Source organism: Salvia splendens, chromosome 12 (genome assembly GCF_004379255.2).
Source record: "Salvia splendens isolate huo1 chromosome 12, SspV2, whole genome shotgun sequence".
Classification (NCBI taxonomy): Eukaryota; Viridiplantae; Streptophyta; class Magnoliopsida; order Lamiales; family Lamiaceae; genus Salvia; species Salvia splendens.
Window position 1 is genome coordinate 1,161,433 of NC_056043.1, and position 143,084 is coordinate 1,304,516.

At 38.5% G+C, this 143,084-nt stretch overlaps 14 protein-coding genes, 1 long non-coding RNA gene and 3 pseudogenes across 15 annotated transcripts; 11 read left to right on the forward strand and 7 right to left on the reverse strand.

Annotated features, from left to right (window-relative positions):
• The first annotated feature begins 8,514 nt into the window (after nt 1-8,514).
• On the forward strand, nt 8,515-14,001 carry LOC121759328 (T-complex protein 1 subunit zeta 1-like). The gene is made up of 15 exons (XM_042154870.1): nt 8,515-8,739; nt 8,809-8,872; nt 9,256-9,391; nt 11,177-11,328; nt 11,418-11,465; nt 11,613-11,705; nt 11,808-11,914; nt 12,012-12,126; nt 12,215-12,301; nt 12,431-12,635; nt 12,826-12,920; nt 13,084-13,152; nt 13,299-13,406; nt 13,486-13,604; nt 13,772-14,001. The coding sequence occupies exons 1-15, from the start codon at nt 8,606-8,608 to the stop codon at nt 13,845-13,847; spliced, it is 1,608 nt and encodes a 535-aa protein (XP_042010804.1). The 5' UTR covers nt 8,515-8,605; the 3' UTR covers nt 13,848-14,001.
• Nucleotides 14,002-14,141: 140 nt separating this feature from the next.
• LOC121758389 (universal stress protein PHOS34-like) lies at nt 14,142-15,289 on the reverse strand. The gene is made up of 2 exons (XM_042153796.1): nt 14,550-15,289; nt 14,142-14,326 (listed from the first exon to the last, which is right to left on the reverse strand). Exon 1 carries the CDS (start codon nt 15,287-15,289, stop codon nt 14,558-14,560), a length of 732 nt encoding a protein of 243 aa, XP_042009730.1. The 3' UTR covers nt 14,142-14,326; nt 14,550-14,557.
• A 3,399-nt stretch (nt 15,290-18,688) lies between these two features.
• On the reverse strand, nt 18,689-20,491 carry LOC121759105 (annotated as a pseudogene).
• A 309-nt stretch (nt 20,492-20,800) lies between these two features.
• LOC121759107 (transcription factor MYB10-like) lies at nt 20,801-22,287 on the forward strand. Its single transcript, XM_042154607.1, has 3 exons — nt 20,801-20,933; nt 21,364-21,493; nt 21,834-22,287. The coding sequence occupies exons 1-3, from the start codon at nt 20,801-20,803 to the stop codon at nt 22,285-22,287; spliced, it is 717 nt and encodes a 238-aa protein (XP_042010541.1).
• Nucleotides 22,288-25,325: 3,038 nt separating this feature from the next.
• On the forward strand, nt 25,326-26,511 carry LOC121758160 (transcription factor MYB14-like). The gene is made up of 3 exons (XM_042153594.1): nt 25,326-25,505; nt 25,898-26,027; nt 26,112-26,511. The coding sequence occupies exons 1-3, from the start codon at nt 25,373-25,375 to the stop codon at nt 26,443-26,445; spliced, it is 597 nt and encodes a 198-aa protein (XP_042009528.1). The 5' UTR covers nt 25,326-25,372; the 3' UTR covers nt 26,446-26,511.
• A 4,307-nt stretch (nt 26,512-30,818) lies between these two features.
• LOC121758141 (putative cyclin-D6-1) lies at nt 30,819-32,210 on the reverse strand. Its single transcript, XM_042153574.1, has 5 exons — nt 31,901-32,210; nt 31,737-31,832; nt 31,457-31,664; nt 31,258-31,388; nt 30,819-31,181 (listed from the first exon to the last, which is right to left on the reverse strand). The coding sequence occupies exons 1-5, from the start codon at nt 32,129-32,131 to the stop codon at nt 31,020-31,022; spliced, it is 828 nt and encodes a 275-aa protein (XP_042009508.1). The 5' UTR covers nt 32,132-32,210; the 3' UTR covers nt 30,819-31,019.
• A 6,176-nt stretch (nt 32,211-38,386) lies between these two features.
• On the forward strand, nt 38,387-40,637 carry LOC121759644 (cytochrome b6-f complex iron-sulfur subunit 1, chloroplastic-like). Its single transcript, XM_042155303.1, has 5 exons — nt 38,387-38,546; nt 38,649-38,869; nt 39,642-39,759; nt 39,849-40,031; nt 40,373-40,637. The coding sequence occupies exons 1-5, from the start codon at nt 38,502-38,504 to the stop codon at nt 40,472-40,474; spliced, it is 669 nt and encodes a 222-aa protein (XP_042011237.1). The 5' UTR covers nt 38,387-38,501; the 3' UTR covers nt 40,475-40,637.
• Nucleotides 40,638-44,321: 3,684 nt separating this feature from the next.
• Nucleotides 44,322-45,851, reverse strand: LOC121758008 (annotated as a pseudogene).
• A 4,526-nt stretch (nt 45,852-50,377) lies between these two features.
• Nucleotides 50,378-52,091, forward strand: LOC121759295 (malonyl-coenzyme:anthocyanin 5-O-glucoside-6'''-O-malonyltransferase). Its single transcript, XM_042154829.1, has one exon. It carries the CDS (start codon nt 50,487-50,489, stop codon nt 51,873-51,875), a length of 1,389 nt encoding a protein of 462 aa, XP_042010763.1. The 5' UTR covers nt 50,378-50,486; the 3' UTR covers nt 51,876-52,091.
• Nucleotides 52,092-56,729: 4,638 nt separating this feature from the next.
• LOC121759108 lies at nt 56,730-60,883 on the forward strand (annotated as a pseudogene).
• Nucleotides 60,884-63,388: 2,505 nt separating this feature from the next.
• LOC121759029 (malonyl-coenzyme:anthocyanin 5-O-glucoside-6'''-O-malonyltransferase-like) lies at nt 63,389-65,076 on the forward strand. The gene has a single exon (XM_042154519.1). The coding sequence runs from the start codon at nt 63,593-63,595 to the stop codon at nt 64,970-64,972; it is 1,380 nt and encodes a 459-aa protein (XP_042010453.1). The 5' UTR covers nt 63,389-63,592; the 3' UTR covers nt 64,973-65,076.
• A 10,002-nt stretch (nt 65,077-75,078) lies between these two features.
• LOC121759111 (malonyl-coenzyme:anthocyanin 5-O-glucoside-6'''-O-malonyltransferase-like) lies at nt 75,079-76,467 on the forward strand. The gene has a single exon (XM_042154610.1). The coding sequence runs from the start codon at nt 75,079-75,081 to the stop codon at nt 76,465-76,467; it is 1,389 nt and encodes a 462-aa protein (XP_042010544.1).
• A 1,232-nt stretch (nt 76,468-77,699) lies between these two features.
• Nucleotides 77,700-80,393, forward strand: LOC121758157 (diacylglycerol kinase 5-like). Its single transcript, XM_042153592.1, has 12 exons — nt 77,700-77,937; nt 78,066-78,188; nt 78,267-78,395; nt 78,488-78,573; nt 78,675-78,792; nt 78,879-78,927; nt 79,039-79,121; nt 79,222-79,289; nt 79,391-79,468; nt 79,573-79,660; nt 79,747-79,863; nt 79,946-80,393. Exons 1-12 carry the CDS (start codon nt 77,737-77,739, stop codon nt 80,267-80,269), a joined length of 1,464 nt encoding a protein of 487 aa, XP_042009526.1. The 5' UTR covers nt 77,700-77,736; the 3' UTR covers nt 80,270-80,393.
• Nucleotides 80,394-80,868: 475 nt separating this feature from the next.
• On the reverse strand, nt 80,869-83,918 carry LOC121758379 (protein SENSITIVITY TO RED LIGHT REDUCED 1-like). Its single transcript, XM_042153789.1, has 2 exons — nt 83,808-83,918; nt 80,869-82,810 (listed from the first exon to the last, which is right to left on the reverse strand). The coding sequence occupies exon 2, from the start codon at nt 82,808-82,810 to the stop codon at nt 81,959-81,961; it is 852 nt and encodes a 283-aa protein (XP_042009723.1). The 5' UTR covers nt 83,808-83,918; the 3' UTR covers nt 80,869-81,958.
• Nucleotides 83,919-102,287: 18,369 nt separating this feature from the next.
• Nucleotides 102,288-103,782, forward strand: LOC121758531. Its single transcript, XR_006041500.1, has 2 exons — nt 102,288-102,397; nt 103,305-103,782. It is a non-coding gene; the product is annotated as an uncharacterized LOC121758531 (long non-coding RNA).
• A 4,696-nt stretch (nt 103,783-108,478) lies between these two features.
• On the reverse strand, nt 108,479-111,179 carry LOC121759681. The gene is made up of 2 exons (XM_042155350.1): nt 110,753-111,179; nt 108,479-109,264 (listed from the first exon to the last, which is right to left on the reverse strand). Exons 1-2 carry the CDS (start codon nt 111,078-111,080, stop codon nt 108,570-108,572), a joined length of 1,023 nt encoding a protein of 340 aa, XP_042011284.1. The 5' UTR covers nt 111,081-111,179; the 3' UTR covers nt 108,479-108,569.
• Nucleotides 111,180-118,138: 6,959 nt separating this feature from the next.
• LOC121757113 (beta-glucuronosyltransferase GlcAT14A-like) lies at nt 118,139-121,769 on the forward strand. Its single transcript, XM_042152603.1, has 4 exons — nt 118,139-119,469; nt 120,426-120,501; nt 120,590-120,705; nt 121,102-121,769. Exons 1-4 carry the CDS (start codon nt 118,866-118,868, stop codon nt 121,623-121,625), a joined length of 1,320 nt encoding a protein of 439 aa, XP_042008537.1. The 5' UTR covers nt 118,139-118,865; the 3' UTR covers nt 121,626-121,769.
• A 2,391-nt stretch (nt 121,770-124,160) lies between these two features.
• Nucleotides 124,161-125,052, reverse strand: LOC121759112 (probable galacturonosyltransferase 10). Its single transcript, XM_042154611.1, has one exon. The coding sequence runs from the start codon at nt 125,050-125,052 to the stop codon at nt 124,453-124,455; it is 600 nt and encodes a 199-aa protein (XP_042010545.1). The 3' UTR covers nt 124,161-124,452.
• Between the last annotated feature and the right edge of the window lie 18,032 nt (nt 125,053-143,084).

Below are 143,084 nucleotides of genomic sequence, written 5' to 3' on the forward strand. Positions count from 1 at the left end.
ATTTTAGTGACATGGAATGAAATCATCGGTACGATAACTGTCACATATACATATATAATTGGTTGTTTCATTTTTGTGCCGACTATCAATAAATAATTTTTACATAAAAGTTATGCCTTCTATTTTTAGAATAGCATTCTGTATTTGTCCAATTTAAAAAGCACAGATTAATTAGTAAAAGACGTTTTCTTAAAATAAATAAATGGGTTTTTGGCTTTAAAAACCAAACTTTCACCAAATTCCGGTTTTTCCACGAACTATGAGATTGGTTTTTAAAACCACGAACTTTCACATCGTTTGCCATTTTGGTTTAGGGTTTAGGAGATTTTGATTAATTTTGATCGATTTTGATCATTTAAGTGTTTTAATTCTTGATTGAGGGTAAAACGACGTCGTTTTCCGGCATCCATGTCATTTCTGCGGTTGTCCACGTTGGACAACTTCTGCACCGGAAATGTGTTATTCGGGTCGGGTTGGAAAATGGCATACGATGTGAAAGTTCGTGGTTTTAAAAACCAATCTCATAGTTCGTGGGAAAAACCGAAATTTGGTGAATGTTTTTGGTTTTTAAAGCCAAAAACCCTAAATAAATTAGGGATTTGAATCAGAATAACTATATAAATGAGAAATTATTATTAATCTTCTTAAAATAATATTTTTACCAAATCTCTATTTTACAAAGACTATTGATTTAATTTTTTTTTACTTAATACTAATAGTACTATGTACTCCAATTAATAATTATAGATTATTAGTGGTTGGACTGAATCACAGCACGTCATTACCTTATTTAGATTTGCATAATTTAAGAAAGAGATCAATGGTTTAATTTAATAATAATGATGCAAGAAAAAGCAGCTACATAAATCGTCATGAAAGGACATATAGATAAGTTGGAAATTCCTCTTTCGGCTAAACATTATCACCTTATATATATGTACAAGTTTTTTAGACTTAACTTAGTTATTTAATTAAGCCATCCCTTTATATAATTGTAGTATAATTGGTGTGTTTAACACAAATCACAACCAAGTTATTCATATTCGTTATATGATAAAGTTGTTTTAGAAACAAGCTTTTTAATATTATATTATATGAAAAAAAATTCTTCTTACTATGGTTAAAATTGATTTTTAATGAAATGATGTGTTTTGTACACGCAATAATACTTTACCTTTGAAACATCTTTTTACTCATAAAATAATATTTAAAAATAAATAATTTCTTGTATCTAATTGTCGCCATAAGGCAACCCTTTATATATGCGTGTGTACACAATAATATGTGAAACCATGTGGTATATACATAAACAATAAATGGTTTATTAATTTGGTCGACACTCTAAATTTAAACTATTCGTCCTTATCCAAAACTAAAAGGTATATATATATATACTATGGCTTACTTTTCTATATCTTCAAAAACATTCACCTAATTTCATGACAAATAGAGTGTGGGTGTTACCAATAATTCTGTATTTTACTTTGAAATAGGTTATATCCGAATTAGGCATTAAATAGTAATCTGATCCTTTTGAACATTTAGGGGCATGTGCCTTAAAAAGTCATAAATCTGAAGTGATTTATAATTATAGAATAATAATATTTGATATCAACAATTAATAGAAGTCCAACTAATTTAAGATTTTATATGGTGATGATTATCACGTTTTGGGATTAGGTATTGTGCATACAATAATTACAAATATAATACATTACTACGTGTTTATTTGCACCTGATCATTAGAACTTTGCTCAATTAGTTCAAGAGATAATACAATTCATCGTAAAGCAATAATATTAATGGCCATACATTATATAGTATATTATAATAATACTAAAATTAGAGTAATTGTGTGAGCTCGTGAGCATCATTAATATTTTTTCTTTTATTTTTTTCATTTATATATGATTTACAATATAATTTTAAAGTGTCAATTACGCTAATCTTTATTCGATTGAAAATAGATCGATATTACAAACCACACAAATAGTAAATACCACATTGTAATTCCAAAATTAAAAACGGACTAATAAGATTCGCATATTAAATCATAAAATAAATAAAAATAATATTATTTTATATTATTATCCATATCTTGAAATACATGTATATACAATTTGGTGGTGGACTTTATAAAGTGTCGATGTGAATATTAAATTCCCCCACCAACCAAAATACATGAATCTTAACCCCATGCACACGTGAAATATCTCATTTCGATCATATATATCCTTTGTAAATATATTATTCCATACACTCCAAAAATTTAAAAGATTTATTTGATGGCTAGAAATAGCCTAGAAAATTAGATGCGACGGCTATTGCCATCTATATCTTACTCACCGTCAAATAATTAATTGTTTTGTGGCATAAATTATTGCTTCTATTTAATTCTGCAACGTTCAATATATGTCACAAAGTTTGATGACTTCGTGCCCCAAAATTAGTGAACCATATCTCTTGCTTTTCTTGCTTGGTCCAAAACTAATCCCAAATTGGGATATTATGTTAGTATATTTGAATTTGAATTCGAATTCGAATTCTTGAGCCCACCTAGGGGTATTTTTGTAATCTAATATGCAAAAATATCTAGGAATATATTAGGTTGTTTTTTTTGCTTGCTAGTCAATTTCGATATGCTTAACTAGAAATTATAAGTTTGTGGTGGTTAATCATATATATAATTAATGACAAAACTTTTATTAGACGTTTGAGTTTAATGTTTGCAAGAAAAGATTGTTGTCAATTTCACGGCTTGATTGAAAAAGAGGGATACTAATTAGTGGTAAGTGACAAACTCATAGTTTAGGATGGTTTTGTGGGTAATTAGATGGTGATTTTGATGATTAAGGCGTCTAATATATATTTTTCACCACACATACACTAATTAATGAGTTAATGAGTTTTGTCGTAGTTTCGTGATGAAAACAGGTTGAAACGGACTGAAAAACAGATTGAACGAGCTGAGACAGATTTTGAGAAGTCCAGTAGGTTCACCCGGTCGGGTGTTTTTCATCGGCCAGAATACCTGGTCGGGTGTTTTGAAGAAGCAGTCGAGGTCCAGAGAGAAAACCCGACCGGGTGTTTTCCAATTTCCAAATCACCCGGTCGGGTGTTTTGTACGACTTGCGGGATCCAGAGAGAACACCCGGTCGGGTGTTTTCCACTTGTAAATCACCCGGCCGGGCAATGCGTGCGGCGATGTTTTAAATGCTTCTATTTCCGCCCCGGGTATAAAAGGGACCGAGGGTTTTCGACTCCCACACATCATACACCCGTCCAAGAACAACTTTTGACGTCTAGAGAGCGGATTTGAGAGCCAAGGAGTCCCAATCCTCGACAAGATTGAAGACGAAGACTAATTGCCGTTCAATCCACCCTTGAGAGTATCTTTATTAGTTTTCCTATGTTCAGTTCACTTTCTATGGATTTATCTTGTGAATTTGTGTTGAATATGAGTAGCTAAATCTCTTGTAGAGTTTTGGTGAAGACTACAATGAACACTTGTGATTAATTCAATAGCTTTTGATTACCTATGCTCTTGAGATTATTTTGTTTCATTCTTATGCCCTTTTCAATTCAATTGCTTAGTTACCAATTGGATATGTTGACCTAGATTTGTGTAATCGAGAGATACCGGTTTAGGATTGATAAAAGAATGAATAACGTCTAGATAATTTGCATTCGAGAGAAGGAATTCTAGAGCGAGGGCTTGGATCTTTTATTTAAAGGAGTTAATTGTGAAGTATTAGAAGGAGACTTCAATATTAATAGTTAATCAACGGGTTGAGTGCACTCGAGAGGGGGCTTAGCCTAGACTAGCGATTTTCCTAATTATCCTAGAGACGTCAACGGGTAATCAAAGTTGTTGATTGTGGGGTCGGTTTATAGACAATATTGTTAAAAATATGATAAAATATAAAATTTTGAATAAATGAAAAACATATGCTTTTAAGTAATTATAAGTAAGGTGACCAAGGAGGAGACCAAGGCCAATTCTTGGCATCCAAACACATATTGTACTTATTATGTTATTCAAAAGTGTGGTATTTCCATTTCTTGACATAACTCTTTATATTTTGTCATCATTCATACCCACCCAATATTTTTACAAAAATTCACCACTTATTTGTTGGAAATATTGTAGCCTTTACACGGGAAAACTCTTGCTATTACAAAAGAACAAAACTGGAAGGTAAAATAATATAAATTATAACGAAAGTAAAGAGATGCAAACTATAGTATTCTTCAAGTCGAGTCGAGGTATCCCTCTCTCCGCAAGACGAAATACGCCCCGGCTAGTGCTCACGGATTGGCGTAATGTCCCCAAAGATGAAACGACTTTCCTCCTATCGAGTTGAAGCACCTCAAACTCGTAGGCTCCGGCGAACTTGAATTGGAGGCGAGAACCGAGCAATGCAATGCTCCTAATGCGAACTAGAATGCTTGAGCTATGAGAGAAGAGAGAATGATTGTAGAATGTGTTGTGGTGTATTCTACTCTCCCAAGCTCCACCTATTTATAGGATAGGGGAGGCCACCTCAAAGGTCTTGGCATTAAGGGACACCATAAACCAAAATGAGGTTACACCAAATGAAAGGCCAAAGGACTTAGGAATTTGAAAAAATCCCTCATATTTTACACGTTTTTCCTACAATCCCCCACATTGGTTAGAGCGCTGCAAGCTCAAACCAACACCAGACACAAATGCATGCATGCAGACTCTATGCTCAGTTCTCGAGAAACAATACTGTATTTGGAGAGGTAACTTGTGGTTTTGAACCTTCCATAGTCAACACTATCGGACATACCGGCGGACTAGTGGACGCGATGCCTTGAACTATTCCTCCTTAGTGTATGCCTAGTCAATAGCATCAACACAATATAGTCTCAACTCCATCAGTTCTCACGTTTGTGTCCGTTTCGGCCGTGGAACACCTCTTTGGAATTCATAAGTGACTCACACACACGAAGCGGCCTCACTTCTCACTTACATAGGTGATTCTTTCATGAGTATCCTGCCATACTGTATCTCCTTGAGATTTCAAGAATCATTAAAAGTCAAAAGACTTAACCTCTTACCACGTGCAGGTTACAAACACTCAGTGCTTTCTAAAGAATGGGCGAAGATTAAAATCTTCTGAGTGTTACAGCTAGATTTGTATAGCTTCGTTTTCCCATTGAACCAATCTCATGGGATCTCCAATCGTATGGTTGGGTTACCACTATACTCATCTTTTAATATGTGGTTTTCAGTCCCATTCCTTTTAGCAATTTATGCATTTGATCACGGTTTAAACTTTTTGTTAACGGATCCGCTAAGTTATCCACTGACTATACATAGTCAACTGAGATAATACCACTTGTGATCAATTGCCTGACGGTATTATGTCGCCGACGAATATGTCGAGACTTACCATTGTATAAGCCACTGTGTGCTCTACCTATAGCTGCTTGGCTATCACAGTGTATCACTACTGTCGGCACTGGCTTCTTCCAACATGGAATATCTTCTAGGAAGTTTCTAAGCCACTCGGCTTCTTCCCCTGCTTTATCCAAAGCGATAAACTCAAATTCCATGGTGGAACGAGCAATACACGTCTGTTTCGTTGATTTCCACGAGACAGCACCACCCCCCACAGTGAACACATACCCACTTGTAGAAAATGAGTCTTTTGAATCAGAGATCCAATTTGCATCACAGTACCCTTCAAGTACTTGGGGATATCTTGTGTAATCATCTATAAATGTGATGAAGTACTTTTTACCACCTCTAGTTTGCACAAATTTTAAATCACATACGTCTGTATGGATTAACTCTAGAGGTTTTGTGCTCCGTTCTACCGAGCGAAACGGTAGCTTGGTCATTTTTGCTTCAACACATACTTCACATTTTTCTTGTGAGTTAAACTTATCTACTTTTAGTAAATTAAGATTTACTAATCTTTTTATAGCATTTAGATTTACATGTCCCAATCTATTATGCCATAAATCAGAGCTTTCAAGCAAATAAGAGGATGTGTCATATTCCTTATTGCTTAATCCTTTTCCACGGTGAATGACCGTAACATTCAGCTCAAAAAGTCCATTTACTAGGTGGCCTTCACCTATGAACTTTCCATACTTGGTCAATAAAACCTTTTCACACTCAAATTCTAGTGAAAATCTATGATTTACTAGAAGTGAGCCTGACACCAAATTATTTCGGATGTCTGGGACATGCAGTACATCCTTAAGGGTAAGAACTTTTCCAGATCCTAATTTTAGGAACACATTACCCACACCAACCACCTCGGAAGAGGCTTGGTTTCCCATACGTACTTTTCTACCTCCAACAGATTTGTAAGTAGAAAAAACGCTTCTCTCGGAGCACACATGACATGTGGCACCCGTATCAACAAATCATTCATTTGGATTATTACCATGGTCCACGTCGGAGACCACTGCGATCACCTCGTGATCTTAGTTGTTTATAACAACACGTTCAAATAATTTATACAGTATTGTTTCCAACAATAAGTACACAATTATATTGAACCAAATGTGCATTGGTATATTCATCAACCCATGCATCCCAATTACTACTACCAAATCTAAATTGGTCTTGCTTGTCAAATGACAAACGATAAACATCATTCTCAAGAGAATAGATCTCAAGGAATTAACCACTCCATAGCGCATCGACATTGCGACCGTCCGTTGCTTTATTCCAGCTTTGAATTTCATGCTTCCTCCAGCTTCGGTCGACATGATTTCAATAAGAGTACAATATTTCGTCTTGCGATTGTTGGAAATATTGTAGCCTTTACACGGGAAAACTCTTGCTATTACAAAAGAACAAAACTGGAAGGTAAAATAATATAAATTATAACGAAAGTAAAGAGATGCAAACTATAGTATTCTTCAAGTCGAGTCGAGGTATCCCTCTCTCCGCAAGACGAAATACGCCCCGGCTAGTGCTCACGGATTGGCGTAATGTCCCCAAAGATGAAACGACTTTCCTCCTATCGAGTTGAAGCACCTCAAACTCGTAGGCTCCGGCGAACTTGAATTGGAGGCGAGAACCGAGCAATGCAATGCTCCTAATGCGAACTAGAATGCTTGAGCTATGAGAGAAGAGAGAATGATTGTAGAATGTGTTGTGGTGTATTCTACTCTCCCAAGACAAGCCTATTTATAGGATATGGGAGGCCACCTCAAAGGTCTTGGCATTAAGGGACACCATAAACTAAAATGAGGTTACACCAAATGAAAGGCCAAAGGACTTAGGAATTTGAAAAAATCCCTCATATTTTACACGTTTTTCCTACATTATTCATATTTGAATCATGGTAATCAAGCTCAAACTCATGACTCCTACCATGTTAAAGTGAGTCTCAAAACTTCTAAACCAATATTTATCTAATTCAATACTCCTGTCTCCTTACGCGATTCTTCACCACTTAAAATATACTATTTCTTAATATTTTTTTTAAAGCTTGTGCACTCTTCTTCGAACCACACTGTACGTATCGTGGATGGACTGAGTCCTAAATCGGAATGAAAATAAAATAATAAAAATACAAGAACATTCCATAGAATAAAAAATGGTGGAGTTTAGGGCATGGGTTGTTTGTGGTGGAGAATTGTTGGATGTAACTTGCTAAAAGAAGTGTGGAAGAAATTGATGGTTGGATTTTGAGGTGGCACTTATTGAAAGTCCACAACAATCCCTTCAAACAAGATATTATGTAGATGATGATTGGTCATTTTCAATACATATTCCTTAATTTTGGACCTCATTTTTTTGTGCTTTTTTTGTCAAGGAGGATAACTTTTAAGATATTTGTATATCAGAATATAAATGGGTATTTCACGTTGATTTATGTGTCATTAATGTATGCGGTGCAGAATTTAAATTGCAGCATTATGTTTTTACTTTTTTTACATATGTTGTTGCTAATAATTATAAAAGTGTTTATCTGTACATTTTTTTATATATTTTAATAATATAAAATTAATATATATATATTTAATATTAATTTATTGTTATTAATAATATATATGATTTATTCTTACTTTAAAAAAATCTAATTAAACAAAATTTCCCTTTATAGTATCTGTCAAAATTCTCGATCATATTGTTAGACTCCCTCCATCATATTTTCCTATTTTGAGTTGTCTACAAATCCTAAATACTTTTTCATTTATGTAAGTTTCTCTATCAATGAAGCCATTCTTCACTAATAGCAATTCTCAAACAAAATTATATCTCGCATTTTACTAATTTTATATTAAAATTCATATTTATCCCATTTCAAAACTACTCCATAATTTATTATAATTATTTATCCTAAATATTGTGTACTTTGTCAAGGTGATCTCATTATATGGTGCATCTTCTTTCCCACCCAAATTTAAAACTCAACTTCATCAAATTGGGCTAAGCCCATTGGGCCAATCCAATTCAACCTGCGCCGTAGAATTAAATATATCCACTTACACCGGCCCGGACTAGATTTGAAACCCCTCTCTTCACTCTCACTCCTCTCGAAACTCCTACTCTGAACCTCCGATCTAGCTCCGTCGCAATCGATTTTCCGGCGAGAGGTAGACCGATACGATGTCGCTGAAGGTGTTGAATCCGAACGCGGAGGTGGTGAACAAGTCTCATGCTCTTCACATGAACATCAATGCCGCGAAAGGCCTCCAGGATGTGCTCAAAACCAATCTCGGCCCTAAAGGAACTATTAAAATGTAATTGTCATCTCTCCGAGTGTGTTTGTTGGTGATTTGCATTCAGTAATTTGGATTTGGTATTTGCAGGCTTGTTGGTGGAGCGGGAGATATTAAGCTCACTAAGGATGGAAACACTCTCCTGAAGGAGATGGTTAGTTTTGCATCCTTGATTTTTTCTCGTTTGGCGTATCGACTGTGTGATTTGGAGGTTTTGATTGAATGAAAATACGCATTTCTGATTAAATTTATTGTATGGTAATTATGTTTTATAATATATTTTGGCAGTGGTGTTGTTATATTTGTTCCATGGATCACTTTTAGTTTGTGTTCAGTAAGGGGGGAACATAATGCTCTCTATATGATTGAGATTATTTGTCCAAGGAACCAATAGTTAGAAATTTCTCAGGTTTGTTACTTGTATTGAAGCTGGAAATTTCAGCTTGAAAGTGAATAGGAGCAATACCAATGTATTATGTGTATATACATCGTCATTTTTAGAGTATGGATTCTTTATTATAAATTTTTTAATGACAGCAAATACAAAGCCCTACGGCCATAATGATTGCTCGGACTGCTGTTGCTCAAGATGAAACCAGTGGAGATGGTACCACTTCTACTGTTATCTTTATTGGCGAGCTCATGAAACAATCAGAGCGGTACATAGACGAAGGTAAGCTGAATTAACGGTATTAAGAATTTTACTTGTACAGACTGATCTCTTACCAGTGCTAATGCTGTTTAATATAAGTACATGTTTGATTACGGAAGCTCGGATTTCAGACTATGGAAATAATGGAAGTGAAAATTTCAAGATAACTCCTTTTTGTTATAAGTACTGTATTAATTTAGTTGCTTTTGGGCATGGCACTGATAAAATTGTTAGAATTGTTGGCCAATCTAATGCAAAATTACATTTTAGCATAGAATATTGAAGTAAGTAGCTCCTCCCAAAAAGAAAACTAGTGTAACTGGAAGCTCATGTGGTGTTTGTGAATAGGGATGTCAATCGGGCCAACCCGTTCGGGTTCGGGCCAACCCGTTCGGGTTGTCGGGCCATTCGGGTATGGGCTATTCGGGTTATGATTTTTTCGGGTTATAAAAGTTCGACCCTAACCCTAACCCTTCGGGTTTCGGGCTAACCCACCGGGTTATTCGGGTCAATGCGTATTTTTAATTCTTTTAATATTTTCAAAAAATAATACGTATTTTAAATTTTCTTTAATTATATACATATTTTTAATTAATCATTCAACAATAAAATACATATTTTTAATTTTCTTTAATATTTTTAAAAAAGGTTAAGTTATTTAAATTTAAATAACTTATTCATTACATAATTATTTACAAAATATCTATCAATAGTATGTTTATGTTTATGTATTTAAAACATAAATCAACACTTTGTTTCAAAATTCAAACATAAATCAATTCGTAGAAAATTAAATAAAACTTTCATAACGTGAGAGGTGCATCGTAGATGTAACAAAAATATTTTGAATTGTTAAAGAGTGAATTATCAAGATGCTAGCTAATTAGAGTAACTCTAAGTTTTCTTGAATTATGATTGGTCAAATTTAATTTATTCCAGCTGTAAATAAGTCAAATAATAATTTATCTTTGTTTTAAGAATCATCAAAGTACGCATAATTCAATGACGAAGCGGCGTCAAAACACTTTGCACTATTATATTGGAAATATACTAAAAGAAAGCTTTTATATACGAGTATTTATGAATCTATGAACCACATGGTGATTTTTTTCGTGATCTTATATAGTCGGTTGACGTATTTGGATTTTGCATGGTTTTAGAGGGGTTGTCTTGGATGATTTTGATTATATTTCTATATTTTGGTATGTTTACATGTTTGTTGAGAAATGATAGAAAATTGATTAGAAAATGTACACAAAATATGTGGATGTGCAGCAGCCTTGTTTGAGTCAATGTTTCTCGCGATTTTGAAGTCTGATAAACCTCTAATACATATCATTCTCTTCGTCTTCGAAAGAGCTCCGCGTGGATATATTGCATGCCTCAATCGGAGCTTTGTAGAGAAAGTTATGACCGTTACAAAAACTACTCGCTGTGCAGAAGCCTTCAACCCGACGGGCCGACCCGTAACCCGAACGGGTCAGCCCGCCTAACCCGACAACCCGAACGGGTCAGCCCGAATGGCCCGATTTTAAATTCGGGCTGTGAAATTACAACCCTAACCCTGTATTTTTTTTTTGTTATTCGGGCCGGCCCACGGGTTCGGGTTACATTGACATCCCTATTTGTGAAAGCCTTCTGTGACCTCTTTACGGCATATGAGTTTCTATATTAATGATGGTTAATTTTTGGTCATTTGATTCTGTTAAGGCTTTTATAGAAACTGACACTAATCAAAATGTTTGAAATAGTTACAATTTTGATGTAGTGAACATGAATGGTGAAACTTTAAACATCTTGTTGTAGGAATGCATCCACGTGTTCTAGTTGATGGATTTGAAATAGCTAAAAGAACAACACTCCAGTTTCTTGAAAAGTTTAAGACTCCTGTAGTCATGGGTGCCGAACCTGATAAAGAGATACTGAAGATGGTGGCAAGAACAGCATTGAGGACAAAGGTTTTCCTCAACCTCTCTATTTTTGAGTAATGTATATAACTCTTAAACAGTATACTCACACATCGAATACCTATATGTTTCTTGTGCAGTTGTATGAGTCATTGGCTGACCAACTAACTGACATTGTTGTAAATGCTGTAAGTTCTTAAATTCAATGCTAATTTCTTTTCATATCCTCCTATCATTGGGATGATTGATATATTATATAGTAGCTAAGTTGCATTAATGCATCTGAAGTAAATTGCTACTTGCCTTCATTTCAAGATGTTCTCATGTTGTTGCAGGTTCTCTGCATCCGCAAGCCTGAAGAGCCTATTGATCTCTTTATGGTTGAGATAATGCATATGCGCCACAAGTTTGATGTAGATACTCGCTTGGTATGTTACTTATTATTTATTCTTCTACTGAAGTTGGCAACTGGACTTGCATATTTGCCTGCTTGTACTTGTACATAGTCATTATCTTGCTGCTGCATCTAGGTTGAGGGTCTTGTTCTTGACCATGGCTCAAGGCATCCAGATATGAAACGCCGGGCAGAGAATTGTTACATTTTGACTTGTAATGTGTCACTGGAGTATGAGAAAAGGTAACTGCGGCATGTTGTGCTCGTTTGCTTTATGCCATTTATGCTAGTTCTGTTCTATTGATTCCGTGATCAGTAAGACTGACTATATTTTGTTCAGTGAAGTAAATGCAGGATTCTTTTACTCAAGTGCGGAACAGAGAGAAGCAATGGTTGCTGCAGAAAGGCGATCTGTTGATGAAAGGGTCCAAAAGATTATTGATTTAAAAAACAAGGTGTTCTTGTGCCCCCCATACCATTGGGATGACTAATCATTCACAACATTTCCATTTCGAAGATGATAACTCCTAGTGTTTCTTTCAGGTGTGTGCTGACAATGACAGCAATTTCGCTGTCATTAATCAGAAAGGAATTGATCCTCCATCATTGGATCTTCTTGCTCGAGCTGGAGTAAGTCGATGATTTCATTGTATTTTATTGTTGATTTTAATAATTCTTTTTGATGAATTTATTCTGAAAAATTATTTCATAACTTTGTATCCTAATTCTATTTGTTCTGGTTTATTGTATAACTTTTAGATAATTGCTCTGCGAAGGGCGAAAAGGAGAAATATGGAGAGATTGGTTTTGGCTTGTGGAGGAGAGGCTGTCAATTCAGTCGATGACTTAACCCCTGAGTGCCTTGGTTGGGCTGGCTTGGTCAATGAACATGTACTAGGAGAAGAGAAGTACACGTTCGTGGAAAATGTCAAAAACCCCCACTCCTGTACAATTCTCATTAAAGGTACTCATAGTTTCTCACACTCGTAAGTTCTGTGTCTCGACGCCTGTAGGCCACGGTTTCCTTTATACTGTTCATTGTTTCTACTTCTATTGCCATGGTCCTACCGGTATGTGGTATCCAGTCGTGTTTGAAACGTTTTGCTACATATATTGGGTGTCAACTACTAATGCACCCCGCAAACATCATGCAGGGCCAAATGATCATACAATTGCTCAGATTAAGGACGCTGTTCGTGACGGTCTGAGGGCAGTAAAAAATACTATTGAAGACGAAGCTGTTGTACTTGTAAGTTAATAAATATGTCCAATGTTTGTGATTTTAAGTGAGCTATTATTCCTGCGTCCCATGGTGATGCTAACGTTTCTTAGTTGACCCCATTTGTTGTATATGCTATGAACCTACGAGGTCTTCGATGTGTTAAAATGAGTTTTTCTTTTGCGTATCACAGGGCGCAGGGGCTTTTGAGGTGGCCGCCAGACAATATCTGGTCAATGAAGTCAAGAAAACCGTTAAAGGAGTATGTTGTTTTCGTTTTTTGCAACTCCCATTTATCTAAAAAAACTGTGATCTCATAAATTTTTTTGCCTCTTTTCTGTGCTTAAACCTAACTTACATCTAAACAAAATCTGGGATTTGCTCTGATGCTGCTGAAACTTTGATTAGCGTGCTCAACTTGGTGTCGAAGCTTTTGCCGATGCGCTTCTTGTGGTTCCGAAGATACTTGCTGAAAACTCAGGTCTTGACACCCAGGATGTGATAATTGAACTCACGGTAAATATTTTGTCTGATATTTTCAAACTGTGATTCATTCAATGTTATTCATCACTCAACACTGCCTCATTCTTTTCAGGGAGAACACGATAAGGGTAATGTGGCCGGACTTAATCTTCACACGGGAGAACCGATCGACCCTCAAATGGAGGGCATCTTTGACAATTACTCTGTCAAGCGCCAGCTTATAAACTCCGGGTATGTCAACAAACTTACTGTTTGAGACGAGTCTCTCAGTTGGTCAAACGCTTCCCCTCCAACCAATTGGTCGGGGGTTCGAGTCACCATGCCAGAGTGACTGTTTGACTGTGTGCTGATGTCCTCATTTTTCGCTCCGTTTCTTACACTTATTGGTGAAAATGCAGGCCTGTGATTGCGTCGCAGCTGCTACTCGTGGACGAGGTGATTCGTGCTGGTCGTAACATGCGTAAACCAAGCTAGTTGTAGTGACTCAAGTTTTTTCAATCACACAGATCTTTTTATAGTTAGCTTTTTATGTAAGTGTTAACCCTTGAATTTTTCCTATGAAATTTGCTTGAAATTATTCAACTGTGTGAAAGTGGTAATGTTATTTACTTTAATTTGATTTTTTCAAGGCATTTTTACCGATAATGATCAATCTGAACTAAATAAAAAAAACCACAACAAACAACTACTAACTCAATAGATTTGATAATATTCATCGAGTACAAATCATCTCCAAATTAAAGATGTAAATGATTGTCGAAAGTTAAAACATATAAATACAGTATACAAGAATGAAATTATAAGATAGCATGGAAATGGCTTTTATCTTCCGGATTGTATATGGTATAAAAACAAGAAAAAAATTATTTCTTCAAGCTCCAAAATTCTTCAAGAAAATATTATGCCAAATTAGCATTTGAAGCAAATAAATCCAAGCTCGAACATCGAGATAACTGCAAAAAATAAAAAAAAAGTGCAACTCAGTTGATAATACATAATGCGAGTTTGTAACATAAGATCTTTCACGTATATAATTACAAGGATGCAAGATCTATAGTTACAAATTGTATGATATCGATTTGTCTATTTCAAATCCTACTTATGATTATTCAAGGACCAAACGCAACTCAGTTCGTCAGACGTGAAAAATTAATTATCTAAGAGAAGAAAATGAACCTCTTAATTCACTTGGTGAGTTGATCATTCGCATCATGGAACTCATATGCCTCATCTTCTCTCTCCTCGTCCTCGTCCCCGTCCCGTGCCTTATACCTCACAACCACGACGGGGCACGCGCAATGCTGCACACAATAATCACTCACACTCCCAAGCCTCCTGTCCCCCTGCCCCCTCGCCTTCGCCCCAATCCCGCGGCTCCCCATGATCACCGCGCTCAGCCCGAGCCGCTCCACCTCGAGGCACAGCCGCTCCTTCATGTCGTGATCCTTCACAATGTGGATCTTCACCGGCACGTGCGCCTCCACGAGCGGCTGAGCGAGCTTCCCTGCCTTCCTCGCCGTGAGCCTGTCAACCTCCTCCGCCGGAGGCGGCGGCGACGCGGCGCCGCCGCCGCCTGCCGGCGACTTCGTGAAGGGGTTTCCGGCGCCGCCGCCGGCGCTGGTGGGGGTGGAGGATCCCCAGTCGGCGCCGTAGAGGACGGAGGTGGAGCGGACGTGGAGGAGGATCACGGTGTCGCCGGGGCGGATGTAGTTGTCTGCGGCCCACCGGACGGCGAAGGCGCTCTCGTCGCTGAGGTCGACGGCAATGGCGATGCGGCGGAGGGAGGGGGAGGAGGAGGAGGCGTAGATGGAGTTGGGGGTGGCCGGGGGAGGGGGGAAGCGAGGGGAGGAGGTGTTCACTTGGACGGGCTGGATGTGGAGTTTTGGGGGATCGGCGGCGGCCGGCGGTGAAGACATGATCGGCGATTGTGGGGGTGTGGTTGTGGAATTTTGGGGGAAAGTTGTTGTTAGGAGATTGGGAGAGAAGTAAGGAGGGGTAGTGGTAACCGAATGCGGCCGAAGATGAAGGCGGGAGAGTGAATTTGAGTAAAAATTTAGTGGTTCAGACACCAATTACACGTAGTCAGTCACAATAAAGTTATGAAGTGAGAGAAATATTTATGTAATTGTGATTAGTTAAACATATTATGTGATAATATGTCAATATAAAATACTACCTTCGTTCGCTAATAGGAGTATCATTTCTTGGCGGTACGGGTTTTTAAGAAACGTTAAGAAAAGTGGCTGGAAAAAAGTTAGTGGAATATGAGTACCACTTGTTATAGTAGTATTAGTTTTAAATGAAATATGTATGGAATAAGTTAGTAGAATGCGACCTTATATTAGTTTTAAATGAAACGTGGGACCTTATTATCATTTATGGTATAAGTTAATCGAGACTCCTATTCGTGGACAGACTAAATTAGAAAAACGAGACTCCTATTCATGGTCAGAGGGAGTATCGTGTCAATTTCTATGTATTAAAGACTCTCATGGCCTCGTCCATTAACCCATTCAGCAAATATACAGATATTATCATGACCAATTGGACAATATTTTTTTATTGTACTCCCTCTGTCCTAAAAAATTATAAACTTTGAGTTTGGTATGAGTTTTAACGTAACATTAGTAAAGTAAGCGAGGAATAGATAGAAAAATAATTAAAGTATTGTCAGTGAAGATTGAGTCTCAATTTACTATAAAGAAAAGAGTTTCAAAATTTAGAAAGTACATATTTGAGCTCTATTGTGGTCCACTAGACAACAATTTTAATTTTTTTTGGAATCAATTCATTCTAATTGTATTCATTGGAAAAAAAAACATGATTAGAATATTAACAGAAATAACAAAAAAAACTCATAATAAAGTAATTTTGAACACTCGTTTAATAGTGCCAACGACAGAATGAATACTAATGGGTCCAACAAATAGTTACTCCTACATTAATGCTTATTGAATTTCGTTATAATTTCATAGATTTTGGGGATAATTTAATCAACTTCTAAATTAGCAATTTGTATTAGGGGTGGGTCGATACGAGATATCGTATCGAAAACGTTGTATCGTATATCGTATTGAAAATATCGATATGAAAGAATTTTATATCGTTATCGTATCGAAAGTTTCGATATATCGAATTTCGATATATCGAATTTCGATATATCGAATTTCGATATGGATAATATCAATATCGATATCGTATCGAATACCTGTATATCGAAAATTATAATTTCAAATATGTTTCGATATATACGATATATTCGAATATTCGATATAAAACGATATATCGAAAATATCGATATATATCGTATATTCGATATAAAACGATATATCGCGATATAAGGAAATTCATATCGTTATCGTATCGAAAACTTACGATACGGTATCGTTTCGTATCGAAAATTACGATATATCGAAAATCCGATAATTTTTCGATATTTTTCAATACGATACGAGCGATATATCATTTTTTCGATATTTTTCCCCAGCCCTAATTTGTATGTTGGGAAATAATTTCAATTATAGATATTGTAACTATATACTAGTATATTTGTATAATTTGAGGAAAGAAGGTTAACTAATTTTAGTTTACTGTCGCAAAAAGGCAAAATAACCATTAAATAGCTCGTAATATTTATATATTTTTTAAAATAACTATTAAGATGTAAATGTATACAGATGGTATTCCACCATTATTCATCGTCAAATTAATTTTTTAGTTAACTAGCATTTTTTCACGAACGCGTAAGTAAATAAAACAAATTTAATTTGAATATCAGTCCACCTTGAGTATTTTCGTGGAGCTTAGTAATTTATATACCAATTACCAATTACCAATTACCAATTACTAATCACTAATTATTTGTTTTGTAAAGTGTTTCCTTTCTTGAATAAGATGACGTGAAATTAGTGACGTAAGAAGTTTGATTGTTAATAAAGATCGAGTAATCATTGATCAAAATATCATGCCCACTATTTCATGAGCAACGAATCTAGTCTTCATATTCTGAAAAACTTGAACAATAGTGGAAAAGGTACGTGTTTATTCCAAGTTTCCCAACACGTAAAATTTTACAAATAGCAGATCTTTAAATCACTTTTATGTAATTTAAATTATGATAAGTTAGGAATTGAAACATAGTTCAAAGAGTGAACTACAAAAATGGTCTTTGGACTATGAATTTATCTCGTTCATAGCCCCTGGATTTTAAAAATATCGGCGGACATCCCTGGACTAAGGGTTTATCTCGAAAATGATCATTTTCACCGTTTTCGGTCGAAAATACCCTTTTGGGGGGTTTGGGCAATTTGGTCTTTTTACATTTTTAACATTTTAAATATGATATTATTTCAGTTATGTACTAAATCTGAAGAATGATAATTTTGAAATAATATCAGATTTAGTACATAACTGAAATAATATCAGATTTAAAATGTTAAAAGTGTAAAATGACCAAATTGCCCAAACCCCCCCAAAACCCTCCAAAAAGGTATTTTCGATTGAAAACAGTGAAAAATGACCATTTTCGAAATAAACCCTTAGTCCATGGATGTCTGACGATATTTTTAAAGTCCATGGACTATAGGCGAGATAAACCCATAGTTCATGGACCATTTTTGTAGTTCACTCTATATCAAAAACCCGACATAGATATCATTTGTTTTGATTTTACATACTAATATCCAAATAACAAATTAATGGGATATAATTAGGAAATTTCATTCCAATTTCAACAGGAAGTCCACAAAAAGTCTAAATTCATAAATATAATTAGTAAATTTCATACCAATTTCTTGGAGTTAGCCTGATAAAAAGATCATTTTTTACCTTAAAATATTGTAATATATGTTACTATTTACATATAAGTTCGAATTTGTAGGCCTTAACATTTTACCATATATGCTGCGCTTTCAGAAAATGAGAAGAAACTATTGAACCAAATTCATGACAATTGATAGATTTCTGACATGTTTGAATAAGACTTAGATAATTCATGACAAATGAATGATAAAACCGCATCATAATATTAAAAAGAATAAAGTCCCAAAATGATCCTTAACATATTGTGTTTTTTTTTTATTTTGGTCCAAAACATTATCTTTTGAATTATTCGGTCCCTCACATTTGAAATCGGATCACATTTGGTCTATTTTGGACGGTCCGGTCAAATTTTTGATGGTTTTAATTACCGGGTCACAAATCCGTCACTAATCCGTCACTAACTGGGAGAAACTGATCCGTCACAAATCCGTCACTAATCCGTCACAAATCCATCACTAATCCGTCACAAATCCGTATCATATATATAATATCCTCTACCCCAATGACTGTTTCATGAAAGGTTCGACGGAGGAATCCTCTGTTTCAAATCGCATTCCATCTATCTTCTCCTCCGGAGACGAGGATCCCGTTAATCTTCTCCGCTGGAGAGGTGTTTTCATCATTGTTGCGTTGAACTTCTTCTGCTCAGCCTCGAGCACCCTCACCACACTCTCCAAGCACTCCTCTGCATCTCCGGCCAAGCTCCCCGGCATCAAATTCTCCGCCACATCCGCCGGCGTCATCTCCACCTCCCCTAACAACCTCTCGATCCTCGGAAACAGCTCATGCCACTCCACCCCAACGTAGTTCTTCGCCAAAACCTTAAACCCTTCGAAGCTGCAATACGACAGCTCAATGTGCTTATCCATCCTCCCTCTCCTTATCAACGCCGGATCCAACTTCTCCACATAGTTGGTCGTGAAAACAATGATTCTCTCTCCTCCATAAGCAGACCACAACCCATCTATGAAATTCAGCAGCCCAGAAAGAGTAATTTTGCTGCTCTTCGTCTCATTCTCCTCCATTCCCATCGTATGCAGCACCTGGTTGTTCTCATTCTCTTTCTCCTTCTCTCTCCTCTTCACTCTCTGCCCCGTGAGGTCGACAGAGCAGTTGATGTCCTCGATCACGATCACCGCCCTGCTGGAGGTCGCGATCAGGAGCTTCTTCAGCTCCGTGTTGTCCTTCACCGCCGTGAGCTCGAGGTCTTAGACGTAATAGCCCAGGAGGTTTGCCATGGCAGCGATCATGGTGGACTTCCCCGTCCCGGGCTGGCCGTGGAGGTGGTAGCCTCGCTTCCACGCCCGCCCGATCTTATTATAAATGCCTCCCCCTTGTTGAACGCCAAGAGGGCCTCCACCACCTCCCGCTTATTCGGTCCCTCACATTTGAAATCGGATCACATTTGTGATGGATTAGTAACGAATTTGTGACGAATCAGTTTATCCCAGTTAGTGACGGATTAGTGACGGATTAGTGACGGATTTGTGACCCGGTAATTAAAACCGTAAAAAATTTGACGGAACCATCCAAAATGAACCAAATGTGATCCGGTTTCAAATGTGAGGGACCGAATAATTCAAAAGATAATGTTTTGGACCAAAATAAAAAAAAACACAATATGTTAAGGACCATTTTGAGACTTTAGTCTATTAAAAATCCATGCAAATTAAAATCTAATAAAATGAAACAATTAATTTTCTGGTTTACTATACCATATATATTCAAGTTAGGTGAAAGTTTCTAGATAACATAACAAAAATACTAGGTAGTGTGAATTAATATAATATTTAAATTAATTAAATAAATAGATTATGTGAGTAATTATTGTTTGGCTAATCACTTGATTCAAACTATAGTTCAATGAATCCGTAGAACTAAGTACTAATTCAAGACTAATGAAAGAGAAAACATAAACAATATAATAGAGAAATGTTTTAGAGACATAATGGCAATTCCATAATGAGGTTAAAATAGTAATTTGATATTACATTATCTTTATTATTAAATCTATGTTTTACATAAATACTATTTTACCCTTATAGTTATAAAACGTGTATTTCTTTTTAATTAAGGAATGTGGGTGTTTTAATGAGATTTGTTAAATTAAGTGCCTTGCATTTAATTACATTTCAAACATTTTTATTTCATTAGTTGTCAAGTTCTCTCTCCTCTTTTCTAATTATATGCCTATCAATATATTATCACTTTTTTTCCTTCTTCTTCTTCAATTATAATTCTTTTATTAATAAATTATGAGTCTAGATTAAATTCATCTCTCTTACTTTCCAATACATTAATTCATTATACTATGATTAAAAGAAATTCCTAGAATCGATGAATCAAGTAATCAAATTTTCCTTTCTCCTACATTTTGAACATATGGTTATGTGTGGATATTATCATCAACTTTTCTTGTCAACTTTTCATATATTATAATACAATAATAATCCGATGATTACGGTTTCGATGTTACTTCTCCTGTTGAGATAATTGCCAATACTTTTTCTTAAACACGCTTTAATTACTGACCACCAATTATAAGCTCCCAACCCTCCCACATCTTAGCACTTTTAAATATCACTCTAAGTATAGAGAGAGAGAAAATGGTGAAGCCAACTTCCTTTGACATAAATGGAATGAAAAGTGGAGCTTGGAGTGAAGAAGAGGCCAACAAATTGAGGGCTTATATCCACCGATTCGGCCACACCAACTGGTGGCAGCTGCCGGTGTTTGCCGGTAAGCCGGAGCTCTCCGATTAGGGTTTATTTTGGAAACATAGGTTAATTGTTGAAAACCCTAATTATCTATATACTATGTTTTTCTTGATCAGGGCTTAGTGAAATCAATTCATTAGTTCATCTTATCTTTGATCTACTATGTATGTATGAAAATTTGAAAACCCTAATTACTCATCAAATTGACTTCAAATATTTAAAGAAAATTAACCTTTTATACAACTCAGACACACCCACATTAGGTGTGTCGAGTGAAAATAACCTATTGATTGGAGGAGAAGCAGTTTAATTGATTGTGGTAATTAGATTAGATCTTAATGAGTGGTGATTTTACATATATATGATCCATTGTAGTTATATATGTGTGTGTTTATATGTTTTTTTGTGACTTACAATAATTAACATATGTGATTTAATTTTAATCAATTTAGGACTGAAGAGGCGTGGGAAGAGTTGCAGGCTGCGTTGGGTGAACTATTTGAGGCCTGGTATCAGACGTGGCAACTTCACCAAAGATGAAAAACATCTCATCATCGAATTGCACGATCTACTCGGAAAAAAGTATGAATTAATTTCATTTAGTAGGCATTTTATTTTTGAGGATTTGCTAGATTGATAAAAAAAATAGTGTAGGTTAATCCCTAGCCTTGTTAGTAGTATATTGGAATTTTGGGATATCAATTGAGCTTATTTTGCTTAATTTACATCTCATAAAAATTGGAATATATACAAATTAAAATTCAATCATCTACCTTATCAATTTTGCCTGTGGAATTGAAAAAAATGCTAATAATAAGGTTACACATTCTATCAATCTATCTATCTGATCAATTATGAAAAGTAAACGTTGATTTTGTTCAATTTATTTATATTTTTACTAATTTAATTCAATTAAAAACAGATGGTCAGCCATTGCTGAGCACTTTCCCGGGCGAACCGACAATGACATCAAGAACTACTGGCACGCCCACATACACAAAAGCAAGGGCCGCCGCAACGGCACCTGCGCCCGTGTGACTAGAGAGATCAAGACCCACAATCTGGCCCAGGAAGAGCTATCTTCCGACAGCAACTCTAGTACTATAACAAACTGTCTGAATCAAAACACAACTGCATTTTCCGAGGTTGTCTTCAGCCAACCTGCGGAAAACATAGGTGTTTTCGAGTCGAATGCAGATTCCTATTTCAATCATGGGGGGAGCTTTATTGAGCAAGATTATTTTGATGGGATGGAGGAGGATAATATCATGTTTTTACTAAGTGATTACTCAGATGTGGGGGTTGCTTCTTGGGATTTCAGTGCTACATTTGAACAAGACTTCAACAAAATATTTGGTGATTACTATGGAAAGTAGAAGTATGATTGAGGTATCTACATATATAAGAGCAACAAGTCCTTTATCATATATAAGGCAATTGTGTGTAGTTGGTTGTGTTTGAAGTATCCCTTAATAAGTTGCTCATGGGAATCTTGAGGAGTATTTGTGTTTTTGTTGTAATATACGATTTGGGTGTCTTGCATCATGTGGTTTATGTGTTCTCTTAAAACTATCAATGTTCTCTATGTTTGTAATGATATGGTATTGTTGTGTAAATTAGTGATTTTATGCGTTGTGTGTGTTGAATTAGAGAATATGGTTGAAACATTTATATTTCATTGTTTGACGTTGTTATACTACAAAGTTCTGTTCATAGGTGGCATTCGATACGATAGATGAGATAATACTAAGATTCAAAATGAGAATAGACTTTATTTTGGATTAAATTAGTCATAGGGGTGGACCATGTGAAAGATGAGAGATGGTTTAACGCCGGATAAAGTGTAATCTAAGCACTTTGAAGATTTCTTTTCCTCTGTAACGCTCTCATCTAATTAAGTGTCGGGATCATCGAAACTTAACTTGTTGAGAAATTACGGAAAATTGTTTGGGTAAAATCAAACATTTTGTAAGGTTGTGGGGGGTTAATAGAATGATATTTTATTTACATATAATTATGGTAGTGTCCTTGGTTTCCAAAGGGTTGCATTTTTAGTCTCTTAATACCTAATTGACATATACTATTAATTATTGGAACAAGGTAAAAGATACCATATGTGATCCACGTTTGCAGACAGTAACAAGTTAAAATGATGAAATAAGCTATGTTTAGAGCAGTTAGAAATTTGGTGTGTTTGTTTTTTAGGGAAGGGGTGTTAAAAACGTGTGTGTGATTATAAAATTTTATGTAAGGATATTTATTTAATGAATTATCTGCTTTTGAGGATAAGTGACGTAGTTTTGTTGACGTCATTATCAGTTGTTAGTAAAAAAAATAGCACACGAATTTTAATAAATTGGTACTTAGTGACATTATTGTCCATTTATTTAATTGTTTAAATGAACTATACAAGTTTAATTTGCCTATTACAATCTTAAATGGTGGATTTTTTTAAATTTTTTTTATCAACTAACTTGTTAAAAGTTTAAAAAAATTACAAAAATAAGATGAGATTCCAGTTTATAAAAAAAAAGAAAATTTTAGTAAGCGGAGAAAGCAATTAAATTATTTGGTCAACGTGGTCAAATAGTCAATTCGATCAATTTTGTCAGTCGAAATGCAGTTAAGTGTGAAATCCTTTTTTTCCAACGCGTTTAATTTAAATAATTAGCCGACTCGTGTTTACTCAGTGTATTTCCTAAATTTATTGCAAATAAATTATTTTAATATAAACATATATTATTTCAAATCTACTTTGTATTATATATACATAGAATTTCAATATTTTGGTTTGTAGATTACGAATAATTTTAAAAATGAGTCGAGTATTTAAATTATATATATCACCCTTTTGGTGAATTTTTTTGAGATTTACATGATTCAAATATATGTAAATTTGTAAGGAGTTGAATCATACTAACTGGATTTATTCTACTAAAAATACACCATCTGTATTAAATTGTTTCTTTTCCGAGTCAAAAAGATTTCTCCACGTGAAATATTCTAGAAAGCAAACGTTTTGTAGTAAAAAGCATGATTTTGTAAATTGTCGTGTAATGACACACATTACTCGTAAGTGTGGACAATGCAAAACACTGGAAATTCCTACTGATATGATGTAAAATTATTAATTAAAAATCATTAATTAATGCTAATTAAGCTTTCCTAAAGACAGTCTTGAATAGCATCAGTCAAAGATAGGGAAAAACTTTTTGAATTGAATGAAATTTTAGTGAAATAGTATACATTTTTGAAGTGACTTGATATAGTGGAGGTCGTGACTCGTGTGCCTCGTGGCTCCACCCTATATATAATTTGTTACACATAGTTGAAGGTACAATATAATTCAATTCAATTCAATTCAATTTTGAATATAATTTCATCTAAATTATCTGAAATTAAAGTATCATCTAGTTGGACCAAACCACGGGAATAAAGAATTTTCAATTAAAAATCTACTTTTATTATATGAGAATTATTTAATAAGTTATCGATCTAAAAAAATTTCAATTTATAATTATACATAACCTAATATGCATGCGTAGAAATTTTTGGTCATATTAAGTGAGATGGAGGAAGTACATTTTTTTCGCATTACCACAATTTATAGAAGCCAATTTTTCTATAGAAAGTGTTCAAATAGTCAAAATGATAAAACAAATATGCAGTCAATAGTGACTATAGTCTATATATGAACACAATTTTAATTTTTTTTTCTTGTTCACACGTGTCGTAATGTCATTTTCAATAAATTATTTTTTTTGCTTTGAACAAATGTATCATTTAATAAATTATAGGCCAAGAGTTATGTGTGTCGCTTGTTTTATTTGGATGACTAGGTCTTTGTCTCTGTCGTGGGTGGAGAACATTTATCACGGTAGAAAAACTATTGGGTTAGATTTAATTTATCCAAGATATACTATTGTTGTCAAATTTCATCCGCCAAAAATGTCTAGACCTTACTCTAAATTCGGCAAAAATAATTAAAAAATAATCTTAAATTCGAGACATTACTAAATCACTAAAAAATAGATCCAATTTGCAACACTACCCATCTTCAAAATTTAAATTTGAAATAAAAATAATCTCAACAAAACCTAACCATACATTATTAATGTGGATATTTTTGTGAACTCATTACTCCAAGAACAAAACTACCAAAATTCCTTAAAATTAAGGAAACAAAGTAAATTATGTCGAAAGCGACGTACGTAACTTTAGAAGTCTCCTTGTTCCTACTAAATAATTATTTATATAAAATGTTCATCATGTTTTTACAATAACCATTTTACTATCCCAAAGTTCCATCTTCCTACGTTCTTTCCCGTTGTCCCCTTTCTCTCTCTCTATATATATATACATAAACACTGAGCTTCCTTTCTCACACATCACTCATAATTTATAACAACTGAAACAAAACACACACACACACACAAAGGGAAAAACAAAGAACAAAAAGAGATGGTGAGGCCACCTTCTATTGACAGCAATGGAATGAAGAAGGGTGCTTGGAGTCAAGACGAGGACGAAAAGTTGAAGACTTACATCGAGAAATATGGTCACTGGAATTGGAGATTGCTCCCGAGATATGCCGGTGAGTAAATTATTAATCGGGCTTGTTGATATACCTTGTATAGCAGATGTTGACGTCAAGTCAGCATCTGCCAAATTAGGGCAAGTTAAGTGACTGATCACTTCACTTCCCTTCTAATAATATAGTAAGAGTCAGTTTAGTCGCGACCTTCTCTTGAATTCTTGGAAGCTTCCGCCTAATTTGAAGATTCAAACCCTAGATTAGTTAATTAGAAGAGGGAAGAATCCATTTTCTTATAACATATGAATACAAAATTCAACTCAATTAAGTCAATTTATAGTAGTTTTGGCTTTTAATTTTTTATGTAAATAATTATTTAGCCATTATTTAAGTATACCTACAGAAAATTCCAATTTTTTCATGGTGGAAATTTATGCATTTTTCTTGATTAGGCCTGAAGAGATGTGGGAAGAGCTGCAGATTGCGATGGGTGAATTACTTGAAACCAGGACTCAAGAGGGGGAATTTCAGCGAGGAAGAGCAACAGCTCGTCGTTGAATTGCACGCGGAGCTCGGAAACAAGTAACGACTCGTGTTTCACTTCATCGATACGCGTGTTTTAAAAAAAGTCAAACTAATAATCTGACCATTGTAATAATTAATTAGGTGGTCCGCCATCGCAGTAAAGCTGCCTGGCAGAACAGACAACGAGATCAAGAACTTCTGGCACACACATATCGAGAAACGGCGCAATCCAAATCGCGCATCTACAAACCCTAATAATGCAAACACAATTTCTATCATAGAAAAAACTGATTCCTCGGAAATTACTTCTCTCTCTACGAATTCATCGCAACACGATCTTGAATCGTTGCTGTCCAGTATACTCGAGGCAGATGCTGCTCTTACCGACCGTTTCGGATCATCCTATGGAAGCTTCTGGAATGAGCCATCCAATGCTTCGAATTCGGAGATTTGTATGTCCAATGTTAATTACTAAGAGTTATAAATAATCAAGTGGTTATGATGTTTAATTGTAATTGAAAAAAAAATAAAATTAAATGATAATTTGGGAGTTTGTGTGATTTAATTACTCAATTGGCGAAAAAAATTACCTTGGTTCGAATTCGAAAGAAAAGTAAACATACCAACAGATATAAGAGCCCAAGCTTTAATTTAAGATAGATAAAAAATAACAAAAACAAATCATTCAGAATTTATTGTCTCAAACTTGGCTGATGAAATTTAAACTTATAGGCCCAAATGAATAAAATATATGTAGTGGCAAATATACAACCTTTTGGTATCTGAAATAGTCCGAAAGTAATGCAGTTTAATTCTAATTTCAACTAATAGGCCCAAAATGATATATCATGGGGACTAAATTTATATTTTTAACGAATGAAAACATTTTGTGAAAATAATTTTGAGGCAATATTATCCAACACATGCATGTTTTTTAAGAAACAAACCTACATTTGAGTTTTTAGTAAAAAAAAACTTTATTTTTCGACATGTATGTATAAATGTGTTCGTGATTTGTATTATCAATTTCTAGGATTTTTCGAAAAATGTCCTCAACTTACGTTTTCTACAGAATTTGGCGACGAAACCTCTGAAAGTTGAGGGTTTTTTATAATGAAAATTTAGGTTGGTGACATTTTTTTGAAAAATACTCGATTGGGAAGTGGTATTAGGATGAGGTATAATGTGATGTTATAGTATATGGCAATTTGATCGTAGAGTGAAAATAATAAAAGTCGGGGATACAAAACTATATGTTTCCATTTTTTTTATTTCTGAGAAGAAAAACAGATCAAACCTTTATTTTCAAGAATTGTACATGTGACCTCTTTATAAGAACAATTACAAGACAAAATAGTTTTGAACCGAAATTTCAATCCTATCCACTTTCATCATTGAATCTTTATATGGCTGTCTAAATTTATGTTTGTTATTGTAAAGTTACTTTCAGCTACTGCCTATAGAGATATCAAATGTTGGTACATAATTTATGTGACAACGAAATTTCATTTCTTATATTCGGGACCATCTCAAAATTGTTGGGATTACTTAGCAAGAAACAAAATAATGAGATAATAATGTGACTCATTCGAATGAAAAACTGCATATTATGACCACTAGGGGAGCTACATATGCATGCACAATCCGAACCGCACCGCCAGTTCGGAACCGACGGTTCATGAACCGGAACCGGAACCGGCGCCGACGGCTCGAATCCGATTGCGGTTCGGCAGTTCAAGCGGGTCAGTTCAGGTTCAGAAATATCGCGAACCGAAACCGTCGGTTCGCCGGTTCATAACATTAAAAAAAATTATTATTTATAAAAACCAACTTTTATATATAAAAATCAATTTTCACAAATAAATAAATACAATAATTTCATAATAGCCCACATTTATTTGTTGGGCCTATGATTCTATGAACCATTCTTGGTTGTTTCTGTTTTATAGAGACTTCCTTGAATATTTTGTGTTTCACTTTCAATGTGGGACAAAATATGTTGAAATATTTTCTTGTATAACTACATGTTTAGATCATTCATTCATCTTTTTCCAATGTACGATACAAAACTTTCTTTTGTTTTCTACTTTTCTTTATTTTTTACTACATTTTATTATTCACTAACTTTATCTTTATTTTGTTATGATTCATTTTCTAAGACAAATTTATAGATAATAATAGAATCAAATAGAATAGTTCAATTAAATTTGAATATTGCATGTTGCTCATTATTTGTATATTTATAGAATGTGGGTGTGTTCAAATAATAATAATAATTGGATTTAAATGTGCTCACTTTTAAGAATTCTAAGAAACTATTCTTGGTTGTTTCTCTTTTATAGAGACATCTTTGAATATTTTTTGTTTCACTTTCAATGTGGGACAAAATATGTTGAAGTATTTTCTTTTATAACTACATGTTAAGATCATTCATTCACCTTTTTCCAATGTGAGATACAAATCTTTCTTTTGTTTTATACTTTTCTTTATTTTTTACTACATTTTATTATTCACTAACTTTATATTTATTTTTGTTATGATTCTTTTTCTAAGACAAATTTATAGATAATAATAGCATCAACTAGAATAGTTTAAGTAAATTTGAATGTTGCATGTTGCTAATAATTTGTATATTTATAGAATGTGAATGTGTTCAAATAATTGGATTTAAATGTAAGTATGTTGCTAATTTTGCTCAATATATTGATTAAAATGTGAAAAAATAACAATTAATATAATTGGTATAATAATGATAAAAATAGATAACTAAAGAATGATTTGTTTAGTGGTATAATATAGTTTATATATTTATATATTAGTAGTAGACTAATAGTATGATTTTGTATAATAGTTGTTATTCTAATAGATGTAGTATAATTTATATAAATAAAATTATTATTTGTGAATATATTCTTGATAGATAAGAATAAACAATTATTGAGTAATATGATTTCTATATAGATAAATAATTATTCATATTATAGTTATCACTAGATTAATACAATTTGTATAATAATTATTCTCTTAATGTGTATAATGGCATTTATTTGTTAACATACACATAAACTTATACACAAACAAATCGATAATGATAAAGAATTAAAGAATAATACTTTATGTAATTATATTTGTTGTTAAGTTGTAATAATAGAAGATAGTTAAGATATAAATTAATATAAATAAAGATGATGGAGATGTATCATGTAGTTATAAATAAGGAGTTTTATACCACATTGAAAGAAAGAGCAACTCATCCAAGAACATATAGCTATAAAAGAGAATCATCCAATACACTCTCTTTCAACCCAAAGGCTCAAGTCCAACATTAAGTGTAAATTGTAACTTATAAGTTGTGACTTGTGACTTGTAGTTTCGTCGAAATAAACACTAAAAAGAGGAAAATAAATTGAACTGCCAAACCGGCTCGGAACTGGTGATTTTGGCCAAAAACCGGCTGTTTTTTGAACCGAAACCGAAACCGGAACTAGAACTGCCAGGACCCTTGGCGGGCCGGTTCATGGATATGGTGAACCTGAACCGGCGATTTTTGAACCGTGCTCACACCTAATGCATGGTGGGGTGGGGGCTCCCATAAATTTGGAAACTTTCTAGAATTATTTTCATAATTTTATAGCATCAATTTCAATAAATATTATTTAATTAATTAAGTTTGTGAATTAGGGAATCTGTTTCATGCCAGAACTTTAGTCATATCCACTTTATTTTAAGATTAATTAAAAATATATAGTAGTAATAAAAATAAATCTTGCTATCTTACATAATTTATTTCAATTCCCAACGGCATAACGCTACAATTTTTGTATTTTTTTTATGTCTAACGCGTCGACTTTGAATCATATAAAACACAGTATTTCACATGCTAATGTTGGTCGATTTTTAGTACCATGCAATGTTAATTTTATAGATTTACGTTCTCATTTCCATTTTTTAAAAAAATCAAAATTCTAGAAATATAATTCCTACCAAAATAAATTACTGATTAGCTCCCTCTCCAACACCGGAGTCGTACGTACAAAAACCGAAATACATGATAAATACTAACTCACATAACACCAACCTAGAGTTCGTACGTACAAAATCGAAATACACGATAAATACTAACGCTAATAAGTAAGCCAGATCACGAAAAAAGGCTCAACTAGAAAAAAGACATCGTTACAACCAAAACCAAAACCAAACCAAACCGGGATGTGAAAAGACGAAAATACCCTTGCCCTTTCCAACTGTAGGCCACCCGCAACGCGTTACGCGGGTGGTTCGAGTCCCGTCCCTCCGTGACGAGACGGGCGCGGGACGCGTTGCAGCGTCCCGTCCCGTCACCATCCCGCCGAGACCCCCGTCACGCCGAGACAACGCGCGAGCTGTCTCGCCAAGCGCTTGCGCGACGTGGCACTCTCCGGGGCGATGCGTAACGCCCACTCGCCGGCCCGCGAGTGGGTTTCGTCACGCTGACGCAATAAATCATTTTTTTAAAAAAATTTTGAATTTAATAAAAAAATAAAATTCAAAAACGGTAATATTACCGTTCGACCGTTTTCCCTTTTTATTTTATTTTTTTACTCTATAAATACTCCTATTTCATCCTCATTTCACACACAAATACACATCTAATCCTCTCAAATCATCTCTCTTTCCACTCCAATTTTTATGGTCAATAATTTGCATTTTAATTTCTAATATTTTAAATTATGTCTTTTTTATTTATTTTGCCACGAATTTAATTATGTATTTTTTTTAGGATTTTAAGTTGTATTTTTATTTTATTTAATGAAGTGTGTTTTTTATTAATTGAATTTGTTGTAAATAAAAAAAAATGAAATTGAATGAATAGTAATTTAAGAGACGGTTAAGGGACGAATAAGAGATGAAGGGTTGCAGGTTCCGTCCCTTAATTAAGAGATGAAGTAAAAAAGTATGGTGGAGCCATGAATAGTAATTTAAGAGACGGTTAAAGAAAGACAACGTTTGAAGATGGTTTTATGTTGGCCAAAATAAATGTCCCTCTCATCATATATATACACTCACCTGTCACTGATTGTTCTGAGAAAGCTGAGGCGATTCATTAATGGCGGAATTCTCAATTTGACTGCTCTCTATCTCTGAGAACGAGCAGCTGAAATCCTGCACATTCGCCGGCGTCAACAGCCCCGCCGCCGCCGCCATCACATCATAACAATGCAGCAATTCCTCCTGCCACAAAAAAAAAATTTAAACAGCAGCATTTTAAAATTAACTTATTTTGACTAATTAATTTCAATTTTTGGACCTTAATCACATAACTGCAGCTGCAGATAGCTTCTCTGAACGGTTGAAACTGCATCGGGGAAAACTCGTGAGACGCCACGAGCAGAGCCGACGCCGAGACGATCGACGGCTTGAACTCGAGTAATTTGATATCTAATTAAAAATAATAATTAAAAAAATAAATAAAATATGTGTAAAGTGATCGATCGATTGATGCGAACCGTTCTGCGATTTGAAGATGATCTGAGCTCCTCTGTTCTTCAAAGCCTGAATCGATCGCTCGTCGTCGCCGGAATCGAAGAGCGAGACGAAGTAATTGAGGAACGAGAAAGGATTAACGGAGCGCATCCGCCATTTCAGAGCTCCGAGGATCAGCATCTCCATTCTCTCGATCGTCGCGGAATTGAAGATCAAATCTCCATCGTTATCCTGCAATTCATCGCGAGGAAGGTGAAAATCGAAAATGACGATGAATTGAAAACCGATTAATCGCAAAATTACCGCGAGATCGGAGACGGAGAGCTCTGTCTGCCTCATTTTCAGCGCTAATGAAACGCAGGAAACCGCTACTAATCTGAAGATCCACGGCTTCCCATTCTGCAAAAACAGATCGATCAAATTCAGAAATAATTGAAAAAAAAAAGAGAAAATCGAAGACGATTTACCGGTATGGAGTGTGCGGAGAGGAAGCGATCCATGTAATTGACGGCGAGGTAGGAGAGGAAAGGATCGGATTCGCGCGAGATGTGGAGGATTGCGGAGGCGATTTCGCGGCGGATGGGGAGATTGTGGCTTGAGAGTAAGGTTTTGGAAGGCATGTGATGTATCTCTGTATTGAATAGTGAAGGGAAAATGTCAGTTGAAAATGGGAGTGGATTTTCGAGATCAAACTCCATTGATGGATTCTCTCTTTCTCTCTTTTTTGAGTGATGGTTTTTAGTTGTTATTCTTTAAATAGAGTTGGTGTCATGTTTTGAAAAGTAGGAAAATGTGGGAAGGGAGACTTCAACTTCTGTCTACTCTCTTTGTTATAATTACTCGATTCGTCTTTGGTGTAATATCTCGTTATAACTTGTTACGGGTCTTGAGAAAGTAGGTGAAAGAGGTTAGTGGAATATGAAACGTAGATTATGAGCGTGATGATTTAATTGAGCGAAAGGTTTACTTGTGGAAAGCAAATGAATCTAATGAGACTTCTAATTGTGGATACACTGAAATGATAAAATGATACTACGTCATATCGCTGATGAAGAAAGTGTAAAATGATTTTTTTTATATTTTTTAGTTTTTTCATTAGTGTGGGGTTTGTATATATGACATAGGGAAATATTATTGAAAGAGTTATACTTGGTGTATGTTTGTATGTATAAAACATAGGGAGGTTTCTTGAGAGATGTATGTGTGTGTGCGCGTGTGTAATACTAAAACCCGTAGTTGGGGTCAACACGTTTCTTGAGAGAAGTATGTGTGTGTGTGTGTGTGTGATACTAAAACCCGTAGTTGGGGTCACCTGCGTCCGTCCATGAATGAGACAATTAATGACGGACAAAGCAAGGGTATTTTATGGCCAATGGAATTTACGGTTACAATATTCTTTGTCCTTTTGCACTTGAGTTTCTACTCGGTTTATTTTGAGAGTTGCATATATTTCGTGGATGGATATAGCAATGTGTCAAAAATGTGAAACAATAAACAAAAGGGTTTGTGTAATTACAGTTACAATCCTTTGTTTTTTTGCATTTGAGCTTCTATTAAGTTTACTACGAGAGTTGCATATATATTTTGCGTCAACGAATATAATAATGTATCGAAAATATGAAACAATAAACAAAATGGCTTGTTAATAAAAACAATTATGTGAATAGTATTTTGATTCTGCATTTTGAGGAATGGGCAATTGTCATAAATTAATTGTACTACAAAATGAATTATTCGGAAACTTAATCATTGTATACATTAGCCATTACTGTGTGTGTTTTTAGTATCTTTATTAGTACGTTATTTCATAAAATAATCGTGCATATAATTTTTATGACATACAGTATACCATGTGTTTTTTATTATTCAGTCATTTTATTAATTATTAAGAATCATGTTGTCGATATCTAAACAATCATCGTATGTTACAAATGCGACACACGAAAAAAATATTTAATTTCTCAATATTCAAACGAACATTGAACTACTAAGATCTATTCAAAAGCAAAAGTGTTGATAGATTTTTAAATTCCACGATAGCCTTATTTTTTATTTATAATGACAAAGTTTAAAAAGAAAATGAAATTAAATGGAATTAATTTTTAATGTCATCAACGCTTCATCACACCTCGTTTTTAAGTGCGCACCAAAAATAGCGACAGCAAAAATTATTGTTTTCGTGTAGTGCATTGAATTTTAAATGCATATATTTGATATATACTTACCATGTTATATACAAGGTTAGAAAATTTAATTACACAATAAAAAAATGGTAAGTTTATATTAATGTAATAATGCATCATAGGACTTAGGGTACAATCATTTAATACTTGAATTCTTATGTATTTAATTCCTAAAATTTGAGGTCGCCAATGACCATGGTCCCATTGTAAAGAAACTATTTCACTAATAAGTGTACACCTAACTTTGACATAATTCACCACTCTATTTAATAAATTTGACTAATATTTTCATCCAGTTCTATTTAAAATTAATAGCATAGGCCCATTTTGGTAATAAAAGGAGCAAATTTATTGACTTACTATCAATCAACTCTGGCCTAGGAGTTGATAGGAAAACTCATAATTAGAAATATTAATTAGATTGAACATGCAACAAACTCATAAATAATGATAATTTATTAAGTTGAATAAAATAACATAATTGTTACACGATGACCGCCTTGTATAAATCTATTACAACATTCATCGGTTAAATGGAATAAATATACTCAAATATAAAATTATTACTCATATATGAATCTTTCAATGAATTCTTCACCTTAAAAAAATAAACTTCCAAGTGAATCGATTTTTGAAAGAGAATTAACAATTTAACATAGTATATCAAAAAATTCATTGCAGAAAATTCCAAATATCTGGATTTTCCGGCGGAAAAGAAGTATAGAAATTATAATTATAATAAAAAAGGACTAAAATTGTATAATTAAATTTGTAAAATGATCGTAAATGTTCTCTTGTCACATTTCATTTTCCTTTGTTGATTATGGGGATATGAAATTTTAATTTGCACGTGCTGGATCTTGTTTTTTGTTTGGATTTTGATGGAAAATTGGTGAAATTAATATTAATAACTAACATAATATAGAAGCTGACTTAATATATATAGGGAAAGTCATAATGAATGGAGAAACCCAAGGAGAGGCAAAAAGAAAGAGAAATAGGAAGAAGCCAAACACCAATGCATTAAGTTTCATAAAATTTTCAAACATAAGAAAATGCTCAAATAGTCAAATCTAAAAATTGATGAACAAGTAATAGCAGTTCAGAATAGAATCAATAACGAAAAAAAACAATGAAAATTTCATTGCTATTCCATTGAAAATGTCTCTCATATCATTTTCTAGAACAAATACCTATATATACATATGCATATACACACCCACTCTCTTGTCACTTCTTTCGGTTACGGACTCAGTGTCCCACAATTGGTCTGTAATAAGTTCAGTCCTGGAGAACGGAATGAGCGCGGCTCAACTCAACGGTTGTAGCGGGCCAGTGCTATATAGTAGGGAGCGGTCCAAACCCAAGCCCGTTCAAAGCCTAAATAGGTCTATAGGATTAAGGAACAGCCTGGCTAGTCCACTTATCAAGTGAGCATGATCAGTATATGCTTCGTTATATATATAAAAGCACGGCCCAGTATGGCCCGACCCATTTCAGTCATGGGCCTCAATCCAACTGAGAAAACTATTAAGGATAAACTAGCATAGAAATCGAAAGTATATCTTAAGTTCGAATCTCATCAATGTCTTTTAAGTTGAATCTATCGTACCTGATTTTTTCAATGTGATTTATAAACTACTCCTAACTTTTATACAATAGCTAATTCATCATCTTTAATTTTAAGTAGTGCAAACAAAAACTAGAAACCAGAAGGTGCTCTTTATGTACTTGAAAAAAAAATTTAATGTTTTTTTCAAATGTCCTTATATGATTGAACGTTGACAAAAACTTAGGACGAAAAATAACGAGGCGACAACTACATGTCAAGCACCGACAGACGGAAATGCTTATTTTCGACAAGAATTTCCTAAATTTATATTGAGAAAATGAGAAATCTATTATATGTTACACAAAAATGGTAATGGGTTATGAATCTAAGACACGTGGACTATAGAACTAATTAAAGAAATAATTGTGATTTAAGTCATAATTTTTTGTTGAATTCTGAAAAGTCTCATAACTTTTGAAACTAAAAATAAAATCATATTTTTCATTTTTTTTGGCAATTGTTCAAATGATTAAAAGTAAAACCGATGTAGCACAAAACCACTTCGTTTCGAATAACTCGGTGTCATTTTAATTAACACTCAATAGAATAACGTTAATTATTTTGTCCAAAACACATTTTGTCGTCACATTATATTTGATTTTGTCATATTGTTTTTTGATTTTTGCCATTTTTGTTCAACTTGCAAAAACTTGAAAAATTATGATTTTATATTTTAGTTTTAAAAGTTATGGAATTTTTCAAAATCAATGAAAATTGTGATTTAAATGATAATCTCTTAATCAAATAATGAAATACAACTTAGCTAATAAAATATTTTTCGTCTGATTAATAGGTTAATAGTTCGGGTGACTATAGTAGAGGATAATATTATTGTTCCAATTTTATAAAAAAAAACAACCATTATGTAATTCTTATGTAATTATATCTGCTTAAACGATACTTTTTTTAATTTACACACGTGACTTTTTTTCATTACAATCTATTCTCTCTGTTTCTAGGAAGATGCTCCCTTCCTTGAGCAGCACGAGATTTTATATAGCTTTATTTTGTGTATTAAGTGGAGAGAATAAAGTAGAGATAAATATGTTTTTATTTTTAGTAACGATCATTTTGGTTGTGACAAACTAAAAAGAAATATGAATCATTTTCGGTGAGACGGATGGAGTACTAGTTATATTTTTTCGATCCATAAGTTTTGTTATGTTTCCATGCTGAATTTCTCCATGTTACTTGGGATAAGATTTTTGGTTGTCCTATATATATTTGTTGTTAAGTTGGAAACGATGATGAAAAAAGGACACGTGAAGAGTTTTCTTCCGAATTGGGATAATTTGTTTGAATATAGGAATGAATAATTGAGGTGCTAAAAGATTCATCAAAATGGTATTGAATTTAACCCCACATGATAGGCCACATTTCAAGCTCTAATATAGCTCATTCAATGTGGACAAAATCAATGGAGAATTGCACAAACAAACATAGATTACGACAAATTTACCAAGAGTAATCTATTAGTTGATGATCTGACGAGATTTAAGAAATTGATATTTAAATAGTTAAAGTGGAGAGAGTAAAATATGAGAAAGAAAAAAGTAGAGGAATAAAAAGAAAATAAAGTTGTGAAGAATAAAGTAAGAAAGAAGATTTTTTCCTAAAAAAGAGAAATGACTTATTTATGATGGGACCTCCCAAAAATAATGTGACTCGCTTATGGTGGGATGGAGGGAGTACTAGCAGATATGTATACAGTTAATTCTAATGCTGCCAATTAATTCAAATCTCAGTCTCATAATTTGGTCAAGATCTGATCATTAACAAATTGAAACATATGTAGCATAAACCTTTGCCAATAATTGAACATTGATGCTCCTACTAAATAATCTTTTTCAACAAAACATATTATTTTGTATGTGAATGTTAATATAGATTGTAATTGAACGACAACTTACAGGATAAGTTTCATCAAATAATACATGCAACTTACCCATCAAATAATACATGCAACATATGTATAAAATATACTATTTATTTTGGATTTTTAAGTTGTGAGGTTTGAAGGAAAAAGATATGAAATGAATGAATTATATTCTATTTGTTTAGGGGTTATAAAAAGAAAATGAGATTGCGAGACTTGGGCCCACCCAAACTGAGTTTATAATGACCAATATTTGGGCCTAAAATTGATTATAGTATTCCAAATCCAATAGGTTTGGGCCGGACCAAGAAAGGTGATCCATTTTTTTATACCAAGAGTATTTCCTCTAATAAAGCTGACAAAATATTTGTTGGAATAACACTTATTGATCAACTAAATCAGAGATTTTAACAAACCCCTTTCTTGATTCTGATTTTTAAGCTTCTTTAAATTCATTCCTTCCAATCAAAGATACCAAATGTAAATATATCTGATTTTAGATTAAAATCATGTCACGAATTTATAGTGAGGTCAATAACTTGGCAGATTACTGCTTCATCCGTCCCATAAGAATAGTAATTTTTTTTCTCTATTTTGGTCGGTCCCACAAAAATAGCCACTTTCTAATGTTGAAAGGTATATTACTCCCTCCGTCCGCGAATATGACTCTCGGTTCACATTTACGATAAATGGTAATAGAGTCTCATATTCTACTCGCATTTCATTTAAAACTAATATATACAAGTGTGACTCATATTCCACTAATTTTTTTCCACCCACTTTTCTTAACATTTCTTAAAACCCGTGGCGCCAAGAAATGATTCCTAATGGCGGACGCATGGAGTATTTTCTTATAAGGTGGGTCGCATTTTCCATTAACAATGCTTCAATCACTTTTTCTTTCTACATCTCTCCTACTTGATCAATTTTATATTCCCTACGTCTCATGTTACTTGCACTATTTCATTTCGGCTCGTCCCAAACTACTTGCATTATTTCTAGTTTAAGTTAGAATTAATGTATTTAATTATTATGTTAGGTTTAGTCAAGTGCTCCTTTATTCAGTGATGTCTCATTATACTTAAAATTCTAATTTAATTAAGCTAAAAAGCTAATCACAAATTTACGGCCGAAAATGAAAAATGCCAGTAACATGATAAAAAAATAGTATTAAAACTCCTTGGTGTCCTCGAAGCCTCTATTTTTATGTGACGAGATGGAGTATAAAAAGTTGTTTTTAAATAGTAAAAAAAATAATTCATACAAAAAAAAGCCCAACCAAACATGTGGCTTCCAATACCATATCACCTTATCCCATAGGCTTGTGGCCATCAACTTGATCAAAATCACCAACTTAGTTCAAAATCCCCTCTCCTTTCCACACAAACTCCCCACCAATGGCTTCCTCAACCACGCTCTCCTCCTCCATCACTCCCTCTCAGGTAACTCAATCTCACTCACTCATCAATCCCTAATTCAAAAAAAATCAATTTGTGAGTCTGATTAATTAATCAATCACTTGTGTTGATCAATCGATCGATCAGCTCTGCTGCAGCAAGAATGGGATGAACCGTTGCGCAAATTTGGCGGCGGTGAAGGTCGGAAAGGGGAAGGGGATGAAGGTTAGGTGCATGGCGAGCGTGCCGGCCGACCGGGTGCCGGACATGGGCAAGAGAGAGCTCATGAATCTGCTGCTTCTCGGCGCCATTTCTCTTCCTGCAACCGGGATGTTGTTGCCCTACACTTACTTCTTTGTTCCACCTGGGTTTGTTTTCTCTCTCTAGATTGGTTTGGTTTTGTGAGTTTGTTGATTTTTTCTATCTAATAAATCATTATAACTAAAAAAATTACGGTCTTCCCAAATATTGTCCCACTTTGACCTGGGACGAGTTTTAAGAAATATAATGAAAAGTGAGTTAAAAAAGTTAGTGGAACGTGAGTTTTACTTTTATATATTAGTTTTATAATAAAATGTGGGTGATGATGAGTTAGTGGAATATGAGGTCCACTGACAAAAATGACAAAAAGTGAAATAGGACAAATTTTGTAGGACGGATGGAAATGAAAAAATGGGACAAAGTTTCAGGGACGGAGGGAGTAGTAATAAATTTTGGTCTTCTATATTTCTTACGAGTTTTAAAATTTGGTTTAAAATATCACAAATTTCACATTTCGTTTGTCATTTCCTATTACTATAGGTCAATCACCATATCATACTACTAAAGTATATGGCTTTTTCTTTATCCTACTTGGTATGACTAAATTAGCGTGACTTTCAATCATACTTCTCACGAATTTAAAAAGTGGTTTAAAATATCGTAAATGTTTCACGATTACCCACGTAGAATATCTTATTTGGATCAGTTTGAAAAATAAGTAACGAAATGTAAAGTTTGTGATCCGAGGAAAATACCATAATTTGACAGTGACGTCAAATACATAGAATTGCATAATTGTATACAAATGAAAAATCAAATTTTAGTTAATATTATACATTTTTTACTCAATATTTGTGTTTGTGTGGTTACCGAGAACAGTTCTGGAGGGGGTGGTGGTGGCACTCCGGCAAAGGATGCTTTGGGGAACGACGTCGTTGCAGAGGAATGGCTCAAAACGCATGGACCCGGTGACCGGACCCTCACACAGGGATTGAGGGTAATGCAAATTAATATGAGCTATTATAAGGATAGGATTCCATCTTTCATATGTTGAAAGGATAGGTTTGATTCTTTGGTGATTTTCAGGGTGATCCAACGTACCTCGTTGTGGAGAACGACAAAACTCTTGCAACGTATGGTATCAACGCCGTCTGCACCCATCTTGGTTGCGTTGTGCCATGGAACAAGGCTGAGAACAAGTTCATGTGCCCGTGCCACGGATCACAATACAACAACCAAGGGAAAGTTGTCAGAGGACCTGCTCCCTTGGTATGTTTTCGTGTTACATCTCGTATATATTGGCACAAAAATCATCATCTTTCCCTTGTACATTTTTAACCATCATCTTACCCTTGTATATTTCAATCCGTATTTTGAATCTTGCTGAAATATGGGTTTGGATATATTTTCTTGACCAGACTCGTCAGACGGTCTCACACAAGACTTCCCAAAGTTAGAAATACACGGTGTTTGTAGGACTGCATAGAGCTTATTACTATCATCTTTAATTTGAATTAAAAAAAATAAACTAAATTAAACAAACTTCTTGTTTTCATTTTTGTTAATGAAGTGGTGATGTGATTTGTTATATAATTTGGTTGGTTGTGCAGTCTTTGGCTTTGGCTCATGCAGATATTGATGATGGAAAGGTGATTTTTGTTCCATGGGTGGAGACTGATTTTAGAACTGGAGAGGACCCATGGTGGTCTTAGATCGCTCTAGAACATTCTCATTTGTGTATTCACAACTTCTCTATGAATGAATGTAAAGCCTCAAGATAAACTTGATGTTACTATGTATTTTTGACACATACCTATAATTATAATTTGTGTAAATCATAGTTTTTAATTTAATGCAAAAGATTGCATACCCCCATATTCATGGTCTATATATAGAAGATTTTATGGTATATAGGAATATTTTATTTGAGCATCATTGGTAAGAATCTCATATATATTTGATTTTATTCTAATACCTTAAAACTATTATTAACATTACTAATTTTATAAGTTACATAAAAATCAAAAATTAATTTGTTAATATAATTGATTTAATTATTCTAAATTATAGAGAAAATGAATCATTGGAGCTTTAATTTTGAAGTAATTTGTAAACTAATAACTCCATTAATAAATTTTGAGGTACTATAACAAAAAATAAGTATATAATTGAAAACATATGATGTTAACATTCATTAATCAAGAGTACAAATAATGCTCACGGATTTTATAGAACAAAAATAATTCGAGCAAGCCCATTTATAGACCTTTACTATAGCTCAAAAGGAATTTTTTGGTAATATAATCTAGGAAGCCCATTTAAAGGACAATATTTGAAGCCCATATTAATTAGAAATTTGATGATTAACATTTGTTTAGGAATATGAATAATATATGTTGGGCTGAATTTAGGCCCATGTGTATGGACTTAAAAACATGTGCGATACATGAATAGTATAGGTCTGACTTATTTATATCTGCGTGGAAAAATTTATTAATTTTGCTTTTCCAAGTAAAAAGATAAAAATTTTAGGTTTTTTACATTTATATGCAAGTAATTAAAAGAATATCAACATTATTTCATTGCCATATCTATCAACATTTACAAATTCAGATGAACAATCAATCTCATAATTAATCATTTCACCTATAGTGTGTTCTTAGCATCTACAAAATTTGCAAATTAAATATAATCTTCATCTATAATCTCTTTCTTTATCAATTCATTATGACAATATTGATTTTGAGAACCTTATTGCTAGATACCCTACATGTTGGAGTGAAAATTATTGGTACATCTAATTAATTAGGGAGCATTAATCCTCTAGAAAAATAAAAATAAAATCATGGACCATTTATTCTAAAAAATCTCTAAGCCGCGATTTAAATGTAATATGAATTTATTATAATTTCCCGTATGCTGTCTACAATATCGCAATTTATTTGTCTGTAAATACAAGAAACACATCCAAATAATACCTATGTTAGTTCACAAGCTTAATTAATTATGAAATCAAATAATATTTCAGACTAGGGTTTATAATTTTATTTTATTATTATTTATGCTCTATAATATAGATTTATTTTCCACTTTACAGTTGTCTCACACCTCTATTTATTAAAATTTCTCAATTTCTGCTAATTTTGTCAATAAATTGTGTCGCTTCTAATCACTTTTATTTGCTCTTTGTAGTTTCTTCTTTACCTCTTCAAAAGTGAGTTTTTTTTATCATTATAATTCATACTATGTGTTTCATTCTACATGTCTCTTCATTATTGAAATTTGATTCTTATAATATAGCAATTTGATAGAAATCCATGGGTTCCATCCTAAAACCAATTGGTGATAGGAGGAGGGGCCCATGAGACTTATATACTAGTTTCAGTTTTATCTTGACACCGATGTGGGACAGTTATATGTTATATTTTTAGTTTCAATTGCCAACACCCTCCCTCAAACCCTTCAAGGTGAACTTGGAGGGGTTGGACTTTTTTTCTGATCGATTGGACAATTAGCCCAATTTTTTTCCGATCGGTTGGACCACTGGCCCAAATTTTAAGCCCAAATATACTGTTGGGTCAGTCATTTTTTCAGTTTTAGCCCAGATATACTGCTGGGTCAGTTAAATTTGACCCACAGTCGGCGACCCGCTCTGATACCATGATAGAAATCCATGGGTTCCATCCTAAAACCAATTGGTGATAGGAGGAGGGGCCCATGAGACTTATATACTAGTTTCAGTTTTATCTTGACACCGATGTGGGACAGTTATATGTTATATTTTTAGTTTCAATTGTCAACACAATTGATCATAAAATTCTTTATTGATAAAAAATTTAGGTATAGTTCGTGAATTTACAGGCATTAACTCTTAATTAATCGACTAACATATGTAGCACAGGGCAGCATGGACTCGAAATCAAACTTTTCCGAAGGGGAGGAAGATCGCAGGATCAACGGCGAAGAGGTCGACGACAAGTCTAGTGGCGACGACATCAACTCGACTGAGAATCGCCAAAACAAGAGGAAGCGCTACCATCGCCACACCATGCATCAGATTCATGCAATGGAAGCGTAATTTTTTTTAGTTTTCATTTTTTTATTGAAATTTCGTTAGAATATTAGATATGTGTTATTATTTTAAAGTTTTGGTGGTAATATTATTGAATTCGAATTAATATTTTTTGTAGTTTTTTCAAAGAATGTCCTCATCCTGACGCCAAACAGAGAAATGAACTTAGTTTGGCATTAAGGTTGGAGCCATTGCAGATTAAATTTTGGTTCCAAAATAAGCGTACTCAAATGAAGGTAAATTCATTACTATTATTTTTCTAATTAATTTGTACTATTAATTAGAAATAAGAATTTATATATGTGCAATCAAAACATTTATTATAATAAAAGTTGTATTAAAAATAATAATTTGCACAAGCCCGAAGAGGAGTGTGGCTCTAAAATAATTTCAAAAATATGCAGTCGAAACATGAGCGGGAGCAAAACAGGCATCTGAGGGCCGAAAATGAGAGACTTAGGGCTGAAAACATGAGATACAAAGAAGCGCTAAGCAACGCGAGCTGCCCTGCTTGTGGTCGCATGGCCGCCATTAGCGATGTGTCTCTTGATGAACGTCAACTCAGAATGGAGAATGCTCGACTAAGAGAGGAGGTAAATTGATCAATTAGTTTTCCGAATGATTTTTTTTTTCATAATCCAAAAATCTCAAACCACCAAGTAGTTTTCCGAATGATAAAATAATGAGTGACAAAACCTAAATTGTCTCATACATGTATAATTGAAAACCTTTTTGTCATTTTCTATTAAATTTAGTGTTTCACTCCATCAATACACGTCATGCAGATTGACCGCATTTCAGCGGTGGCGGCGGGTTATGTTGGGAAGCCGTTTGCTCACATCCAGGCTCGTACTCCGGCATCCGTAGATGAATCAACCAATATTGAAAAGAATTAAAACAATTTGATATGAAAACAAGTTTTTTTTATGCATTATGTATAATTTTGGGAGCCATCTCAAAAAAATGTATAATGTAGAGAATGTTGTCAAACTATTATCTTAAGTATGGTATTTTATTTCAATAAAAATGATTATGCGTAGAAAAAAGTGAACGCAATTTCTATTAGTGGCCATATTTTTCGTCTTATATATTGGACTTTATTGGTTAATATAAAGGATATGTAACATGTTATGACTTTATTTATATATAAAGTCGGCATTTTTTCAACATCTAATAATTATAAATATAGAGGACAAAAAACCCTAAAAAGTCACAATATCAAATGATATCAGAAATCCATATTTCTTTCTATTTTAAATGTAGTTTTTAATTACAAAACAAAAGCTAATATAAAGGCAAAACTGAACTTTTTGTACATGGTATAAAGAACACGAGTTTTTCATTTCTTAAAAAACGAAAAGGTCTTTGAAATAGCAATTCGTCTCAAACTTAAAAACAAAATAAAGAAAAATAGCACTTAATTAATCTTGAGAGCTATGTTATTCACCTAAATTGAAATTGAACATAATAAAAAAATATTTAAAAAACATAAAAATAGTAGTAGTATATAACATATAGAAATTTCAAAAGAATTCCCCTACTAAATCAATCATAACACTGGAAAAAAAAAATCAATTTTACATGAAATCATCAAAATTCAAACTCTCCGGAATCTCAAATCTCAACAAATCACTGCAGAATCTCTCTCTTTCATCTTCTCCTCCTCCATTGATAATCGCAGGAGAGCTAGAGAGAAAAAATGAATCCAAATTAACATTTTCTAAACTCGAGTTTTGTGACAAATCTGCCCCCATCTAATTGTCTTGAACCATTTGTTGACATTGAAACGAATCATTGTTGATTGGATTTGGTGGAATTTGTTGATCAAAGTGATTAGGTTGGAGCGCCGCCTGTGGCTGATTTTGTAGGAGCTGAGCGCCGCCGCCGTGGCTCGATGCTAGGCTCATGGCAAGCCTCAGCGCCTCCGGATTTAGGAGCGTCTGGAGGCGGACGAGGCTCGTCAGGTTGAGCTGCGGCGAGGTGAGGAGCGACGAGAGGTCGAGCATGTCGAGCCGCGGCGCGTGGGTCACTGGGTCGATCCCCGTCCGGAGCAGACGCTTCCGGACGTGGGTGTTCCAGTAGTTTTTTTATCTCGTTGTCTGTTCTCCTTGGCAAATGCTCCGCAATCGCCGACCATCTAGATATCATAAGAGAAAATAATGGTGGATTGGTGGTCTAAAATGCAAAATTTAGCTAATTATTTAAAACTAGTACCATCCACGTACAATAATTTTTGCGTGAAAGAGGTTAGTGAAGAATGAGTCTCAACATAAAATATTTATTAAAAATAGAAAGTGCATATTTTTGGAACTAAGAATTAATAAACAAGACTGATGTTTATTACCATTAAAAATAGTCATCGTGTTACTTTTCAGCACGAATATTAAGAAAATTGTGTTTCATTTGTAAAATAATACTAGGGGGCTCGATAAATCTAAGCAACTTTTTATGCGTAAATCTGAGTATAATAGGACAGAGAGAATATTATTTTTTTAATAATTGAAAATTGATGATTAGAAATGAATCTTACTTGTTGCCAAGAACACTATGGAGTTGAATTATAGTTTCTTCTTCTTCAAATGAGAATCTTCCTCTTTTGATATCTGGTCTCAAGTAATTAATCCAACGAAGCCGACAACTCTTCCCACATCTTTCAAGACCTTTAACATATGCATATATATAATTTATTTAATCCAATCACATACTAATATGTATGTATTGATACTAATACTATGATCTAAATATATGATACCAGCATTTTTGGGAAGATTTCTCCAATTTCCGGCGCCATGAGCGTGGATGTATCGACTGAGCTTCTCGTCTTCTTCGGGTGTCCACGGCCCATTCTTGAGGCCATTTTTGTCGCAGCAAGGTGATCTTCCCATTTTTGACGAGTGAGAAGAAATATGATGAGTTTTGGACAGGTTTTGGGAGAAAAAAGATGATGTTTTGTAAGAAAAGGTGTGATATTGTTAAGAAAGTGATCACAAACATCTTCTATTTATAGAAAGTAAATGGAACAGTGTGGTAAATGGATTGAAGTCAATGTGATTGGCGGAAATAAACTCCTGGATTGAACCCTAAAAAAAGTGAGTTGTAATTTCCTCCTTCGTATAGGAGTTTATTTTCTGAATCTGTCACTGGTTGTACGTATGAAAGGATGGTAAAATTCTTGCAAAAATATTTTGATGGGAAATATAATTAATTGGAGAGTAAGAAAAAATGTTAGGGTATAAAGTCTATTTTAGTTTGACAAACAAGTGCCTAAGAATAGGGATTTAATTAATTTAATTTTTTCAAAGTATGAACACTTGAGAAAATTGCACCGGATGTCGTTTTTAGTAGTTAAATTTTGTTTTTCAGGTTGACATCGTTTCTATCTGATCAATTAATTCTAGTAATTAAATGATGAAGTCCACATAATGATTTATTTCTTTTTTCCTTTTTCATATCTGAAGGACTACTTGTTTTTTTTTCAATTCATATAATGAATATATGCATCTAACGATTGATAATACAACATACTATAAATTAATGGACCAATCAATGACTATGACTTTTTGCAACAAAATTCAAATCAACAAACTATTTTCTCTTTCACGCAAGTACCAAAAATGCTCCTATAAATTTGATTTTTATTCCATCTTACAAAAATAGTATGATTGAAATCTTGATGAATGATGATTCAAATGTAAAGATTATGTAAAAATAGGTAGGGGCAAGTGGCAGCCAAAAAAAAGTGTATTTGACCTAAGACATGAAATCTAGAGTGATTGGTGGGTATGGTTGTTACACCCTCTACCCAATTATAAGCATTTATGTCTTATTTTTGTGCAATTGCTTTTAAGCATAAGAGTATCCACAATCGTGCTCTTGCCAGCGGCACGGTTGTAGGCCCGGCCCCACTTTTTCTGTCTGCTCTCTGGCAAGAGCACAACACCCACAGCTGTGCTCTTCCGCAAGGACGAGCACAATTAATTTAAAATTCAATTAAACAAAAACATTTCAATAATACTAAAATTCATTAAAAAAACCTAAATAATATTACAAACGACAAATAAAATAAAAACGACATAATTAAAATCCTAAAAATTAAAAATTACATAATTAAAATACCAAAAATTAAAAAAACCACTAAGCGTCGCCGAATTTCGCCCACATGTGTTTGATTAGGTCTTCTTGTAGTTGATTGTGGATTCGGGTATCACGCATTGTGTGCCTTGTCTCGATTCTCTGGCCAACCGTCGTATGCTCGCCTCGGCGTGGGGGAGACCTCGCTGTTGAGCTTCCGGCTTCGTCCTCGTCGTAGAAGCTAGCCGCCCTCGGCCCTTCGTCGGCTATAATCATGTTGTGTAAGATAATACACGTGAACATGATGTCGGCGATATTATTCACATACCATAGCCGAGCCGGGGACTTAACAATGTTGAATCGGGCTTGAAGGACCCCGAAAGCTCTCTCGACGTCTTTCCGTGCGGACTCTTGACGCTGCGCAAAAAGAACCCATCTCGGGTCGTGCGGGTTGTTGAACGTCTTCACGAAAGTCGACCACCGTGGGTAGATACCATCGGCGAGATAGTAACCCATGTGGTATCTATTTCCGTTGATGGTGAAGTCGATCGCCGGTGCTACACCATTCATCACATCATTGAAGAGTGGTGAAGAATATAGCACATTCAAGTCGTTGTTGGATCCAGCAACGCCGAAATATGCATGCCAAATCCATAGGCGGTAGTCGGCGACCGCCTCAAGGATAAGCGTTGGGCCGCCGCCTTTGTGACCGCTCAAGTGTTGCCCCCTCCAAGCAGTTGGGCAATTCTTCCACCTCCAATGCATGCAGTCAATGCTGCCAAGCATTCCGGGAAAGCCATGGACTGATTCGTGAAGACGAAGCAACCGTTGGCAATCATCGGTGGTGGGTGCCCGAAGGAATTCATCCCCGAAAGCTGAACGAACGCCCTTGCAAAAATTCTTTAGACATAGGATTCCAGTGGATTCACCGATATGCAAATACTCGTCGAAGATGTAGGCCGTTTGCCCAGTACCGAGTTGTCGGATGGCACACGTACACTTCTGCAACGGCGTGATACTTTGCCGACCGGCTGCATCTGGACCTGTTTGGAAGAATTCAACACGTGCGGACAATGTGTTGACAATTCGCATGAACAAGCGCTTTGACATGCGAAAACGGCGCCTGAAGTAATCTGCCAGAAACCGCGGCTGGTCGGCAAAGTAGTCGGCAACGAGCCTTTCGTGGGCTCCCTCCCGGTCACGATGGATGTAGCGGCGATTTGATCTGGTTCGTTGAGGAGGAGGAGCGGGGGTATTCGCCGCGACGTATGCTTCGTAAGCGGCACAATGTTGTTCGTAGTATTCTTGTTCTTCGCGCTCCGCTTCCGCCATAATATGGGTGAAATCTATTTGAGGTTTTGAGTGAGGGATGAATGTGTTGATAGTTTGTATGAGAATTATGAATGAAAGATGATTTGATGTGATAAATGGATGATGAATGTGTGTATATATAGATGATTTTGGGGGGAAAAAATAAAAAAAAAATCAGAAAAAATGAGAAAAAAACGGCCATATTTTTGGAATTTGGAAAATATATATTTTTTATTTTTTTATCATTTTATATAATTAAAAATCGAATTTTAAAATTAAAAAAAAATAATTCAAAGGCAACGGCTATGTCGTTGCCCAATCGTAAGCCGCCACGTCGCCTGCTCGCTGGCACGACACTGCTCGATGCATCGAGCAGCGCCGTGCCAGCGGCGCGAGCGCAGCGGCGGCGGTATGCGTCCTCGCCGCTGGCACGGACGGACGCGGGGCCGCCGTCCACCGTTGTGGATGCTCTAAAACACTCCTCTTTAAAAGAGCAGGGCACAATTTTGAAAATCTTGTAATCCTTTTTCAAGTAACCCAATGTAAATTGAAAGCATACTCAGTGTAGCGATCATCGTTAGCAATGGATGACAAACGAAAAATAAAAATAAACCTGATCAATACGAAGGGTTGGGGTGGTTCGGGTGGAGCTGTCGCACTATGGAGTCAGCGGTACACACCTTGTTGGTTCTGAATAAGAAGCCAAGGTTTTAATCACTACTACTATACATCATCATTTCATTAATTGTTTCTCCTATGATCTTATTTAATTTCTCCCATAAAAATTAAAGTGCTATAAACAAATTTTAAATGCATATATAAGTTTACAAATATTTATTATCTATTCGGTGTAAAACCTAGTTATAAGATCTTTGGCGTGGCTCTCACAGACAAATGCATTAGAAAATGAAAATATTGGATACTAAAATTTAATTTAGGCAGACCCTTTGAATAAGTGATGTCGTCGTGTTTACAAAGAAAATAGAATATATTATCCATGATTAAAAATTATTTTCTTTTTGTGATTTTCTATTTTGAGTTTGATGCTAACACGTGTTTACCTACTACAAAATCCATGTTTCCAAATTGGTTGCAGTCTGTCTGGCCACGTACATCTTAAATCATGTTTCATGACAGCCATCCTAATCTTTTTTTTTTCATTATTTCCAAAATAATTTTAATTACTCAAAAATATACAATGTGTAGCCACACATATACACCCATGTGAGTGTGCTTATGCTTATTTGTGTAATTTTCTTGTATTAAATGTGTGGGTTTCTGACTGTACCAAACTTCTAACTTTCATTACATTTGGAAATCCGAATATATTTTTATGAAATATTTTATTTAACTATTTCTAACCTAATATATATAACTATTAAAAATATATTCAATTTTTTTAAATTTGGAATTTTGGAGTATGACAAGCATATATATAATACTGTTTGTGCACCAATACTGGGTAATATTATAGCCCATGTTATAAACTTTAATTAACATGATCAAATTATGCTAAAGCCCATTTGCAAATGCTCACATCATATAGCAACCCCACATATTACTTAATCAATAGATTGGGACATAACCCCTATTTTTTCTTATTAGTAGTACTCTCAACACATTCAAATTTCATCCGTCCATAATTAAGTGTCTAATTTACTTTTTATTGCTACCTACATTCCATTATAGTATTTCTTAAAAGTTGTGCTAATTCAACTTATGACATTTAACCACGGACAGATAGAGGTTTTTTTTAAAAAAATTGAAATGACTCTACTATTTTGAAATTTTACGAAATAAAAAATGACTATTAACCAAGAACAAATATATAATACTATTCATCCATATCACTATGCACCATCAAACCATAATATAGTTCATTATTAAATAATACAATGTTCACTTTAAGATCATTTTAGTTCAGCCTTTCTGCAACGAAGTAAAACGATCTAATAATAAATTCCGTATAAAATGAAGTAAATCGATCTAAAAATGAAGTAAATAATTTCCTGGATAAATGAATGGCTGAGATTTGACCGTTCTGCTTTTAAAATTAGTACGACATTAAAATTAACCTTTTTTAACTGCATACATGTATGCATAATATTTAAAATTGTAGCTCCCTCCCTCCCTCGTTTCAACCACCATTTCTTCCTCCCTCGCCACAACCACCTCGTGTCAACCACCGTAGATAAACCACCACCGCCATCAATGCCCACCATCTCTATAAAACCACCACCTCTTCCCACCAAACACCAACAAAAAACACCATGACAACAACAACAACAATCCTCGAAACATGCCACATTCCACCGCCGCCGGCGGCCAACGACCTCTCAATCCCCCTCTCCTTCTTCGACATCAAATGGCTCCACTACCACCCCGTCCGCCGCCTCCTCTTCTACCACCACCCTTCCTCCAAATCCCAATTCCTCCACACAATCGTTCCACACCTCAAACAATCACTCTCTCTCGCTCTCACACACTACCTCCCCGTCGCCGGCAACCTCCTCTACCCGTCCAACACCGAAAAATTCCCCCAACTCCGCTACGCCGCCGGGGATTCCGTCCCGGTGACGATCGCGGAGTCCAATTCCGACTTCGAAAGCCTTACCGGAAACCACACGCGCGACGCCGATCAATTCTACGATCTCCTCCCGCCTATTCCTCCGATTGAGGAGGAATCGGATTGGAAATTGATCAACATTTTCGCGGTTCAGATCACTCTGTTCCCCGGCGAAGGAATCTGCATCGGTTTCTCCAATCACCACTGCCTCGGCGACGCCAGATCTATCGTCGGATTCATCTCCGCTTGGGGTGAAATCAACGGAATCGGAGGATATGAAGGATTCTTATCCAATCACAGTGATTCTCTCTCCCTTCCGATTTTCGATCGATCGTTTATTAACGATCCGAACAAAATCGACGCTATTTTCTGGAAAGTGCTGAGAAACATACCATTGAAAACGGCGTCGTTTCCGCTGCCTACGAACAGAGTCAGATCTACATTCCTCCTCCGCAGATCCGACATCGAGAAGCTGAAAACCGCCACTAAATCGCCGGCGTCGTCGTTCGTCGCGGCAGCAGCGTTCGTCTGGAGCTGTATGGTGAAATCCGGCGACAAATCCGACGAAAATGCGCCTGAGCTTTTCATCATACCTGCGGACGCCAGGGGGAGGGTGGATCCGCCGATACCGGAGAATTACTTCGGCAACTGCATCGTGAGCTCGGTGGCGCAGGTGGAGCGCGGGAAGCTGGCGGCGGAGGATGGATTCGCGGTGGCGGCTGAAGCAATTGGCGGGGAGATCGAGGGGAAATTGAAAAACAGAGATGAGATTTTGAGAGGAGCGGAGAATTGGATGTCGGACATATTCAAATGCTTCGGGATGAGCGTGCTCGGAGTTTCTGGATCGCCGAAATTCGATCTGTTGAAGGCGGATTTTGGATGGGGAAAGGCGAGGAAATTGGAGGTGCTGTCGATTGATGGAGAGAATCACTCAATGTCGCTGTGTAGCTCGAGCGATTTCAATGGCGGATTGGAGGTGGGTTTGTCGTTGCCCAGAGAGAGAATGGCGGCATTTGAAGAGGTGTTTAGAGCATCCATAATGGCGGCGAGCGGACCGGCTAGGCGATCTCCGGCGCTCGTCGAACCATTGTAACCGGCGAGCGCCATTTCGGCGAAAAAATCGGCGAGCGCAGGCCGATTCGCGAGAGCGCTGGGCGATGCGCTCGCCGCCATTGCAGGCTCCGGACCGGGGAGCGATCGGCGAGCAAAATTTTCTTTTTCTTTTAATTTTCGAAACTCTATATGTACGCGTTTTGCACGTCATTTTCATTCGCATCACTTGTTTTAACGAGTACTCTCTCTATCTTAATTTCTATATAAGATCAACAACGTGAAATGAAGAACAACAACGAAGGTACTCAAATGACAATCGGGTCTCAAACTCCCCCGGTACTCGTAGGAGGTGTATGGGGTCCGATGCCCGAGTACTACAACATGTACCCGTGACAGCAGCTGATGCCTGGGATGGCAGCCAGGGGGAGATCGCCGGGGGGTTACCGGCGATGCCGGGGTGGGCACCCGGGATGCAGATGATGCCTGGAGGGGTACCGACGACGCAGGGGACGCCGGGGGGGGGAAACGTCTATCGCCCCAGTTTTGATTTTTCAACTGTTTCTTCGCACACATCGACCCCAACGGAGGCGCGCAGTTCACGCAATATGAGACTTTCTCCTTAGAGGAGTTGAGGTTTGATCTTCTCCGTGTTCCGGAAACTCCCGTTCAAACGGGGGGAGTAGGGCGGGGTTGGGGCCCCCCAAAGGGAAAGGGCAAGGGGAAGGGCAAGAGAGTCGGCGAGTCGTCGCAGCTGGTTGAGAACGACTGCTCGGTACGGAGGAGGTGGACGGATGCAGGATGCAGAGAACATCGCGCTGTCCAAGGCGTGGGTGAGTGTTTGCGATGATCCCCTCACTTCGAACAATCAGAGGATCGTCAACATGTGGGCCAAAATAGCAGCAGCCTACAAGGCCTTTTACCCAGAGGGGAGGCCGCGCAATGGGGAGGAGTGCCGGAAGGCGTGGGACCGAATCAGGACTGGGGTCTCCCGATTTTCGGGCTTGTACGCCAACGCCCTCCGCATGCAGAGCAGTGGCCAAACGGAGGATGACTGCAGGAGGATAGCGGAGAAAGCCTTCCCCCAGCCCGGGTTGTATAAGGAGTTCACCTACTCGAACTGCTATGAGGTGTTGAACGACTCCGAGAAGTTCCGAGCAGGTGTCGACGCTGGCTGGCCGAAGAAGCAACGACTGAACTATACCGGTGATTACAGCGGCAGCAGCGGTGGTTCCCACGACCTCCCCGAGGGTGCTCAGGAGCTCCCGTCCCCTCCATCGTTCGCTCGCCGAACTCAACCGGTTGGTCAAAGGCGGGCGCAACGGGAGGCGAGGAGGCGCCGGAGGGTCCCAGGAGGTCCAGTCGGCATCCCCCCTTGGCCAGTCGACAGAGGATCTCAAATTCTTCCCGCGTCAACAGACGCGTGCTCAGATGGTCAAGATCCTAGCCGATTGGAAGGCGGCAGAGGACCCCGAGGAGAAGAGCTTTCTTCACGCATTGCTCGTGAGCATGCGTGACGATTTGAAGACCGGGGGGGCACGGGGGGTACCGGCGGCGACGGCGATGGCGACGGGGTGACGGAGACGAGGAGTGAGGCGGAGGTCGGGTTTTTTTTTTAAATAATGTAATTTTTTTTAAATTAATGTATTTTTTAATGTACTTTTTTTTAATTAATATATTTTTTTATTGTACTTTTTTTAAATTTAAATAATATTATTTATTTTTCCCTTATCTGTGTCGTAAATTTAATTCCGTATTTTGTGTGATCGTCAATTATTTGTTTTATATAATTTGGAGTGATGTGGTTAGGCTATTTGAATGATTTGAGAATGGAAGGTAATAATGCGTTGACACAACTTTTAATAATTTAAATACTCATATTTTTATGGGATGAACAAAAGTGCACATATTTTTTGAAAAAATGATAGAGTAATAAATAGTTAAAATAGAGAAAAAGTAAAATAAGAGAGAGAATAATATCGAGAAAACTATTATCTATATTATTCTCTCTTTTACTTTACTCTCTCCCTATTTTAATTATTTATTATCATTTTTTTAAAACTAGCGCTCAAAATGAAACGCTTATGCTACAGAGGGATGTAGGGAATATGAACTTTCTAATTTTATCATATGCGGAAATGACTCAACTAGAAAATAATTTCTTAAAAAAATGACTCAATTAATATAGAGAGAGAGACAGAGATAGAGTACCTTTAGTTATATTATACTCTCTCCGTCCCATAAAAATATCGGTAATAAGTATGGCACGAGAATTAAAATATTGGTAAAGAGAGGAGAAAAATGGTATTCTAAAGAGAGAGGAATGATGATAGTTAAAATAGTGTTAATGTGTAGTGAGACCTACATTATTAAATTGATATAACTTTTAAAAAATGGAATACACATATTTTCGTGGGACAAACCAAAAATGAAAAGTTCACATATTTTTATATGAGATAAAGCGAGTAATGATTACATAAATCCAAAAATCATTAATATCCAAAATAAGTATGGAATCTCATACTCCAACTATAGAATCTATACACTGCAAATTTGAGTACATTGGAGTGATATAATAATTACAAAATCCAAAAACCACTATTGTCCAAAATAATTACACTCCAACTATAATATCTATTTCACCAAAAATTTACAAACGTGAACACGAAATGGAATTGAAAGCTCTTCTTATTTTTACAATTTTATCGCTCCGGAACCAACTGTACTGCCACCACCTGGAACACCCCGAAAAAAAAGCAAGAGAAAAAAAATCAAATTAATATAATTAAATCTTTTCCTAGTTGACGTGGTCAAATATAGTTATCCAAACCCATCAACAAAAGATTTATTCATATCTCCACTCCCTATAATCTCTCTATCAAACCAAATCCAATCTTTATAGATACACACCCATAGTGATATATATATTCCATCGATCTTGTAAATTAAATCATTCTCTCTAACTCCCCAAGAAATAGATACAGAGGAAGCGTAGGCTTCATCAAGCATGCAATTTGAAGTTCTCTCCTTATAAACAAATGGTATAATCCTCTAAATTATGATTATTCTTCGTGTTTTTTTTCAATGGCATATTCCCATAAATTCAATAGTTCACTCATGAATCTAGTAGAGCACGACTGAAATCATTTTGAGTAACACACCAATAGTCAAAGCTTCAATCTTTATTCTGAAAAAGTATATGGGAAACCAAATCAACTCCAAATTCTTTAAAAACAAACTCAAAACCAAATGAATTTTAGAATTGGGTAAAGAACTCATCTTTTGGGGTAGATCGGGGCTGACAACGGTCTGTAACGAACCTCCGACGGCGTGCGACGGAGGAGGAACGGCTGAGAGGCGGCAGCTGACCGCAGCCTGTTGTGACCGAAAGACGGCGACGACACCGGCGCTGAGCGACGGCGTGGACGCAGCCTGCAACTGCTCTTCTCGGCGGCGACGGAGCAGCGGCGTCGCGATTTCCGACAGCAGCAGCGGCGTCGCGATTTCGACGGGGAGCAGTGGCCGGCGTCGAGGGGTGAGTCGGAGGAGGCGACGGTGGATTGAGAGCTTCTGCGATTTGGGCGAAGAGAGAGAGAGGGGGAGAGAAAGGGAGACGTGGAGATGGTGGGTTTAAGAGGGCCTTTTGTTTTTTTTCAGATTTGGGCCTTGTTATTTTAATTGGAGGAAAGAACGAGGAATTTTAAATAAATGTATTCTCGAGGAAAAATTGTTGTGATAATTTAGTTATGCGCTTGTATAAATTTTTGGGAATTTATTTCGACATCGTGGTGGAAATACGAGGAGCCAACGGAGCAACTTTGGGCGGCCGCCGAATAATAAAAAAATGAGAAACGAGGCAAACGATTTTAATTAGGGTGCATACATCTTATTTATTTACTTGATTCATTGTGTTTATCTATGTGTTATTTAAATGCTAAAGGTGATTCCTTGCAAGCGATACGTGATATCAAGGGAAAGGAAATAATTTCGGATTAGGAACTTGAGGTGGACTTTCTTTTTAAATAAGGGCAATGCCCTAAGTATATTTTTATGTGAAAATGATATAAATATTTATCATGCCGTGTTTTGTTTTATTCTATGCAACCTATCTGATGTGGCTTATGCCATCAATGGATAATCGAATTCGGGTCTGTCTAGGGAGTGAGTCCCTATTCAGGCTAGTGTATACCAATGGAGATCGTGAGCCGTCTTTTGGGTCGGCGGGTCTAGTGACTTGGAATGTGGCCACGTTCCATGTCATTAATGGATCAGATATGGGAGATAGCTATGGGAAAATGGTTGATCAACCGAATTTTACAATGGAAATGATTTTAGTGTCTTGGGCGATTTCTAAAGTTAAAACCCCAAGGTCACTCAATAGTGGCATGATAAATACTTTTTATAAAATATTTTCGGCATGAGTCCACTGAGTGCATCAAGTACTCAGCCCTGCATTTCTTTTTTAAAAAATGTGCAGGTTGAGCAGTGACGAACGCGGTGGGTGTTGAGCATAAAAGTGAAGAATGTCTATCAAATGTCTAGAATATGTTGTGTCTTCATACATAGCATTATTCTACTCTCGAAATGCTTCAGCTAAATATTGTTTCTTTTGAGTTGTTGATTGTTGAGATACTACGATTTTATTCGAGCTATTCCCATTTGTTTCGGGCTATGGTCGAGTTGTGTTGTTTTCTCCTTTCTTCCCCGCTTCTTTAATCCTCCCCTAGTCGCGATCAACCTGTTTTCTCTCCTTAGAAAATGCGGGCGTGACACCACCACAACCACAAAATCCCATGAGTCATATCTGAACACAAAATGTAACTAAAATCGATATAGACATAGATTCCACCCTCAAAATCTAACACCAAGCCAAATAATTGAACAAAACCTTTTCACCATGTCCACCACCGTGCTCGAAACCACTGGCATCCCTCTTCCGCCGGGCTCCGCCGCCGACCTCACCCTCTCCCTCTGCTTCTTCGACATCTTGTGGCTGCCTTTCCACCCCATCTGCCGCCTCATCTTCTACAATCACCCTTGCACCGAGGCCGAATTCTCCTCCACCATCGTTCCAAACCTCAAACACTCCCTCTCTCTCACCCTCCAACACTTTCCCCCCGTCGCCGGCAACCTCCTCTACCCTCTCGACACCGAAAAATATCAGCCCTAATCCGCTACGTCTCCGGCGACACCGCCCCGCTCACGATCGCCGTCTCCCGTCGCGACTTCGACGAACTCACCGGAAGCCACGCTCGAGACTCCGATAAGTTCTACGATTTCACCCCGCTGATGCCTCGGATAACCGAAGAGAAAAATTACAAAATTACCCCTATCATCGCCCTCTAGGCCACGCTCTTCCCCGGCCGCGACATCTGCATCGGGGTGAGCCATCACCACTGCCTCGGCAACGCGAGATCCGTGTTCCGGCCGAGACAAATCAACGCGATGAGCAGTTTTTAAACTGCTCGTCGCCACCGCTCTTTGATAGCTCTGTATTTTGAGAGCAACAATTTATGGAGCATTATGAGGAATATTCCCCTGACTCAGTGATAGGATTTTGTATCCTATCGATCAGCAATAGAGCAATCAAATGATTCCGAAGAACAGGAACGATTACGAAGAACAAGATAAACCCTAGTTGAGACGCTAGGGGACGATTTCCGCCAGAACCGGGAATGAGAACAAGTAATTATACTTTATTTCTCAATGACTCAAAATACTATGGAATTCTATTATTTATAGAATTCCATGACTAATAGTATCTTGCAACTAAAGCAATATAATTAAATAAAAAGATTGCATAAGATATAGAAAGGATCGTAGTAAGATATGCAAATCATAACTAAATAGAGATGTAATCTTTGTATCTTGCGAGCTTCGATCCCGTGCATCTCTCGTTCCATGGACTGGTCTGGGTTGCATCGTGCGCACGTTGAGTCCCTATCAACTCCCCCACCGATGAAAATCGCCTTGCCCTCAAGGCGGAGGTTAGGAAAATGCAGCAAGTCCGTCGGCTCCCAAGATGGATGGGTAGATGAGCTGGACGACCAATAAATATGCCATTGGGCGTTAAATCTATTATCGGAGGGGACACGAAGGCTTCATCTCTTCTCTTCCAATCAGTACTCCTTGTCGAAGAATATGGCAGTCTTCTGAAATCAACAAGACCCTCGAACAATGGGATGCAAGCCAACACATCTAGTGCACCTTCCAGTGCCTCCATAGACAGCGAAACCGCGATTAGCCAAGCACAATCCATGTCCGTTAGGCCTACTTCTCTAGCCACCGTTGAAAAATGGGCTCCGAGGTCTAGAGGAATATGATCCATAAACACCCTTGGCTGCAACGTTAACAACTTTGAATGTGGTAGACTATGTTGATCCATGGTGAAGGAAACAACACTTTGATGTGAGACCAAAGCCTTGCTCGTTAGCAAATTCACTCTCAAAATAGGCATAGATGCCCTTCCATAATTGCTATTATTGTACCCTATAAGGACCTCCTTCCAACCGAATTTCTTCACAATTGGTACATCGACACAGTAACATGGCAATAGGATATTTGAGTCTTGTTTGGGGAATAGCATTGCTCGATCAAATGTGGCATCGATAGTGATCCCTGATATAGATCCAGAGTTCGTTGCAATTCCAACCCTTTCAACCTCCCGTTGCGACACAACTGAAGTAACATTCGATGGCAAGTTGGGATTAAGAACAAGTGCAACATCTTTTCTCTTTGACCCTGTAAGTTCGAAATCAAGTGCCAACTCATCGCCTTCCATAGTAGCTGATTCCTATGAAACAATAGTAGTAGCTAGTCCATTAGCCACACACACCTCCAAAGAACTCTCAGGACCCTCTAAGTTCGCAACCGGGGTGACGTCACTAAGAAGCTTATTACACATCAGAAGCATATGTGCATCCTCTAATATGCCCTCTGCACTGGCACGAAGTATGTCATTGGCATCAATACAAGAATGACCTGTAGCATCCAATATCAATTCTCCGATGTCAACGGGTTCCATGGTGTTAACATCGCCGAAAATTCCTTGAATATGTCGAGCAGCATGCTGCCAATTATCCTCGTCCACGTTCCAACTTGAGATTTGCAACTCGTCTTCCACACTCAAACATCCCAATTTAGAGTATGAATTAGAGCAGGCAACACGGTTAACATGATCAAAATCATTTAGTTTATCTATCACCACAGAAACCTCAGGCTGCCCAAATTTATATGCAATATCAGCAGCGATATCCCCATCAACTACATCATGACTAATTGCTTCCCAATTCTTAGAATATTGTGAAACCTCATCCTTGATTAATTCTGGAGCAAAGTGCTTACGAACTGCAAACAAGAAATCCTCCCACGAGCCATTACCGTTATTTTTCTGATAATAACGAAACCAATTTAACGTCGGTTGTTCAATAATTTTTTCAACCACGGCCAAGCGAACTGATTCTTCAGTTAGAAAATAATTGAAATAGTCTTGAATACCAAAAATCCAACCTAACGGGTCATCTCCGTTGAAGAGAGGTGCTTCAATTCGAACACGGGTGGGGACAAATTCTCCAGTGGTGCGTGACGGTGGAGGACTCCAAGTCCGAGTTGATGAAGCGGCCTTTGGTTGCGGCGGTTGGACTAACGAGTTGCTGCTGCCGGAGGGAAGTGCGCGAAGTTGACGGTTCACATCGGGTGACCAAGTATGCCACGTCGAAAGTTGAGGCGAGCGCGTGTCGAGGCTGATCGGCGCTTCCTCGGTCAGCGAGTGCTGCCCAAACTTTGCTAAAAATTTGCCGTGAGCATTGAGATGCTGCTGTAATTCCACGAACAAATCCTTGACATCCTGGAGTGCATGTTGTTGTGATTCCTCGAGAAGAGGCATGGTATGTAGAGAAAAATCTGGGTGCAATGAGTTTGTGACAGATTGGAGAATGATTTGTGTGAACTGGCGTGAGGAAGATTGATGGATTTTGAGAGATCAATTTTGATGGAGAAAGAGTAATCAATGAGAGCACCAATTGATAGTATTTTGTATCCTATCGACCAGCAATAGAGCACTCGAATGATTACGAAGAACAAGAACGATTACGAAGAACAAAATAAACCCTTGAGGTGCTAGGGAGCGATTTCCGCCAGAACTGGGAAGGAGAACAAGTAATTATACTTTATTTCTCAATGACTCAAAATACTATGGAATTCTATTATTTATAGAATTCCATGACAAATAGTATCTTGCAACTAAAGCAACATAATTAAATAAAAAGATTGCATAAGATATAGAAAGGATCGTAGGAAGATATGCAAATCATAACTAAATGGAGATGTAGTCTTTCATCTTGCGAGCTTCGATCCCGTGCATCTCTCGTTCCATGGACTGGTCCGGGTTGCTTCGTGCGGACGTTGAGTCCCTATCACTCAGTCAAGCCATCAGTCTGATATTAAAAAACTCAAGGATATTGTTTTGTCGAAAAAGTCGGCCTAGTTTACATCTCTACTTTCGCCGTCACGGTGGCGTACACGTGGAGTGCCGTGGTGAAATCCGCGGCCGCGGCCGGGGAGGCGGGGGAGCAGACGGGACCAAGGTGCTCTTTTTGCCAACGGACGGAAGGGGCGGCCGAACGCGCTGGTCGACCCTCTGGTACCGGTGAATTACTTCGGGAATTGCTTGGGCGGCGGGGCGGTAACGGTGGAGCGGCGGAGGACGGATTTGTGGCGGTGGCGGAGGCGATTGTGGATTTGATCAAGAACAGAGTGAATAATAAAGAGATTTTTTTGGGAGATTTGGGTGGTTGGTTGTCGGAGATGTCGAAATTGGCGAGGTTGAGTACGTTTGGAGTTTCCGGTTCGTCGAATTTCGATTTGTCAAATGCGGATTTCGAATAGGGAAAGGAAAGGAGGTTGGAGGTTTTGTCGACGGATGAGGAGAAGTATTCGACGTCGTTGTGTAATTCGCCGGAGTTCGAAGGCGGTTTGGTGGTCGGAATTTCGCTACCGAGAAAGAGAATGGAAGCTTTTGCTACCATTTTTTAAGATGGCCTTAAATTTTGAGAATGTTGGTGTAAGAGCATCCACAATAGCGCCTAGTGCACCGCTTAGCCGAGCGTCGGCGCTAGGCGGTGCGCTAGGAGATCTATTGCAACCGCCTAGCGGTTTCCGGATTTAAAAACCGCCTAGCGCTAGGCGGTGCGCTGGGCGATCCGCTCGGCGCTATTGCAGCGTCCGGATCGCCTAGCGCACCGCCTAGCGCGATTTTTTTTTCCGAAACACTATATATACGCGCCTTGCACGTCATTTTCATTCGCACCACTTGTTTTAACAAGTACTCTCTCTATCTAAATTTCTGTAATTTTTTTAAATTATTGTACTTTTTTAAAATTATTGTACTTTTTAAATTTTTAATAGTATTATTAATGTTTCCCGTATATGTCTCGTAAATTAAATTCCGTATATTGTGTTTTTTTTTTTTTTTTTTTAAATTAACTTCATATATTTATATCATATATATGAAGGAGGAAATTACAAATCAACTCCTATAACAAGGAGGAAAGACAAATTGAAATTACAAATCAACTCCTATAACAAGGAGGAAAGACAAATTACGCCACCTAGGGTTCGAACTCGAGACCTCCAGGATGGACGCGGTATCCAGCACCCTTTACCGCTAGGCCAAGGGGCTTGGATTAAATTCCGTATATTGTGTGATTGTTAATTATTTCATTTTTATATAATTGTTATTAGTGATGTGGCTGGGCTATTTATGATGTGGCTAGGCTATTGCTAGGCTATTTATGATGTGGCATGAGGATTTTTAGTGTTGATGATGTGGCAGGAGGAGTTTGTGGCTAGACTATGACTGGGCTATTGCTGAGCTATTCATATTGTGGATGCTCTAATAGTTGTGAAAATTTTGATTAAAAGTTTCATTTTTTACAATTTGATTATAAGTTTCAGTTTTATTATGTGTATAAATGATTTATTTTGATGATATTTAAAATAATTTAGTTTAATTAAAAAATAAATAAATATCAAAGAAAAATAAAAAATAAAAAAAATATTTGAAAAATACTTGTTTTGAATAACACAAAAATATTGTGGTTTACAAGAATGACATAGTTGCAAAAAATTACTTTTTATTCATTTATATTTTTGGTTATTAGATGAAGGGTATTCATTATTGGATCAAGTTGGAGTACTATTTTTCATGCCGATTTGTAGGCATTTCAAATATGTAAATTTAAATTCTTATTTCAATGGTAAGTACCCGCTCCATAAAAGTATGTATTTTTAATTGGACACAGATTTTAATATATAATTGATAAAATATTTTAATATAATTTAAATCTCTACCTAATTGGAGTCAAATATGTAAATTTAAATTCTTATTTCAATGGTAAGTACCCACCCCATAAAAGTATGTATTTTTAATTGGACACAGATTTTAATATATAATTGATAAAGTATTTCAATATAATTTAAATCTCTAACTAATCCTCCAATGAAACCATCTCATACAAAGTTCCCTCAATTATGAAATTTATGTGACTATGAGTCTTAATTACGTGACTAGTTTGCATAGCAATGAAATAATCTCACGCGCAAACTTTCGTCAAGTAAAATTGCAACAAATATTGTGTGGGGCCAATAAATTTGAATAAAATAGTGTATCTTTATTCATCTTCTAGAATGATGGAGGTGGCCAATATAAATTATAATTCAATCTTGACCAACTGACAAAGCATGTGAGTTGCACTTAAAAAACTGCAGGCCACTAATGTCCCCATATTGATATGCTCAATCTATAGGAGACAAAATCCTAACTTTGTTCGGCTATGACAAGTACTAATAATCCTCCATACACATTATATATGTCGGTATTATCAATACGTTTGTCTGTTTATTTTTTAGTTAAATATGCAAAATCAATATCGGAATATATGATGGTTTAATTATATTAACACATGAGGCTATAGAAAACATGCAATAACATTTGTTATAAAATTATTATCACTATTAAATCAATCAACCATATTGCCATCCCATGAGAGTGAGAAAACGCTATTACATATGCCTTTTGGAGCTTACGCTGACCCCCATAATGCGATAATACATTTCTAATCTTTTGAATTGGGGTTTACTTTCATTTTCCGTGTCGTCTATTGTCAGCGGTTGTCACACTGCCTCTACCTTCAGACATCGATGATAACCTTTTTAGACCCCATCAGTTTTATTCGCTATACTACATTCGACATTGACCAAGATCAAGCACCCAATATTTTTCAACCAAAACTAAGTAATACTCTCTCGTAATTGAGATATCACTAAGTTTTTTAACTCACTTTCTCCGCACCTATTTTTTTCATATAAATGTTAACTTTTCATTATTCAAAAAATCAAAAAAAAATCAATCATTATTAATATACTACCTACCTTTCTCCTTCTTCATTAAGTACTTTAAAATTAAAATTTTCCCATTAATATATTCAATTACTCCTACTACTCATCCATCCTCTTCCAAAATCCTATAACATCACATCCATGCAACATCTTTCCTCGAACCGAGTGAATAATAGTTTAATACCTATACTAACATATTTATTCTAGAATCGCAACAAGAGTTCAATTCAAATTGAACTATTGACATTCAAATAGCAACCATAAATAAATCTATAAATACACTCACAAAAATCAGCCAATTTAGACCAAATCCAATAAAGTCCACAACTTTTTCCCCTCCAACCTATAATTTCCACAACCACCATGACCACCACCGTGCTCGAAACCTCCGCCATCTCCCCTCCGCCGGGCTCCGCCGCCGACCTCACCCTCCCCCTCTGCTTCTTCGACATCATCTGGCTCCATTTCCACCCCATCCGCCGCCTCATCTTCTACAACCACCCTTGCACCGAGGCCGAATTCTCCTCCACCATCGTCCCAAACCTCAAACACTCCCTCTCTCTCACCCTCCAACACTTCCCCCCCGTCGCCGGCAACCTCCTCTTCCCTGTCGACACCGATAAATCCCGCCCCTTCCTCCGCTACGTCTCCGGCGACACCGCCCCCCTCACGATCGCCGTCTCCGGGCGCGACTTCGACGAATTAGTCGCTGGCAGCCGCGCCCGAGACTCCGACCAATTCTACGAATTCCTCCCCCTGATGCCCCCGATCGCCGAGGAGGAAGATTACAAAATTGCCCCTCTCATCGCGCTCCAGGCCACGCTCTTCCCCGGCCGCGGGATCTGCATCGGGGTGAGCAATCACCACTGCCTCGGTGACGCCAGGTCGATCGTTGCATTCGTCTCGGCCTGGGCCGAGACGAACAGAAACAGCGGGGACGAGCGGCTGAGAAACTGCACGCTCCCGCTGATTTATGATAGGTCGTCAGTTTTTGGGGACACCCAAAAAGCTGACGAAAAGTACTGGAGCGTGATGAGAAACATCCCGCTGACATCATCAAGTTTTCCTGTGCCTAGTGGCAGGGTCAGGGCCGCGTTCACACTGCACCAGTCAGATATTAAAAACCTCAAAAATAAGGTTTTGTCTAAAAATCCGGACCTAGTTTTCGTCTCGTCTTTTGCCGTCACGGCGGCGTACACGTGGAGCTCTGTGGTGAAGTCCGCGCGCGCGGCCGGGGAGGAGGTGGATGACGATCGTGACGAGGTTTTCTTTTTTCCTGCGGACGCGAGGGGTCGGCCGAACGCTATGGTTGACCCGCCCGTGCCGGTTAATTACTTCGGGAACTGTTTAGGCGGCGGGATGATCAAGATGGAGCATAAGAAGGTGGCGGCGGAGGAAGGATTCGTGGCGGCGGCGGAGGCGATTGCTGATCAAATCAATAATGTGGTGAATAACAAGGATAATTTTTTGAAAGGAGCGGATAATTGGTTGTCGGAGATGCCGAAATTTGGGGAATTGAGCACTTTTGGCGTTTCCGGTTCGCCGAAATTCGATTTGTTGAATTCGGATTTCGGGTGGGGGACGGGGTCGAGGTTGGAGGTTCTGTCGATGGATAAGGAGAAGTATTCGATGTCGTTGTGTAATTCGTCGGATTCTCCTGGCGGTTTGGTGGTCGGATTGTCACTTCCTAAGGAGAGGATGGATGCTTTCGCAACTATCTTTGAAGATGGTCTTAAATTTTGAGTGTTTGATTTTGTTATTTAATTTTTTTTTAAAGTTTTGTTGCTTCAAGGGTTAAAAATTTAAGTCATTTGATATGATAAATTTTATCACGTAAGTTTTTAACATACATGGTTTTTTTTCATAAAAAGCCGTAGTATATGTTGAAAAAATTCATAGTTAAAATTCCACAACTAAACTGCTTCAAGTCAACAAAACTTTTACTGAAAAAAATCGGTTCACTACTTTAATTAGTGTGTGCTGATTTCTTCTGATATGATGATTACATGGAAAGAAAAAAAATTAAGGTTGAAAGGGAGAAATTTTGAGTGAATGATGGCCGTATATAATCAAATTTATTTACAAGAAATATTATAGGACAATAATACGGCGGCAATATCATGGTGTATTATGTGTTAATTATTTATTGTTGTAAATTTTAAAATAATGTTTTCTTCTTGAAGTTTCACGTGGTGTGATATGGGTTACATGAGCACTTGTTATATGCAATTATTTTAGAACTTTCTAATTGAAAATGCATTTATATCTATTAATAGATTATGAATTTTTTTATTAAGATAAATCGAATTTGCTACTTGTATATTCAATTCTTTTAATCTTGGTAGAGTTTTATAATATTATTTGTTGATATGTTCAATATACTAACCGAATTAGGCACATATGTGTTGTACTTGAAATGAATTGTGAAACCATATTTATTCTATAGAGTAAAGGCCAAAATTGGTCCTGAACATATAGCCATTTTACGATTTTGGTCCTAAACATTATCTTTTGGATTTTTTGGTCCTGCACATATAGACATTTGATCATTTTGGTCCTCCGTCAATATTTCCGTTAAAAACTAACGGTCAACATTATCTTTTGGATTTTTTGGTCCTGCACATATGGGCATTTGATCATTTTGGTACTGCACATATGGAATTTTGATCATTTTGGTCCTCCGTCAACATTTTCGTTAAAAACTAACGGTCAACGGCCGATTTTTGACTAAAACAATGGGTTGGGTCGGGTCGTGTTTGGGTCGGGTTTGGGTTATACGTTAAGAAAAAAATAATATTTTCTTAAATCTAAGCATAATATTTTCGTTAAAATCTAAGCATAATATTCTTAAAAATTAATTAATATTTTTTTAATTAATAAAATTAAAGTATAGTATTTTATAATTAATTTTTTCATGAATTTGAAGAAAATATTATGCTTAGATTTTATTAAAAATAATTTTTTAATTATTTAATTTTATTATATAGATTTAATATTAATATACTTTAATTTTATTATTTTGATTAAAAAATGATTATTTTAATTTGGTAATTTTTTATTTTATTGTGTAATATCATGTTTAAATCGTATAATAACATCATGTTTTAGTCGTTATAATATTTTTAATCAACAAAAATAACTAAAAATTAAAGTTTTATAATTTTTTAATTAATAAAAAATAATTATTTTTTTTCTTAACGTGTAACCCAAACCCGACCCAACCCATTGTTTTAGTCAAAAATCGGCCGTTGACCGTTAGTTTTTAACGAAAATGTTGACGGATGACCAAAATGATCAAAATTCCATATGTGCAGGACCAAAATGATCAAATATCCATATGTGCAGGACCAAAAAATCCAAAAGATAATGTTGACCGTTAGTTTTTAACGAAAATGTTGACGGGGGACCAAAATGATCAAATTTCCATATGTGCAGGACCAAAATGATCAAATGTCCATATGTGCAGGACCAAAAAATCCAAAAGATAATGTTTAGGACCAAAATCGTAAAATGACTATATGTTCAGGACCAATTTTGGCCTTTACTCTATTCTATAATATGAATTGTCAGCTGACACAACTTTTTTTTGGTAAGTCCTATGACTGAACAAACGAAAAAATCATAGGTCATTATCTCTAGACAATTCAATCTGAAAATAATTTATAAGGTGACAAAAACAATGATATTGACTTTGATAACGCCGCCCTAAGGCCACCCGCAACGCGTCACGCGGGTGGCTCGTAACCCGTCACGTCTGGACGAGACGGCGGCGAGACTCGTTGCAGCGTCTCGTCTCGTCCCCAGCCCGCCGAGCGTCCCGTCCCGCCGAGACGAATGGCGAGCCGTCTCGCCACGCTCCGGCGCCATGCGTGACGCCCACTCGTCGGCCCGCGAGTGGGCATCGTCACGCTGACGCAATAAATCAAATTTTTTTAAATTTGAATTTTAAAAAATAATAATAAAAATAAAAAATCGAAAAACTGTAATATTACCATTTTTTTGACCGTTTTTTATTTTTATTTTATTTTATTTTATTTTTTACTCTATACCTAATTCATCCTCATTTCACACACAAATACACTATTTTTCCCAAATCATCTCCATTTCCTCTCCAATTTTCATCTAACCTCTCATCAAAAATGTCCGGCGACGGATACTCTGGCGGTGGCGGCTCCGGCGGGTTTGACATCAACGCGTTCGGCGACTGGGGGCATGTACAATGTCCTGGGTTGTGGTTCCGGTTCGTCGATGCCGAGCAGCCAGGGTTCGGCGACGCCAGGGGGTACCAACCACCCCATTTTGATGTGGATGCATACGCCCGTCCCTCCGCCCCGAAGAATTCGCATGGATTATCCCAGATTCGGGAGGATTATTCGGTTGAACCTACTCCGGAAGGAGGCCGAGGCGGTGGAGGAGGTCGAGGCGGTGGAAGCTCCGGGGCGGAGGAGGTCGAGACCGGCATCCGTACAGCCCCAAGGAAACGCTGGTTGTGTACAACGCCTGGATCAGTGTCTCGTACGATCCCATCGTCGGGAATCAACAATCCTGGAAGTGCTTATGGGAAAAGGTCACCGAGGCCTACCACGAGATTAAGCCGAAGGGGTCCCGCCGCCGCACATTTAAGATGCTCCGTGCTCACTTTGACCGAGTCGACAGAGAGGTAAAAAAATTCTGCGTCATCTACAAGAGTGAAGCGGCTCATTACCAAAGCGGAGCCACGGGAGCCGACATTCTGAAGTCCGCTTTGCGAGGCTACTTCGACGACACCGCCAAACAATTCAAACATGTCGATGTTTGGAGGTCGTCAAAGACGAGGAAAGGTGGGAAGACGGTATCCGGTCCAACTCGGGCTCGACCTCGAAGCGCACGAAGCACACGACGGGTGGCCAATACTTGTCTAGTGAGGGCGGTTCGGGCAGCGCTGCATAGAGTTTTCCTCGCAGGAGGTTGAGAACACGATAGACGATGCCGGGGGGTCCTCCCGTGGGCGCCGTCGGCCGCAAGGGAGAAATGCGGCGAAGGCGGCTAGAGGGAGGAGGAGCCGAGCCGAATCAAGCCAGGTGGGCTCGGGGGCACCCTCGAACTCCCCAATGTCCATGTACATGACCGCCACAATGGCGGACACTTCCCTCATGACGCCTCCCCAATACCAAGCCTATCTTGCCGGAATTGAGTTTATGGCAAGACAACTTGGTATTCCGCCTCCAGGTGGGTTTAGTGCACCTCCACCGCCTTAGGGGGATGATTCGCCGACGGAGTAGTTTTTTATTTTCTATAAAATTGTATTTTAAATTATGTAATTTATATTTTTTTTTTATTTTTATTATATATTTTTTTTATTTTTTGAATTTTAAGTTGTATTTTATTTTATGTTGTAATTTTATTTTATTTAATAAAGTGTATTTTTTATTAATTGAATTTGTTGGAAATAAAAATAAAAAATGAAAATAAATGAATAGTAATTTAAGAGATGGTTAAGAGACGGATAAGAGATGGAGGGTTGCAGGTTCTGTCCCTTAGTTAAGAGATGGAGTAAAAAGTACAGTGGGGCTCAAGAATAGTAATTTAAGAGACGGTTAAGGGACAGATAAGAGACAGCATTGCAGATGGCCTAATAGTGCTTGCAACATTGAATGGTTCATTTCAATTCCATTGGTGGGACGTATCATTGTGCTCTCCCACCCCTTGTTAATTGGCATTGGTTAACTTGATGCGGATTTTGAAAAATATAGTGAAAGAGAGTGGAAAAAGTTATTGGAAGGTGGATACTACTTTTATATATCAATTTTTATAATAAAATATGAGTTGAATGTGTGATCCATTACCAAAAGTCGTAAAAGATAATGATGTCAATTAATTAGGGACGGATGAAAAAGGAAATTGGTGTCAATTAATGTGGGACGGAGAGAGTAGTATAAATATGATGTATAAACGACAATGGTAAGATATACTCTCTCTATCGCAAAAAATTAGACAAAGTTTTTCAACCAATAATAATCATATAACATCATTTATAATATGGACCTCATAATCCACTGACACTCATTCAACTACCTTTTTCCTCTTTTTCTTACTTTTTTTCATCTCTCTCTTACATTACCACTGAAACCGTGCCATTTTTAAGTTTGTTAATTTTTGGGGGATCGAGAGAGTATATAGTACATATACAAATAGTATTTCAAATAGCATAATACAAAGTGATTTTGATTGTGTGTAATCTAGTTAGTGTCGTTATCGTTCAAATACAAATGGAATTGAGTTGCTTCATATTCCGATCAGCAGGCAAGTTCATGCGGGTTAAGGATTTCTATTAATAGGTCATGTTCTTTTCTAGTTGAACGGTGAGTAGTTATCAGATCGACCCGATAATAATCTAATTAACCTAATTTGATAACTTGTAATTAGTTATCTTATATTCACATCAATAAAAATAATTGAACATTAATTTTTTTAATTTTTTACATTATGAGTATTTTGTGACACAATATAAAAAATGAAATTTTAGATAACATTTAAATGTACTTATCATTCTTAGCTAGGAGAAGTGAATTTAATTTAGTTTCTAGCAAAGAGAAAGTGCAACTACAAGGCTATCAGCATCATTGTCTTTTAACCGTCTCTTCTCTTCAGTATTCATGGGCTTCACTGTACTTTTCACCCCATCTCTTAACTAAGAGACGGCACCTGCATCCCTCCATCTCATCCCTTAACTATTCATTCAATTTCATTTTTATTTTTATTTCAAATAAATTTAAGTAAGAAAAACACACTTCATTAAATAAAATAAAATTACAACTTAAAATTCTAAAAAAAATAAAAAACCACATAATTAAAATCCTAAAAAAATAAAAAATACATAATTTAAAATCTTTCGCTCACTCTCTCTAAATTCAAAATCTCAAAACTCAAAGAAGCAGAAGAAAGAGTTGTCTAATGACGATCATGTGCGTGTACGGGCTGCCAAAATTTGCCAAAATGTGCTCCATTAGATCCTCCTGGAGTTGGGCGTGGGCGGTAGAATCACTTGTCCTTGCCCGAACACATAGTCGCTCTTGCAAAGACGGATGCACTCCTATGCGAGGTGGACTACTTGCGTTATAGCTTCCCGGGGTTTCAGGGTCAAACCAATTTTCCGCCTCAGGTCCTTCGTCGGTGACAATCATGTTTTGAAAGATTACGCACGTATACATGATGTTGACCATATTCTCCTGACAACCACAGATTTTGCATGTTTTTAAGGACTAGATTTGACTTGTTTTAAATGTCAATCATGCAAATTATGTTCTTAAATTGCATGTGTTATACATTTGGTATTTTTGACGTGTTTGTTGATAAATGATAGAAAAAGATAGAAAAATGTGAAAAAAAGGCCAAAGTGCAGCCGCCTCTGTTCGAGCCCATTCTGCCAGCGATTTTAAAGTCCAGTTAGTGCTTACTACATGCCATTCTCTTCGTATTCGAAAGTGCTTCTCGTGGATATCTCGCATGTCAAAGCTGGCAGGAATTTATACGGAAATTCACGTAAGAAAATAAATTATTATATTGTGAAGCCAAATCTCTCCTATATCTTGTAGGGCACGAAATTTATCAAAAATAAACCTTTTTCCGGCCTATAAATACCTCTGAACCTAATTCATAATCTTTATCTAAGAGCCTTCAATCCTTCTCCTTCTCCATCTCCATCTCCATCTCCATCTCCATCTCCATCTCCATCTCTATCTCTACACCTTCTTCCATCCCTCCATCTCAGAGCCTCCAATCCTTCTCCCTCTCTACACTTCTTCCATTCCATATTCCACTCTTAAATTCATCCATCTTTCATTGGAGCGGAGTTCTGCAGATCCAGGCAAGAGAAGACTGAAGATTGAAGATTCAACCTTGGGTTTTATCAATTTCTTTCATGTCTCGTACTTAATTTGTAGTTTTTACTTGTCTATGAGTTAAACATCAATTGTGGAATTTTTGGTGAAGATATTCGATTGATTTTCCTTGTTAGCTCTTGTAGTTATTTGATTTATCCTTGCGCTTTCTATATTCAATTGATTAGCTACCTCTTGAATACATGTTAGAGTTGATTAGAGTACTCGGGAGACGAAATAGTTGACTTGTAAAATGGATAATTCACACTTTAATTCAATAGAACTCGGGAGAGTTGAGGTTTCACGTGAGGTCATTGGTCTTAACGATCTTTTAGAAGTTAGATATTAGAGATTTAAAGGGGACTTTATTTCAACACCTAATCTACAGATTGCTCACCTCGGGAGATGGTTTAATCCAGTTAAGTGACCGACTTAATAACTCTAGAGACCGTAATTCAAGAAAGTCGATTGTGTTTTGGATCCTAATATTCTACATTCCTATGCATGCTTTGTGTCATTGTTTATATGCTTTCTTTTTATTTGTTTGTTTATTTTTCAGTCTAGTTTAATAAAATCAAACAAAAAAAAAGAGCCTGTTTTCGTTAAATAGTATATGACGCTTAGTTTATGATAGTCAGTTGCAATCTTATTCCCTGTGTTCGATATCCCGGTACTGACCTTTAGCTATACTAGATCTACCCTGTAAACTTGCAGGTATTTTTAGTGCTAATAAATAGTGCATCATCTCCATAAACCACGTACGAGCTGAGGCTTTGATAATGTTGAATTGAGCTTGGAGAACCCCAAACGCTCTCTTCACATCCTTGCGAGCAGCCTCTTGCTTCTGCGCAAAAAGAGCCTGTTTTTCGTTCATCGGCATGTTGAACGTCTTCACGAAAGTTGGCCACTTCGGATAGATGTCGTAGGCAAGATAGTACCCCATTTTATACTGGCGGTTGTTAGCGATGAAGTTGATAGGCGACGCTTTACCATTGAAAACTTCGCTGAAGAGGTCGGATTGGTTGAGCACGTTGACGTCGTTGTTCGATCCAGGGACCCCGAAATACGCATGCCAAATCCATATTCGGTAGTCGGCAACGACCTCTAGTATAACGATGGGGTGGGTGCCTTTGTGGCCGCTCGTGTATGACCCCCTCCACGCCACATGGCAATTCTTCCATTGCCAATGCATGCAATCGACGCTGCCAAGCATCCCGGGGAATCCGTGCACTTGTTCGTGAAGTCGGAGCAGAAACTGACAATCTGCGGTGCTTGGCTTCCGGAGAAATTCGTCGGTGAAGGCTGCCCGGACGCCTTTGCAGAAGTTCATCAAACACAGTCTCCTAGTGCTTTCCCCAATGTGCAGGTATTCGTCGAACAAATCCGCCATTTGTCCAGTAGCAAGCTGACGGATTGTTGCAGTACATTTCTGGAGCGTCGTGTGACTGGGACGGCCAATAGCGTCGAACCCTTCTTGGAAGTACTCTTCCCGGGCTGCCAACCTTGCGGCGGCTTCCTCCCGGTCACGATGGATGTAAATCAGGGATCGACTTTGAGGCGCCGCGGCTTCCTCCTCCTCCCTACGTCGATCTTCTTCTAGCGATTCTTCCATTATTCGACGCATTTGCTCAAATGGATCTATGAATGGATTAAATTTTGGAGAAGAATAATATTTTGAGATGAAGAATATAGAGTGTTTGAGTGCGAATAAAGAGATTTTTTTATGGTGGATTAATTTGTGGGAATGATTTGATATTTATAGGAGTGATTGGGGGCTTAAAAAAATTAAAAAAAATTAAAAATGTGAAAAAAACAGCTATAAACTGCAACTATATTTTTGAGATTTTTTTAATTTTTGAATTTTTCCTGAATTTTAAAAAAACATTTTCAACGGAAATAAACGACGCCCACTCGCGAGCAGGCGAGTGGGTGTCACGGACGAACGGGAGCTCGCCACGTGGCCAACGCGCGTGGCGAGCTGGGGCGCGAGCTTCCTCTCCGCGGCGAGACAAGGGACGGGTTGGGGACGAGACGGGAGCCTGCATCGCTATCTCGATGCGGTCTAGTCTCGGAGAGACGAGATAGAGCCCGCATCGAGACGCGATGCGGGTGCTCTAAGATTGCTTTATTCTTTTAACTAAAAACTACGATTTGAATAACAATCAATCGAAAACAAATTCTTCTCCAAACTCTTCATTACAACCAAAAAGTTTCCAACGAAATTAATGTTAGGATCTATTTTTGCTCAATTAAACAATTGAAATAGTCGCATCACGCACTATTGTGGTGGACATCTTACAATAGAAGACTGAACACAATTTGTTCCGATTCTAGATCCTAAATCCTAAACACACCAGAAGCCCCTGTTTCGTTATGTCTCTGACGACTCGGTCCCACTCACGATAACCGAATATAGTCTCGATTTCGACGAGATCACCGGATACCACCCTCGGGATGCGGACCAATTCTACAAAATGATGCCCTCGTTGCTGCCAACGACCGAGGAGGCCGGATTCAAAATAATCCCCCTTTTAGCCATGCAGGTAACACTCTTCCTCGGCCGCGGCCTATGCATCGGCGCCGTAAATCACCACAGCCTCGGCGACGCCAGATCGATCGTCAGATTCATCTCAGCGTGGGCTCATGTCAACAAATCCGCGGGATCGACTCGATATTTTGGAACGCAGTGAAACGGATCCCGAACAATCCGTCGCCGTCGCCGGCGTCTCCGGTACCGACACAGAGAGTGAGATCCACATTCACTCTCTCATATTCACACCTAAAAACACTCAAAAACTCAGGCAAAACCGCCGGCGACGTGGAGTGGAGAATTGGCCGGCGGGGATGGCGAAGTATATTCGGGTGAGGAGTTTGTGTGTGACGTATTCGCCCAAATTAGATCTGTATACGGCGGATTTCGGGTGGGGGAAGGCGAGGAAGGTGGAGGTGACGTCGATCGAGGGGGAGACGTATGGGATGTCGCTGTGTAATTCAAGGGATTGTGATTGTGGATTGGAGATTGGAGTGTCGCTGCCATTGGAGAGGATGCAAGCTTTCTCTGCTATATTTGCAGCTGGTTTGAAGTTGTAAAATGACGTCGTTTCTTATGCTTGTTCGCTTTGAATTTCATATAACGACTATGTAAAATATTTTAAGGAGGGATATATCGAAAATACTCCCTTCGCCCACGATTTAAAGAATCATTTTGGTTTGTCCACGATTTATAGAACCATTTACTTTATTCTAATTTTAGTACATGGATCTCACATTTCACCAATTTTTTACACTCACAATCCAATATAAAACTAATAATTTAAATGGGTCTCACATTCCACTCACTTTCTTCCTTTGCTTTTCTTCACAAAGTCAAAAATTTATTTAAAACCCGTGACGGGAGTAAATTACAACTTGACCAACTAATACTGGATAGAGAACATCTAGTGAGAAAGAGAATTGAATATTTAATTAGCATGACCAACTAATACTGGATAGAGAACATCTAGTGAGAAAGAGAATTGAATATTTAATTAGCATGAGAAATAAATGGGTACTCCTATTTTCAAACTGACTAAATAGAAAAAAACTCGTAGATGCTATCTTTCAGTTATGTAATGATTACATAAATCCAAAAATCACTTTATGTCCAAAAATAAATATTGCATCCTATACTCCAACTACACAATCTACTACACCAAAATTTACAAATGTGAACACAAAAACGTAACTGAAATCTCATCCCAGATCTTTCAGTGTGAACACAAAATGTAACTGAAATCTATCTTTTTTATAGTAATTGTGATAAACTAAACACATTACATACCAATAACTTTCTACATAGCAATGTGTTTGGACTAATGTAATTTTTACTTATCCATTAAGAGAACCAATGTTTGAAGCTAAATATCTCAGTGAAATTTAAATTTAACATTTGAATTTGAGCTATAAATACCCTTCTAGTATTATAGAGCAAGAACCACCACCACCACTATCATGACAACCATACTCCAAACCCTTCAAGTTTCTCCGGCTCCGTCGCCACAAGGCGGCGCCGCCGCCGAGCTCACACTCCCCCTCACCTTCTTCGACATGTGGTGGGTCCATTTCCACCCAATCCGCCGCGTCCTCTTCTACGACCACCCTTGCTCCACCGCCGATTTCCTCAACTCCGTCGTCCCGAACCTCGAAAAATCCCTCTCCCTCACCCTCAAACACTTCCTCCCCGCCGCCGGCAACCTCCTCTACCCCACTGACACCGCTAAAAACAAGCCCTTCCTCCGCTACGCCGGCGGCGACTCCCTCCGGCTCACCGTCGCCGAGTCCGGCCTCGACTTCGACGAGCTCACCGCGAACTGCCCACGCGACGCCGACCCGTTCTGGGACTTCGTCCCGGAGCTCGCGCCGCCTGCCGACGCCGGCGAGTACAAGCACGCACCGCTCATGGCGGTCCAGGCGACGCACTTCCCCGGCCGCGGCGTCGCCCTCGGGATCGCCAACCTCCACCTCCTCGGCGACGGAAGCGCGGTCAACGCGAGCCTGATCCTCAGCTGGGCCGCGATCAGCAGGTCTGCTGGAGACGAAGACTTCCTTCGCCTCCAGCAGAAACTCGAGTCCGCGCCGATCTTTGATCGGCGCGTGATCAAAGACGCCGTTGGGATCGACGGCATCTTCTGGGACGAAATGAGAAAGACGCCCTTTTCGCCAGCACCTTTCCCACTGCCCACTAACCGGGTCAGGGCGACTTTCGCTCTGACCCGGTCCGATTTGGAAAAATTAAAAAACCGGGTTCTTGTAAAGAAACCCGGTTTAAACCGGGTTTCTTCCTTCGTCGCCACAGCCTGCTACGTGTGGAGCTGTATGGCGAGGTCGGAGCCCGACGGGGACGACGCGTACGAGCTGCTCGTCGTCCCCGTCGATGCCAGGGGGCGGAAGAACGCCCTCATCGAACCCCCCGTGCCGGGGAACTACTTCGGGAACTGTATCGCGTTCGCGGTGGTGGAGATCCGGCACGGGGAGCTGGTGGGGGAGGGGGGTTTCGAGGCCGCGGCGGAGGCCGTGACGGTGGAGATTAGGAATGGGGTGAATGAGGCGGCGGCGCTGCTGAGAGGGGCGGAGGATTGGATCAATGAGATGAAGAAATGTCAAGAGAAGAAAATGAAGGTGTTTGGGGTGTCTGGATCGCCGAAATTTGATCTGGCGGTAGCGGATTTCGGGTGGGGAAAGGCGAAGAAGGTGGAATATGTGACGCTTGATGGGGAGAATTATTCGATGTCTTTGGCTAATGCCAGAGACGGCGGTGGGGGATTGGAGTTTGGGCTGTCGTTGCCGGAGAAAAGAATGGAAGCTTTTACGGCTATATTTGCCGATGGCCTCACCAAATAAAAGAGTTGATGTTTTTATTTATTTCTACATTTTTAAAGAATTTACTCCCAAAAATGAAGTGGTATTGATGTATATCAACTACTAATAAAAAAAAAGTGTAGTGTTTTTTTTTATTGTTTCATAATAGACTAATTTGAAACAAATATTGCAAAATTAAATATGATTTGATAACAAAGACATTATTTTTCACAGAATGGTGTTATTATATTCTGAATGTTAATTAAAAGATTACTACTATGTACCCGAAACAAAGTCATTTGTCTTCATATCATATTTACTTTGACATGTTAATTTCAATTTCAACTATTGTATGATAATTTAACTAATTGTTGAAATTGAAACATTAAATTCGATTAGAATAGTGTTCATTATTGTTTTATTTGGTAGAAAATTTTTACTATTACTTATTCTGTCCTAAAAATATAAAGATATTTAAAACTGCACGGGAATTAATGTATAATTAGTAAAGTAAGAGAGTTGATGAGAAAGCTAGTTAAAATAGTGTAACGAAGAGTGAGACCCACATTATTATTAATTTTTAATGGTCGTCGTGATGGTATAAGTGATAAATAAATTCATGTATATGGGTATAGAGTTTGGGATAACTTTCCATAAATTTCATTTAATACGTGACGCGTCAATTCCCCATTATTAATCTCTCTCTCTGCCTCCAATTTCATATTCCTCGGATTTTCAACATTCGAATTCCTCTACGGACCCACCACCAATTCATATCTCTGTCTTTCCCAGGTGGGGATATCCATCTTTGTTTTTGTTATTTTAATTTATTTGTGTTTATTTCTTGGCTTGATCATCGTCGCTTTGATTGGCTATGGCATTGATGTTGGATCAAAAAGGGGGAAATTTGGCTTCTTTGTTTTGGTAATTCATGAATTTGATTGATTTCATGTAGAAAAATTATGTGCTTGATGAAATGCCTGATGCAGTTTGAATGTGTTTTGAGGGGGGAATTGGGAAAGGATATACTGTGTTGAATTAGTGAATTTCAAGAAAGGTTTTTTATTGATAATTTATCTCAAGTTGGAACTTTTGAATATTCTGGTTTATCTTTATTCGATATGGATGGAGTGTCTTTTCTTGATTTCTGTAAAATTCTGATTTCATTATTGGACTAATGTTGCAGTCGAGCGATCTTAACAATTATTTGGATTTTGCTATAAGAAAGAGTGGTTGATTTTGTGAGAAGAGTAGATCCTCATTGTCTTGAACTTGTTTAATTGTGTTGCAGTGGTTGCTTTGGAGTTAGGAATGGCAAGTGAGCATCTTGATAACGACGAATTCATCGAGAAGTTTCACATCCCGAGCTCGTTACTTGAGCAAGACACCGAGGTCCAATGTCTGCCTTCCAAGCCCGAACACCCTGTTCTCGTGTTTATCAACTCGAGAAGTGGTGGTCAGCTCGGAGGGGAGCTTCTCGTCACGTATAGGTCCATACTAAACGAAAAGCAGGTGCGAATCAACGTTGAAATATAGTTTCTTCTTGTGAAAAAATAACCATTTGAATCAAATACACAAATTTTGGCAGGATTTGACTATAGACAGTTTGTTTTGCATTAACCGATCTCTCTAATTTGTAGGTTATCGATTTAGGAGAAGAAGCTCCGGATTCTGTACTTCGCAAGGTCTTTATCAATATAGAAAGGCTGAAGGCTCGGGGCGATGAAAGTGCTTCCGAATTTGAGATGAATTTGAAGCTAATTGTAAGTTTCCCTCTTCTTTTTATTGGTGATTTCTTGAATCTTATTGTATGATGAATATCTCATAGCTCTGGCGTATAGGTTGCCGGTGGAGATGGTACGGCTGGATGGCTTCTTGGGGTGGTTTCCGATCTCAGGTTATCTCAGCCGCCACCAATCGCTACTGTTCCTTTAGGAACAGGAAACAATCTGCCATTTGCATTTGGTTGGGTAAGAAAAAGAAGAATCCTACCATCATTCTTCGTTGTAATGATTCGAGTATATTAGTATTCGAGCTCTAAGTCTAACTAACGACATTCTAGGGTAAGAAAAACCCGGGAACTGATCGGATTTCTGTGCTTTCGTTCATGGATCAAGTACGAAAAGCAAAAGAAATGAAAATCGACAGGTAATGTGTCGTTTTCATGAAGATCACTATCGGTTATTTATCGAATTGAGAACTCAGAATCCGGAGCTCTTTCTCGTGATTGTGGTTGCTGTACCTAACAGTTGGCACATTCTGATGCGAATGAAAGCAAAACAAGCTTGTGATCCGGTTGCTCCTCTCGAATTGCCACACTCGTTGCATGCATTTCATCGGGTTTCCTCGACAGATGATCTTAATGTGGTACGAAATTAGTCTAAGTTGGTTTTTTTTTACCATTTCAACTGCGGCAACGTTGTTCTCATGCCTCGCTGGTCACAATGTTTCAGGAAGGTTCTGATACGTTTCGCGGAGGGTTGTGGAACTATTTCAGCATGGGTAAGCGAACGAATCTTCTTATAAAATCTTCCCAACATATATACAGTTCGGGTTTAGCTTAAAGGTGCTGAGATGTGTAATCGAGACTCCCTCGTTGTTTCTGCTCTTCAGGCATGGATGCCCAGGTTTCTTACGCGTTCCACACCGAACGCAAGCTGAATCCAGAAAAATTCAAAAACCAGCTTGTTAATCAGGTAAAAAATGACAGCATTTGCTCTGTATTAGTTGTCTTTATATACGAATGGCGTAATCTTTTTTTATCTTCCGAAGATGTGATTCTGTTCTTCGTTGCAGAGTACATACGCGAAGCTCGGATGCTCACAAGGATGGTTTTTGCCTTCTCATTTCAGTGGCGCTGCAAGGTGAGCTCGTTTTCTTGGCTCATGAGGCCAAATGCCCGTTTTTACATGTGCACGCTCGTTGCTATACTTTCTTCGTTACGCTAAATGCATTCCCATTGCAGCATTTCTCAACTTTGTAATGTTAAGATCATGAAAAAGCACACTACTGGTTGTTGGCAAGACCTGGAAATCCCTAACAGGTACTGCACTGCACTTCTCTAGTATACGAACGCTCGTTTAAATTTTGTTCGTTGCGTTTTTCATGGGTAGTAACACAGTAACGCATCTTTCGTCTACCAAACAGCGTCAGATCAATCGTGTGCCTTAACTTGCCCAGCTTCTCCGGGGGACTAAATCCGTGGGGAACACCGAGTAGCTATAAACGTCGTGATGTCAGTAGCATTCTCGACCAACTTCTCGAATCTAACACAATTTCTTTAACTAAAACTAACTACTGCAAAATCTGTACCTGCAACAGAGAGACTTAACCGCGCCTTACGTGGACGATGGCCTACTCGAGATCGTTGGCTTCAGAAACGCTTGGCACGGGCTTGTTCTACTCGCTCCAAACGGACACGGGACGCGTCTTGCACAGGTTAGCGATTCAATCGTAGTATGAAAAAACCAAAGTGTTTTTTTTTGTCCAAACCATAATGTTGGTTTTTATCGCATGGAAGGCGCAACGTATCAGATTCGAGTTTCGTAAAGGGTCGGCTCAAGAAACGTACATGAGGGTCGATGGAGAGCCGTGGAAGCAGCCCCTCCCGGAGAACGATGAGACAGTCGTGATAGAAATCTCTCATCTTGGGCAAGTGAAGATGCTTGCCACCCTTGATTGTAGAGCCAAGAGCTCTCTCGACCCCTCGTCTCCCATGGCGCACGACGTCGATGAGAAGGACAGCGACGAGGAGGATAAGGAGGTTGGAGAGGAATGGAGGAAGTTTGGTGCAGCAGACACTTTCAGAATTCCAGATGAGGTTGATTTATCCCATCTCAGTTGATACTATAATTAAACTTTTTCTACAGCTGATTAATTTGGTATTTGAGGCTCAAGATTAGTTGGTTCTTCCAAAGAGAAAATTAAGTTCAAGATTAGTAAATACAGAGACAGTTTGGTTGGTTAGATTTGAGGCTCAGTTCAAGATTAGTAAAATACAACAGAGAGAATAATATAAAAGGGAGTAAATGATAATAAATAGTTAAAATGGAGATGAAATTAAGTACGATAGAAAATAACATAGGGTCAAAAAATGAAACGTCTCGCTTAGATCAGGACGGAAGGAGTACTACAATAGTTGTAGTTGTGAGAAGTATTATGAAGTAAATTTAAGTTTGGATTAATGGCTCATCTTCCCAGTTACCGAAAGGAAACAACATTTGTAATCAAGCATCATTTTTTAGTCTCAATAAAATAAATACATTTATAATTTGTGTAAATAAATACATTTATAATTTGTGTTGTTTACAATATGGAATCCAAATTCGGTCAAAATGAAGTTTTGATATGGCTATTAGAATAGTACTCCACACACCAAAAATTATATTCACCCTCAAATTATAGAAAAAATCAACACTACTTGGATATATTGACACACAATCAAACACACAAAAGGCCACTTTCTTTGCCAAAATCAAATACAACATCATAGTATATACATTTAAATTATCGAATTACACTAATGAAATAAAATACTGAAACAACAAGTTATTTCTTCACCAAAATCAAAACACAAGATTCAATACCATACTATATAAATCTAACAAATCGAACACTGATGAAATAAAATACGAGACTGAAGCGAAAACTCTATTTAGTGGCGCCCCAACAAATAAGATGCATAGTCTTCTCAGCCTTCTCAGATTCCCTGACTCTCCTCATTGCATAATCCTCATGCTCGGAGTTAGATTTCCTCGTGGCGACGGCGCCTCCATAAACCCACTTGGGCCAGCCGGCATCGGGTGATTCCCGGGCAGCCATTGGCGGCGGAGAAGGGCCGATTCCCGCGCTCGCTGCCATCTTATTTCTCTTCAACATTTTGAGGAAGAGAAATTTAAAGTATAGAGGCTTAGCTTCATCAAGTTTGATATTTGTAGAAAAATTGTGTGGTAGATTAGATGAAGGAAATGCAAGGCCACTTTGAAAAGAGAGTGCATTTGTCACCATAAATTGCATTAGAAAAATCTGGTGCTGGTTTTTTATATCTTAAATTTTTTTAGTTGTAACAATGGTTTTGATTATTTGTGATTGGATACGAATTTTATTTCCATTACATCAATCAGTGTCACACTCTCAATAAAATGGAATGAAAATGACATTTTTTTTCCACAAAATTATATTTTGTTATGGTTTAAAATCTCCTTATCCAAGCATAGGTCTTTCTAATCACAAACGCTACATTCACAGGGCCAATCGATTCATCGGGTGACGTGGCATAATCGGCAACGACGTCGTCAGATATCTTTTCAGGTCAAGTTTTCGGCTATTTATACTAGTGGAATATGAATCTCACATTTACATATTAAATATGATTAGGATGAATTAGTAGCGTGTAGTGTAGGATCCACTTATCAAATAATAGTAAAAGTCAATTGACATCCCGAAATGGCTTCGGAAACGAGACATTTAATAGCAGACAGATGAGTATTGTATAAACTTTTGAGACCTTTTGCATTTGAGGAAATACACAGGTTTAAGTCAAAATCATTTGCAAATCTGCTTCAGCAGGAGGGCCAAAAAAATGCCAACTCGTACCGTGAAATGCTCGAAACGAATCATCGGAAAAAGTATCGACTCCCAACTCTTCAGTGAAGCTCTGAACAGCCAACACATGCTTCCTCGAGCTCTTGCACACCGACGCGTGCTGCTCGTACGCCTCAAAACTATTCCCAAAGATCACCAGCTGATTCAACCGGCCCACCTCCCAATTCGCTTCCAAGAGATTGTCATACAGTTCCGCCTCACAGTGTGGCATGAAGAACAACGTAGGCTTCACAGCTCGTCTCCGGCCTTGCTCGTTGATTGACAGAACAGTGCAGCCTAGAGACGTCAGGACCTTTGATTCTGTCAGGGAGATTATCGGGTCAAACAGTTCTATTCCTCCGATCCAATCGAAGCTCCTCTGCAACAAAATGGCGAGGCAGAGTTGCAGCCGGGGAGGCCCGAATGATTCGATGCTACCAATCCCGTAAACTACCATCTGCATCTTTTCCTCTGATCCCAAAACTTTGGAAAACTTATCCAAAACATCAGGATTTCGGATTTGGCTCAGTAGATTTCTGTAGAATTTGGAGTTTTCGAATTTCTGAATACAAGTATCCATTTTTTGCTTCAGCTTTGATTCTCTCTCTGGATCAGTTTCGAGATCTATCGGTGCCCATAACTGCACTTCCATTTGCCGTTTAGGGATCACAAACTTGTTGGCGATTCTGTTCTTCTTTCCACGCCTCGGCAACACAATAGTCCAATCTTCCGAGGGATCAGATTTCTCGGGAGGGAGAGCTTTTGGCGAAGCATCATCCACTGTTGCAGGCACTAGTTTCATCTGAAAATAAGGGACCAGACACGAATTATATGCTGAATATTTAGGATAACGTAAACACTTCACATACAGAATCGAATTCTACGAAGAAAACTTTAGAAATATTCACCTCTATGCGTTCACTAAGTTTTTCCAATAATTGGTATAGCTCTAAAAAGCAAAACACAAGAATCTCTCAAACTAAAAGCTTATCAATCGATTCATGAGTTCAGACATATCCCTCTTCAGTTTTCTAAGTTTTTTCAGTCATTAGTTTAGTTCTAAAAACAAAATCCTAATCTCTCCAGCAAGAATTCAAGAATCTTCACAACAGAAGCTCAGCAATCGATTCACGAGTTCAAACACATTCCTCTTCAAGACCCAAAAGACACCCCCTAAACCATGTTACTTCGAAAAGTCACTCCTACAACAAAATAATCTTGAAGAAACTTCCAAAGTATCTGTCTCTACTTGTTTACTAAGTTTTTCCAATCATTACTTTAGCTCTAAAAGGCAAAACCCAAGAATCTCTCCAAGCAAAAGCTTATCAAATCGACTCACGAGTTCAAACACATGTTACACATCCCCTCTTCAGTATAATAAGTTTTTCCAATCAATAGTTTATTCTAAAAACAAAATCCTATGCTTTTCAACCAGAATGCAAAAATTTCTCAAAACACATCCACTTCCAATATCATCATGTTCCTCCATCATGCTTACTCCAATTCGCCGTAGCAACAAAACAATCTTAAAGATTCTTAAATCCCTAGATTCTCTATGCGAATAGCTTTGCACGAAAACGAAAAATTCAATAGAACACATCCTCAAACATCTTGGCTACATAGAAAGCAAACAAACCTCATCTAAAACAGCAAACAAACCCCAATTTCGAGTGCAAATATTGCTCTTATAAATCAATTTAAAGCTAATATACACCTTTTGCTAGAAATTTAACAATTAGGGGAAAAATATGACTTGTATTCACCAATTGAAGATTCAGAGCTACGATAACTTATAATACCTTCAATCTTCGGAAGCTAAAAGAAATGCGAAGCTACCGTCGCCGGAGCTGATCTCCTACTCTAAGATTCAGGTCTGTTGGAGAGCTCTTTTTTTGTTTTTTTAAATTTTTTCAGCCTAGTTTTGAAAGTGTGGGCTTTTACATATTTAAATAAAGCCCAAATTGGTAAAATACCTTTGTGTGCTTGATTTGTAATTTGGGCCCTATGTTTGTCGGTCTCTTTTGTATTGCTTTCGAAGTTTAATTCTAATTTTCAACACATTGGATTTTCATTTTTGCTATTTATATTATTTTGGAATCGTAATTTGTTATATTGAAGTTCAGTTGAGTTTATACTTTCTTAAGATAAATAATTACACTTTATGTAATTATATCTTTGAAGATTATTTATGTGTTTATATACTCCCATGTCTCATAATAAGAGTCATATTTTATCATTTCGGTTTGCCCTACAATAAGAGTCATATTTCACTTTTATCATAAATGGTAAGTAGATCTCAGATTCCACTAACTTATTCCACTCATATTTTATTATAAAACTATATATAAGTGAGACGTACGCTAACTTATTCAACTCATTTTTTTTTACATTTTTTAAATTTATGTCGTGACCAAATAGAACTCCTATTGCAGGACGGAGGGGTATCAAATTCTCAATCGCATATATACGTATAGATAAAAAAATACTACTACTACTAAAGAGAAGGAAATCAGAGTTATATTTCTATTACCAGTATAGGCAAAAATAGTCATATTTCTTTGATCTTTCCTTGATGACGGCAAATATTCCAATAATTTGTCTATTCTAAATTATTTATAATAAACATCAAACATTGTTACGAAACGGCAAAACATACAAATTTATAATTTCGTGTAATAGTGAATATTGTACTACTAAATTCGTATAACATTGCAATTTTCACAATCATTATGTAAGACATAATAGTCTAAAATTATTACTAGTACTATTCTTACATTTTTATTTACATGACTATAGTTTTCTATTATGATATGCCATTAGCTCATATAGGGTGGTGTCATTCTCATATCAACGTGGAAACAAATTAATTGCAATAAGTGTTCTAGTCTATAAAATCAATAGTGTCATTAAAGTCTTCGTTTTATTTTCAATCTTAATCATCGCCTCTCCTTATCTGTGACCTTATCACACCCTACGAAAAGGATATTTTTGTGACTTTTTCATAAATTTACAATTATAATATTCAACTGAATTTTGGTGGCAATAGATTTCTTTATCCTATTATATAAACTATCGCTCTTTCTAAATCACATATATTAATCTAATATGGGCAATCAATTCACCCATTTGAAATGTCACATATGTCCATCCTTTATAATGACTCACATAATTAGAGAAGGGCAAGGTGATAATTTCACATTTGATATCGAATGGTAGACCTTGACTTGTTCACTTCTCTTGGAATAAATTTCTTTTTGTCTCAAATTTTCTTTCAAATCACCATCAACTTTCGTAGTATGTTAAATTATTTAGAGGGAACATCTTTTTAGGTTTACGAACTTTGCCGAAGTATCATTTTAGGTTCGTAAACTTTGAAAATATCATTTTAGGTCCGTCAACTATAAGTTAATATCATTTGAGGTATTTTGAACTTTTTTCGGATGAAAATGCCCTTTAGGCCTTCAAAGGGCAATTTGAACAATTCTTTCGTCACTCATCTTGCGTCAAATTGAATTTAAATATAATTAAAATTTTCCGTAAAAAAATAGTACATTTTTCAATTATTAGATGACCAATTATATAGGAATAGTGAATTGGGAATTAGATACTTTATTTTATTTTTTTAATCTAAAATGCATTTTTAGAACTTACTATAGGTGATTTGGGAATTATATTTAGTTTATTTGTTTTGAAATTGGATAGCTATTAATTTGGATTGTCATTCAGAGTATTATTCATATGAATTTTAGAATGAGATCAATTACCATCCAAATTAAATTTAAATATAAAATTTTTCCATTAAAAATTGTTGGACTAGGTCTCTGGCGCAACATGAGTGGCAAAAGAATTGTCCAAATTGCACTTTGAAGGCTTAAGGGCATTTTCGTATAAAAAGTTCAAAATACCTCAAATGATATTAACTTGTAGTTGACGGACCTAAAATGATATTTTCAAAGTTTACGGACCTAAAATAATACTTTGGTAAAGTTTGTGGACCTAAAAAGATGTTCCCTCAATTATTTAATGTGCCTGAATTTCTGAAACAGTCAAACAACCCTTGATTCAATTTATTGAAGAAATTAATCTTATAAAAAATAATATCACCAATAGTTTGATGACACCACACCTAAATTCTTTAAGTAGCCCCCAAATTATTTTTTACTCTCCCGTTCCATAGTAATAGAGTCATTTTACCCTTTTGATACATTCCATAGTAATAGAGTCATTTTCCTTTTTAGTAAAAATCAAAACATTTTTCCACAACCACTTTACTCTATCTTACTTTTTTCTCTCTTCATCTTTCTACCTTTTTCATTTTTCACTTTATTCTCCTTTTACTTAACTCACCTAACATAATTTTTTTTAATCTCCATGCCGAAAAAAACACTTCCATTACTATGGAACGGAGGGAGTACTTGCATTGATATTCCAACTTGCCACTGTTAATATTTTTGGGTGCTCTTGATTATGTCCTTATCTATTTATTAAACAATATAAGGTCCCTATGAAATTATTAATGTGGAATAATTAGAAGTGGAACTCGATTGTCGTGATTAATATAATAGTAGATATTATGAATCTTTTTAGATTCGAAAGCAACAAAGTGGTAGCAATAATTGAGGCAAAAGTAATCATAATCTCACATTTTAACCAGAATTAAACGTTACATTTTATTTTATTTAGATGTTGGGAGTTCGGTCAAATATTAGCAACCTCACGAATTGGATAAATTTAGGTCTGAAAGCAACAATCTAATTTTTTTAATAAAAAATATGATATGTAACTCAACTCCCTTATATATGTGTTATATGTTGTTCTCTATTTTCTGGATTCATGTGAGATTCCTCACACTAAGATTATTTCTCCTATAAATAAATAATAGTATAATTATAAAAGATTATAAATTACAATATCTCAAAGCCATCTAAAATTTTAATAGCCAATAATGGGGCCATGAGCCTTGTTTAATTTTTCTTAAATGACATGAATGTATTTAAAAGATTGATGGTTTGGCGAATTTTTGATGGTGAAGAATGCTGGAAAATACAGATCACGACACAGAGATTTACGTGGTTCGATTTACTGAGGTAAATCTACGTCCACGGGAAGAAAAGAGGGCAGAGTTGTATTGCTTGATCTGTTTTCTACAGCTTACAATACAGACTTGCTATTTGATCTTTTTCTCTAGAGAGCTTAACAGAACTTAACCCTTTTCTATCTGATCTAAGTTCTATTTATACATTGAACCAAGATCGTGGCATGCAGCACCATTTACTAGGCAGTGGATGTCGTGGAGATCGTGGCGATCTTGCATGGGTCCACTATCCTGCATGAGTTAATGACTGCTTGACACCACTAAATAGATCGTGGGTGTAGTGGAGGTGGAAATCCTGCATGAGTCCACTATCTCCTAGTTCGGTCGAATACTGAGACCGAACTGCTGAATTATTGCCGAGCAGCTTTTGCCGATCTGAGAGTAGAGCTTGATGCCGACCTGAGAGCAGAGTTTGATTGGTTGGCTTTTACCGAGCTGTAGGCTGGGGCCGAACTCTTTGGTTGTGCCGAACTGAACTCTTTAGTCATGCCGGACTGATACTCTTTAGTCATGCCGAACTGATACTCTTTCTTGGGCTTTAGGCTGATGGGCTTTACTGCTGTTGGGCTTGTTTAGTACGTACTCCATCATACTCCATCACTACCCCCCCCGAAAAGCGAAGTGAATCACTTCGGCATTCTGGATAAAGGTACGGGGTAAGTTGATGTTTGTCCTCGGTCTGATGAAGTGAACTCTTCTTTGACCGGACTTGGTTTGTGTCCTAATTTGGCGAGTTTTATCGCTCGGATCGGACTTTCCGTTGTCCTAATTTGGGGATCGGACTTTCCCTTGTCCTAATTCGGCGAGTTTTATCGCGTGGATCGGACTTTCCCTTGTCCTAATTCAGGCAAGTTTTATCGCGTGAATCGGACTTTTGTTGCAGTTCGTTTCAGACGAAGTGCTTGATTTTTAAGCCGAATTGTGGTCTTGTATCCTCTTTAGAAGCTTGGACTTCACAATCGTTGGCTTATTGCAGTTCGTTTCAGACGAAGTGCTTGTTTCTTAAGCGGAATTGTGGTCTTGTATCCTCTTTAGAAGCTTTGACTCACAATCGTTGGCTTATTGCAGCTCGTTTTAGACGAACTGCTTGTTTAAGCTGAATTGTGGTCTTGTATCCTCTTTAGAAGCTTTGACTCACAATCGTTGGCTTGTATATGTTCTAAGAAGGGGATCAGCCTTCGAAGAACAAGATACCTCAGTAACATTTGTAAGAGACGACACGCACAGAGACAGACAAAACACACAGACAAAACGCACAGAGACAAACAAAGACCAAGCAAACCAAAGAAAGCACAAAGACCAAGCAAACCAAAGAAAGCACATTGACCGAACAGGACTCAAGACTGACTGACCGGACTGTCTCTTACAAATGGAACTTCTTGAGGTTGGAAATGTGCCATGTTCGGGGTACCTGTTCTCCTGACATGTGAGCCAATTTGTAAGACCCTTTGCCGAGGACTTCTGACACCCGATACGGACCTTCCCATGTGGGTTCGAGCTTGCCCAGCTTTTCTGCTCGGCTTACTTCGTTGTTTCTCAAGACGAGATCTCCCACTTGAAATTGCAGCTTCTTCACCCTTTGGTTGTAATACCGGGCTACTTGCTCCTTGTACTTGGCTGCTTTTATGCATGCCAATTCTTTTCTTTCTTCGGCAAGATCTAGCTCAGCTCTCAGTCCGTCGTCATTCATTTCTGCTGAGAAATTTAGAGTTCGGGGACTGGGTATGCCGATCTCCACCGGAATCACGGCTTCAGTGCCGTACACAAGACTGTACGGAGTTTCACCGTTGGAGGTTGTGGGTGTAGTTCGGTAGGACCATAGGACTTGAGGGAGATTTTCTACCCATTGTCCTTTGGCTTGTTCTAACCGAGCTTTTAACCCTTTCACCAGGATACGATTTGTTACCTCCGTTTGTCCGTTTGCTTGTGGATGAGAGACCGAAGTGAACCGCTGTTGAATATTCAGCTCTTGGCACCAATTCTTGAACGTCTTGTCGGTGAACTGAGTCCCGTTATCCGAGATGAGGATGTGGGGTATGCCAAATCGGCACACTATGTTCTTCCAGACGAAATCCAATGCCTTCGAGCTCGTTATCGTAGCTAATGGTTCAGCTTCCACCCACTTCGTAAAGTAGTCCACGGCAACGATTAGGAATTTTATTTGCCGAGGAGCTTGTGGTAGTGGCCCTACTATGTCTATACCCCATTGCATAAAAGGCCAAGGGCTTTGCATAGTGGATAGATCGGTCTGCGGCATCCTTGGGATATTTGCATGGATTTGGCACTTCGGGCATGTCTTGACGAGCTGCACTGCTTCTTGTACCAAGGTTGGCCAATAATATCCCCATCTTAGAACTTTTTTAGCTAAAGCTCTAGCTCCGATGTGGCTGCCGCACGATCCTTCATGAACTTCTCTGAGGATGTAGTCCGTCTCTTCTGGCCCTATACATCGTAATAACGGCTGAAGGTAGGACTTTCTGTATAAGACTCCTCCATGAAGTTCGTACCGAAGTGCTCGGTATGTGATTTTCCGAGCTTCTCTCTTATCCTCGGGCAGTTGTCCTTGATCTAGATACTGTAAGATCGGCGTCATCCAGTTCGGCTAGCTGGTTACTGAATGTACCTCAGCTTCATCAATGCTTCGATGCATCAATTCCTCCACCTTTGAGCTTGGACATGCAGCTAACTTACTTAAAGTATCTGCTCGGCTGTTTTCTGCTCTGGGAATGCGGATTATCCGAAAATAAGAGAAACTTCGGCTAATGCTTTGCGCTTTGTCTAAATATTTCCTCATCCTCTCATCACGGGCTTCACTTGTACCCAACATGTGATTCACTATGACTTGTGAATCACAATGGATTTTGAGAGACTTGATACATAGACTTTGCGCTAGTTGGAGTCCGGCAAGGAGGGCTTCGTATTCGGCTTCGTTATTAGTGGTTGGGAATGAGAACCGAAGTGAATAGGTTACCTCGTGTCCATCGGGAGCGATAAGCAGAATACCAGCTCCACTTCCCGTTTTATTCGAAGCTCCATCTACGAATCCGCTCCAGCAGTCCGGCGGCTCTTCTTCGGATTCCAAGGGCTGTGCTAGTTCGGCATTGGTAGAATTTTTCTGTTCGGCAATGACAGGGATTGCTTGATCGAACTTGGCCTCTGCAAGAAAATCTGCCAAGGCTTGTCCCTTGATGGCTTTCCGAGGTAGGTACTCGATTGAGTGTTCTCCCAGCTCTATGGCCCATTTGGCGATTCTGCCTGATGCTTCTGGCTTGGTCAAAACTTGCCGAAGAGGCAGATCGGTTAAGACGCATACCTTGTGAGCATAGAAGTATGGCCGCAGTCTCCTTGCTGCATTTACTAACGCCAGAGCAATTTTTTCCAGAGGTTGATACCTTGTTTCTGGATCTCTTAATGCTCGGCTTGTAAAGTAGATGGGAAACTGCTTTAGGCCTTCTTCTCGTACAAGCACCGCGCTAATGGTTTGATCGGATGCCGCTAAGTATAAGAAAATCACTTCGGCATCTGTTGGAGCAGAGAGAATTGGAAGCTCGGCTAAATAACTTTTGAGCTCGTCAAAAGCCTTTTTCTGCTCGGCTCCCCACTCAAACTTTGGTGCCTTTTTTAACACTTTGAAGAACGGCAGTTGCTTTTCGGCTGCTTGGGAAAGGAATCTATTCAATGCGGCTAGACATCCAGTTAGTCTTTGCACATCGTGTATGGACTTCGGCATCGCCATGTTCTGAATAACTTGAACTTTTGAGGGATTTGCCTTGAGTCCGTCCTTTGAAACCCAACAACCCAGAAATTTTCCTGAATCTACCAAAAAGGTACATTTTTGGGGGTTGAGTTTGAGGTTGGCTTTTCGGAGCACGTCGAGAGTGGATTTGAGGTTGTCTTCGTACTCCGAAGTGCTTTTGCTTTTGACGACTATGTCGTCGACATACACTTCAACCTGTTTTCCGATCAGGTGCCGAAAAAGCTTGTCTACCATCCTTTGATAAGTGGCTCCGGCATTCTTTAAACCGAATGGCATCTTTTTATAAGCGAAAATGCCGAAATCGGTAATGAAAGCTGTTTTCGGAGCGTCACTCTCATCCATCAACACTTGGTGATATCCTTTGTATAAATCAAGAAAACAGAAAATTTCGAAGCCGATCAAAGCTTCTACTTTTTTATCTATATTCGGAAGGGGATAGCAATCTTTAGGACAGTGCTTGTTTAGATCGGTAAAATCTATGCACATCCGCCATCCTCCTTCTTTTTTCTTGATCATCACAGGATTGGCCACCCAAGAAGGATATTTCACCTCGAATAGTACATCCGCTTTTAGTAATTGGCGGACTTCGTCATGGATGACTTGGCTTCTTTCTGCCGCAAAGAGTCTTTGCTTCTGTTTTACTGGCCGGATTGAAGGATCAATATTTAACCGATGAGTGATTACCTCGGGGGGCACTCCGGTCATGTCCAACGGAGACCATGCAAAGACATCTTTGTACTCCTTGAGGAGCTGAATGGTCTTTTCCCGGAGTAGAGGCGTTCCTGCGAAGCCGATCTTGACCGTTCTGGATGGATCATCTTCGTATAACTGAACGGTCATTGAGTTCGGCTCTGAAGTGACTTCGGTCATCTCGCTTGCCTCTGACTCCGGTTGCTGTGATTGCTATGCTTGATGGTGCCGAACTGATTGCTCGGCACTTTTAAGCGCAATCTGCAGACATTCTTTTGCTCTTTTTTGATCACCTCGGATGACCGCTATCCCACCTTTAGTGGGGATCTTGATGGTGAGGTGATAAGTAGAGCAAACGGCCCGAACTGTGTTGAGCCAGTCTCTCCCCAGGATGATGTTGTACGGGGACCGAGCTTTCACCACAAAGAACTCGATCATCGTATTGGAGCTTGTAGGCGCTTTTCCCACCGTGATCGGAAGGCTGATAATACCTTCAGGGCGGGTGTCCTCCTGGGCGAAACTTTTCAGAGGAAGTGGAGCCGGACTGAGCCGAGCTGGATCCACTTCCATTTTATCGAAACATTCTTTAAAAAGAATGCTGACTGACGCTCCTGTATCCACAAATACTCTGTGGATCAGTTTGTTTGCCACTCCGGCTTGAATGACAATAGCGTCTTGGTGAGGAGAGATGGCTGGGACGGGATCGGCGTCTGAAAATGTAATCACTTCGTCTTTCTTCAGCCTTTTATGTGTTGGCTCCTCTTGATTGGAACCTCTGCGTTCTGCTTTTAGAGACGACTTAGTCTTCCCGGCAGGGAGAGCATCAATAGTCTGGATTACTCCATCATATTGCGGCTCGTCGTCGTCTCCGGGATCCTCATGCCTTTTCGGATCCTGAGGATTGCAGTTCGCACCTCTCTGCCTTTTGTTCTTTTTCGGCTGCTTGCTTTGGTATTCTTTTAACGTTCCTGTTTTCACAAGAACATCAATACCTGCAGCCAAATTTCGGCACTCCTCGGTATCGTGACCGTGGGCTTGATGGAAGGAGCAATATTGATCCTGAGGTCGCCGCGCGGCTGATTTCGTCATCCGCTTTGGTTTTTCGAACATATCGGAATGTAGTTCGAAAATTTCCGCTCTTGACTTGTTTAATGGTACGAACTGAGCGGGCGGCTTCTCAGGATTGAGACGTGGCCCCAATCTGCCTTGTACCGGTGCCCTTTGAATTCTTTCAAAAGGAGTTCGGCGAGGAAGCACCTGGCCGCTTTGATCGGGCTTCTTTTTCTCTTCTCGGGATGAGCTGTCTAAAGACCGTTTTCGACGGTCTGCCTCATCCGCACGGGAAAACTGGTCCGCAATGTCCCACATTTCTTGAGCTGTTTGCGGACCGCACTCCACGAGCTTTCTGTAGAGAGCTCCGGGCAGGATTCCATTTTGGAATGCCGAAATGACAAGTAGATCGTTGAGATCATCTACTTGTAGGCATTCCTTGTGGAATCTCGTCATGAAGTCGCTGATCTTTTCGTCGCGACCTTGACGTATAGAAAGCAGCTGAGCCGAAGTGATCCGGGCTTCCGCTTTCTGAAAGAACCTCCTGTGGAAAGCATCCATTAGATCTCGGTAAGATCTAATGCTGCCTTGGGGGAGGCTATCGAACCACCTTCTCGCGTTCCCGATAAGAAGCTCGGGGAACAGCTTGCACATATGGACCTCATTGAGACCCTGGTTCGCCATATTATACTGATAGCGTCCCAAGAAGTCATGAGGATCCACTAGCCCGTCATAAGTCATTGACGGTGTCCGGTAGTTCCGCGGCAAAGGAGTTCGGGTGATATCGTCCGAGAACGGAGTCTTTAATGCTCCGTACATGGCGAACCCGATATTTCTTCGGTACGGAGGAGATGGAGTTCTCCTGTGGTTCCGGTACCGAGGAGGAACAGGAACATGTCGGGGTTGAGGATTCTTTCTCCTGGAAGACACGTCACTACTGCGGGTAGTGACTTTCATGTCTGGATGAGGAGGGAGAATCCGCCGTTGTCTTCTCCGGCTGTTGGCTCTTCTGCAGGAAGGTTAAGAACTCCTCCTGCTTCTCGGCCAAGAACAGCTTGACAGCTTCATTTAAATCGGGCTGCTGGGAAGACTCGGTGCGATCTCTCCTGGAGTGGCTTGTTCCTTCTTCGTGAGAACCGGAGGTAGATGTCTCCCGAGGCCGTTTTTCAGACCTGCGAGCTGGACTAGCTTCCTCACGGTTATCACGAACGGTATTATGGGTGTTATGTGATCTGGTATGCATTTTTTTTTTTTTTGGGGTGGAAAAAGGGTCAAAAATTCGCTTTATCACAAATTTGGTTCTCTGTTTCCCACAGACGGCGCCAGTGATGGTTTGGCGAATTTTTGATGGTGAAGAATGCTGGAAAATACAGATCACGACACAGAGATTTACGTGGTTCGATTTACTGAGGTAAATCTACGTCCACGGGAAGAAAAGAGGGCAGAGTTGTATTGCTTGATCTGTTTTCTACAGCTTACAATACAGACTTGCTATTTGATCTTTTTCTCTAGAGAGCTTAACAGAACTTAACCCTTTTCTATCTGATCTAAGTTCTATTTATACATTGAACCAAGATCGTGGCATGCAGCACCATTTACTAGGCAGTGGATGTCGTGGAGATCGTGGCGATCTTGCATGGGTCCACTATCCTGCATGAGTTAATGACTGCTTGACACCACTAAATAGATCGTGGGTGTAGTGGAGGTGGAAATCCTGCATGAGTCCACTATCTCCTAGTTCGGTCGAATACTGAGACCGAACTGCTGAATTATTGCCGAGCAGCTTTTGCCGATCTGAGAGTAGAGCTTGATGCCGACCTGAGAGCAGAGTTTGATTGGTTGGCTTTTACCGAGCTGTAGGCTGGGGCCGAACTCTTTGGTTGTGCCGAACTGAACTCTTTAGTCATGCCGGACTGATACTCTTTAGTCATGCCGAACTGATACTCTTTCTTGGGCTTTAGGCTGATGGGCTTTACTGCTGTTGGGCTTGTTTAGTACGTACTCCATCATACTCCATCAAAGATATTCAACTAAACATCATTTATTAGACTAATTCTTATATAATCTCTCAAATAGAAGCAACTTTATTTGATACTAGTAAAATAATAATTGGCTTATTTTGTGCACGTGGGAGTGACAATTTTGTAAGTGGGGAATTTGAGGTGAATTGTGGTTGGTTTGCCCGTGCAGATCGCACGTGTTGATACCAATAATAGGCATTCTTGAATTTGCCCACTCTCTCAACCTTAGTTTCTTTCTTTGTTTGATGCTTACATATCTCCAAGAACCCAAGTTTTTTATGATAATATGATTGATTATAATTTGGATCCAAATCACAAACTATATAGAAGGGGTCAAGTGTAATTTAGTAAGAACCCTCATTTTAGCCAATAATAGATCGCTCCAAAATACTAAGTAGTGAAAAAGATCGTTATTAATATCAACACAAAGACGATGCATCAAAAGTAACTAACGATAGATGATAGGCAAAAACTATAAAAATGTGTTAGATGGAACGGTGAACTCACCACATCGTAGAATCAACAACAACTCCAAAAACCAAATTTAATGAAATTTTCTGATTATCATGGACCAACAGTAGAATCAGTCGATTCCTCCGACGATAGATGATAGACAAAAATTATAAAATGTGCTAGAAGGATGGGTGAACTCACCACATCATAGAATCGATGATAACTCCAAAGACCAAATTGAATGAATCATAAAATTGACAGCAATTCCAAAAACCAAATTTAATGATTTTTTCTAATTGTCATGGACCGACAGTAGAATCGGTCGATCCTCCACTTATATTGGGGTCCACCATTGCTTGTTACAAATATTAGTATGATTATAAATACAATTAGTAGTAGTATGAATTTTGATATCCATTAAAATATTAGTGAATTTAATATACTCTTCCAAGTGGCGCAATTTACTACACGACAAATTTTCACATTACAACAAAATTGGAAGGGTGCAAAAGTAAAAGTGAATGAGATTGGAGTGGGGCCCACTACAATTAAACAATTGGCTGAAGTGAAAGCTGTGGGCCGCCCATTGGTCGCAAGATAGTGACTTGGTGGATAAGTTCGACACCTGTCCCATCCACTTTCTTTCTATTCTATCTCTATTATTTGTCCCATTTACACTTTATATTACTCTCTCCTCTAATATTAATTGAATGACACAAAGAAAATTTATGAAATACCCAAATTTTGTCCCAATATAACTGAATACGGATTTAAAAAAATGTACTAGAAAGTAGAAAGTAAATTAAAAAAGTTAGTAGCACCTGAGTCCTACTTTTAAAGTATTAATTTTATACTCCCTCCGTCCCGGGCTACTCGCTCATTTCCTTTTCGGCTCGGAGATTAAGGAATGAGTGTATAGGAAAGTCAAAAATGACGGCTGCAGGTGAAATTTTTTACTAAAAATGAAAAGAGTGCAAGTAACTTGGGACGCCAAAAAAGGAAATAAGTGCGAGTAGTGCGGGACGGATGGAGTATTAAAATAAGAGTGAGAATAAGCAAGTGGAATGTGAGATCCATTACAAAAAAATGGTAAAAAGTGAAATGTGACAAATTTTGTGGGAATGACAAAAATGGAAAAAATGTGACAAAATAAAAGAATAGATATTTCTAAAAAGTAACCCATTTAAATTAAAACATCTAAAAATGAATACCAATCAATTAAATTTGAGAAGAGTTGATTTTATCTATATTCAAGGGTTTTATTTTAGATCAAATTAGTACTACTAATGTGGAAATTAGCTCACTCTAAATTCATATACTATGTCCACAGTAAAGAAGTGATTGATTTAGAAACTTACCTAACATTCATTAAAATTCATGTTGAAAAAGTGTGAGCACATATATAAGAGAGGATGTGTTAAATATTTTACTTTTATTTTAATCCAATAAGATTAATGAACTAATTTATCATTCAATTGAATCAGATCGTGAGTTATTCACTCGTATGAAAATAACATATACTCCCTCTTTTCCATTTAAAATAAATGACACGCTTTTTTTAGTTTGTTTCAATTAAAATGACACATTTCTATTTTTGGTAATTTTCTCTCTCCAATTAATACCCTCAACTATTTATTTCTTTTCCAATTAAATATTCAACCTGTTTATTTCTACATTTAACACGTCATCATACTATTTTTCTCTTCAATTAACTACATTAACCAACAACTCTTAAAATCACATACCGACTAAGAAATGTGTCATATTAGGCCATCCGCAATGGGGCGGACGATGGCACGCCCGATGGCGCGCATCTTCCGCGCCTGCCATCGTCCGCCCCATTGCGGGTGCGTGACATAGGCCGCGGGCGATCGTCGCGCCCTATACTAAGGGCGCGGAGTATAGCGCGGACGATATCCATCGTCCGCGCCATCGTCCGCCCCATTGCGGCCTACTCGGACGATGGCCGCTGACGATAGGCCATCGGCCGCGCCATCGTCCGCCCCACTGTGGGCTACGCGGACGTTGGTCGTGGACGATGGTACGCGTTTTTGATTTTTTATTTAAATCTCGTTTCTCATTCATTTGTACATACGAACATATCGGTTATCTCTTTACATATTCTCTCTCAACATCCAACCAAAATGAATCTCGGCGACGACACCAATAGTTCTAGTTCGTCTGAGTCCGGTAGTTCGACGTCAGAAGCATTAGATGCATCCGTTGAAGAGGCCATGGCGGCCTGCTATGCGGCAATGCAGCGCGAGGAGGAGGCGGCGGCAGCGGCGGCTGAGCAAGTCCATAGGCGCCTATTCGACATAGGGCGTATGTCCGACGCGACCACCCGGAAGCTCACAAACGTTTAGTTGAAGACTATTTTGCCGATCAACCACGATGGGGCCCAACTGTTTTCCGCCGCTGGTTTAGAATGTCGCGGTACCTTTTTCTCAGCATTGTTTGGACATTGTCTTCACGTGATGAATACTTCACGTTTCGGGAGGACGGCATCGGCAAACCCGGCCTTACACCATTGCAAAAGTGCACGACTGTTATTCGTCAGTTGGCATACGGCACCACGGCGGACCTTTTTGATGAGTACCTCCACTGCGGGGATTCTACAGGCCGCGAGTGTCTGAAGCGCTTTTGTCGGGGGATAGTAGAGGCCTATGGCGACACATATTTGCGCAAGCCGACTGCCACTGATTGCCAGGGTCTGATGCAGATGCACGAGACGGCGCACGGGTTTCCTGGGATGCTCGGGAGCATCGACTGTATGCACTGGCAGTGGAAGAATTGTCCGACGGCGTGGAGAGGCCAATTCACAAGTGGATACAAGGGCAGCCACCCGACGATGATCCTCGAAGCCGTCGCTGACCATCGACTCTGGATCTGGCATGCTTACTTTGGCGTAGCCGGGTCGAACAACGACATTAACGTCCTCAACTCGTCCACCCTCTTCACCGAGCAATGTAACGGCAACTGCTCGGCCATCGAGTTCACTGCCAACAGACGCCAATACCATATGGGGTACTACTTGGCCGATGGCATCTACCCACGGTGGCCAGTTTTCCTAAAGACGATCAGCTGCCCAATTGGTGAGAAGAGGGTTTTATTTGCGCAAAAGCAGGAGTCTGCGCGGAAGGATGTCGAGCGGGCATTTGGTGTGCTCCAATCACTGTGGGCAATTGTGAAAGGGCCGGCTCGTTCCTGGTACAAGGAAGTCATCGCCGATGTCATATATGCGTGCATAATCATGCACAACATGATAGTCGAGAATGAAGACAGAAGCATCACCGATTGGAATGAAGATGACCGTGCATCTAGCTCGTCCGGCACGTCGACCGAGACACCCGATAGAGGGTTACCGTTAGGCTTCAATGAGGTTCTATCTAGACAGGCCTCAATGCGCAACCAACAGGATCATGCGCAGCTCATGAGCGACATGATTTAAGAAGTGTGGGCTCGTAACCGCTGTCGCTGAGTTTGCGTTTTTTTAATTCGCATTGTAATGTATTAATTTTTATTAAATGAAATGAAGTTTTTGAAATTCGTATTTTAATTTATTAGTTTTTTTAAATTCGTATGTATTTTGTAATTATTAAAAAATTATGATGTGGCGCGCCATAGGGCGCGCCTTAGGGCGCCCAACTACAGGTGGGGAGGTAGGAGGATAAAACTGATGACGTGGCGCCCCATAGGGCGCGCCTTAGGGCGCCCCACTGCTGATGCCCTTAGAGCACCCGCAACGCGGGCCGCCCGCGTTCCGCGTTTCGTGCCGGCGGAACGGAACCGGCGCGCGACGCGTTGCGGAGGTGCGTTCCATCTCCGTGTCGTGCCCATGCCGTCGCGGGTGCCGTCGCCGCGAGACGCGGCACGGCTTGTGTCGCCACGCGCTTCGGCGACGTGGCTCGCCCTGCGTCGTGCGTGACGCCCACTCGCCGGCCCGCGAGTGGGCGTCGTCACGCTGACGCAATAAATTCATTTTTTTTAAATGAATTTTTAAAAAATATTTTTTATTTATAAAAATTGTTTTTTATATTTAAAAACAATTTTTACAAATAAATGAATACTAGAAATTCGTATTAGCTCATATAAATTTGATGGGCTTGCGAATTTATGAAACTCATTCTTGGTTGTCTCTCTTTTATAGAGACATCCGTGAATGTTTCATGTTCCACTTTCGATGTGGGACAAACTCATTCTTGGTTGTCTCTATTTTATAGAAACATACTTGAATGTTTCATGTTCCACTTTCGATGTAGGACAAACTCATTCTTGATTATCTCTATTTTATAGAGACATCCTTGAATGTTTTATGTTCCACTTTCGATGTGGGACAAACTCATTCTTGGTTATCTCTATTTTATAGAGACATCCTTGAATGTTTTATGTTCCACTTTCGATGTGGGACAAACTCATTCTTGGTTATCTCTATGTTATAGAGACATCCTTGAATGTTTTATGTTCCACTTTCGATGTGGGACAAACTCATTCTTGGTTATATCTATTTTATAGAGACATCCTTGAATGTTTTATGTTCCACTTTCGATGTGGGACACACTTATTCTTGGTTATCTCTATTTTATAGAGACATCCTTGAATGTTTTATGTTCCACTTTCGATGTGGGACAAACTCATTATTGGTTGTCTCTATTTTATAGAGACATCCTTGAATGTTTTATGTTCCACTTTCGATGTGGGACAAACTCATTCTTGGTTGTCTCTATAAAATTGTATTTTAAATTATGTCATTTTTTATTTTTTTAGGATTTTAATTATGTCTTTTTCTATTTTTTTTGAATTTTAAGTTGTAATATTATTTTAATTTTAATTAAGTGTGTTTGTTTTAATTGAATTGGCTTGGAAATAAAAATAAAAAATTAAATTGAATGAATAGTAATTAAAGGAACGGTTAAGGAACGGATAAGAAACGGAGGGTTGCAGGTTTCGTTCCTTAGTTAAGGAATGAAGTAAAAAAGTACTGTGGGACCTACAAATAGTAGTTTAAGGAATGGTTTAGGAACGGTGGGGGAACAACGTTGTGGATGGCTTTAGGCGGGACGAAAATTAATCCGTTTATTTATCGGTTTGTTTATCGTTTCGCGATACGATAAATTCAAGATTTCTGTAACACGTATAGAGATAAGAGCTCAAGCTCAGCTATAATTCATAAATTCCAAAGTAGAGTCCGAAATTACCAAATCACCCCTCGCCACTCTATAAATAGACTCCCCAATTCTCCTTCAATCTCCCACCAAAGCCACAAAAAATCCGATTAATCCTTTAAATTCGATTGAAATTCACAAATTAAACCTTCAAAAGATGAGCTACTTCAACAGAGTGTGGATGGCCGCCAGCGTCGCCGTCGTCAACGGCCACTCCGAGCAAGGGCAGAAGCTGAAATCCGGCCTCACTTCCCTCAACCACGGCAAGAAGCGCCTGTTCTCCTCCTCCGGCGCCGATCTCCGCCCCTTCTCCGCCACCGACATGGAAGGAATCGCCGCCGCCGCCGGATCCGGCGAGAGGAGGGACCAGGCCGACGATTTACTCCGGCAAGTCATGTACTTGAACTGCTGGGGGCATAGCTGAGCCGGAATCCCCACTGCCTGCAGGGGTAGGATTGTAATTTCAGCGACCTACCGAGTTGTCGACTCGGTTGAGTTATTCGAGGGGATGAATCCGCTAAGATTAGTTGGATCGGCGGGTCGGGTCGGGTCTCCGGATCCGGAATATGGGGTGGGAAATGGGAGATATTGGGAGATAAATGACTTGATTGTAAATAGTGTAGATTTGTGTATATGATGACTTGTATAGTTGTACCCTCAATAACAGATGGGCCAATGAAGTTAATTAAACATAACTTTTATTTTTTTTGCATTTTTGTTTGTTAGTAATTATTGAATTTTATTGTTTATTTACTATAGGGACATCAAGTACAATAAGCTGATTATTCGATTAGAATGGTAATTAATGAGAATCAAATGGTTTATACACAAATTGAATGAATTCTTTCATCAATTTGGATCAACCATTTATCTAATAATTTGGGAATAATAACACTTCGGTAAATTGTGATTGAAAATATATGATTCTAGAAATTTTCGTGCTTTAGCTTACACTAGTGCTCTCTTAGGGCACTCAGAACGCGACGTTTAGCACACGTTCAGTTGGAATATGATGGACGTTAGTCGTGTTGCAAGTTAGCTTTCCAGTGGAAGCCCGCGACTTCGAGCCATTTCATATGCAAGCGTGCACTACACTCTCTCATCTCGACTAATAGCGTGGCGCGTGTTAAGCACCGCTAGCAAGGGGGGGGGGGGGGGGTTCTAATTTTCGACCAATTGTTTTAGTATAATTACTTTGTCTATGTAAATCAGCACTAGCGAGACAAAAAAAAAGGCTACTCCTAATGAAAGAAGTGACTTCAACAATGGTAAAGGTAACTTCTACCATAAAGAAGTAACATGAACAATTGTGGTAAAATTAACTTCTACATGTGTTGTTGATAGCTCATGTGATCCAAATGAGTAATTCAAATTAAGGAATAAACATAGAAACAACGAAATATTTTTAATTCATTACGAAGAGAATATTTCCAAAATATCCACCAATCAACTAGTTAAACATTATTGATTGTAACATAGATTAAATTAGAAAAAGGCTATTTTGTTAATCTTCAGTGACAGAGATCTAGCTGGAGTCCAAGGGTACAACTATACCTCAATATTTTTAACATTATTATATAATTATTAATACATATAATTGTTTATTACCAAAACTAATGAAAATGCCCAACTTTTATATAGTCAATCTATTTAATTTAACAATGATTCATATTAGAAATTATAAAAAAAAGATAGAACAAAGATAAGAAAAAGGAAAAAAAGTCAATGATTCTTAGACTTCAACCGTTGCCTCATTTCTGCTCCCGCCACTCAGACTTCGAGGCTCCAAGTCATTGTAACTATTTGTCGAACCAAAATCGAAAATCTAGAACCTCCATTGGTAATCTTGTACACAAATATAAATATAATCTACAGTAATTTATATCACAATGCAAATTAAAATACTGTAAATGGAGTGAAAAATGAGGAAAGCCGGCGGTTTTTACCTCGTGGAAACCAACGATTTTCCTATAAATACTACCACAAATTATTTATGACAGATACAAAATTATCTCACACTATTAACTTGATAATCTTATAGTTATAAGCTAAGATCAAATGGCTAATTACAGTAAGGCAACGGCTTTTCTTAGTGTTGCAGTTTTTCTTCTTGCCCTTGTTTTAGTGCATGTTGCCGAAAGTCGAGTGCTTCCCAAATGTAAGATTCTTTTATTTATTTATCTAATTAAATTTACATGGTTCAAATGTCAATTATTTCAATTAGGTATATGTACATATATCTTATAAAGTAACTAACCCACCAAATACATAATTAGACAAGAGAACATCTCAATCAATGTTGCATGAGCCCTTCCTCACCAAAACCTCTAAGAAAATGTGACAATTAGCTGTTGTGAAAGTGACTCATGTTATGAACAAAAGTTACATTTGTTGTTTACATGTGTCAACTTAGTAGAGTGATTAATGCCAGAGTTCGAGTCCACCGATATAGTAAAAAGTAAAAAATGACATTTGCTATAAACATAAACGTAACCAAGTTTGGACACTTCTTGTGATTAAAAATGACAGTTGTAAAAAACTAAAGTGACTGTTGTTTATGTAAAACGAACAGTGTTGATAGATAAAAGATATTCTTTAAAAAAAAAATAGACCTCGATAAGGTCCGACCCGAACATAGAGGAGTGCACCCTAGTAGTACTATTTATCAATGACTCAGTATTAGTGTTATTGCTTAGATTTCGAATGTATTTGTGAGTCCTTTGTGGAAGCAGCGCATATTCTCATATCGCCAGAATGACTTAATTTTATTCCAGAATCAGCTCAAAATGCCATGGCAACCAATCGTTCTTAAGTTTTTTTTTAAGTAGACATCAAAAAACATCGCTTTGGGAGTTTTTTTTAAAAATTAATTTTATGAAATTATAGTTTTACCTTTAATCAAACTAAAAAATAACATTTTTCCCTCTGAAATTATGTTTTGGATCCGCCACTACTTCATGGACACGTCTAGCTCTTTCAATTTCTATAATTATCATGGGGTTACGTGATTTAATTAATTTGACTAAGCATTTGAGTATAATATTTTGTTGGAATTAATTAAGCAGCTGGTGATGGCAAGGCAAAATCAATTCTAATCTGCACTGAGCCATATGGAGCAGCAGATGGTGACACTTGCTTCAGCATCACAAAATCCTTCAATCTCACCACTGATTTCTTCACAGCCATGAATCCCAACCTCGACTGCGACAAGATCTTCATTTCTCAATGGCTTTGTGTAGATGGCTTCTCTCTCTAGATTTGGTTTCATCCATTTGAACCACATCATCATGATGATGATGGAGAATTAAATAAATGTGATTTTCAATAATAAGTGTTTAGGGTTTCGTCCCTTTGCTTTTGTTTTAGTTATGGTCTGTACTGGTGAGATTCGAATTCGAGACCTTTTTGCTGTAAGTTGTCTGTTTCGCCCGGCGTCTGGTTAGGGCGTCGGGCCGAAGGGACTGAATAAGGGCTTAAGTTATGTTTGTTGTTGATTAATATAAAGCATTGTTGTTATAAGATGTCTATTTGTGTGTTTGTTAAGTTTGTGTAACATTTTTGTTTGGCAAAATAAGTACTATGTGAATGTCAGGAGAGTGCTAGTAGATATTTTATGAATTAGAGTGGAATATGGGTTGTCATGCATTATATATGTGGACCTATCACTGTTTTCAATAATCTATAATGGTCAATAATAATATAGAAATATCATTATAAATTATTTTGTATATGTATTTATATAGGAGAGGGGGAATGATATGCTACATACCTTATGTGAGCACCACTCTCGTTTGACACACGTTTAACGTTGTTTGTTTCAATTTATTTATTTAGTTTGATTCTAATACATTAAAAAATATTATTGTAATTTTTAATTTCAAAAAATTCATAAAAATCAAAGCTTGATTTATTATTTTATTCATTTATTTGAAATTATAGAGAAAACGATCAAATCGAGCTTTGATTTTTATGAATTTTGTGAAATTAAAAATTTCAATAACATTTTTTAATGTATTAGGATCAAGCTAAACAGATAAATCGAAACGAACAACGTTAAATGCATGTCAAACGAGAGTGGTGCTCACATAAGGAGCCCACATAAAGTACGTAACATATCATTCCTCTATAGGGGAGTATTGTCATGAAGAAGAATTAATTATTCTATACTCCTAATTATACAAGATTTTTTCGTAATGATTAAAGAAAATTATTTGAAAAGACAATTATCTAGAAACTTCCAATGATTGTCCTATAAAATGCAACTTCTACCATTCTAGGTCAATGCTACATCAAAAGTTAAAATTTACTAGCATTATAATTATTCATATAACATGGTGTAACTAGAAAAATAACTTCTTTAATAAAAAAAAGAAAAATAACTTCTCATTGCCACATAAACACAACACCTTTTTTAATATTCACCAACTTTTGACGTATACTATTTTTCTTTATTGTATTTTCATATTTTACTAATAAATTTTGATTGATATAGTACATTTGATTTAATTTATAATAAAATAAAATAATAGAAAGTTTTTTATAATTAAATTATATAATATTCTCCCATTCCACAAGAGTGCAATTTACCATTTTTGTAAGTCCCCTAAGAATATGTCGGTTCGTTTTAAGAAACTATCTTTTATATCTGTTGGCAGTGACATAGTAATTAATGGTGTATGAAGTAATATAACTGGCTAAGACATCTTATTTATAACTTGTCCTAGTAATTTGCCATCAAAAGACTAACATACTGATAATCAAAATGTTTGTGGGAAATGTTTGAGTTTATTCAAAAATGTTTTAGAAAATTGTCATAATAATCAAAATCAATTTCCAAACGAATGCAGGTTATATTTATGAAGAATATAATTCAATTCCACTATCATGTGTGATATTTTACTAGAACGGCTTTGCCGGCAAAACATTTCATTAATATACATATTGTTGGTCTGATCGAAATTATTTATATTCATCAATTAACATTGTTACCAAACGGCACAATTAAACATAAATTTCACTTTGATGTGGCATATGTAACAATGTGATTTTTATCACATTTGTTTATTCCATAGATTAACAATAATAATAAAAAAAAGAATTCCAAAAAGATGGTGAAAAATATCCGGCAACATTAGTCATTAGTGCATGGAAATCACGTTAGTAATTCTTGTCATCATCTCATAAATTGTAGAATGATGCTAAGAAACCTGTTCATATAAGATTTTAAACTAGCTATGGATGATTATTAAAATAGAAAATTAAAGTATTATTTTAACATTAATTAATATTACTATTTTATACTATATATTTACTACAATGAGTTTGTGTAGCCGGTCATAAACATCAAAAAGTAATTATTTTAACATTAATTAAAATTTTAGTATATGTATATTTACTAAAATAAGTTTGTGTAGCCGATCATAATGTGCCTCCATAGTTTTATTATAAAGTATAATTTTAAATAGAAATATTAATCAATTAACATTAATGGATGGTCATATTCCAAATGTCCACAATATGCACACTATATATTTAATTAAAGATCGATATTTTCAACGTGTTAATTTCTTCTTATAAATACTCACGGAAAACACACTTAAAGCATTCATCACTACTCAAATTAAACATTCATTTAAGAGAGAGATATCATTAATTAGAAATTAATGGCTCATCAAACTAATAATGCTTTCTTCAAATTGGCTCTCGTTTTCACTCTTTTTCTTATGATTTCTACCGCTGAGAGCGTTAACCGCGGCAGTAAGTTTTCCTTACTTTAAATTAATCTCCTCATTGTTACTACGTAAAATTACTGAATTCGTTGTGTAACTGAATAATCTCAAAACACATTTTTTTCCACCGCAGTTAACTACACAACGATCATCGGTTTTTTATTGAAATTATTGAAATTATTTCAATAATTATCCGATCATCGGTTTTTTATTTATCGCAATTTATAATTTATAATAAAATTACGCAACCATGCAATTAGGAAAGACCGTCACGCCCTACCTTCAGCTCAGCTTGAAACACGATTCTCGAAACTTTATTTCTTAAGAGACCATTTTTCGCTTTGACTCTTTACTCTCTCTGGTGAGTATGTAATGAACTATTCTTTCGTCTTTTACTAATAACTCCCGCTTTGATCAGTGGGATTCAAAAAGCAAGACGCGGACGCAGTTTGCAACTCGGTCCATGGACAAGTGAGTGGTGAAACATGCACAAGTATTGCCCAAGATTTCAATCTCTCTCTTGATGATTTCTTGGCCATCAATCCCAATATCAACTGTGACTCGGTCTTTGTTGGCCAATGGCTCTGCGTCGATGGATCTGCCTAACTACTATCAACAAATTTCATCATATTTTTACTATCTTGATAATAAATGTGACCTATGTCTTATGTTGTCTTGTTTTCACTTCTTGCTTTTCTTAGTGTTCTTTCTTTGGATTGTGAGTTGTTTGTAATTTGTTTGATTCTTGTTGATGCCGTTTTGGCGGGAAATGTATCACAGACTACGAAAATTTCTTGTTGTGTAGCGAAGTTTCTTTGTTTTTTCGTGCAATTTCGTGGTGTATTTACCTTTAGAAAGTGTGTGTGCTCAACGACACCGGGGGTGTTAAACGTGTTGGAACGAGTCGTAATCCACGGTGAAGTCTTCACTACCACCTATTTTGTTATGTGGTGTGGACTTGCAATGCACCTTCTTGTTTTTCGTATCGATTTTGTAGCATTCGGCTTCCTTGAACTGAACACCGAACTTTTTCTGCAAGAAACAACGTAAACAGTCTCAGTTTCCGTTTTGGTCTGTCCGCCAAAATTAGTATTTATGGAAACTTTTTCACAACTTTTTCTCGTTCTCTGTCTTACTTTGCCCATTTTTTCTGTTTTTCTATCATACTTTACCAATTCTGCATTAATATCAGTATAGTCCACAAATGTGAATGTTTTTTGTGGGATGCTACACTAAACGCGATGAGCTCACCTTTGTAACGATGTTGCAGATGGGCTCGACAATGCTGCGAGCCTCCACGGTGCCATTGGTGACGCTCGGAAGCAAAGGAGTGAAGGCGAAGTAGTTTTTTGGAGAGACAACCTCAACTTCAAGACAAGGATGTTTCAAGCCTTTGAGAAAGCTAGTGCCGGCCCAACCGGTTCCCAGCACCACCACCTTCTTCTTCCTGATGTGGGCCCCACCGGCATCCGCATACGCTGTTCTTGCCGGACTACTGTTTGAGCATGCCAGTAGCCCTTCACCACTTCACAACCACTCTCCACATTAGTAAAACTGAACATGTGTATTTTGATTTATTGACGTTACATGTGCATGTGTAAAAATTAAAAATGTGGCTAACTATGTCATTTTAATTTATAAAATTAAAGACATTATTTTGACTAGGTGTATTTTCCGTTTGTCATATGAGACTCAATTTTCCTCAAATCTAAGATCAGGAGACGATTGAAGAAAAATACTAGTACTAACAAATTATGATATAATTGTTCATTTTTTAAAGTTACGGGTTTGAACATCAAACCTTTAGCCATAAAAGTAAATAGTTTCATCGTTTACAAACATAACAGTACATGAACTTGTGACCAATAAAAATGAATAAAAGCTTAAAAAAGCCATTAAAAAAACACAAACCTGACAGTAGAAATTACAAGCAAATTATAGAGATTTGGACGGCTGTAATAAGCCTCCGAAGCTTTCTGATAAAATCTGTATCCACTCATTGTAAGAACACAATCTTCTTTACTTTTTCAACTATTTATACATCTTTTTTATGTACTATAAATGTAAGAATATTTGTATGTGTGAACGAAGGGAAGGAATCAATAAAGCAAAAAAAAGGAAACTAACTAAATTAGTTATTTTGGAGTATTTATTTTAATTAGTGCAAAGAGAATAGCTCAGTTCCCTATTTTTGGGGGAAATATCAGCCTCGGCTAGATCTGTATTTTTCAAAATCTATAGATCAAATTATTTTAAAAATTCTTGTTATAAGGGAGTAAAATTAATGTAAATTAGAAGTTTTGTTAAATTTAAAATTCTACACTAAATTATAAAAATCTTTATAAAATGCTAGAAATATGTCCATGGTGATATGTGATTGATTAATTGTTGTTTATGTACGATATTCTCTAGTGGTAAAACGGTTAATACCCAAGCCAAAGATCTCAGACTCAAGTCTATAACGATAAAGCCTTTAAAATTTGTATTTGGTTGTGATAAATAGGAGGGGATTTTCAGCTTCTTTTTTTTTCAATCTGATCAATGCCTAATCAAATTCAAGATTTAAACAACATTACTAATAAAAGGAAATCTTTCAGTGATCTAAACAATCATCCATGTCAAATGCCGGTACCCGGCCCAGTTCGCCGCGACTCGAACGCCTATCGCCAGCGCAGCGAGCAGCAATGGAACCGGGGCACTTTCTATAGCTCGGGTGCCCGCATCGTCCCTTGCGCCTCCCGAGCTCTGGGCGTGGTGGAAGACAGCCAAGGCCAAGTAGGAGCCAATCACGGCGACTCTGATCCACGGCTCGCCCACGGCAGCCAAAACCGCGGCAACGGGCAGTGCGGACGACACGTAGTCTCTCTTCTTCGCAAACCTAGCAAAACAGAACATGCCCACGAGCAGCGTCCAGAAGAAGAGCTCGGCGACGTAGTTCCTGACAGCAGCGAAGCCGACCAAGCCGGCCAGTGTGAGGAGATAAGGCTGGCTGTTCACGGAGTCCGGGGAAGCAGCCTCCGCAACGGCGAGCACGGCGGATGTCAGCACGATGATTTGTGTCAGCTCCGGGATTGGAGCGTACGCGACTATGCCGGAGTAGAAGGATCGGATACTGTAGAAGGCTGTCTCCACTAGGCGGATTGTGGAGGTGAGGGGATCTCCGATGAAATGGAATACGAAGGCCAACACCAGCTTCGAGATGTAACCCGAGAACCACACTAGAGCCCCGAGAGCCTTTCTCCAGTTCGATAGTTCCCACAAGACGGTTCTCCAAGCATACAGCAAGAACGCCAGCACTGGGAGAAAATGATGTCGAGACATTATCAATGGCGTGTAAACGTCAAAATCATTCAACGGAGAATTGCATCGGAAGTTAAGAAAGCATTTAAACAGTTTAGTGATCACAAAGGATAATATGACACTCAAAACAGAAAGAGAATAGACGAAATTTCGCAATACGTATAAAAAGCACCGACAAATAGAGCTCCGAAACACTAAAATTTTCTCCTGCACGAGACCTTACAGTCCGTGCACCTAGACATTACCATCTGTAGTTCATGTATTAGATAAGAAATTTGTCGGGACATAAGAAAAGACGTTTATTTGGAAGAAAACGTGAGTTTGTGACAAGAACTCGAAGATCCTTTTATGTTTCAACACCTCCACACTTCAAACTACAAAAGACAGATCAACAACACAGCAACCCAAACTACATTGTCCTCTACGGGAAACTAGACGGATACTATTTCAGAAAGATGACAAAGTTTAGGCACCAGTAAAACTCGCAGCTTCATAAGCATAAAACAAACAAAAACTGTAGAAAAATTGAGTCTTTCCCTTTGGCAGATTCCAAACTAAGTTGTATTGTATCATGATGTAACTATGTAAGCATCCTAAAACCAAAAAAGAACTATAAACAATGAAAATCTTGTAAACATACAAAATCCAAAAAAAATCTAACGAAACTGAATGAGCACTCAACCACAAAATCCGATCTTATTATGGATACCCAGAGTTGCAAGTCGAAATATCATCCTACGAACTAGAAGATCGAGCAGCTCCTCATAGCATAGTCGGAAAAATAAAGATCAGCTTTGGTAGTAGGGTTGTTTCGATTAGTTACCTCGTCCATTTTACCCAAAAACTTCAGTCCCACTAAAGAAAGATTATAGTGAAAATTATGAATCTTTAGCTCAACACAGAACTTGATTATACCCCTCACATTCTCTACTACTCCCTCTGTTTCCACTCTAACTAAAACATTTTCCTTCCCCTTTGATTTGTCCCACGCAAATTGAAGCATTTCCTAAAATGGAACCACTACTCCCTTCAAATTTATATCTTCTTCTCACTTAACTCACAAAACAACGATGCATAAAATCCATTGTTGAACTAGAAATACGTCACTGAGAGTGGAACAGAGGTAGTATTTAACAATCGCACATACGGAAATTTCATCTATTTTGCTTAATAGAAAAAGCATCCATTGCATATACTCCCTCTATCCATCCCACTCAAAGCGACACATTTTCTTTTCAGGATGCCACACATTTCGTAAAATAGAAACACCAATCTATCTCCTTTATTCCCTCAAAGTCCTTTATTCGCTCTCCGTTAACTCAGAAAACAACAATGCATAAAATCCCGTTAGCTTCAAGTCATCTTGAAGCTAAATAAAGCAAAAACAACAACAACCACAAATCAACTCCAAAATCAAGAATCCAATCATAAATTCACACACATTTCACACACACATAGAAAGAAGCAAAAATAATTAATCTTACCAATGAGCAAGGGCCATCTAACAGGCTTATCAGGGGCCTCCTTAGTCAAATATCTGAATCTCTCTGGCATACTGCTCTCTCCACGAATATCCTTCTCTTCATTCTGAGCTTTTACCACAAACCCACTTCTATTTGCTGAAAACCCATCAATGGATTTCCCGAATGAGCCGTAAAAGCAGTGGGAAATCTGGATTTGTGTCAAAGGCTTCGCCTTTTTGGTCAGTGGCGACGGGAATTGAGTGTTGCGGTGACGAAATTGAGGGGAAATTTGAGGCTGGGAGAGCTTGATTGGGGTTTTGGAGAAGAGAGTTGAGAGCGCGGTCGACATGATTTGAGGGGTTTGGGGATTTCAGAGGATTCGGAATTTCGCCATTGATGAATTTTGGTGACGACGGTGAAGGATAGGGGTTTTCGAAGACTCTGCAAAAGAGATTAATTTTAAAAGTTTTTTTTTATTTTTTTTGAAAGAAAAGAAAAGAAAAGAAAATGAAAATAGTAATTTAATAAAAATATTTAAATTATGCAAAAATAAGAGAGTAAACTGTTGAATAAATAATGGAAGATTTATAAAAGCTGAAAATAAATTATGATGGACGAAAATTTTGCAATTATCACATATTTCCTTTACCGGTGGCCAATTCAAATATGTGGATAAAATGGTATTAGGCAAAACGCCAATGTTTAATTATGTTTGAAACCAAGTTTATCTACGTATTTTAAATCGGTAGCACATCAATTTATAAATTGCTAGAAAGAGAAGAATGTAATAATTCTGATTTTTTTTTCGTGATTACTTTCTAAATTTTTAGAAGTGGAAGACAAACCAGAGTTTGAACATTTTTTGTATCTTAGTATTTGATAATTTAGCCAAAATAAAATGATGAAATATGATATTATGTGTCAATTCGAGCGATTTGGAGACATTCTTTTTGTTAATATTCTGAAAATTGTAAGATTTAACATAAAAGAAGAAAGAAAAGTAAAAGAAATAATTTATTTTGATATGAGCGATTTGATTAACACCAAAATGATTGATTGTGAAAATTCCAAAATTCATACTAATTTTTATGATTAAATTTTTAATTTGTAGAACTTAATTCGTGGTAGTTAAAAAAAATTAATTTGATGACTTTTTATGTCACAACACCAGATATAAATTAAAATAACGTTATATGTTAAGCACCAAAACAATATCATATTTTCTTAAATTATTTATAATTTGTATTATGATTTATATTAAGCTATGTTAGCACCAAAATTTTAGTTGTAAAATCAATAAATTAATAGTTTGATAATTTATAAAACCAGAATCCTCCAATCTAAATACTATACAAATCTATGAAACTTGTTAGATTCCGATTTTTTCTCAATATCAAATCCATCTATATAATATTTTCACACATACTATCATATAAATACGTGTAAAATTACGGTAATCTAAAAACTAGAAGAAGAAAGAAAGAAGCAATGGGATTATGTTGCTTCAAGGCTTTACCAGAAGAGTTTAAGGTTTTCTTGATTCTAATCAAACCCTATTATGATGAATCGATTATAAATTGAATTAAAAGAATAGTTTTTTCTTCGCTTGACCTAATATTTTTTTGTATCAATGAAGGAAGATTTGGGTTTGTTTACGAATCTACCGCGAGAGCTGACACTAGATATCCTGGGAAGACTCCCAATTAAAAGCATTATAACGTGCAAGTATGTTTGTAAAGCATGGCACCTTATTATTCAAGGGTTTTTGCCTCGGAAACCGCTTCTCACATTCAAGTGTCATGGTCCATGCTTTCTATGTCTACGGAATATTTGGTGTGAATGGCCACATTATGGTTTGATGTTCGTGTGGGATAAATACTATAATCATCTTTTCATAGTCAATTCAATGACTCGTGAGTGTATCAAGCTTCCTCTGCCTAAGCCTAAGCATAAGATTGTCGGTGGCTTTAAATTCATGTTACAATTTAGAGTAAGTAAAATAAGCGAAGAATATAAGATTATATGCGGTTATCGTAAATATGGATCTTGGTCATGTTATGTATACACTATAGGGAAAACAGGAAGACGGGGGCCGTGGAGACGCATTTCAGGAGCATCGAAGTTTATTGAAGGAACACCAACAAACCCTGAACGATTGGTTGCTTCATATTACAATGGAAATTTTCACTAGTTGGCATATGATGATATAATAGAGATGATTCTCTTGGTGCGTTGCCTTGATATTGAGATTGAGCTCTTTATATGTAATATATAAGTTAAATAATGTGAGTTCCTATAAATAATTTGCATATTGCTATTTGGAGAATGAAGAACTATAGAGATACAAATTCTTGGATAAAAGAATACCTTCATCACACCAAAGTTCCATGGTCTTATCTTAAACTCCCACTCAAAATTTTGGCAAATGGCGATATGTTGTTAAAACTATAACATGTTCAGTATACTTTTTATATCCCAAACTTTCTTCCACTTACACACATGCGGTTTAACAATGTTGAGTCATTAAAATGCAAAATATTTCCTAAACCTTACACACTATTCTCCCTTTTTTGGACAAATTAATTATAAATTTAAAGGTCGTGCTACGATGACCCGAGACCTTTATCCTTAGCTATAACCACTCTAACGCATACCAACTTGCACACACATTTTACGCACTTTTATTGTTATTTTATCAATTTCCACACTATATCTTGCTTTTCGATATTAGCAAAAACTGAAGTTAGTGACCAACCCGCCGAGCAGTCTGCTGAATTTATGTGGATGTGCAACAGTCTTAGCCCGATGCAATTTTTCTGGCAATGTTGACGTCCAACCCGTCCTCAATAATGAATACCATTCTCTTCATCTTCGAAAGATCTCCGCGTGGGTATTTTGCACGTCTCAATAGGAGTTATGTAGAGAAAGTTATGACCTTTAGAACTGAAAATAAATGTATTACATAGTTTTATTTTATTGTTTATTTTCTTTGTATGGGATATCTTTAAAAAATTATTCTAATATCAGTTGATATATTTAACGATAATTTTCTTATAAATTCCTAAATTTTTATTTTGCATACTAATTAATAAACTGTTGATTATTTCTGAATTCACTACCAATTAAAATTTAGTTATTGACATAGTCTGATAAGATACTTATGTTTATGTCACATTTTACTAAATTGAGTAATTTCGTAGGTTGAATTATATTAAGCTACGATTAGCATCAAATCCATACTTATAATATTTTCGCACATATCATTTAAATACGTGTAAAAAACAAGAAGTAAATCTAGTTGATTATTTATTTATCCATACCTAGAAATAGATACACTACACATACGTGGTGGGGAGGCGGCGGCGATGATAAAATTATGGTTATATGAAAACTAGAAGAAGAAAGAGAGAAGCCATGGGAATTTGTTGCTGCAAGCCTTTACCAGAAGAGCCTAAGGTTTTCTTGATACTAATCAAACCCTATTATGATGAATCGATTGCAAATTGAATTACAAGAATAGTTTTTTATTCACTTGATCTAATATTTTTTTGTATTGATGAAGGAAGATTTGGATTTGTTTACAAATCTACCGCGAGAGATGATGGTAGAGATCATTGGAAGACTCCCGATTGAAAGCATTATAACGTGCAGGTATGTTTGTAAAGCATGACGCCTTTTTATAGAAGAGGGCTTGCCAGCAACATCGCGTGCTCGGAAGCCACTTCTCTCATTCAAGATGCCTGGCCTACGCATTCGATCTCCACCCAATCATGGGACAGATGTCATAAACTTGGTTATGTTAGATGGTTTGCTTTTGGTGTGGGATAGCCACATTAATCATCTTTTCATAGTCAATTCGATGACTCGTGAGTATATCACGCTTCCTCTGCCTAAGCTTATGCCTAGGCCTAGGCGTATATCTTTAAATAGTACATTATTTAGCTTTAGAGTCATATATGGATTTAGATTTGGATTAAGTAAAATAAACGGACAATATAGGATTATATGCGGATATGAGGAATCTAGATCTTGGTCATATTATTTATACACTCGATTATATGCGGATATCAGGAATCTAGATCTTGGTCATATTATTTATACACTCTAGGGGGAGGAGGAGGAGGAGGAGGAGAGGCGTGGAGAGGTATCGAAGGAGATTCGGGCATTCCTACATAGAGCTTGCATCGTATTCGAATGGAAATTTTTACTAGTTGGCATATGATATAATAGAGATGAATCTCTTGGGGCGTGTGTAGCCTTGATATTGAAACTGATCTCTTTAGCAATGTTATATCGATCTATAAAAACGAAATAATGTGTATTCTTATAAGCTAAGTGTTTTGGAGAATCAACTACGTGTATTTGATTATTTAGATCAATTGCATATTGCTATTTGGAAGATGAAGAACAATGGAGATACAAATTCTTGGGTAAAAGAATATACCTTCAACAAACCAAAGTTCAATACAATTCATCATGAACTCCCACTCAATATTTTGGAAAATGGCGACTTGTTTATATAGTAGTGACATATGGATATGGTAGTCTTTCAACTATATAATGTTAATTATTCAAGTATCACTTTTTTGTATAACTATGTAATGTTAATTATTCAACTAAATAATTGTAACTCACCACGTTATACAATTAATCCCCAACTTTGACTTCCCACAAATTACATTAATGAAATCTCTCCACAATACATACATTCTAGCATTTCATGCAACACCAAGCAAATTACTTTCATAAACTTTAGTGGCACCGATTGGAAACAAGCTACAACAAAAATATATGGCTACATTTGACTTCCCACAAATTACATTAATTTCCTATTATTCACTCTAACTCACGTTCCTCTCATCTAAAACTTCTTAGATTCCGATTTTTTCTCAGTATCAAATCCATCTAATATTTTCACAATACGTGTAAAAAAAACAAGAAATAAATATAGATGATTATTCATCCATATCTAGAACAAGATATCCATATTTATACATAGTTGGGAATTACGGTTATGTGTAAACTAGCTAGAAGAAGAAGAAGAAGCAATGGAAATTTGTTACAGCAAGCCTTTACAAGAGCATTAGGTTTTCTTGATACTAATCAAACCCTATTATGATGAATATCAGTATTATAAATTGAATTACAAGAATAGTTTTCTCTTCACCTAACCTAATATTTTTTTTGTAATAATGAAGGAAGGTTTGTTTACAAATCTACCGTGAGAGGTGACGTTAGAGATCCTAGAAAGACTCCCGATTAGAAGCATTATAACGTGCATGTATGTTTGTACAGCATGGCGCCTTTATAGAAGGGGATTCGCTTGCAAAGTTGCATACTCGACCATGCTTTCGATCTCCACCCAGTCATTTGGGAAAACATATTACACTTAGACAGTGGTGGATGCATGATTTTGAAGTTTAGGGGTCCAATTCTCTAGTAACAATTGTAAGGTATTATTTGATGTCGTCGTAGCTGAAAGTTATGATATTATTATAATGCGAGGGGAATGAGTAATGAGATAGATTTAATTAGATGATATAGAAACTAGATATATGTATATACTACTTAATACTATGAATTATGAATAATTTTCGAAATAAGTTAAGTAATGAAGTATATAACATGAAATTTTTTGTGTATGATAGTTGTAGAAAATAAAAAAAAACATCACAAAAAAATACTGTCACACCCCAACCTCTCTTTTGCATATATACTTATAATAAACAATTACAAATTTAAGTAAAGAAATCATATACTAATTACATCACCATCCAAATCCCATATTTACAAAATCCATCATTTATAGCTTATTTACAAATATTCTACATCAACACACATAACCATAAACATTAAATATCATCAACAGTTTCATATCTATATGCACATGCCTCTATTTAAACATTAAATATCATCAACAGTTTCATATCTATATGCACATGCCTCTATTTTCCTTTTTATTATTCTGTGACAAATCAGGCCTGATATCTGTCTGGGATTTCCAATATGATTGACCCGAAGGTCCCACTGTGATTTGACCCCGAAGGTCCCAATATGATTTGACCCGAAGGTCCCACTGTGATTTGACCCGAAGGTCCCAATATGATTTGACCCGAATGTCCCAATATGTCCACTGTGATTTCAGATCCAGGGCAAGACCGTCACAGATCCTCTATTTTCATCTATAAATACCCCCACTTCCACAATTAAAATTTCAGCAAACGGTCGAGGTCGGTATCCCTATCCGACGCCGGCGAGGATGAGATGGCTAGCCAGCTTGCCGAAGCAGTTCCCAACGCCGGCCGCAAGGAAGGAAAAAGGCGACGGCCAACCGCCGTTGCGCCGAGACTCCACCCGCTCCCGCTCCCTTTGTGCCACCTCAACCCCCCACCAACTTGTTGTGGACCCTTTAGGCCCAACTCAATTTGACCGATAAGTCAAATATGACCCCCGAGCAACTTGATTCACATTTGGCAATGATACGAAGTCTCCGAAGAACATTGGGGATAGGGCCAGAGGAATAGTCTTCCACGTGGGTATTTTTTAGCCTTTAATTATTTATTTTTTATTTTTTAGGATTTTAATTATGTATATTTTTTTTGAATTTTAATTATGTAATTTTTAATTTTTAGGATTTTAAGTTTGTAATTTTTATTTTTTAGGATTTAATTATGTAATTTTTATATTTTAATGTATTTTTAGTAATTGAAGTATTTAAATTAAATAATGGAATGGTGGGACCCTTGAGCATGTCCTTGCAGAAGAGCATAGATGTGGGTGTTGTGCTCTTGAGGAAGAACATATAGTAAAAAAGTAACAAAAGCAGGTACGGGCCCACATCCATGCTCTTGCCAAAGAGCACGGATGTGGATGCTCTTAGTGCTGAATGAGACCCACCTCATTATAAAGAAAAAATTCCTTAAATAGAATTAATCTATTTTTAAGGGACATTCCAAAATGACAAATATGATCTATTTTTAAATAAGTTTAGGGAGTATATTATAAGCTTACATTAAATGATATTAATATAATTATGGGACAATAAAAGTTAATGTTTAATTAATTCAGCTAATGATTTTCTTTTGATATAAAATTATGTTCTACACAATTAAAATTAATGTTAATTAATTCAGCTAGATATTTTTCACTATGTCCAATCTAATAAATTTTTCATTTTCTATTAAATTCCAATAACCATTTCACCAAAGTAAAAAAGTGTTAAAATCCTTCTTAGTACTAGTATTGTATCTATGACAAATGGAGTATATAAAATAGACAAATCAATTTCTAAAAAACAAGGCTATTTATTATTGGATAAAACAATAGCAAACGGTCGAAGCAAGAAAAATAGAAGCCTCCCGTGCTATCAACGTTTGTCAGGTAATTTGTCAATTTCAATGACAATTAATAACCTTCCAATTTTGTCATACTTTACCATTATAGAAGCTGCATAAATTTAATCGAACCCATTCAATTTAATAATTATGCTGTTAATTATTAAACTCAAAACCCAACTCTTAAGCAACCTGTACGGCCCTCTCCTCTCTCTCTCTTTCACCCAACTTTACTCTTTCCTGTCGGACTCTTACAACGGCAGCAGCTCTACTTTCTTTCATTTCTAGCATAGCACCTCAATCATAGTAAGATATTCTTTTATAATTACACTTCATTTGATCCAAAGATTGCATCTTTTTAGCTGTTTTTTGAAGTGGGGAGGTTCTTGCTTGGTGCAATATCAAGATTTTTATTTGTTTGTACATTTTTAGGAATTCTTTGTTGGAAAGATTGAATCTTGGGGGAGGCCCATTTTGTATCTCTGTTTTATTATTTATAAGTGGTTGGATCTAGGAGAAGTTGTTGCTGAGGTAGAGGGTTTGGTTTTTTCAATTTTGGGGGTAAATTCAATTTAGAACTTAGTTTGTTTCTTGGTATTTCTACTCCGTTTTCTTGATTTATTTTGGCCACATTTCAAAGGGGCCCTTTGAAGAAAAGGTAGGTCTTTTGTGGGTGGAGATTTGGGGAATCTTGAAGCTGTTTATTTATAGCATTTTTCATTAAAGAATAGAGCTTTGAGAATCATAGATAAAAGTTGTGGTTTTTCTTGAAAAAGTGGAGAGTGTTACAAGAATTGAGCATGAGGAAAAATGGCAATCCTCATTCAGGAAGGATGTTTAGTGATAGAAGATGGAAAATGCCATTCTTTGTGAACTTGCTCGTGTCGATCACTTTGTTGACCGGCACCATTTTCGGGCTCTATTCATCTCAAAATGGCCGGGATCAGTTGCAATTCGATACTAAGTCGTTTGAGGATGCTGCGGAGAAGGCAGAGGGGTATTTCATAGAATCTGAGATGAGGAAGTCTTTGGAATTGACTGAGGTTGCTGAAGCCGAACCTCCAAGGCTTGCTTATCTGATTTCAGGGACGAAGGGCGACAGCCAGAGGATGCTGAGGACGTTGCAGGCCGTGTATCATCCCAGGAATCAGTATATTCTTCACATGGATCTCGAGGCTCCCGCAAGAGAGAGGCTGAATTTGACTATATCAGTGAAGAATGACCCGACGTTTAGCACTGTGGAGAATGTGCGCGTGATGGCTCAGTCGAATTTGGTGACGTACAAAGGTCCTACTATGATTGCTTGTACTCTCCAAGCTGTAGCCATTCTGCTGAAGGAGAGCTTGAATTGGGATTGGTTTATCAATCTGAGTGCTTCCGATTATCCTCTCGTGACTCAAGATGGTGAGTTCTCCGCCTTGTTCACCTCAATTATCGCGATATTCTTGTGTATTCTTCATGCTTTTGTGCTTTTGGAAATGTTGCTAGGTCATAAGATGTAAAATTTCAAAAAGGGTCGAGCTTGTTTCTCTTCTGATCTCGTGACTATGAAGTGTACGAAAGGGAGACTTGCTATTATACGTTTTACGAGCTCTAGTAGTAATTGGCTTACTTTGGCAGTTCAACATTGCATTCAACTATTCTTAGATATTTTGAGAGCAGTTTGTTTTTTCTGAATTTCTTCGAACTATCGAGCATGTTATCATACACGAGTCTAGACATGTAGTTGGATAGGAGAAACTGCCTTCTAGAAATTCTATTTGTTTACTTGTTTAAGTCGATAGTTTGGTTAAGTTTAGCCGTATATGAACATTGGCTCGTAAGAATTGATAAAGCTTTGGATTCTTTTAGCAATTGTGAACAAAATTTGAATCAAGCTTATGATTCGGGACCATTTCCACATCGGTGAATTAGGTGATGCATTTCATTGTCATTAATGCTTTACCTACAGCTCGAACATGTGACACAACATAGAATCGAATGTCGGTTAAAGTCTTAAGCATTTGAAGAAAAGCTCCATCCTATGAGTTGTCTCTGTCCACCTTTTCTCGAAATAGTATGTATTGATAGATTGTGTCGTTATCGGAAACTACTGCTACTGAAACTGAGAACAAATTGTTCATAACTTAGTCATAACTATGCAGAAATTGTTGATTTTTATTAAGCAATAAGTGCTTTCTTTGGTTTTTCGTATTGAAATTTTGAAATAAGGGCTTGTTATATTATGTCGAAAACAGCATAAAGTTCGATTTTTTTGTGGACAACGTTATGCTCCGTGTCTTCCAATTGACATTATCACCGACTCTTCTATTTGTGAAACTCTTGTCTTGAAGATATTGAAGCTTTTATTCATTGTGCAGATATGCTTTATGTTTTCTCGAACCTGTCTCGGAATCTCAACTTTATCGAGCACACACAGATCTACGGCTGGAAGCTGTAAGTATCTAAACACTCGAGAGAATGGCTATAGCGTGACACGTTTGATGCAACTAAAAGATGACCTTTCGTTATCATACTTTTTCAGGAACCAGCGAGCGAAGCCTATCATAATCGATCCTGGTCTGTACTTGTCTAAAAAATCCGACATTGCCTGGACCACTCAGCGCCGCTCTCTCCCTACATCTTTTAAGTTGTTCACCGGTGCGTTTTTCCATCCTACATATTTATGCCCTTACACGATTTATACGCAATTGTAAATTCTTGAAACAGATGACTTAAGTCCAAAATAAGTCATAAACATATGGTTGATTTACGATTTTGGTGCAAAACATTATCTTTGGTACCTTCTTATCACGAACTTATGAGATCGGTCCTTTTTTTTCCTTTTTTGGACGGAGTAAAAAACTAACGGTCAACCAGAATTCTGTTTGACCGTCCAAAAAAAGGCAAAAAAAGGACCGATTTCATAAGTTCTGGATGTGAAGCTACCAAACATAATGTTTTGGACCAAAATCATAAAACGGTCATATATTTACGAATTTTTGATAACATTGTTACACAGATTTTTGAGTATTCTTCGTATTGCTTTTTACGCAGGGTCGGCTTGGGTGGTTCTAACTCGCTCGTTCATGGAGTACAGCATATGGGGGTGGGAAAATCTCCCCCGGACGATCCTCATGTACTACACGAACTTCGTTTCATCTCCGGAGGGCTACTTCCACACGGTCCTTTGCAACACCGAGGAGTTCCAAGGCACCTCCATAAGCCACGACCTCCACTACATCGCGTGGGACACGCCTCCGAAGCAGCACCCGAGGTCCTTAACGATGAGGGACTTCAGCAAGATGGTGAACAGCAGCTCGCCTTTCGCCAGGAAGTTCCACAAGGACGATCCGGTTCTCGACAAGATCGACCGGGAGCTGCTCGGCCGGACGGACCGTTTCGCCCCCGGGGCGTGGTGCGTGGGGAGCTCGGAAGGCGGGGCCGATCCTTGCCTGGTGAGAGGCGATGACTCGGTTTTTAGGCCTGGCCCCGGGGCGCAGAGGCTGCTGGGGCTCATGAAGACATTGTTGTCTGATGATTTTCGAAGTAAGCAGTGTTTGAATCAAAGCAGGGATTGAGATGAGAAGCTGTTTGCGATTTTTCTAAGCAAGGTGTTTCTCTCTAACAAGATGAAAGATGTACATTGATTGTTGATAGGAAATGTAGGATGTAGAATTTTGTTCGACTTTAATTGAGAAATGGGTTTTATTGTTGTGCTTGAATTTTGATTTTCATGAATCTCGTTTTTTTTTGCTTCAATAGTCTTGTGTATGGTTCTTTGCAGCTATATTGTTGTTGTGAAATACTGCTAATCAAATATAATCACGAAAAAATAATAAAGAATGTAAAAAAATATTTAACCATTTCTATGTGGGAACAACCTACTTTTGGCTCATCCAAGTGATAAAAAAAGTCATCTGATTTTTGGTAATGAATCTCATTTAATTTTTTACACTTACATACTAATTGCACCTATTAGGCCATTTAAAACGCATACACAAAATTTTAAACAACTTTTACAATATATGTGTCATGTCAGAATCTCAAACATTACTAGACACCAATATCCATAGAAATACAACTAGACATCTATGCTCATAGTCCATTCATTTACTTTTTTAATGACACCAATATCCATAGAAATACAACTAGACATCCATGCTCATAGTCCAGTCATTTACTTTTTCAATTCATTATCCTGCCGCAAAATATTGTCCATGTTTGATTCGGCACTAGTTTTAAGAAATATGAAGAAAAGTGAGTGGAAAAAGTTAGTGAAATATAGGCCCCACATTTATATATTAGTTTTATAATAGAATGTGAGGGTAATGAGTTAGTGGAAGTGTGCATTTACCAAAAATGGAAAAAAGCAAAGTGGACAACATTTCGCGGACGTACCAAAATGACAAAACTGGACGATATTTCACTGACGAAGGGAGTATTAATCTTCCATTTCATACATTTATTTAAATTACATTATTTTTAAATTTAGATAAATATTTAAAATTCAATATTACATAATACTCCAAGATAAGTGAGTTATTTCATTTAATACTTCCTTAGTCCCATATTAAGAAAATCTAGATGTTCGAGATAAGCGAGTTAGTTCATTTTTTCTATAGCAAAATCAACATTTTCAATAATTTTTTCTATCAAGACAACACACAAATTCTAAACTAAATAAATCCCATCTATTTTTATACTACAAATTAGAAGAATATAACCAAAAAAAATGACCTGAATCTACGCCCTCTACTCCTTGCTTTCTCCGCCACTTCACATACACAAAATGCATGTATAACTGTGCCTCTCTCTCTCTAGAAATGCATGAGCTGACTGTCTGAGTAAAGGCCTTTTTGTCATGAGAAGAAGCAACACATTAATTATGCCATCTTTCCCCCTAAAACCATCAATACTCATCTCCCAATCCCTTTTGTAAAGAGAGAGAGAGAGAGGATGAAGGGAACTCACAGCCACAGCCACAGCTACAGAAGGAGATGGAGCAATGCATACATAGTAATGGCAATTGTATGTTGTGTTTTTGGATGTGGAATTCTTGGCCTAATGGGAATTCACAGGCTTAGAGAGAGGAGCTCTTTTTCTCTCATGATCAACGAAAAGGATGATCAAATCCTCTCCCTCCATCTCCTCTTGCAGAAGGAGAGGGAGCGTGTGGTGGAGACGAGGAGGAAGGCGGATGAACATGGCGAGCCTCGGCGGAGCTCGGCACGAAGGTGTCGGAGATGCGGTCGATGATTTCGTCTCTGAGAGAGGAGCAGAGGGTGGTCGAGTCGGCCTTCCAGGAGAAGTATGCACAGATGAATGACCAGAGCCGCCTTCAGGTTGAGGCTCTCAAGGAGGAGGTGAGGCGGAAGGAAGGCGAAATCGAGGATCTGAGCCTTCGCCTGGCGAATGGCGTTGGATTGAATGCGACAGTGGCGGAGGCGGACGCGACGGGGAGTGGAGGGGGGAAGAGTGCGTCGGCAGAAACAGAGGCGACGAACGACACGAGCTCGGAAAATGAAGCGACGAGAGGGAGGGAAGATGGCGCGGATGATCGGGAACCGGAGGTGCGGGGAAGCACTCGTAGATTCAGAGGGAAGCGCGGATATCTGAGGCGGGCTAAGGGGAGGAGATGGAGATCGGTTGGGAAGCAAGCGCAAGTGAGGAAGAGCGACGTAGATTCGACAATGGCGGATAGTGCACTCAGAAACTCGAGCGCGGAGCAAACTCGTGCCTCGGTGGAAGAGCTGGCCGAGGCCTCAGATAGGAAGACGGAGGGCGGGCGAGAACAAGAGATTGAGCAGCCGGGAGACGAGAATGCGGAGGATGGAAATGAACACCGGCATACCGATGTTGCGGGACGAAAAGGAGCTGCTGAGAGAAGTGCAGAAGAAAAAGATGTTAGAGATGCTGATGAAAGTGAAGACAAGGAAGAAACAGAGGAGACTGAGTTTTAGTTTTTAAGGGATTTCTTGAATGTTTTGCATATCCTTGTTTGTTCCACATTAGTATTTGGACCTACTTATTACGAGCTCGGTTGAGATATTCACATGTGAGTTGCTCGACATTGAAAATGCGAAGTAGAAAGAAATCAACTTAAATACCTATTGAGTCACTCCTCTTATCACCAGTTGGTTTTAGGATAAAAAGCTCACTCGGGTTGGTTGATCTTCCCTTCAAGTATCAGATACGCTTTCCCTCGTAAAATCTGGACACAGTTTAAAACTATCCCAGCAAAGAGATTGAGATTAATATGAGAAATATCTATAGCAACAATTCTTGGGCAAAGCAGAGACAGATTAATTTAACAAGAAACTAAATGCTGTTTCTCAATTAACTTACCCCAGCAAGGGGGCTTCTATCCATCCCAGTGTAGGGAGGTTCCGATTCTCGAAACCGAACCTAACGGACGTTGCACTGCTGCATCACCGGATGACTGTAATCGAGGAATCTATCCCAAAGGGGCTTGTATTTCTCCATCCCAATCTTCAACCAAGGCTTCGAGTTCCCGTTGAAGTGAAGGACCGCTCCCTTCTCGATCAAGTGTGGATCGATGTTCGTGTAGCCCAAGCCCAGCACGTGCCATGAAGGGCTCAAAGGCTGGGTCAATCCGTAGAAGGTCAGCAGACCGGGAGGGAGGGTGCCGAGTTTCCAGAGAGTCCTATCGACGTTCTTCTCCTGCCAGTAGTGGTAGATGCCGGTGACGTTCCTTCTCCTCCATTCGTCCAAGTCGAACACGTTCATCCCGAACGCCCAGCCGTAGGCGTCGGGGTCGAAGTGCTCGCGGATGAGAGGGTGGGAGTAGTTTAAGTACTTGTGGTATCTATGGAATGTCTCCATGCACGTCTCGACCGCACCATTGACGTTTCCGTTCAGGTTGAGCGAGAACAGAGGCGAGAGATCTTTCTGCACCACGACGTCGTCGTCGAGAAACACCACCTTCTTTAGGGCGGGAAAGACTTCGGGGATGTAGATCTTAAAGATGGTAATCGAGAGAGGCATTGTATTGAAGGTAGAACATGGTGGCAAAGGTAGAAGAATAGCTTAGATTGTATTTTTCTGTTGTATTTGAATAGGTTACTCATGCTCCCTTTTATAGGGGAATTACAACTCTAGGAAATACCTCCATCACTCTAGAGACTACCACTAATTAAAAGTATCTAGGAAAGTTCACTCATTTATTGTAATAACAATTACCAAGTTATGGGTACTTGGTACTAGCCGTCTTCTCTTCTTTTTGACACTCCCCCTCAAGTTGAGCAATGGTATCTCCGATGTTCAACTTGGCCAAAACTTCTCTAAAAATTCTGGGATTCACTGCTTTGGTTAAGATATCGGCCAATTGTTCCTCAGATCGAACAAACGGGAATTCTATGACTCCACCTTCCAATTTTTCTTTGATGAAGTGGCGATCGACTTCAACGTGTTTGGTTCTGTCATGTTGTACTGGGTTTTCTGATATGCTGATTGCTGCTTTATTGTCGCAGAATAACTTACTCTTTCGATTTGGGGGAAAACCGATCTCAGTAAGTAATCTCCTTAGCCATATGATCTCCATGAGTCCACTCTTGATACCTCAGAACTCTGCTTCAGCACTTGATAAGGCTACAACCTTTTGCTTCTTACTTCTCCAAGTAACTAGGTTGCCTCCTATGAAGGTAAAGTATCCACCGGTTGACTTTCTATCGACTGGATTACTCGCCCAATCAGCATCTGTATAGCCATCTACTTCAAGGTCCTTTCCTTTTCTTAAGAACACCCCATAATTTGTTGTGCCTTTGAGGTACCTTACTATTCGTAAGGCCGCGTTCATGTGTTCTTCTTGCGGTTGGTGCATGAACTGGCTGACAATTCCTACTGCATATGCAATATCTGGCCTGGTGTGTGACAGATAGAGTAATTTCCCAACTAACCTTTGATATTTCTCTCGATCTTCAGGTTCAGCTCCCTCAACAATTTTTAGCCCATGATTCGGTATCATTGGTGTGTCAGCAGGCTTGCAGTCTAAGAGGCCAGTTTCTGCCAACAGGTCGAGGACATATTTTCTCTGTCTTAAGAATATTCCATGATTCGATCTGAGCACTTCTATTCCTAAGAAGTATTTTAGGGGGCCGAGATCTTTCATGTCAAATTCTTTAAACAGATTGGTCTTGAGGTTGTTGATTTCTTCTGTGTCATCCCCTGTGATGATCATATCATCGACATAGATGATAAGACAAGTTATCTTATCTCCTCTCCTTTTTGTGAAAAGTGTATGATCAGAAAGACTCTGTTTGAACCCATGCTTGACCATTGCTTGGCAAAATCTTCCAAACCAGATTCTTGGGGACTGCTTCAAGCCATATAGAGTTTTCTTCAATCTGCACACTTGCCCGTAACCAAATTCAGCCTCAAATCCAGGTGGAACTGCCATATAGACCTCCTTGTCTTCACCTAATTCTCCATGGAGGAATGCATTAGTCACATCAAATTGATGTAGCGACCAATCCTTACATGCTGCAACTGACAATAATGCCCGGATCGTGTCAAGTTTAGCAACTGGGGAGAAAGTTTCGTCGTAATCAATTCCATACACTTGAGTATATCCTTTGGCCACCAATCGCGCCTTATATCTCTCGATTGATCCATCTGCACGCCTTTTGATGGTGAACACCCACCTACATCCGACTGGTTTCTTCCCTTCTGGTAGATTACATTTTTCCCACTCCATTTTTGATCAGGGCATCAATTTCCTTCTTCATGGCTTCTCTCCAATGTTTGTGCTTAACGGCTTCTTGGAAAGATTGAGGAATTTCTTCTTCTTCATACAGGGCAACCTCAAATGCTCGGGCCATCTCTGTGAGGTGTCTTCGAGCAATGTTTGCTATTGAATATTTTGTTTTCCTTCCTTTCCAATCTGGAGAGTATCTTTTGGGAGGGATTCCCCTTGTACTTCTTTGTGGTAGTTCATACCGCTTCTCACTGTCCCCTTCTTGGCCTCCACTGTCAGTGTTAGTGATTTCTAAAGGAACTGTGTTGAGTTCAGCAAAATCGTTTACCTCAGGATTCGAAGACGGAGTTGATGGTTGGGTGATGTCTCCAAACTCTGCGGCCTGACTAGTGGATTTTGATAGCTCGTTGGCATGGCTTGTTTCCTCGACTGGATCAATTTCTGTGCCAAGGATGGGTCCATTTTCCCTTGACTCATCTCCCCCTTGCTCGGTTTCCCCTGGTATAGGTTCCGGCTGATGGATTGTGTCCTTTGGGATGTATAGCCAATTTAGTGGGTCGCTAATTGGCCTATGTGGTTGACTCTCCCCCTGACCGCTAGATTGGCTGTAGTAGTACTCACCCTCAACAAAATCACAGTTCATGGTAGTATACATGTGTTTATTTATAGGATCATAGCACCGGTAACCTTTCTGATTGACCCCATACCCGAGAAAAACACATTTAACGGCACAAGGAGAAAATTTGGTACGGTCATGTTTTGGGATGTGGACAAAGACTGTACAACCAAAGACTTTCGGTTCCAGGGTGAGATAGGTTGGTTTCTGTATGACTTCATGGTTGATAAATGTATCGATGGGAGTTTTGAAGTTGAGGATACCTGTTGGAAGACGGTTCATAAGGTACACAGAGGTGGCTATAGCTTCTGGCCAAAAAGATGTGGGGATTTTTGACTCGATGAGGAGAGCCCTGGTGATCTCTAGGATATACCTATTTTTCCGTTCTGCTACCCCATTCTGTTCAGGTGTGTATGCACAAGAAGTTTGGTGGATAAGCCCTTTGTCAAGAAAGAAGGTTTTCATGTTGGCATTTATATATTCCCCCCCATTGTCGGACCGTAAGACTTGGATATTTTGTTTATACTGGGTTTGGACCATGCTGTAGAATTGGGTGAATTTTTCAAAAACCTCAGTCTTATTTTTAAGAAGTAGACCCAAGTCATACGAGAAAAGTCATCGATAAACAGGAGAAAATAACGGAGACCCTGACCCCCATTGATTGGGGCAGGACCCCAAACGTCAGAGTGAATCAGAGAAAATGGGGTAGACACTCGAGTATTATTTAGTTTAAAAGAATGACGATGGCTTTTGGCCAAATGACAAGTTTCGCAATCAAGAGAGTGCACACTAGAAAGCATCGTAGGGAACATTAATTTCAGATATCCTATAGAAGGGTGCCCTAACCGATGATGTAAAAGCCAAGTCTTTGTTGTAGTTGCTTCACGGGTTAGTAACGCCGCACTTTGTTGGGCTATCTCATCCACATAGTACAGTCCGCTTCGTTCAGTGCCACGCCCAACTATCGTCCCCGTCTTGATATCCTGTAACACGCAAAAACGAGGTTGCATTAGTAATTTACAGTTTAACTCCTTTGTCACATGACTGACGGATAATAATTTGTGTGAGAAAGTTGGGACAAAGAGGCAGTTAGAGAGGCGGAGAGTTAGAGAAATATTGATAACGCCTGCCCCCTCGACTCGAGCTAAATCCCCCCCAGCAGTTTGGACATAGGTTTTAGTCGGTTTAGATATTGTGGAGAAGTCATTTGGATCGAAGGAGATCGTGTCAGTAGCCCCACAGTCAAAAATCCATTTGTTCTCCTTTTGTTCGACAATGGTGGATGAGGTAAATGCTAAGGCTTTAAAGGAGTTGTGACACGGGACATTAGGTTGAAAGGACAGACCGTCTGATTTGTCGGGGAAATTTTTGGAATATTTTGGGGCATTTTTAGGATTTTTGGAAGAGTTGGGGTGAATTTTGGATATTGTGGTGGAATTGGGGTGATTTCGGGTAGGGTGAAAAACGTGGGGCCTGGGGAGGGATTTGGGAGAGTTATGGTGGGGGATTTTGAATTTAGGAAAAAACTGGGGGGGAATTTTAAATTTAGGAATTTTGAATTTGGGGATATGAGAACCCCCGTCAACCCTAATTCTACTCGGCGCCTCCACCCCTTTCTCCTCTCCAACTCTCAATTCTGTCTCCCTCTCTGCCGACGTTCCGTCGGTGCCGGTGATCGTCGACGCCGGGTTACCTTCCGACCAGACCCTGGCGACCGAGACCGATGCGACGGCTTTCTTCTCCTCGCCGCCGTTCCCTGCCGCGACAAAACCATGGCGACTGGGACCGGGGAGCTGCCCGCCGCCGTTCCCCGCCGTGCTGGTCTGACCGACGTTGCCCGCCGAGTTCTCGGTGTTGGTAGCTCGGTCCCCAACGGTCACTGCCGCCGTTGCTCTGCCTCCTCCGCTCCGATTCCGGTTCTGTCTGTTTTTCTTCATGTCTTCCCACCAATCGGGAAATCCGTGGAGGTGGAAGCATGTATCCACCGTGTGCTTCTTCCCACCACAGTGGTTGCACGTCATTTTGCTCTTGTCGGTCGGAGTTGCAGAGAATTTGGGTGGCGGTGGTGGTCGGCTGCGGTTGATTGCTGCTAATCCGGCACCTATTCCGGCTCCCTGTGAATCTCCAGAGGGTTTGTAGACCCGCTCATTAGCCGATTCGCGTCTCACCAATCCGTAAGCACTTTGTACAGTGGGAAGTGGATCTTTGTTTAAGATTTCTCTCTTTAATATATCGTATCTTTCATCCAAAGCCCATAGAAACTGATATAATCTATGCCTCTGAGTGTTGCTGTTGTATTTCTGAATAGTTGATGGAGTATCCATCGGATTTGGATCCATTTCGTCGATGGAAATCCAGAGCTTCTGGAATTTATTCCATAAATTTTCAAGGCTCATATTCCCCTGCTTCATGTTGTATGCTTGCATGTGCAGATCCGAAACTTGGAACGGATCAGTTCCACTTCCGTATGTAATGGCCAGACCCTCCCATAGGTCTCGGGCCGTTGCGTATTGTGATACTTCATTGACAAGATTGGCTTCGATGTTGTTTATAATCCAGTTGAAGCAGCAATGATCTCTCTGCTTCCATTTCGGATAACCGGGATCACTAGTTGGAGGAGGATCTGTAACTCCATCGATGTGAGACGACAGACCCTTCCCTCCGATTGCGTGTTCCATCAGGGTCGTCCAGAGGGAATAATTGTCGCCATTCAATTTGGTTTGAAGATGTATCTCCCCCAATGATTCTGGTTGATTTGAGGGTGGAAGGGGCTGTTCTTGAGCTTTTGGTGGTATATTGATTTGCCTAAGGAATTCGGCCAATTGGGCAGCGAACTCCCCTGAGAAATTCATCAGTGGTTGGTTGGTGTTTGTAGCTTCTGAGTCAGATTCTGACATGGCTATTTTCTGATTTTGCAGGTTTAAAAGAAAAGGGCCGGGAAAGGTATATCCGGGACGGTGATGAGAATTTTCTGAGTCCCACCGTGTTGCAACCTGCTCTGATACCATCTTAAAGATGGTAATCGAGAGAGGCATTGTATTGAAGGTAGAACATGGTGGCAAAGGTAGAAGAATAGCTTAGATTGTATTTTTCTGTTGTATTTGAATAGGTTACTCATGCTCCCTTTTATAGGGGAATTACAACTCTAGGAAATACCTCCATCACTCTAGAGACTACCACTAATTAAAAGTATCTAGGAAAGTTCACTCATTTATTGTAATAACAATTACCAAGTTATGGGTACTTGGTACTAGCCGTCTTCTCTTCTTTTTGACACTCCCCCTCAAGTTGAGCAATGGTATCTCCGATGTTCAACTTGGCCAAAACTTCTCTAAAAATTCTGGGATTCACTGCTTTGGTTAAGATATCGGCCAATTGTTCCTCAGATCGAACAAACGGGAATTCTATGACTCCACCTTCCAATTTTTCTTTGATGAAGTGGCGATCGACTTCAACGTGTTTGGTTCTGTCATGTTGTACTGGGTTTTCTGATATGCTGATTGCTGCTTTATTGTCGCAGAATAACTTACTCTTTCGATTTGGGGGAAAACCGATCTCAGTAAGTAATCTCCTTAGCCATATGATCTCCATGAGTCCACTCTTGATACCTCAGAACTCTGCTTCAGCACTTGATAAGGCTACAACCTTTTGCTTCTTACTTCTCCAAGTAACTAGGTTGCCTCCTATGAAGGTAAAGTATCCACCGGTTGACTTTCTATCGACTGGATTACTCGCCCAATCAGCATCTGTATAGCCATCTACTTCAAGGTCCTTTCCTTTTCTTAAGAACACCCCATAATTTGTTGTGCCTTTGAGGTACCTTACTATTCGTAAGGCCGCGTTCATGTGTTCTTCTTGCGGTTGGTGCATGAACTGGCTGACAATTCCTACTGCATATGCAATATCTGGCCTGGTGTGTGACAGATAGAGTAATTTCCCAACTAACCTTTGATATTTCTCTCGATCTTCAGGTTCAGCTCCCTCAACAATTTTTAGCCCATGATTCGGTATCATTGGTGTGTCAGCAGGCTTGCAGTCTAAGAGGCCAGTTTCTGCCAACAGGTCGAGGACATATTTTCTCTGTCTTAAGAATATTCCATGATTCGATCTGAGCACTTCTATTCCTAAGAAGTATTTTAGGGGGCCGAGATCTTTCATGTCAAATTCTTTAAACAGATTGGTCTTGAGGTTGTTGATTTCTTCTGTGTCATCCCCTGTGATGATCATATCATCGACATAGATGATAAGACAAGTTATCTTATCTCCTCTCCTTTTTGTGAAAAGTGTATGATCAGAAAGACTCTGTTTGAACCCATGCTTGACCATTGCTTGGCAAAATCTTCCAAACCAGATTCTTGGGGACTGCTTCAAGCCATATAGAGTTTTCTTCAATCTGCACACTTGCCCGTAACCAAATTCAGCCTCAAATCCAGGTGGAACTGCCATATAGACCTCCTTGTCTTCACCTAATTCTCCATGGAGGAATGCATTAGTCACATCAAATTGATGTAGCGACCAATCCTTACATGCTGCAACTGACAATAATGCCCGGATCGTGTCAAGTTTAGCAACTGGGGAGAAAGTTTCGTCGTAATCAATTCCATACACTTGAGTATATCCTTTGGCCACCAATCGCGCCTTATATCTCTCGATTGATCCATCTGCACGCCTTTTGATGGTGAACACCCACCTACATCCGACTGGTTTCTTCCCTTCTGGTAGATTACATTTTTCCCACTCCATTTTTGATCAGGGCATCAATTTCCTTCTTCATGGCTTCTCTCCAATGTTTGTGCTTAACGGCTTCTTGGAAAGATTGAGGAATTTCTTCTTCTTCATACAGGGCAACCTCAAATGCTCGGGCCATCTCTGTGAGGTGTCTTCGAGCAATGTTTGCTATTGAATATTTTGTTTTCCTTCCTTTCCAATCTGGAGAGTATCTTTTGGGAGGGATTCCCCTTGTACTTCTTTGTGGTAGTTCATACCGCTTCTCACTGTCCCCTTCTTGGCCTCCACTGTCAGTGTTAGTGATTTCTAAAGGAACTGTGTTGAGTTCAGCAAAATCGTTTACCTCAGGATTCGAAGACGGAGTTGATGGTTGGGTGATGTCTCCAAACTCTGCGGCCTGACTAGTGGATTTTGATAGCTCGTTGGCATGGCTTGTTTCCTCGACTGGATCAATTTCTGTGCCAAGGATGGGTCCATTTTCCCTTGACTCATCTCCCCCTTGCTCGGTTTCCCCTGGTATAGGTTCCGGCTGATGGATTGTGTCCTTTGGGATGTATAGCCAATTTAGTGGGTCGCTAATTGGCCTATGTGGTTGACTCTCCCCCTGACCGCTAGATTGGCTGTAGTAGTACTCACCCTCAACAAAATCACAGTTCATGGTAGTATACATGTGTTTATTTATAGGATCATAGCACCGGTAACCTTTCTGATTGACCCCATACCCGAGAAAAACACATTTAACGGCACAAGGAGAAAATTTGGTACGGTCATGTTTTGGGATGTGGACAAAGACTGTACAACCAAAGACTTTCGGTTCCAGGGTGAGATAGGTTGGTTTCTGTATGACTTCATGGTTGATAAATGTATCGATGGGAGTTTTGAAGTTGAGGATACCTGTTGGAAGACGGTTCATAAGGTACACAGAGGTGGCTATAGCTTCTGGCCAAAAAGATGTGGGGATTTTTGACTCGATGAGGAGAGCCCTGGTGATCTCTAGGATATACCTATTTTTCCGTTCTGCTACCCCATTCTGTTCAGGTGTGTATGCACAAGAAGTTTGGTGGATAAGCCCTTTGTCAAGAAAGAAGGTTTTCATGTTGGCATTTATATATTCCCCCCCATTGTCGGACCGTAAGACTTGGATATTTTGTTTATACTGGGTTTGGACCATGCTGTAGAATTGGGTGAATTTTTCAAAAACCTCAGTCTTATTTTTTAAGAAGTAGACCCAAGTCATACGAGAAAAGTCATCGATAAACAGGAGAAAATAACGGAGACCCTGACCCCCATTGATTGGGGCAGGACCCCAAACGTCAGAGTGAATCAGAGAAAATGGGGTAGACACTCGAGTATTATTTAGTTTAAAAGAATGACGATGGCTTTTGGCCAAATGACAAGTTTCGCAATCAAGAGAGTGCACACTAGAAAGCATCGTAGGGAACATTAATTTCAGATATCCTATAGAAGGGTGCCCTAACCGATGATGTAAAAGCCAAGTCTTTGTTGTAGTTGCTTCACGGGTTAGTAACGCCGCACTTTGTTGGGCTATCTCATCCACATAGTACAGTCCGCTTCGTTCAGTGCCACGCCCAACTATCGTCCCCGTCTTGATATCCTGTAACACGCAAAAACGAGGTTGCATTAGTAATTTACAGTTTAACTCCTTTGTCACATGACTGACGGATAATAATTTGTGTGAGAAAGTTGGGACAAAGAGGCAGTTAGAGAGGCGGAGAGTTAGAGAAATATTGATAACGCCTGCCCCCTCGACTCGAGCTAAATCCCCCCCAGCAGTTTGGACATAGGTTTTAGTCGGTTTAGATATTGTGGAGAAGTCATTTGGATCGAAGGAGATCGTGTCAGTAGCCCCACAGTCAAAAATCCATTTGTTCTCCTTTTGTTCGACAATGGTGGATGAGGTAAATGCTAAGGCTTTAAAGGAGTTGTGACACGGGACATTAGGTTGAAAGGACAGACCGTCTGATTTGTCGGGGAAATTTTTGGAATATTTTGGGGCATTTTTAGGATTTTTGGAAGAGTTGGGGTGAATTTTGGATATTGTGGTGGAATTGGGGTGATTTCGGGTAGGGTGAAAAACGTGGGGCCTGGGGAGGGATTTGGGAGAGTTATGGTGGGGGATTTTGAATTTAGGAAAAAACTGGGGGGGAATTTTAAATTTAGGAATTTTGAATTTGGGGATATGAGAACCCCCGTCAACCCTAATTCTACTCGGCGCCTCCACCCCTTTCTCCTCTCCAACTCTCAATTCTGTCTCCCTCTCTGCCGACGTTCCGTCGGTGCCGGTGATCGTCGACGCCGGGTTACCTTCCGACCAGACCCTGGCGACCGAGACCGATGCGACGGCTTTCTTCTCCTCGCCGCCGTTCCCTGCCGCGACAAAACCATGGCGATTGGGACCGGGGAGCTGCCCGCCGCCGTTCCCCGCCGTGCTGGTCTGACCGACGTTGCCCGCCGAGTTCTCGGTGTTGGTAGCTCGGTCCCCAACGGTCACTGCCGCCGTTGCTCTGCCTCCTCCGCTCCGATTCCGGTTCTGTCTGTTTTTCTTCATGTCTTCCCACCAATCGGGAAATCCGTGGAGGTGGAAGCATGTATCCACCGTGTGCTTCTTCCCACCACAGTGGTTGCACGTCATTTTGCTCTTGTCGGTCGGAGTTGCAGAGAATTTGGGTGGCGGTGGTGGTCGGCTGCGGTTGATTGCTGCTAATCCGGCACCTATTCCGGCTCCCTGTGAATCTCCAGAGGGTTTGTAGACCCGCTCATTAGCCGATTCGCGTCTCACCAATCCGTAAGCACTTTGTACAGTGGGAAGTGGATCTTTGTTTAAGATTTCTCTCTTTAATATATCGTATCTTTCATCCAAAGCCCATAGAAACTGATATAATCTATGCCTCTGAGTGTTGCTGTTGTATTTCTGAATAGTTGATGGAGTATCCATCGGATTTGGATCCATTTCGTCGATGGAAATCCAGAGCTTCTGGAATTTATTCCATAAATTTTCAAGGCTCATATTCCCCTGCTTCATGTTGTATGCTTGCATGTGCAGATCCGAAACTTGGAACGGATCAGTTCCACTTCCGTATGTAATGGCCAGACCCTCCCATAGGTCTCGGGCCGTTGCGTATTGTGATACTTCATTGACAAGATTGGCTTCGATGTTGTTTATAATCCAGTTGAAGCAGCAATGATCTCTCTGCTTCCATTTCGGATAACCGGGATCACTAGTTGGAGGAGGATCTGTAACTCCATCGATGTGAGACGACAGACCCTTCCCTCCGATTGCGTGTTCCATCAGGGTCGTCCAGAGGGAATAATTGTCGCCATTCAATTTGGTTTGAAGATGTATCTCCCCCAATGATTCTGGTTGATTTGAGGGTGGAAGGGGCTGTTCTTGAGCTTTTGGTGGTATATTGATTTGCCTAAGGAATTCGGCCAATTGGGCAGCGAACTCCCCTGAGAAATTCATCAGTGGTTGGTTGGTGTTTGTAGCTTCTGAGTCAGATTCTGACATGGCTATTTTTCTGATTTTGCAGGTTTAAAAGAAAAGGGCCGGGAAAGGTATATCCGGGACGGTGATGAGAATTTTCTGAGTCCCACCGTGTTGCAACCTGCTCTGATACCATCTTAAAGATGGTAATCGAGAGAGGCATTGTATTGAAGGTAGAACATGGTGGCAAAGGTAGAAGAATAGCTTAGATTGTATTTTTCTGTTGTATTTGAATAGGTTACTCATGCTCCCTTTTATAGGGGAATTACAACTCTAGGAAATACCTCCATCACTCTAGAGACTACCACTAATTAAAAGTATCTAGGAAAGTTCACTCATTTATTGTAATAACAATTACCAAGTTATGGGTACTTGGTACTAGCCGTCTTCTCTTCTTTTTGACACTCCCCCTCAAGTTGAGCAATGGTATCTCCGATGTTCAACTTGGCCAAAACTTCTCTAAAAATTCTGGGATTCACTGCTTTGGTTAAGATATCGGCCAATTGTTCCTCAGATCGAACAAACGGGAATTCTATGACTCCACCTTCCAATTTTTCTTTGATGAAGTGGCGATCGACTTCAACGTGTTTGGTTCTGTCATGTTGTACTGGGTTTTCTGATATGCTGATTGCTGCTTTATTGTCGCAGAATAACTTACTCTTTCGATTTGGGGGAAAACCGATCTCAGTAAGTAATCTCCTTAGCCATATGATCTCCATGAGTCCACTCTTGATACCTCAGAACTCTGCTTCAGCACTTGATAAGGCTACAACCTTTTGCTTCTTACTTCTCCAAGTAACTAGGTTGCCTCCTATGAAGGTAAAGTATCCACCGGTTGACTTTCTATCGACTGGATTACTCGCCCAATCAGCATCTGTATAGCCATCTACTTCAAGGTCCTTTCCTTTTCTTAAGAACACCCCATAATTTGTTGTGCCTTTGAGGTACCTTACTATTCGTAAGGCCGCGTTCATGTGTTCTTCTTGCGGTTGGTGCATGAACTGGCTGACAATTCCTACTGCATATGCAATATCTGGCCTGGTGTGTGACAGATAGAGTAATTTCCCAACTAACCTTTGATATTTCTCTCGATCTTCAGGTTCAGCTCCCTCAACAATTTTTAGCCCATGATTCGGTATCATTGGTGTGTCAGCAGGCTTGCAGTCTAAGAGGCCAGTTTCTGCCAACAGGTCGAGGACATATTTTCTCTGTCTTAAGAATATTCCATGATTCGATCTGAGCACTTCTATTCCTAAGAAGTATTTTAGGGGGCCGAGATCTTTCATGTCAAATTCTTTAAACAGATTGGTCTTGAGGTTGTTGATTTCTTCTGTGTCATCCCCTGTGATGATCATATCATCGACATAGATGATAAGACAAGTTATCTTATCTCCTCACCTTTTTGTGAAAAGTGTATGATCAGAAAGACTCTGTTTGAACCCATGCTTGACCATTGCTTGGCAAAATCTTCCAAACCAGATTCTTGGGGACTGCTTCAAGCCATATAGAGTTTTCTTCAATCTGCACACTTGCCCGTAACCAAATTCAGCCTCAAATCCAGGTGGAACTGCCATATAGACCTCCTTGTCTTCACCTAATTCTCCATGGAGGAATGCATTAGTCACATCAAATTGATGTAGCGACCAATCCTTACATGCTGCAACTGACAATAATGCCCGGATCGTGTCAAGTTTAGCAACTGGGGAGAAAGTTTCGTCGTAATCAATTCCATACACTTGAGTATATCCTTTGGCCACCAATCGCGCCTTATATCTCTCGATTGATCCATCTGCACGCCTTTTGATGGTGAACACCCACCTACATCCGACTGGTTTCTTCCCTTCTGGTAGATTACATTTTTCCCACTCCATTTTTGATCAGGGCATCAATTTCCTTCTTCATGGCTTCTCTCCAATGTTTGTGCTTAACGGCTTCTTGGAAAGATTGAGGAATTTCTTCTTCTTCATACAGGGCAACCTCAAATGCTCGGGCCATCTCTGTGAGGTGTCTTCGAGCAATGTTTGCTATTGAATATTTTGTTTTCCTTCCTTTCCAATCTGGAGAGTATCTTTTGGGAGGGATTCCCCTTGTACTTCTTTGTGGTAGTTCATACCGCTTCTCACTGTCCCCTTCTTGGCCTCCACTGTCAGTGTTAGTGATTTCTAAAGGAACTGTGTTGAGTTCAGCAAAATCGTTTACCTCAGGATTCGAAGACGGAGTTGATGGTTGGGTGATGTCTCCAAACTCTGCGGCCTGACTAGTGGATTTTGATAGCTCGTTGGCATGGCTTGTTTCCTCGACTGGATCAATTTCTGTGCCAAGGATGGGTCCATTTTCCCTTGACTCATCTCCCCCTTGCTCGGTTTCCCCTGGTATAGGTTCCGGCTGATGGATTGTGTCCTTTGGGATGTATAGCCAATTTAGTGGGTCGCTAATTGGCCTATGTGGTTGACTCTCCCCCTGACCGCTAGATTGGCTGTAGTAGTACTCACCCTCAACAAAATCACAGTTCATGGTAGTATACATGTGTTTATTTATAGGATCATAGCACCGGTAACCTTTCTGATTGACCCCATACCCGAGAAAAACACATTTAACGGCACAAGGAGAAAATTTGGTACGGTCATGTTTTGGGATGTGGACAAAGACTGTACAACCAAAGACTTTCGGTTCCAGGGTGAGATAGGTTGGTTTCTGTATGACTTCATGGTTGATAAATGTATCGATGGGAGTTTTGAAGTTGAGGATACCTGTTGGAAGACGGTTCATAAGGTACACAGAGGTGGCTATAGCTTCTGGCCAAAAAGATGTGGGGATTTTTGACTCGATGAGGAGAGCCCTGGTGATCTCTAGGATATACCTATTTTTCCGTTCTGCTACCCCATTCTGTTCAGGTGTGTATGCACAAGAAGTTTGGTGGATAAGCCCTTTGTCAAGAAAGAAGGTTTTCATGTTGGCATTTATATATTCCCCCCCATTGTCGGACCGTAAGACTTGGATATTTTGTTTATACTGGGTTTGGACCATGCTGTAGAATTGGGTGAATTTTTCAAAAACCTCAGTCTTATTTTTTAAGAAGTAGACCCAAGTCATACGAGAAAAGTCATCGATAAACAGGAGAAAATAACGGAGACCCTGACCCCCATTGATTGGGGCAGGACCCCAAACGTCAGAGTGAATCAGAGAAAATGGGGTAGACACTCGAGTATTATTTAGTTTAAAAGAATGACGATGGCTTTTGGCCAAATGACAAGTTTCGCAATCAAGAGAGTGCACACTAGAAAGCATCGTAGGGAACATTAATTTCAGATATCCTATAGAAGGGTGCCCTAACCGATGATGTAAAAGCCAAGTCTTTGTTGTAGTTGCTTCACGGGTTAGTAACGCCGCACTTTGTTGGGCTATCTCATCCACATAGTACAGTCCGCTTCGTTCAGTGCCACGCCCAACTATCGTCCCCGTCTTGATATCCTGTAACACGCAAAAACGAGGTTGCATTAGTAATTTACAGTTTAACTCCTTTGTCACATGACTGACGGATAATAATTTGTGTGAGAAAGTTGGGACAAAGAGGCAGTTAGAGAGGCGGAGAGTTAGAGAAATATTGATAACGCCTGCCCCCTCGACTCGAGCTAAATCCCCCCCAGCAGTTTGGACATAGGTTTTAGTCGGTTTAGATATTGTGGAGAAGTCATTTGGATCGAAGGAGATCGTGTCAGTAGCCCCACAGTCAAAAATCCATTTGTTCTCCTTTTGTTCGACAATGGTGGATGAGGTAAATGCTAAGGCTTTAAAGGAGTTGTGACACGGGACATTAGGTTGAAAGGACAGACCGTCTGATTTGTCGGGGAAATTTTTGGAATATTTTGGGGCATTTTTAGGATTTTTGGAAGAGTTGGGGTGAATTTTGGATATTGTGGTGGAATTGGGGTGATTTCGGGTAGGGTGAAAAACGTGGGGCCTGGGGAGGGATTTGGGAGAGTTATGGTGGGGGATTTTGAATTTAGGAAAAAACTGGGGGGGAATTTTAAATTTAGGAATTTTGAATTTGGGGATATGAGAACCCCCGTCAACCCTAATTCTACTCGGCGCCTCCACCCCTTTCTCCTCTCCAACTCTCAATTCTGTCTCCCTCTCTGCCGACGTTCCGTCGGTGCCGGTGATCGTCGACGCCGGGTTACCTTCCGACCAGACCCTGGCGACCGAGACCGATGCGACGGCTTTCTTCTCCTCGCCGCCGTTCCCTGCCGCGACAAAACCATGGCGACTGGGACCGGGGAGCTGCCCGCCGCCGTTCCCCGCCGTGCTGGTCTGACCGACGTTGCCCGCCGAGTTCTCGGTGTTGGTAGCTCGGTCCCCAACGGTCACTGCCGCCGTTGCTCTGCCTCCTCCGCTCCGATTCCGGTTCTGTCTGTTTTTCTTCATGTCTTCCCACCAATCGGGAAATCCATGGAGGTGGAAGCATGTATCCACCGTGTGCTTCTTCCCACCACAGTGGTTGCACGTCATTTTGCTCTTGTCGGTCGGAGTTGCAGAGAATTTGGGTGGCGGTGGTGGTCGGCTGCGGTTGATTGCTGCTAATCCGGCACCTATTCCGGCTCCCTGTGAATCTCCAGAGGGTTTGTAGACCCGCTCATTAGCCGATTCGCGTCTCACCAATCCGTAAGCACTTTGTACAGTGGGAAGTGGATCTTTGTTTAAGATTTCTCTCTTTAATATATCGTATCTTTCATCCAAAGCCCATAGAAACTGATATAATCTATGCCTCTGAGTGTTGCTGTTGTATTTCTGAATAGTTGATGGAGTATCCATCGGATTTGGATCCATTTCGTCGATGGAAATCCAGAGCTTCTGGAATTTATTCCATAAATTTTCAAGGCTCATATTCCCCTGCTTCATGTTGTATGCTTGCATGTGCAGATCCGAAACTTGGAACGGATCAGTTCCACTTCCGTATGTAATGGCCAGACCCTCCCATAGGTCTCGGGCCGTTGCGTATTGTGATACTTCATTGACAAGATTGGCTTCGATGTTGTTTATAATCCAGTTGAAGCAGCAATGATCTCTCTGCTTCCATTTCGGATAACCGGGATCACTAGTTGGAGGAGGATCTGTAACTCCATCGATGTGAGACGACAGACCCTTCCCTCCGATTGCGTGTTCCATCAGGGTCGTCCAGAGGGAATAATTGTCGCCATTCAATTTGGTTTGAAGATGTATCTCCCCCAATGATTCTGGTTGATTTGAGGGTGGAAGGGGCTGTTCTTGAGCTTTTGGTGGTATATTGATTTGCCTAAGGAATTCGGCCAATTGGGCAGCGAACTCCCCTGAGAAATTCATCAGTGGTTGGTTGGTGTTTGTAGCTTCTGAGTCAGATTCTGACATGGCTATTTTTCTGATTTTGCAGGTTTAAAAGAAAAGGGCCGGGAAAGGTATATCCGGGACGGTGATGAGAATTTTCTGAGTCCCACCGTGTTGCAACCTGCTCTGATACCATCTTAAAGATGGTAATCGAGAGAGGCATTGTATTGAAGGTAGAACATGGTGGCAAAGGTAGAAGAATAGCTTAGATTGTATTTTTCTGTTGTATTTGAATAGGTTACTCATGCTCCCTTTTATAGGGGAATTACAACTCTAGGAAATACCTCCATCACTCTAGAGACTACCACTAATTAAAAGTATCTAGGAAAGTTCACTCATTTATTGTAATAACAATTACCAAGTTATGGGTACTTGGTACTAGCCGTCTTCTCTTCTTTTTGACACTCCCCCTCAAGTTGAGCAATGGTATCTCCGATGTTCAACTTGGCCAAAACTTCTCTAAAAATTCTGGGATTCACTGCTTTGGTTAAGATATCGGCCAATTGTTCCTCAGATCGAACAAACGGGAATTCTATGACTCCACCTTCCAATTTTTCTTTGATGAAGTGGCGATCGACTTCAACGTGTTTGGTTCTGTCATGTTGTACTGGGTTTTCTGATATGCTGATTGCTGCTTTATTGTCGCAGAATAACTTACTCTTTCGATTTGGGGGAAAACCGATCTCAGTAAGTAATCTCCTTAGCCATATGATCTCCATGAGTCCACTCTTGATACCTCAGAACTCTGCTTCAGCACTTGATAAGGCTACAACCTTTTGCTTCTTACTTCTCCAAGTAACTAGGTTGCCTCCTATGAAGGTAAAGTATCCACCGGTTGACTTTCTATCGACTGGATTACTCGCCCAATCAGCATCTGTATAGCCATCTACTTCAAGGTCCTTTCCTTTTCTTAAGAACACCCCATAATTTGTTGTTCCTTTGAGGTACCTTACTATTCGTAAGGCCGCGTTCATGTGTTCTTCTTGCGGTTGGTGCATGAACTGGCTGACAATTCCTACTGCATATGCAATATCTGGCCTGGTGTGTGACAGATAGAGTAATTTCCCAACTAACCTTTGATATTTCTCTCGATCTTCAGGTTCAGCTCCCTCAACAATTTTTAGCCCATGATTCGGTATCATTGGTGTGTCAGCAGGCTTGCAGTCTAAGAGGCCAGTTTCTGCCAACAGGTCGAGGACATATTTTCTCTGTCTTAAGAATATTCCATGATTCGATCTGAGCACTTCTATTCCTAAGAAGTATTTTAGGGGGCCGAGATCTTTCATGTCAAATTCTTTAAACAGATTGGTCTTGAGGTTGTTGATTTCTTCTGTGTCATCCCCTGTGATGATCATATCATCGACATAGATGATAAGACAAGTTATCTTATCTCCTCTCCTTTTTGTGAAAAGTGTATGATCAGAAAGACTCTGTTTGAACCCATGCTTGACCATTGCTTGGCAAAATCTTCCAAACCAGATTCTTGGGGACTGCTTCAAGCCATATAGAGTTTTCTTCAATCTGCACACTTGCCCGTAACCAAATTCAGCCTCAAATCCAGGTGGAACTGCCATATAGACCTCCTTGTCTTCACCTAATTCTCCATGGAGGAATGCATTAGTCACATCAAATTGATGTAGCGACCAATCCTTACATGCTGCAACTGACAATAATGCCCGGATCGTGTCAAGTTTAGCAACTGGGGAGAAAGTTTCGTCGTAATCAATTCCATACACTTGAGTATATCCTTTGGCCACCAATCGCGCCTTATATCTCTCGATTGATCCATCTGCACGCCTTTTGATGGTGAACACCCACCTACATCCGACTGGTTTCTTCCCTTCTGGTAGATTACATTTTTCCCACTCCATTTTTGATCAGGGCATCAATTTCCTTCTTCATGGCTTCTCTCCAATGTTTGTGCTTAACGGCTTCTTGGAAAGATTGAGGAATTTCTTCTTCTTCTTCATACAGGGCAACCTCAAATGCTCGGGCCATCTCTGTGAGGTGTCTTCGAGCAATGTTTGCTATTGAATATTTTGTTTTCCTTCCTTTCCAATCTGGAGAGTATCTTTTGGGAGGGATTCCCCTTGTACTTCTTTGTGGTAGTTCAT

Coding starts and splice junctions, on each gene's coding strand:
- LOC121759328 (XM_042154870.1), top strand. CDS start 8,606: ATGTCGCTGAAGGTGTTGAATCCGAACGCGGAGGTGGTGAACAAGTCT. Junction 12,302..12,430: donor ATCTTCTTGCTCGAGCTGGA/GTAAGTCGATGA, acceptor TATAACTTTTAG/ATAATTGCTCTGCGAAGGGC. Junction 13,605..13,771: donor CGCCAGCTTATAAACTCCGG/GTATGTCAACAA, acceptor GTGAAAATGCAG/GCCTGTGATTGCGTCGCAGC.
- LOC121758389 (XM_042153796.1), bottom strand. CDS start 15,289: ATGTCTTCACCGCCGGCCGCCGCCGATCCCCCAAAACTCCACATCCAG.
- LOC121759107 (XM_042154607.1), top strand. CDS start 20,801: ATGGTGAAGCCAACTTCCTTTGACATAAATGGAATGAAAAGTGGAGCT. Junction 20,934..21,363: donor GCAGCTGCCGGTGTTTGCCG/GTAAGCCGGAGC, acceptor TAATCAATTTAG/GACTGAAGAGGCGTGGGAAG. Junction 21,494..21,833: donor CACGATCTACTCGGAAAAAA/GTATGAATTAAT, acceptor AATTAAAAACAG/ATGGTCAGCCATTGCTGAGC.
- LOC121758160 (XM_042153594.1), top strand. CDS start 25,373: ATGGTGAGGCCACCTTCTATTGACAGCAATGGAATGAAGAAGGGTGCT. Junction 25,506..25,897: donor ATTGCTCCCGAGATATGCCG/GTGAGTAAATTA, acceptor TTTCTTGATTAG/GCCTGAAGAGATGTGGGAAG. Junction 26,028..26,111: donor CACGCGGAGCTCGGAAACAA/GTAACGACTCGT, acceptor ATAATTAATTAG/GTGGTCCGCCATCGCAGTAA.
- LOC121758141 (XM_042153574.1), bottom strand. CDS start 32,131: ATGGAGTTTGATCTCGAAAATCCACTCCCATTTTCAACTGACATTTTC. Junction 31,833..31,900: donor TCTCCGCACACTCCATACCG/GTAAATCGTCTT, acceptor CTGTTTTTGCAG/AATGGGAAGCCGTGGATCTT. Junction 31,389..31,456: donor CATCTTCAAATCGCAGAACG/GTTCGCATCAAT, acceptor ATTTTTAATTAG/ATATCAAATTACTCGAGTTC.
- LOC121759644 (XM_042155303.1), top strand. CDS start 38,502: ATGGCTTCCTCAACCACGCTCTCCTCCTCCATCACTCCCTCTCAG. Junction 38,547..38,648: donor CCTCCATCACTCCCTCTCAG/GTAACTCAATCT, acceptor TCGATCGATCAG/CTCTGCTGCAGCAAGAATGG. Junction 40,032..40,372: donor TCAGAGGACCTGCTCCCTTG/GTATGTTTTCGT, acceptor TTGGTTGTGCAG/TCTTTGGCTTTGGCTCATGC.
- LOC121759295 (XM_042154829.1), top strand. CDS start 50,487: ATGACAACAACAACAACAATCCTCGAAACATGCCACATTCCACCGCCG.
- LOC121759029 (XM_042154519.1), top strand. CDS start 63,593: ATGACCACCACCGTGCTCGAAACCTCCGCCATCTCCCCTCCGCCGGGC.
- LOC121759111 (XM_042154610.1), top strand. CDS start 75,079: ATGACAACCATACTCCAAACCCTTCAAGTTTCTCCGGCTCCGTCGCCA.
- LOC121758157 (XM_042153592.1), top strand. CDS start 77,737: ATGGCAAGTGAGCATCTTGATAACGACGAATTCATCGAGAAGTTTCAC. Junction 79,661..79,746: donor GTAGCTATAAACGTCGTGAT/GTCAGTAGCATT, acceptor TACCTGCAACAG/AGAGACTTAACCGCGCCTTA. Junction 79,864..79,945: donor ACGGGACGCGTCTTGCACAG/GTTAGCGATTCA, acceptor ATCGCATGGAAG/GCGCAACGTATCAGATTCGA.
- LOC121758379 (XM_042153789.1), bottom strand. CDS start 82,810: ATGAAACTAGTGCCTGCAACAGTGGATGATGCTTCGCCAAAAGCTCTC.
- LOC121759681 (XM_042155350.1), bottom strand. CDS start 111,080: ATGTCGACCGCGCTCTCAACTCTCTTCTCCAAAACCCCAATCAAGCTC. Junction 109,265..110,752: donor TAGATGGCCCTTGCTCATTG/GTAAGATTAATT, acceptor ATTTTCTCCCAG/TGCTGGCGTTCTTGCTGTAT.
- LOC121757113 (XM_042152603.1), top strand. CDS start 118,866: ATGAGGAAAAATGGCAATCCTCATTCAGGAAGGATGTTTAGTGATAGA. Junction 120,502..120,589: donor CAGATCTACGGCTGGAAGCT/GTAAGTATCTAA, acceptor ATACTTTTTCAG/GAACCAGCGAGCGAAGCCTA. Junction 120,706..121,101: donor ATCTTTTAAGTTGTTCACCG/GTGCGTTTTTCC, acceptor CTTTTTACGCAG/GGTCGGCTTGGGTGGTTCTA.
- LOC121759112 (XM_042154611.1), bottom strand. CDS start 125,052: ATGCCTCTCTCGATTACCATCTTTAAGATCTACATCCCCGAAGTCTTT.